Source organism: Ochotona princeps, chromosome 3 (genome assembly GCF_030435755.1).
Source record: "Ochotona princeps isolate mOchPri1 chromosome 3, mOchPri1.hap1, whole genome shotgun sequence".
NCBI classification, from domain to species: Eukaryota; Metazoa; Chordata; class Mammalia; order Lagomorpha; family Ochotonidae; genus Ochotona; species Ochotona princeps.
Genome location: NC_080834.1, coordinates 52,842,302 through 52,986,480, shown reverse-complemented (window position 1 = coordinate 52,986,480; position 144,179 = coordinate 52,842,302). Strand labels below are relative to the sequence as shown.

The following is a 144,179-nucleotide window of genomic DNA, read 5'->3' as shown; positions in this document are numbered from 1 at the left end:
ATCTGTGGTATGACCACCCCTCCCCCCGGGATAACCACATCACCTACAAACGTCCCTGGGTTCTAGCCAGCTTCCCCTCTCAATTCCAGATGCATATTAATAGGCATTTAGGGGTCAGGTACTTCAGCTATCGCAACTCATTTGGCAGACCCAGGTTGATTACAGGCTCCTGGTTTCAGACTGGCCCAGTCTCTGTTGCTGCAGGCATTTAGAGCCTGAACCAGTGAATGAAAGATCTCTGTTTCGCTTTTCCCATTGATTCATTGATTAAAATGTAACAAGAAGACATGAATTAAAAAAACAATTTTCGGGCCTAGTGTGGTAGCATAAACGGCCAGAGTCTTTGCTTGAACATGCCACAATCCGATACGGGTGCCAGTTCTCATCCCAGTGGCCCTGTTTGCCATCCAGCTCCCTGCTTATGGCCTGGGAAAGCAGTAGAGCACAGCCCAAAGCCTTAGGACCTTGAACCCACATGGGAGACCCGGAAGAGGCTTCTGGCTCCTGGCTTTGTATCAGCTCAGCTGAGGCTGTTGTGGCTACTTGGGGAGTGCATCATCAGATGGAAGATTTTCCTTTCTATCTCTGCTCTTCTCTGTATATCTGACTTTCCAATTAAATTTTTGTTAATGTTAATATTAAAGATTTTCAAATATGATATTTTCACTCTATGAATAATTCTAGAAAATATTATTCCTAAATGAATAGATTTATGTTTCCTGTAACAAATGACCATAAGCTTAGTGGCTGAAAGCAAGACATATTTATTTTGTCATAATTCTGGAGGATAGTGGTCCAGAATTAATATTGCTGGCCAGAAAAATGAAAGTTCCAGCAGGGGCACAGCCCTTCTGAAGGCTCAGGGGAAGACCACTCCTGCCAAATTGTACTTTCAGTCTTCTAATGGCTGCTAGTCTTCCATGCATGCGGTCACTACACTTCAGTCTGAAAGGCAAACTCTGGCAAACTCTTCCAAATCTTTCTCCTTCATCTTCAGAGGGCAATGTGTTAGTATGTCCATCCCCATTTACCTTCATTTCAAATATATAAATATATACAGGCATAAATAAATATCTATATATCTCTCTATATAGATATCTATATCTATAAGTATCTATGTATCTGTCTATCTACATACATACATACATATGTATGTTTCTACATTTAGATTTGAGTCAGGGAATCTAGCACAATTCTCTCTCATTAATTTTTTTACCTTATTCACATCTGGAAAATTACCCTCCTTCGCTCCCTACTAAATAAGGCAACATTTGATTGTTGAATGTAGACAAAATTTGGGGGTGCATTTTTTAGTCTACCAAAGATGTCATCAGGAGAGCTGAGACGTGCATAACAATAGAAAACTCTTCAATAGATATTTATTTATTTATTAATATAATAAATCTATTGCGGGCAGGAGGGGTAATTCCAAATAAACAATTATGATTCTAGTATCACAGATCTTAACTGTGTACCAGAAACTGTTAGCTTCCATTTCCCCAGGAAGTAGATGGAGAGAGAGAATCTTGAAAAACGGGATGGCATTTCACAGTGTAGAAGTTTGAGGATTAAACAGAAGATCGCAGGGGCATATGTAGCAATGGCACATAAAGGCTGTAGAAGTAAAGAGAAAAGCCTGAGGACAGCCAGGACTGCTGGGACCATTTGGGATAAAGGTGTGATAGCCATTAGTGCTCTTCATTGCATATTTCAGATCTTCACCCATTGGCACATGGCAGACTCATGTCCCACTTCCCATGTAACTGCAGACAACAAATACATTGATAGAATTGTTGAGTGTTGTTTGTGGAAAGATTTAAATTCCCAGGAGGGAATCTTTCAAAACTCTTTACTTCTGTCACAACAATAAATGTCCCAAAGAGTTATTACTTGTCATGTGAGTCACAAGACTGACATGGAGACCATTTTCAACATATGTGAAGTAGGAAGAAGAAATGAAACTTTAAACTGTTATTGTAATCTTCTCTGTCTTACCCTGTTAAACATAACAGGTGTAGTTAAATATCAGCTTATGCTGACACTTGTTGGCTGAGCTTGATTTTCTCTTTGCTCAGAAGTGGAAGCAATGTGATGGAAAACTAGGAAGCTTAGATCACGCAGGGTTTTTTTATTTGTTTTATTTATTTATTTGCAGATTTGAGGGTGGGAAGCAAAGGAAGGCTAATTTAAGACAGAAGAGAATCTAGAATGTGTCATAAATCATCGTCTTTCTTATGGTGGTAGTGTTGACTCCAGTCTCTCCCTTGTCATCATACTTTGGCATTTATACACCACAAAGCAATACGTTGTTTCCGTTAATCCTCATTTTGATCATTAACTGTTGCGTGCAAGAATGGGTAAAGTTTTTACTTACGTGTGTCATTTGGATATTTATAACATCATTTGTATTCCATATAAAATTACCAATTTACTATTAGGCTTCTATACATTTATTGAATTCTGATTCCTTTCTGAGGTTCTTTTGGTAGGGTCAGCAAATAATTTCACAGGCATTGTATGGCCTGTAGGGTGGAAATTACCCACATATGTTGGAATACATGTTCTTTGATTTTCACAAAACATTCTGTGATATGATTAAGCCAGTAAATTTCCAAAGTTTATTCATTACTCAACAAAGCACCTACCTCTTTTTCATTTCTGTAGGGATAATAACTAACATGATATACATATTAACATACAGGATACCTTAAGGGCACACATGGTACCCTAGAGAGTGAGCAGTAAGCTAAAATAAGAGGTCATAATGAAAATAAATATTTACTGTAATCTTTTTAAGATTTATTTATTTTTATTACAAAGTCAGATATGCAGAGAGGAGGAGAGACAGAGAGGAAGATCTTCCGTCCGATGATTCACTCCCCAAGTGAGCACAACGGCCGGTGCTATGCCAATCCGGAGCCAGGAGCCAGGAACCTCCTCCAGGTCTCCCACCCGGGTGCAGGATCCCAAGGCTTTGGGCCATCCTCGACTGCTTTCCCAGGCCACAAGCAGAGAGCTGGATGGAAAGCAGAGCTGCTGGGATTAGAACCAGCGCCCATATGGGATCCCGGGGCGTTCAAGGCGAGGATTTTAGCTGCTAGGCCACGCCGCCGGGCCCCTTTACTGTAATTTTTACATGGGAAGCCTCTATAGTGAAATAAAAACACAAAGAAGCATAGCCATGTTTTTTCACTTATAATAATTTTGGTGAAGCAAGACAATTTCAGAGAGAGAAAGGGACGAAGAATTTGAGCTATGTGTCGTGAGTTGGGATAAACTTATCAAAGGTATCTGCTTACATTTTCTGCTTCCCTTTGTCTTTTGGGCTGTGTGGGATAGCCAGCTTTCAGAATGGAGTCCCATGACTGGCTTCAGGGAAGATGAGAAAATAATTTCTAGGCCTCGTACCCTGCTGTAAGTGAAAGTGGCAGCAGACAGACAGTTCTATTAATGTCTGCTGTGTTTTTTCCAAATGCTCTCAGTTTAAAATATAACATAAGCAATGGTGCCATTATTGGGGATAGCTAATACTGATTCTTATTGTAAGTATGGTATGTTTGAGGTGTAAAAACAAATTTCCTTGATCCTGTTAAATTATTGTTACTTTTTTAAGGAAAGGGATAGATATGCTCTAACTATAGTCTATATAAATAGTACCATGACACTCTGGCAGAAGCTCAGATGTCTAAATTTTGATAGTTGGATGGGATAAATATCCTAGGGAGCTTAAGGTATTTAACTTAAGGTTTAAACTTTGGAATATTATGAATTTATACTTATTGATAAGAGTTATACAAAGAGATGAGAATCTAGTGAGCATCTTTGAAAATTTGTAAGAACCAGTAAAAAGTTTTATTAAAAACATGTTTAAGTGAATCTATATCAGAAATGTAGTAAAATTAATGCTGTACCAGATAATAAAAGCTCAGCATCTGTATTTTATTACATTCCCACTCTACTGATTCAGAAAAGAATGCAAAGGTATAGAAAAATTTTTCCTCTGTACAAATACTCTCAATAGTTTCTGTTATAGTCAAATCCATGCACTGTCCTAAGCATACCATGGTCGTTCATTTTGCTTCTGCTTCTGTTATTTATACTGTGTTCAGGAAGACACTGGGATTCTTTTAACACTGACCTTCAAAAGATCCTCCCCCTCTCCTGCCTGCCTGGGCCCTAATTTGATAACTGAATACAAAGGACTGAAAGAATAACATGGAAAAAGAATATATATGCATTGCTATACGCAGCCCTGGAAGAAGCTCCCATTCCTTCCTGAATTCAGATTGGCCAAACTTCACATTGGTCTTCATGTGAATGCAGGAGCTCAAGCACTTGGGCGATTCTCAATGTTTTCACACTCCTGGATCAAAAGAGGAGCAACTGGAACACCAATAAGTGTCCATATGGGATGCCAAGGCTGCAGGTGGGAGCCTTACACACTATACCACTGTGCCAGTACCTAGAAAAAGGTTTTGGAAATATTGTCTTGGGAATGGTTGTGAAATTGTTTTACTTTTGTTTTTATCAAGTAAAATTAAAGAGTCTTGGGTTTTTGCAGTAGCCTAATGGCTAAAGTTCTCATTTTGAGCATGCCAGGATCCCATGTAAGTGCCAGTCCATATACCAGCAACCGTGCTTCCCATCCAGTTCCCTGTTTGGGGCCTGGGAAAGCAGTCATGATGCAGATCCTGCACCAACATGAGAGACCTGGAAGAAGATCCTGGCTCCTGGCTTTGCATCAGCTCAGCTTGGGCCATTGCAGCTACTTAGGGAGTGAGTCAGTGGACGAAAGATCTTCCTCTCTGCCTTTCCTCCTCTCAGTATATCTGACTTTCCAATAAAGATAAACAGTTCTTCAAAAAAATCGAATAGTCTCTACCAACAGTATAGGACACAGCTAATAGCAGCATAAATATAAAAATAAAAATAAAACCAGATAAGAATTGATGTAGAAGAAATGGGGAAATACATTTGTCAGAACCTGAGTTTAGCATTGCCTCCCTGAATTTCCTGGTAGATAAGGAAAATTGAAAATTAGAAATTAAAAATATTATAATCTCATAATAAAGTGAAATTATTTTCTTTCGGGCTAAACCTAGAATGTTAATGAGAGAAATGCATGTTGTAAAATGTTTGAAATCTTGGGCCTGGTGTGATAGCCTAGTGACTAACTCCTCACCTTCAATCTTTGGGATCCTATATGGGTCCCAGTTTATGTTCCTGTTGCTCCACTACCCATCCAGCTCCTGGTTTGTTGCCTGGGAAAGCAGCTGAAGCTGGCCTGGAAAAGCAATAGAGGATGGCCCAAAGCCTCGGAACTCTTCACCCGCATGGTTCCTGGGTTCTTGCTTCAGATCAACCTAGTTCCAGCTTTTACAGCCACTTGGGGGGTGAACCAGCAGATGGAAGATCTTTCTCTCTTTCTCTCCTCCTCTCTGTATATCTGCATTTACTTCTCCTTTCCTTCCTTAGCCCGCTTCTTCTTCCATTCTCTCTCTACTCCTCCCTACTTCTCTTAAATAAACCTAAATATTATTTTAAATTTTTATTAAGAGAATAATTTGGGATCTTGTCCCTCCCATTTTCTTCCAGATAAATGTCTTGGATTTTCTACATGATTGCTTTTGTTATGTTTTTGCTTCCATGGAAATTTAGTACGACACCTTCGTAAGCTATATATGCAGCGCCTTTAAAATCACAACATTTTGGTGGAATGATTGTGAAGATTGTGAGTTGTAACAGTCACCTCTAGCAATACTCCATTTCAAAATATATGATACAGACTTCCAGTTTTTTCTTCCCTCTTTCTCTCTCAGGGGTGGACATGCTTGTCTAGTTTTATAAAGAGATTGTAAATGATAGAGCAGGTAAACATTTCAGAAAAGATTGGGAGCCCAATCCGTATTCAGGTTAGAGTTTTTGTGAAAATGCATTCGAGCCTCTTGTTTCTCTTCATCTCCCCTCACTTTCTGGGACATTACTAAGTAGAGGGCTTTCTGGGAGTGGAAATCCTGCAATTCCTCCTGGGACTTCAGAATAGACCTAGTAGTTCCCTGAATAGTGTGGGAAACTTTTGCTAAATACCCCCTGAATAAGGATTAGTACCCAGAGAACAAAATTATACAACAAGAGCATCACTTTAAATACTTAATTGCTAATCCTAGAAGCTCTTTTTGGTGTAAAACAGGAGATTTTCCTAAACTGACATTAGAGAGAAAGTTCCAACCCACCTAATGACACTATGAACAATAGCAAGATTTTTGATGTGTAAATTCCAGTTTGCCTTCAAGGCTTACTTCTTTATTTCTTTTATCATCAAACCACACAAAAACTCTCATTTTCCCTTTGGCCCCTTTTACACTTATAAGCTAACATGCACCTAGCTGCCTAAACATTTTGTCTTCAAGAAAAGCAGCTCATAATTTTATGTGGGTAAAATCAGTAAAAGTTCATCTTAATATTTTCTTTAACTTGGCTTGTGATATTAATCTGATTATGGATATCCTCTTGCTGTCTGCCCAATGGTGTTCAGAGGCGGTATGGAAACTTATTGTCTTACACAGTACAGAGGGCTGTTCAACACCATCAAAGAAAAGAAATCATGCCTCGTGACCATCTGGAACTGGATGGCCTGCACTCTATTATAAACAAATAAGTGTATTATAGACACATGATCTAATGAAAACCAGTAAGTATATTGTTGTTACAGAGCCAAGGAGAGGTAGCAGCCAGTATTTCCATGACCATCATTGGGACAGAAATTCCAACACTCTTTGGCCTTATTGTAGAATTATCTGGCATCATCCAAGAACAATTTTTGAATATGGTTTTGTATGTATCCAGTTTGATCCAAAACAAAATGTCTGCAATATGGCACAGATGCACCCTTTAGCAGCAGTTACTTCTTCTAACTGCCAGCCTGTTTTGAAGGACTGTTTTTGACAACTCTATTACAAGAGTCGTAGTTTTGACAGTCTTTGAATTGGCAAAGGAAGTGTTTTCTAATAAAGTAACAAGGAAAGTTTTGGGGGATAAAAGTCTAATTTCTTTTTCACTGGAGTGGTGTGAAAGCAGTGTGTATACTCCTCTTTGTTTATCCATCTAGCCTTTCACATTAAAGATTGAGCTACCAACTACAAAAAGAGGTTATTTTTTCAGTTTTGTTTCACAGCTATTTTGAGCCATAGAAAAGCTATGTTCTCTATAACCTATATACCATACCAAAAATCAATCCTATCAGACAAGGTTGCAGAGGTGTACCGTGGACTCAAATAACTCATGATATCCTGTAGAAATAATGAAAGCCTTATTTTTCTCTCTTGGGAGAATATATGGGAAGGAAAATAATGGAGTGAGGTCATTCTTATCCTGACCTTTCTTTCTTTTTTTCCCAAGAGTCTTAAATGAAGAAATCAAGTTAGAGCGGGTGACTAGGAAGCATTAAGCCATGTAGACTCTTTTGCAAACACCGTTTTGAGGACGCATGGAAGAGACTATACTGAAGAAGAATCTGCCTAGTTCCATTCCCACACCAATGTGAGAAGTAGAATCACATGAGACAAACTTTTGTAGTAAAACCGGAAGTGGGGGAGACAGCAACCTTTATCTAATTTCCTTATCTGTTCTCTTGCATTGAAAGGCTTCAGGAATCCCCGCTTGCTCTACAATACAATATGATTCTGTGCAATCAATGGCATAGATGAGATCTTTGTAACCTGTGGAAATGTCTTTGCAGAAGGTTACCAGGGAAAGGTACTCTACTAGGAATCTGAGGTTATTAAAATTAGACCTGAGGGGTTGTTTGGCCCATGTGCATGAAGGAAGCTGGGCCCCTGAATGCCAGAAGGAGCAGGGAGCAGCCTGGGCCAGCTGGCCAGGGTCATTTGGGCTGCATGCATGGTGAAAGCTGGGTCTCTGTGCTGCAGAGGAGGCCTTGCAAGGCTGAGGTCACCTGACCTGAGTCTTTTGGCCAGTTTGCATTGTGGGAGTCAGGCCTGTGAGCCCCAGAGGGAGCCCGATGAGGCCCAGGTTGCCTGGACTGGGTCCATTGCAAGATGGAAGTTGGGCCTGTGAACCATGGAAGGGGCCAGGAATGGCCAATGGTTGCCTGAAATAGGTCTTCTGGCCCACATGGATATTCAAGCTAGGTTTCTGAACCCCAGAGGGGGCAAGGAGCAACATGGGCCATCTGGTCTGGATCATTTGCCCTGCATGTGTGATGGAAACCCCAGGGGTGGGGGTTGGGAAAGATTGGATTAGGAGGGAAAGGGTGCAAATAGCCCTCAGCCAAAGCCACAGGCAGCCCAATTAGGCTCTTGTGAGCTAGTGAGCATTAGCTTGTGGGAGTCCTAGGGGATGGCTCAGGTGAGGGAGTGCAGGGACCAAGGGGCTCCCATCCAGGTGAGGAAGACATCTGATGGCCATGCATCAGCAAGGCCACATTACTTGCAGGTAAGTGATGGGGCTGAGACAGGGTGGTTTGGCGGGGGGCGGGGGAACTCGAGGACATTTAAAGGTCAGACTGATGCACATGGGCAACTTGATCTGGGCTAGTTAGCACTGACCATCACCAACTACCACTCACAGCTGCACACTAGAGGTATGGATGGACGCCTACCTGGCAAGGCCAAACAACAGTGTCCTCAGGTGAGAGTTGAAATAGGGGACAGGTAAGGTTAAGCTGGGCCATGATTAACCAGCATACAAAAGAGAATCAGATTGGGTTGTAAATTTTGTTGGGGGTATGTGGATTCACCCTTGTAGCACAGCAAATTCTACCAGTTTGCTTAAAAGCTAGGTGATTGGTTGAGCTAGGCATAGTCATGGAACCCTCTAACACTCATGTGTCCTGGGGTCATGCCAGGCTAGGCTTTATCACACCAACCAATTTGCATGAGCCATGGATGGAAGCCGACTGGCCAAGGCTAGGCTTTGACACCTGGCAGTTAGAGTTGGTAATGGGGGTGGACTGTGACAGATTAGGCTTCAGTATATGATGGCAGAGGCCAGGATGCAGGATAGGCTGTGCCAAGCTGGTTAGAACAACCACTGGCATGCACAAGATCTGTGGCTGGGAAAAAGCCTGGTTGGAGATCTAAGGGAGAATACCTTGGCTGGGTTGTGGTTCACATTGGTGAAGATGCGAGGCAGAATGGGGGTGGTGATCTAAGCTGGACATGCCTGCAGTGTGCCCTGGCATAGATTTGGACTTGGTCTGGTGTGCACCACACCGGGCTAGACGCCAATACCCATTGGTGCTCATGAGAGCCAGGGTGGGTGATGACAAGCTGGGCTCTGTTTCAGCTCCCACTGAACCATATGGGAGCTGTGTCTGGGCATGGACCAGATGTGGGTGGGCTGTAACACCCAATACTAAGCACCAGAATGTGTGTAGGCAGTTTGGCAAGACCACTCTTCCTGCCAGAATAGGAGGTGGACTAAATCAGCTTGGACCAAGGACCCACCAGGATGGCGTTCAGCAGAGGCCAAGTTGGGCCACAACATCAGCCAGTTCGCAGTAGGGGTGAAACTGGGGGTTGATTGGTCTGGGCCTGGCAGCAGCACTCATCAGTATGAGCTGGAATCAGGTACAAACCAGGCAAATGCTGAAGTGAGACAGGCTATGTCAGACTGGGTTGCAGCACCTCAGTACATGTGAGACCTGGGGGAAGGAGAGTTAGCCTGGTAGGGGGACAACACAGGCTCCCTTTCTGGGCCACTCCTCCACTGGTGAGCATGAGAACTGGTGCTAGGAGCAGACAAGGCCAAGAAAGGCTGCAACACTGCTGGCCTGCATGAGAACTGGGTTAGGGGGAGAGCCAGGCTGGGCTAGCCAACCGTACCCAGTGATGCATGTCTGAGCTGTAGTGAGCATAGCTAGGCTGGTTGGGCTTTAGTACAGCATTTGCTGGTCAGTGCTGGGATTGGGGTAAATCCTGTCAAGCTAGATGGTAGAACCACCTGGAGAATGCAAGATCTGAGATTGGGAATTGGCCCAGTGGTGGGCACCTCTATGATGAACTGCAAGTTCCATTAGTGATCATGAGAACCAGGGCTGAGGGAGGGCCTCCAGGAGTGTGTACTGGGGTCATTTCAGTTGAAGTAGTCTTCAGTGCCCATTGATCCATTGATATGTGTATGATAGCAAAATTAAATGTGCAAAAGACTGGATCAGCCTGCTGCACATACTGGCAAACACAGGAACCAGGATTGGGTTGGGCCTGATGGGGATTATTAGGGATCACTCCTATTAGACTACAGCTCTAGCTGTTGTACTGGGGGCAGAATGTGTAGTGTGCTGGTTTGGTCTGGACTGTAGTATCTATTGGCTTGCATAGGAGACAGGGCTGGAAACAGATTTAACCCAGTAATGGCAAATACCAGTGTGTACTTAGGCTGATGAAAGTGACAGACTGATCCAGATCCCATACTGGCAAGCACATACAAGAGTTAAGTCTAGGATCACCTCAGACAAGATTTCTTTGAGGATTCCTCCAAATGAGTTGTTGTACTCAGAACTCCAATCATGAGGACAATGGCAGGATTGATCATCTGACTGTGTAGTGCATGTGTCAGAACTGGGTCTCCTGAGTGACTAAGATGGAGCAGTGGACAGCATGCCCAGATGCACGTGGAAGATATGGAAGTCCTCTGGGGCCTGCAGAGGACATTTGGTACTATAAGATAGGAAGAAGGGCAGAACAAATTGATCAACTACCCCAGCCAAGTGTTGACAGCAAATATCTGGATGAACAGTGATGCTAAGGTGGAGTATATCAGTCAAAGGACCTTGGAAGGTTTTCTTCATCTTTGGATCTGAGAGATCAACAGTATTTCAGAACTCAAAACCAGTTAAGCTGAACACTTGGAGCATGCTCCACGTCAGCGACTCTGGGATGATATCAGGAAGGCTTTCCCCATGCCCTGGTACTGAGGGGGTTTGGGCACTGGGTGCAGCTTCTCCTCTTATCTCCTTCGCTTCCCCCAGATACAGGAGGAAGAAAAGTAAATGTTGAAACAATGTTCTCACCCACTTTCCCCTAACCCTTGATCCTTCCCACCATCATCAGCTATGCAAACATCAACAAAAATAAAAATACTAAAAAAAGAAAGAAAGAAAAGAAAAATTAGACCCCAGGAGATTAAACTTGCCTAGACAGGCTTAGTTTTAGAGATAAATCTAATGAGCAGAAGAGTTTGAGCCTCTTCAAGATGTAAATGAAGACACATATACCACATACTTTATAATTAAATCTGTAAAGACTGTGAACTGGTGAGATCATTTACTGCATTCTCATAACTTACAACAAGAAGATCATATTTAGAGTTCTAGTTATAAGTGTCCTTGAAGTTGTATATCAGACCATGGCAATGTCGGAGATGCTAGCCCCAGTGAGTCCACATCTTTGCCCATTCAATATCCACCACCCTGGGTCCATCACAATTCTCCAAGCTTCTCATACAATGTCAAGGACATCTCATCACACATATCTCATTTCCTAAAGTCCCTCCACACACCTTCTGTGCAATCAACCCTTAGACCATGGGATACTGTAATTGTTTTGTATGTTGAATGAATACACACAAAGAACTAAAAGCTTAGTGATTTTTTTTCCTGTTTCCTTTAGCTTTTGTTCTTCCTTCCTGTCTCCCTTTCTTTCTTTCTTTCTTTCTTTCTTTCTTTCTTTCTTTCTTTCTTTCTTTCTTTCTTTCTTTCTTTCTTTCTTTCTTCCTTTCTTTCCTTCTTTCTTTCTTTCTTTCTTTCTTTCTTTCTTTCTTTCTTTCTTTCTTTCTTTCTTTCTCTCCCTCTCTTTCTTTCTTTCTCTTTCTCTCCCTCTCTTTCTTTCTTTCTTTCTTTCTCGTTCTTTCTCTCTTTCTTTCTCTCTCTCTTTCTTTCTTTCTTTCTTTCTCTTTCTTTCTTTCTTTCTTTCTTTCTTTCTTTCTTTCTTTCTTTCTTTCTTTCTTTTTTTATGATGGCATTCCATAGGCTCTGTGATTTCCCTTCCTCCCTCCCCATACTTAGTAATTAAGAACACCTACAATTGTTATTCATGTTTCAGGAATAGTTTATTTGAGCTACCACCATTATTTCCCAGAATGAACATTAATGGAAAGCTGGATTGGAATTACAGGATTTGACACTTGAGTCAGGCACTCCAATTGTAGAAGCAAGCATCCCAAGTGTTTTTTAGAAACACTTTAAGAATGCAAGAATTTTATTTTTTTATTTTTTTTTTAATTAATTTTTTTTTCTTTTTATTGTATTGTTGTTGACAATCTTTACATAGTTAATTACAGTTAAAGGAAAAAGAAGGAAAAAAAAAAGGTTTAGGGGGATAGGAAAGTGGGTAATGCTATTATGTCCATATTGTTTCCATCACGTATCTGAGGTAAAGGGGGATATTGAGGGAGAAGCCCCACCCGGTTTCCCGCCCACCCTAAGTCCCGGATGTGGGGCATGCTCTGATATGTGCTCGAGTGGTGTTAATAGTTCTGCAGTTATGAATCGCTGCCAGTTTCGCTCGATGAGGTCGTCCACTGATTGATATGGTCCATCATAAAGTCTCCGTTTGCCCCATATTTCGCTGCTGACATATAGCTGAGATGAATGATTGATCTGTTCCGTCTTCCGTCTTTTCTTGGTTAGAGTTCTGAGTCCAGCAGTTCGATTGGGGAGATCTCCAAAGAAACTTTGAGGTATTCCCAGACCAGATTCTTGTATGTTCTAGCAAGCACAGGGCCTGGCACAGTCCATTACCCCGATCAGCTGGTGGTTTCAATTGCTGGGTTGGTTCTGTTTTCAGTCCCTACTTCTTGCTTTCTTATAAAAAAAAAAAATAAGAATGCAAGAATTTTAAAGGAAAAAATCTGATCTGTAATGTCATACTTTTGAGGCCTTCTTACTGACACTATAGAAGTTATCATGTTTAGAAACTATAACCAAACAGCATAAGTGACTAGTCTTGAGGGCTCTGGTTATCACAGCCTCTCTGCAGCAGCTGCTGGATTTCTATTCCAAACAAGTCAAATATATAATGTGAGACCCTGACTCTCAGCCATCCTCAACTCATTCATGTTAAAGTCCTCTTTATTTAGCTAGTATTCTAAAGCAAATATCGTATTTGAACACAGAAACTTATCCTTGGTGACCTAAGAAACTTAATACAATATAGTCTCAGAGGTCCTTCTTACTGGTTCTCCCAAGAAATACTGTGTTTTGCACATACTTATGTCGTCTTTATTCTTCAGTAAGATGCACTGAAAACTTTTCTCTAGGATATATGGCTAAAGTTAAACCAGGGCTGGACATTTATTGAGCTCAAGGAGAAAACTGCAGGTATTCATTTTTTAAGTAATTTCATTTGGGCTGACTTTACAGTCTTAAAATCAAAGAACACAAATTGTTGTTAGTTCGTATCTGGGCTGATAATTGTTAACTTCCTTCAAAGGCATCATTGGCATATTCTGTGATATCATTACTTTTATTATAGTGAGTGAGTTAAATTTTGATCAGAAATTCTAAATATTACCACAGGATGTATTTTATAATGATGAATTTGAACTTTAGAAATTCTGTGTTGCTCAAACAGTGGCATATATGGATGCTGTTGATTTAAACAACTAAACCTCTTAATAATAACAACTGCTAGACAGTGGAATGTGTTACTCAGTGAGGAATAAGATCCACATTGCAGAACATAATGAGATAAAACTCCAGATGTCTAAGTGTTAAGGGGATTATTTAATCAGTTTGTAGTTCTCTTACCATCCTGAACTTCTAGTTTTCTCAAAAAAGAAGACACAAAAAAGCTAATAGATGAAAAACTGGAGTCGTATTTGACACAGATATGAAACTTATTTAATATGATAAAAAAAACTCACCAGAATTTATATTCCACTGAATGTTGTAGGAAAAGCAATGTCAAAAAGAAAATAATACTTGAAAACTTAATGAAAATAAGCAGTGAAGCATATAGGTACCAATATTAGTTTTAATCTAGCAGAAGCAAAAAATAATAAATCAAACATCTGAAATCGATCCAGACTCAAATCTCCAAATAATAAATGTGAGCTTAGAAGAGTGCTGGATGAATACGTGGGACAAGTGGTTATTCACTGTGACCTTCATGCAATTTGGACAAAAAAAGGCACGAATGATCTTATCTTGGTATAAATCAGCACCAAGTATGCTGTTCTGTCTGTGAAAGTGGAGCTGATGTTCATAGATTATTAAAGGAAAAAGTCATTAAACGCATATGAGAAGCATTCCAGCTGTGTTTCTGTGAAGATTGTATCAATGGGCTGACAAATAGTTACTTCAAACAAGTTGGAAGCTCATATTTATTTACTTTGAAATTTTACTAAGAAAGACAAAAGCAACTAAATAATTTCTTGACATGACCAGGTATTTCTAGAATCTTCTTCTGTCGTCATGGGTCTGTGTTCAGATCTTTGACTTTTAAGTACACTTTGCCATAGAAATTTCTGACATAGTCTGCTATTAATTCCATTGATTTGACTTATAAGTGAATAAAGAACCATAAACAGAAATTTCTTCTATTTAGTGATATATGATATTTTTCTTTTTGATTACATTGCAGTAGAGATAGCAAAGATAAGAGCTAGAGATATTTACTATATAATAAAATATAAAAACAAGATAATTGTAGCAAAGGAAGCTGATTTCACCCTCTAAACTGTAAGGAGCCCTCCAGTGAAATCTGTCCTGGGGAATACTTCGGTTATATGTGTTCTACAGTTCTGCCACTTTATGTTTAGTGAGAATTTGTTTTTCATCGAATCACTTCCAAATCAGTAATTTTCCCTCACGATTTCTTACTTTGTATATTGGATTTACATTATATTTATAGGCAAATCATGTGCTGAAAATAAATTTTGTGGATGAAGGGGGTATTGCTATTTTTCAACATATAAGAATTACCAATTTCTGTATGATTTATTCATATGAGAAAAGTTACCTAAAATCTAAAATGCCATAAAATTTTCAGATGTGACAGAGGAGGAAAATATTTCAGAACTGGGGCTAATGTGCATAATTGTGAAACTAAATTTCTCTTTAATTCTTGTGAACTGTGGTAATCGGACAGGAAATTAGGAAAATATTGCTATGGCAAAATGTGTTTCCGTAATAAGATTTGTAGATGATGAGATAATATGCAGATAAGAGATGATGAGAGTTTGAGTTTTAACAAAGTGATAAAGCTAAAGTGATATGAAACAATTAGGCAACTGGATCAATCTTTTTCATACTCACCCTCAGAATTCCTATTCTCTCCTTCATTGAAATATAAATTGCAATTTATGAGGTCATAGAATGTAGCTAATACTGTGTGACCAGAATGAAAATATTTTTTACTTCTTTTTGAAGCTCAATGTTTATGAAACTCAATGTCCTTTTTAATATGTTAGAGATAAGTTTTATTTTAGCAGAAATTGACAAAGTATATTTACAACCTCAGTTAGTTGTTTTCATTTGCGATTTAGGAACAAGGGACATTTGGTCACTTTGGAATAATGGAGACGTAAATTTGAAAAGAGTTTGCATTTGTTCATGTATTTGGCTAGAATTCTCACACTTATCACTGTGGGTCTTGAACTGAAGAAATAAATTCATTGAACAAGATGAAAGTTGTATCCCCTCAACCTTCCCTAAGAATTTTGAGCTATTTTAATGTGTGATATAAATTTTTTTCCCTCCTTTTGCATGAATAAGGAAGCTTTTCTTCATTTTGAAGACAAAAAAATCTAAAAGAAAAGCCCCTGATGCAGAACAATCATAAAACTGTTAGCAAATCTTTCACTTTGGTTTTGCTTTATAACAGTCTTATATACATTTTTTTGTTTGCAATGAATCAATTTATTATTTATCATAAATCGGAGCAGCCATTCCTCCTCAATTTCGTTAAAATGGCAGTGTTAATCTTTTCTCTGTACGTTCCTTATCACCAAGAAAACATATTCAACACCAAAGATCATAGCAGAGCTATCTTTGGATTACTAAAATTTCATTACTTCTATAAATTTTGTCATGGCACATTTACAAATGGGTAATGTATTATCACCGACTAGTATATATGCTAAAAGAGATGACTTGGGCTTCTTTGCATACTGGACTAGGTAGCATCATTATCACTGCCACCCAACATTCCTGAGAATCTAGATGATGCTGACATGAGCCACAGTAGCTGTATTCTGAGAAAGAATGAGAAAGCAGGTAGACTCCTCCAAGTGCAAGCTGACTTTAAACGAACGTGTAACTACAAACATAACCAGCCTGATCTCATTCAGGTGGTTTACATTCCCTAGATATCTATTAAGCCTGACAGCCAGAAAAAAATGTGAATTATGGAAAAGTACATCTTCTTCATAAACACATGTAGTTTTTATGTTTTCAATTAATATGTGCTAAATGTTGCTGTATAAGGGCCAGCAGTGTAGCACAGCAAATTAAGCCAGAAGCAGCGATGGAAGGTAGTAATGATGCTGTGAAGAACCTGAGCTGAAGTCCCTAAAAGGAAGAACTTTATAAATTAAACTGAGGTATTTAGACTTTATGGTGGAGGCCATCAGGATGGACAGCACCATTTCAAAGGCAGCGAAATGAAGAGCAACGTTTTCACTTAGCAGATCAAAGTGTCCATCATGAAAGGAGAATTTTAAGGACACTAAGGTGAGAGTTAGAGACCTGTTCTAATTCTGTTAGAGTCTGGAAAGATGAAATACTCAACATGAATACTCAATGAAGCTTGGCACACGGCAAAATTGTGATCCAAATGATACCAGGTCTGATATCTGGTCAGGTATTGAGATGAGGATAAGTTCATTCTGTACATAGCACTCTCAGTTACTAAAAATAGTCCAAGTGTGAAGAGATGCACCAAAGACAAGTTTAGTGTTACTCATCATTTTTGATTTGTCTACAGAACATCCAAAGAAATGGACTATATTTAATGAAAGAATTGAACTTCCCCAAACTCCAGAATACGCTCTCCTCTCCCTTCCCTATAATGGTTCTAAGATTTTCTTATCAATAGTTAGCTGGGTCATAAGATGATGCTATCTAACTATCAGCAGTAAATTAAAAGAGTCATCATTGAGTCCTTAATGGACATTTTTAAGCAAGTGTACAACATGAGAATTCCATTTCCCTTAGTGAGCTGAGTGTGATAGAAGCAAATAAAATTGAGGAAAAGTCTAGATGTGATTTTGAAGTTTTCTTGGTCTGTCTTATTTGTATTTCTCTTTCTGGATTAGTTGTGTTCTGATTTCTGAGGGGGATAGACCTTTTGTTCCCAAAACACATCCTAATTCGCATAATCACTCTAACATGTGTGATTATATAACATCTAAGACAGGAGACTTAAAAGTACATAAGAAACCCACCCCACCAGATTGTTTGCTAATCGTGAATGCGCCATTGAAAATGTCTCAAAACATTCAGAGAACGATCATTTTATCATTGTGAAAAGGGAAAAAAATTTTAAAAAATTAGAATTTGCTTAATTAGGATATATATCGCCTTAGCATTCACCAGCCTTTAAATATTGTTTGGTAGTGTTTTGTGCCACTATCCCTATCTAAACATCACCACCGCATCCACAGTGCTTGCATTTCATTACAAGGAAAAGGACTATAAGAATCACTCTTTGTTTTGCCTACCCAATTCATAGGAAATACATCTTTATTTTCCCCAGACTTACATTGAATTTCATTTTAAAAATGAATAGATGAAAAATGATTTCATAGATTAAAAAGCAGGGCAATATGTAAAGTAGGAATGTATGCAAGATACATGGAGGTATAAAGCAGACAAGGGAATTATAAATGTGCTCTGTTTTCCACCTAGCAGATTCATTTGTCAGCAGGGGAAACTGTTTTGAGGGAAGAAGATTTTTTCACTGCATATGCGCAAAATGTGCATAATAAGTCATTTAAATCAAGGTTATACATTGTCTTTAGGTAATTATTCTCTTCTATATTTGTCAAATGTAAAAAGCCAATTGTAAGCAGTTTTGAACTGCTATTTTGTTCCAATTATGCACTCCTTTGACAAACGATAATGATTTATCTCACAAAGAATGTGCTGCAGGGATATTTCACGGAATTTATAGTGTAACATGGAGAAATAATTAACCAAACTGTTACACCAGAGACAAAGAATATGAGTATAAAATCTGAAACAAATAATCTCCTCTAAATACGGATATATATTCTGTAAATTCAAAATTGCATTAGAACTACTTGCTAACATTTGAGCATCCTATCCACCCTTGGTGAAAATTTAATTGTGGGGCCCGGCGGTGTGGCCTAGTGGCTAAAGTCCTCACCTTGAATGCCCCGGGATCCCATTTGGTCGCCAGTTCTAATCCCGGCAGCTCCACTTCCCATCCAGCTCCCTGTTTGTGGCCTGGGAAAGCAGGCCACAAAATAAGTATCACTTGTCTTATATTCTGACCTAGTGTTATCTTTATATTATTTTATTCTTTAAAGATTTATAGTGTTATCGGCTATGACGATATCACAATTAAATTTTCTTTTTTTTTTTAAAGATTTATTTATTTTATTATAAAGTCAGATATACAGAGAGGAGGGACAGAGAGGAAGATCTTCTGTCCGATGATTTACTGCCCAAGTGGCTGCAACGGCCGGTGCTGCGCCGATCCGATGCTGGGAACCAGGAACCTCTTCCGGGTCTCCCACCCGGGTGCAGGGTCCCAAAGCCTTGGGCCGTCCTTGACTGCTTTCCCAGGCCACAAGCAGGCAGCTGGATGGGAAGTGGAGCTGCCGGGATTAGAACTGGCACCCATATGGGATCCCGAGGAGTTCAAGGCGAGGACTTTAGCTGCTATGCCACGCCGCTGGGCCCGTGAATGATCTTTATAAGTGGACATTAAATGTGCATATACCAGAAAGGATAGAAGGAAGGTTGACTTCAATAGTCAAATCCTCACAAAAAGGATGGGAAAGAGTCATGGTGTCAACATGTCATTTTCTGGATATACCCAGGTATTCCCAGTGACAGGCTTGTTTTCAAGGCACTGGATCAAGCACAGTTTAAGAGCAAGTTCTCATGGAAGTCACCACACAATGGAGTATACTTCTAGTGATTTTTTGCTCAGATTTGTGGTTTGGACCAGTTACTACTTTTTATTTGTGGTTTTTACTAGTAGAAAGAAAATATTTTTTTGAAATCAGTAATTTTGTGATGAAGTCATTATACTGTTATTAATTTTGCATCATATAGCATGTAACTTTACATTCACAAATAGGACATTAAGAAGGGATGAAATCATCTATTCTGTCTCCAGATTCTACTAACCAAACTTGTTGTAATTCCATTTTCCTTCATAGTTCCAAACCAGGAACTTTGGGAAAGGTATACACTCTTTGATATAGGCATTGAATAAACTGCTGGTTAAATTAAATGTAAAGTGTGCAAATTTTAGTGTACAACAGGTGTGAGCAAGCCTTTTTTTAATATGAAAACCAGAAAAATCACAATTTTACTTTTCAGAAATACTTGTAGAATAAAAACTAGGATTAACTAAACAGAATTGGTAACTGCTTCAGGTTTTAAATTCTTCAGCAATTAGAAAAATTATAAGGGTTGGCATGATCACTCAAATGGTTAATCTTCTGCCTGCAAGGGCCTGGCATCCTATATGGATGCCAGTTCATGTCCTGTTTGCTCCATTTCCAATCCTGCTTCCTGCTTATGGCATGAGAAAGTGGTGGAGGATGACTCAAAGCCTTGGGCCCCTGCACCAATGTGGGAGACCCAGAAGCAGCTCCTGGCTTCAGACAGCTCAGCACTAATCTTTGTGGCCATTGGGAGGGTAAGGCAGAAGATATTCTTTATATCTACCTTTCCATGTAAATTTACCTGTCTAATAAAAAATACATCTTTTAAAAAGAATATGTTTTATGAATTCAAAAATGCATTGTTTTCATTATCAAAGACTTCACAAAGTAGAAGGGGAGAGAGTTCTTATTAGAAATGTTAACTTCTGGCAAATACTAAATGGCATAAGAAAGGGGTGGCTTCAGTGGTTGAGGGAGATGAATCTGTACTTACAAATCAAAGAGGGATTCCCAATGAAACTGTTAAATTTATCTTGAGAATATCATGCTGGACTCTCTTCCATTGTCCATACCCACAAATGATAGACTCATGATTATTTATGAGAAACTACACTATTGTAATAATATCGGTGAAATCAGAAGGGAGGAGAGTATTTGGGGAGGGACTCAGAGAACTGAATCATATGGGACTATATCATAAAATAATAATAATAATAATAAAATGGGGAAAACAACTGTCCTTACCAGTTGAGCATAAGCGATACTGAAAAAGTTCACAGAAAATGTGCATTTTGGGAAAAAATATGGGTGAACTTCAAATTTTTTGACACAGAATCGGATTATTTTTCTATTCTATTTTGTAACAAATTTCTTGAATTTTTTTTTGTTTGCATGAGGCTGACTTTTTTAAAAAGTTTCACTGGAAACAGCAGAATACAATTGATGAAATTCAAAACCTAGAGATGAAAATCCAGCCATCTTCTTTGAAGGTTGAATGTTGAAAAGGTTTGCAAAATTATGCATCAGAATTAGTCTTATCAATTTTTAAAATAGTTTTTCAAATATAACATCTGGCACAAATAATCTAATTTAGATCATTAAAAAAACATTGCAATATGGGCCTGGCACAATAGTGTAGTGGTTAAATTCCTCGCATTGAATGCACCAGGATCCCATATGGGCACCGGTTCTAATCCTGGTGAGCCTGCTTCCCATCCAGCTCCCTGCTTTTGGCCTGGGGAAACAGTCGAGGACGGCCCAAATCTTTGGGACCCTGTGCCTGTGTGGGAGACCTGGAAGAGCTCCTGGCTTTGGATTGGCTCAGCTCCAGCAGTTGTGGTCGTTTGGGGAGTGAACCATCAGATGGAAGATCTTCCTCTCTGTCTCTCCTCTTCTCTGTGTATCTGCTTTTCCAATAAAAATAAACCTTAAAAACAAAATAAAAACAAACAAACAAAAGACCCAATGCAGCATATGATGCATAAAACATATGTATAATAGTTTATAGATTTTATTATATATTTAATATAATATATACATATTATGTGATGTGCAATAATACATACAGATACACATATGCATGAATGTAATATATATTAAATATATTATGTATGTATAATACGCAATATGTCTATAATATATGCATGAAATATAGCAAGCATAACACATAACATGTAGCCGCACAATATATAAGTATGTATAAATAACTAACATATAATTGTATATTAATGTATATAAATGAACTTTATTAGTATTTAACATATCACGTAATGTGCATTAGCACACTATAATTATTAATACATTAATATATTGTGTGTAATATTTGTACATACTTTCAAAACATACATAAATCCATGATATATTTACATATTCACATAATAGCCAATATTAATAATTAATATATTAATAATTCCAAAATAATTGTAGCTTTACTTTGAAACGCCTTAATTTGATCTCAATATCGAATCCATTTTTCTCTCTTTCTCTTTTTTTGTTGCTGCAGTTTTTTCTTTTCTTTTTTATTAAGATTTACTTTTTTATTGAAAATGCAGGTTTACAGAGAGGAGACAGAGGAAGAAAAATTGTTGTCTGGTTCATTTCCCCAGTGGCTACAATGATCAGAGCTGAGCTGTTCTGAAGCCAGGAGACAGGAGCTTCCTCTGGGTCTCTCACATAGATGCCCGAACCCAAGGCCTTGGGCTATCTCTACTGCCTTCCTAGGCCACAAGCAGAGAGCTGGAAGGGACGAGGACCAGTCAGGACATGAATCTGCATTGACGTGGGATGTGAGGCACTTGCAAGCAAAGCTTTTAGCCACTAAACCGGTACAAAGGGCCCTCATTCTCTATCTTCTTAAAGCTAAATTCTATTTGTCTACTTTTCTTGGCTAATTAATATTCTTAAAGTTTTCCTAAAAAAACAAAAAATAAAACAAAACAAAAACAGCCATTTGGCTCATTTTATTCCTGATCACAACTGCCTAGTTGTGGTTTACATTTTGCATGATATGTATTTTTTGTAGTGTATATTTACTGTCAGTTTTCATATTTTAATTTTTCTCATAAGGATTATTTATTGTGGGAAGTAGGTGTCCCACGCAATGGCTTAACTGAAGTGTGCTGCTTTACTAACTCCTGAGCTATTTTCTCTTTTTAATATGTGAATTTTTCCCTACCTTTAGGATTCATGAAGTAATAAAAGTTTCCCGTTTACTTTTGCAATATTGGTTGTTTTGAGAATTAAGACAGCTTTTGCAACTTGACTTTCTACAGAAATCACTGTAGTTACACTTTCCTTTGGCCATCCATTAATGCAGGACAAAAATGTTTAACTACCAATTCTTAGGTCAAAAAAAAATTGTGATAGCTGAGACATCATATTTCAGCTTGTTGACAAGACCATTGAGTTGCTGACAGTTGACCCATTCAGAAAATAATCTACTGTCTATGTGTTGACAGGAGCAGCTTAAAAGTTACGTCAACTTTTCAACCAGGTTTAATTCATTGTGATAATCAATGAACAGAATCTGCAAGCTACATTACTATAATTGCTGTATGTATTACATTAGTAAAATAACTACTGATTCATTACTTCGCTTTTTTGATTTTGCTGACTTCCCCACAACCAGGGAAGGTAGTACAGACTGAGGGATTGCCCAAAAACAGGAATTAAAACATGGCACTCCCTAAATTGTGACCAATCTGTAACTTTCTCTGATACTAAAAGAAAGACCAAGCTCTTTGATATCTAGCTTTATTTCCTGCTTTAGGTTAAACTGTCCGTGTGTTATCAAGCTCAGAACCAGCCAACATGGGTAATTTCCCTTACAAAAAGAACACCCTCATTATTAAAATATTTTTATTTTTCATGAAACAGTTCCATAGGCTCAGGGATTTGCCCCCTCCTCACCGTCCCTTTCTCCTCCCTCAGCCATTTCCCCCTATATTATTACAATAACATATTCCTTCAACAACAATCACAAGACCAACATTCTTCTGTTTAAATGTAAATCTTCACATTGAAGGCATGCAAAGAAAGTCCAGCACACTATCATCAAGATATATGTAACAGTTTCATTAGGAAACCATTTTTTATTTAAGAGAAGAGATTCATACTGCATTATATCTTCACTTCTTGGATTGCTCGTCTCCCTTATTCAGTTCCTATGGATGAATATTTGCATATACATGTTTATCTCTATCTATATCATCTATATCCATATCTATATCTAGGTATAGATCTTGTATTCTGCATGAGGATTACCTTATATCTCTGGTATCTGACAGTAGCCTGAAGTTTTCCCTCTGCATGTTTAGACTGCAGACCCCTTCTTACCATGCACCTGCATCAGAACTACAGCTGATTGAAGATGCTAATAATGTTCAGAATATGGGTGTTACATCACTCAAAATCTTCTCTAGAAAGATTTATCAGTTCTATATATTTATAGGAATTGATCAGTTACTGTCATTGCAAATAACATTATTTAGCTTTCATTGATTGCTTTGAGAAACTGACAGATTCTCTACAAGTAGTACCCTCTTGTTCTCAGTTGAATTGCAAAAGCCACTCACCATTAGTGCTTCATAATACTGGGTGCATAAATAAGAATGAATGCTTGAATGTTAAATGAATGCATAAATTTAGGTATTGTATCCCTTTCCAATAGTACTCTTTGAAAATTTTGTCAATTAGGAGGCCTACGATCATAGCAAGTGATTTATTCACAGTTTCTCAGAAGGGTACCTCATGATTTCCGGTTAATGTTAGTGGAAGGTCATCCTTGCTTTAATTTGTTCACCAATGAAGTCAGGGAGAAAGAGATAAGCATTAATTTAAGTCATGGATCCACAAATAACCCAAAAGAGTATGAATAAAATAATGAATGAAGAGGATTCTCTTGACTCTGGTTTTTAATCCATATTCTCTAATTTCATGTCTCGGGATAAATATATTTGAGACTTGACTTATGCCACTGTGGGTCGGTGTTCAGGAAACTAGTAGTTCAGGGCAGGATATTATCATCCCCCAGGACATTGGGAGGAGACCTGGGGATTACGTATTCAAGCATTTGATGCAGCCTTGTCGGGATCTTGTTGTGATGTGATTCACCTATGATAGGTTCTCCTGGTTGTTGATATTGACATTGTTCTGTTGATTTCAGTGATCCATAATGCAGCTGCAATAACTGAAAAAGAATCAAATAGCTTCTCAAGGGAACGTGAACAGACCCTGATGTCAAACTAAAGTATAATTAGGAGAGAATAAATAGATTAGCTCTAATTATGTGAATGGTTCAATGTTTCTTGATAGTTTTTCACATTCTAATACTTGTATCTCTGCTTATTGAGCTTAAAACATGTTTCTTCTAATAGTCGACCTCTTAAAATGATGAATTTTTACTATGTGTGCCTTCTAAGATTTCTTCATTTACATAAATACATATGCATGCATTTGTTTATATTCCCTATTTTATCATTTTATTCTGTAAGTGCAACTATTATTGAAAAGAATAATTTTATGAAAATTCTACAGTTTTAACTAAAAATTCTCATTTTAATTTACTTATACAATGCAATAACTGATTGTGAAGCATTCAGTTCACAAAATGTACTACCAAAAATTTTTATTGTGCAGAAATATTGAAAATTTTAATTTTAATGGAAAGCACAGAGAAAATTGAATGATATGAGTGAGCTTTCTCATTACCTATGACATTGTGCTGAATAAATTTCTTGATGTATTTTGATTTATAAAAATGATACAACCCAAAAAAGTTTGCAGACATCAGGAATGATTTCAATCTATCCTGAATAATTGTAACATATTCTGAATGTATTCTGCGTTTTAAAAAAGATACCAATCATTCATTAAGATAGAGATGTTTTGATGTAACTACTAACAAGCGTGAGTTCAGTCCTAATAGGAAAATTTATGTTTTTTTAATATAAAACATTGCAATATTGAATGCAAAAAGCAAATATTCTACATTAGCTAATTAGAATGAAACACAATCCTTTATATGAACAATTCACAACAAATTGCTTTGTGATAGAATTAAACTCTTTTTATCAATTTGCTGAATATATTACATTTCTATATGTTTAAATAGACATCGCATTTAGATTTCCACCGATAGTATTTGAATTACAAATAGAAATGATACAATTTTATTGTAGAAAAATCCACATTTGTTTAAAGAAGAAAATGAGCCTTAAAGATTTTCTGCAACTATTCATTGACCATAAATTTTTGAAATTTATTTATTTATTGCAGTCAAATATACAGAGAGCAGGAGAAATTGAGAGGAAGATCTTTAGTCCATTAATTCACTACCCCAAGTGGCCACAACAGCTGGGGCTGAGCCAACCCGAAGCCAGGACCTGAAGTCTGTTTGGAGTCTCCCACGTGGGTGCAGGGTCTCAAGGCTTTGGGCCATCCTCCAATGCTTTCTCAGGCCACAAGTAGGGAACTGGATGGGAAGTGGGGCTGCTGGGATTAGTATTGACGCCCTTATTGGATCCCAGCACATTCAAGGCAAGGATTTTAGCTACTAGGCTACTGTGGCGGGCCTGATTATAAATTTTAATATGGTGTCATATTTTCTTTCATTATTTTACCTTTAACATAATTATTATTTACTTTAAATTCCATTTTTATAATTTTTGTAGATGAATTATTGGGTTAGTATTCCAATATCCCACTGAGATTTTGATTGGGTGGAAATTTAATTTAAAAGTTAATTAGAGGGGAAATGATACCTATATGCTGTTTATTCTTCCTTTTTTAGGAACTTGCATAGGTTTCCATTTTTTACTTATTCTTACATTTATTTGAAAGAATATTTTTAAAAGATACTCTAACATGTAATTCTATAGATCAAAAATGTATTCCTCCATATTGTTATTGGGAATAATATCTCCTCATTCCAATACCACCGGCACACAGCAACTCCAATTCTCCAGGTGAATTCACAGATTTTGTTTCTTGTGGGTTATTTTTATTTTTTATTAGTATGCTATCAAGACACCTAATTCTGCTATTAAGTGTATCATAACTTTAAGTTTATTTAGTTACAAACCATAGCACAAAAATAATAGTTTTGCGTATGTACAAATTTTACATTAAAATTATTTTTGTGAAAATCATTGATTCAAGTGATTACACAAAGTAATGTTGAAATGTGCAATTGATAGTTTATGTATTTGTCTAAACTGACAAATACCTGTATTTAAACTAGAAAGTATTTGAAAATATTTCAAGTATCTTCTGGAGACCTACTTATCACATTGAAGACAATAGCTTCTATTTGTAGTACACCAAGGAAAAGAGCCTATTCTAGAATTGGCCTTGAATACTTCCTTACAAACTTAAATGTGTTGGAAAGATGATCATACATCTGCTTCTGTTACTCATTTAATCTCAAGAATTCATATATCCCTAATGCTGAATTTTTCTTAAATTCCAATGTAAATGTTTTGGTTCTAATATGCAGTTTTGGTAGTGTATTACTGGATAAAATTTATTAATTCTGTAAAGTAGTATAGGTTGTCAGTACCTAATATTAATTCAAACTGGTCCAATTAGAATAGAAAATACATTAAGGAGTTTTAAAAGTTCATAGAAATGTATATTGTGAAAAAAAACTAAGCATAAGACTCAAAAATTGCAATAATAAAATTATCTTTGCATTTCATTTATACTGTTTTTAAATATACTTGAGCATTCTATGAAATGGATGAACTTAGAACTCAAATAATTGTTATTGCTAAAAATTCAACCTAATAGTGTATCCTTGTATGTCACCTTCAATTTAATTTACAGCTAAATACCATTTTTAAGGATTTATTTATTGTTACTTGAAAGTATACTGTACAGCAAAAGTTCAGTGGGTTCTCTGCTCTGCTCTGCTTAGTTGTAGAAATAAAAGTGTGCCAGGCTAGCTCAGTTGGAGAGCATGAGACTCTTAGAAATAAAAAACTGTGAATCAGTTGCAGACAGAGAAGGTTTTCTTTGAAAAATGACCCTGGTGAACATAGAAAGAAGAGGGAAGAGGAAAACACCTCCCAGGAGAGAGCTGGGATCTGGGGAGCCTCTTGAAAGGAGAGAGGAAAAGACACCTAAGTTTTCAGAAGTATATTGGAATTTTCAACATTCCCTGACCCCTTCTTGAGGGGGTGAGAGCCTGCAGGGAAAATGATTCCTCATTGGTGGCTTCCTCAATCAGTTGGGAAATGACTGTGAAATTCTTGTGCCACTCACTCAAAATGTCACCAAGAATATAGTGGGCTTCGATGGTCTCACTATAGTTACAGAAAGGTGGGGGGGGGGGATCTTTCACCTGCCGTGCTAGTTCACTACCCCAAGTGGCCACAACAGCCAGAAGTGAGCTTGTAGGAAGCTAGGAACCAGAGCTCCTTCCAGGTTTGTCACATGGCTGCATGAACCCAAGATCTTATACCATCTCCCTCTGCTGTCCCTGGCTAATAGCAGGTAGCTGCATTGAAATTAGAACAGTTGGGACTAAAACCAACACCCATATTTGATACTGGCACTGCAGGTGAAGGATTAGACTCATATACCACCATGTTAGAACTTAAAAAACCACTTGAAAATCCAACTTTATTATTTTCCATGAATTCTCTATAGTTTATACAACCATTACAAATATTTGATATATTTAAATGAAGCAAAATAATGTATACAAGTTAGAATTGTTCTATACATGGAGTATTTTTTTTTTCCATCTAATTTAATGACAGAAAAGTACAGGATCAAACTATGGAGACAATTTAAAGCATTCATTTCAAAATAGTTGCACATCTGTCAACAACTGTAAATGAAATTTCTGTCTTACTGCTTACTTTCTTTGTATCATCATCATTGAATGTGTTCCTTAAAAAACAAAACTCAGAGAACCATTGTTCTAAGAATATATGTATATGCTAATGCTTTGGTTTTAGCCAATTTAACAGCTTGTTCATTCTGCTTTATTTATCCCACAGAAATTGTGATGGCGCCAAAATTTTATCTGTTTTCCTTATATGAGGAGAAATATTTCTAAGACAGAAAGAAAATAATTCAGAAGCAGAGGGAAAATATGTGTGGGGGGCCGGGGGGCAAGGGGAGAAAACTGAGTATGTACATATACAAAACCGAAGATGGGAGGAAGAAAACAAAGGGAACTGAATGTATGCCTGGGTAGAGGAATCCTTCAGGATGTTCAAAAATGTAAGTCAGGGATTTTGTGTATGTTGAAATTATTTTTGATTGCATGAGACTAAATCATGTCATTAAACAAAACAAAACAAAACATACGCATTTACATACACATTTAGATTATGACCAGCACGGTCATTGCTAAAGCCAAGGTAAAATCAATTATAACCAGCATGTTAATGCTTTTCACTGCTCAGTTCCTTCTCATTTCTTACCTATGATGTAGATGTTCTTCAAATTCCCCCATCAAGCACGAGGATGGAACATTTGAGTACCGAGTATGTGTGAATTACTATACTAGTGCTAAAGAGCGAATATGAGAAACAATCACCTAGAAAACACAGACCCATGGTTGTAGAAAACACAGTTGTTTTCCTAAACTGAGTCTATTTCCTATTTTCTTCCTAAAAGAACTTCAGTTTGCTCAGATGTTGGTAGAATTCATCAGCCCAATTTATTTCTGCGAAGTCAGCTCAGCTTTCAGTTCCAATGATAGTTTGTGATTTGTCTCATCACCAAGCACATTCTGCTTCCTCAGATATTGAGATCCCAGATGTTCAGATTTAAGGAAATAGTTTATGGATGTTAGCGAGGTAGAGATTTTCACTGGGCTGAGATCCTCTTAGAATGAAGGACACAATGTCAAAAGGAGAGCAGAGACTGTGATGATATTCTACCAGCTCTAACTTCAGACCAGAAATGGTCTCCCCAAGAAACTGTTCAACCCATCTGGACAATAAATAGCTGGACTCTATGCTTGGTATATGTTTGCAAGGAAAGAATCTTGATTGAATTTGAACTGTAATACTGCATCAAGGTGGAGGAATCCACCAGGGGGGAGGGGAGGGGGAGGGGTGGGGGGGTTCCCAGAGCCTATGAAACTGTCACATAATGCAAAATAATGAATAATAATAAAAAAGGAGAGCAGAGAATGCAAGCACCGGAGTCCCTGACAACATTATTAAGCTACTGAGTCTTCAAGCCACAACGTCTATCTTCCTCTGGACTTCCTGTTATGGGGGATAATACTTTTTAAACATTTTAAGATGTAGTTTCCTCAAGTTACAACTGAAATTTTTCAACCTATATAAGGATCAGTAACTTTAAAACCAATGTTAAGTTATTACATTCCTTTCACAAGGAAACTATTTACTGCTTTGTAGATATATACATTCTGGGTTACATTGTTTTTAGTGCTAATGAAAACACTAGTGTTATTTCAAACATACTTGATTTTGATTTAGAAGCATTTTTTGTAGACCTATTGGTATTTCCCTATCTTCTTCCTTTTCTTTGCATAAATATTATAGTTTGAAAGTAAACTGTAACCCAAATATTTATTGAGCAGACTTTAAAAAATGACTTTTTTCCATCTGAATGAAACTTGAAGAAAACATTGACCTTTGATAAATTGGAACATTCTAATATTGTAGCATATATTAATGCATTTTAATAACGCATTGGTGGAAAATTTTAATGTATCTCTAATGTGTTGCTGTGTTCAGGGTTAGAAGATCTAAAAGTTTCAGAGGCATATATGATGTATGTACTAATTATTACTGTTTGTACCATGATAGTGAGCAATTGAAAGTAAGATGTCTCTTTTTTAAAGATTTATTTTTTTTATTAGAAAGTCAGATATACAGAGAGGAAGAGAGACAGGAAAATCTTCCGACCTATGGTTCACTCCCCAAGTGGCCGCAACGGCTGGAGCTGGGTCAATCCAAAGCCAGGAACTTGTTCCCGTTCTCCCACGCAGATGCAGAGTTCCAAGGCTTTGGGCTGTCCTCGACTGCTTTCCCAGGCCACAAGCAGGGAGCTGGATGGGAAGAGGGGAGGTTGGGATTAGAACCGGTGCCCATATGGGATCCTGGCGGGTGCAAGGCGAGGACTTTAACCACTACGCTATCATGCAGGGGCCTGAAAGTAAGAAGTCTTAATGTTATCATTCTAAGCTATGACAATATTAAATACAAAACAAATTGAAGTGTCACTAATAAAAAAATTAAAACAGTATTTTGTGTGTGGAAAGTAAATTTCTGAATTGCAAAATTTAAAAAAATGAGCAATTGCTCTAGTGGGACAAATAGTCAGAAAATCACATGAAACCTTCAAATATGTCCAATTAAATACTAAGGCGTCAGCATTGCTTCTCATTATTGTGTGTGTCCACTCAACATTCTCCTTCAATAAGAATTTTTCTTCACAAATGGAGGCACGTGGTGCACAGGACAAACAGAACTCATAAAAGAGTGAGTGTTTTGATATTAGAGATAGAACCATTAAGGTTATCTGATCATAGAGTTAGATTGTAGGTAAGCAACTTATAAATTGTATTCCAAACTGAAATATGAGACACAAAAGAGATTGATTTTAACACTCAAAAGTTTATCTGAAAGGTAAAATGCAAATTGGCAGTAAGAAAATTTATTTGATAAATTGAATCTTTCTGTTTCTAGTCTATAATGAGATGAATCACCCAAACCTGAGATATCAGATCTGAGTCACAGACTAACTTAATATAGTGCAGCCATCATAAATGGAATAAGTGTGTTAGTTAATGTTTATAGAGAGTTTCACTACCATGATGAAAACGTTATATATTATATTTTGGTAGCAGTGAGTTGTTTCAATAAAGATTTCAAGGCCATGCCTTGTCTCTCAGTTTCATTATCATGTCCAGTGCTTAGAAATTTAGTGAAACATAGTGATACTGCATATATTTGGATGTATAAATGAATATATACAGAAGTGTTATAATTGCTGATCTCAGAAATTTTTCTTCCAATATATATATTCTGTATAACTTTCATAATGCTTTGGACATAAGTGGTATTGCGAATCAAAACAGATGTTCAAGAAAGTAAAACTCCATTACAACTTCTAATCACAACATCTGTTATCAACACATGAATTTGTCACAGATAAGAGAGTTTTGCCAACTGTGTAAATGCCCTAATGCTCCTTGAAATTTATTATATTAATGAATTATATGTAATGTTTTGTTAAAAATCTTAGGAAATATCTTGATTTTAAAATAATTTACATACTTGATTATTAGTAGACGTTATTTGTGCACAACTCACAAATTAGTCTCAGGATGTGACTGCTGATTCATGAATTTGCATAATATATACAACACTGTAGCCCGATTTTCCCTTCTCAGATATAAGCTCTAAAACCCGTGGATTGCATTTGAATTAGTGGAATTCACAACCTTACTTTAGTGCTTGTAATGTCTTAAACAGTCTTTACCTAATAGCTGATGGTTCTCAGATTGAAATCCAAATGTTTTGACCTTACAATCACTGCAAAATGTATGAAATGTAGGAAAATTTAGTCTTCAATTTTCTGATTCATTTGCTCATCAAACTATCTTACTAATGGCACTTCATATTCAGGAACCTTCTTAGTAAATTATTTTCAGTTTATTTCAGTGTCCTCAGTAATTGACACTTTCTAACACAGCCTATATCTTTGTAGATACAGGTTGTAGATTCTTTTTGCTGTATATAACCCAGTGCTCAGCAGACTTCAAATTTGCTTCAATAAATATAGAGGTAATCTCCAAATAGTCGTTAAAGCACCCACTGTAAGTGATTATATATATATGACTACTGGTTATTCAAACTCAACGTAATGATCACCCCTTTCACAAGTTAAAAAATTATTTTTTATTCTCTTTCTGTTTCCCGAATTACTGACTTTTTTTCACAGTAAATGTTATCTTTAAAATTCAAGACACTCTACACTTTTAAGCATTGCTTTTATTTTTGTGAAATTTCTTTTTTTTTTTTGTCTTTACAAAAGCATACGGCTCTGGTATTCTTTCTTACAAATGTGAAATTTGGGGAGACAATTTGTATAATATCAATAAAATTTTAATTTCAATGAGTCTAAGAAAAAGGATAACTGCACATAAAGAAATCTGATTTTTATATGGTTATTTTAAAAGAATGATGATCAATCTTTTAAATTTTTATTTTGTTGATTGATTAATTTGAAAGTCAATTGAGACAGGGAGAGGCAAGGCAAGTTCTTCCAATGCTACTTCAGTCCCCAAATGGCCATGACAATTGAGCTGAGCCAGGCTGAGGCCAAGAAATTCATCTGTTTCTCCTACACATTGGCAGAGGTCCAAGCACTTGTACCATTTCCTGGTGCTTTTCCCAGGCCATTAACAAGGAACTAGATCAGAAATGAAATAGTGGGGACAGAAGCTGTTGTCCATTAGGGAGAGCAGCACCGCAGGTCACAGATCACCATGGCACCCCACTATGCCACACTGCTGGCCTCTGGTAGTAAAATATTAGGACAGAAATGATCATATATTCTGTGACTCTCACAGTGACTTTTTATCTGAATAATGCCAGAAAGGATATGCTAGTGTCTAGAGTATGGGGGATTTCTATAGAGGCACAACCTGGGATTGATCCTGTGGTAGAACGTGGGTTTTAGATCTGTTTTTCTTTTATATCCACTCAATTCAGCTCTGGATCCCACGTTTTTGACATATACCTATGCAAAACAAATGCCAAAATGCTTCTGTACAGTTTTATGATCTTCTCAAACTATATCATCAACAAAATGTGTCTACAATGTTATAATGTTCCATATTAATAACTTTCTGTTAAAATTCTTCTCTCTTTCCTCTGATCAAATTCTGATTTCTCTTTATTGATGTATTTTGCTTTTTGTTGAATCAAGTATAAATAGGATTATACAACATTTACTTACCGTTGTACTGATTTTTTAAAAGTCAGGTACTTGAATGAGGAAGGGAGGGTAGGAGGGTAAGAGTAGGGAAGGAGAGAGATCTTCTATCCACGGGTCTACCCAAATGTTTGCAATAGCCAGGGCCAGGCCAGCTCAGAACCAGTAGCCATAAACTTCCTCTGGGTCTCCCAGATGCATGGCAGCAGCTCAGTAATTTGAGCCATCTCTCCTTTCCAAGCACATTATCCCGACTTTGGATCAGAGATAGAATAGCTGAGGCTGTACCTGCATTCCATATGGGATGTAGGCATCCTGAGAATTGACTGAATGTATCCTAATGCCTGCCATTTGTGGTGTTTTTTCACTCAGCCTGATAACATGATTTGTATAAGCTGTCTGCAAATATATCATTATTCCCTTCTATTACTATATCAAATTAATTGTTCAGCTGCCTTCATAATTGACATTGGCATTTTTTACATTTGTTGTTACTGTCATGAACACGAACGTTCACATGCACAATTTTCTCCAGAGCCCCCATCCTTCAAAATTCAGTGTGTGTCTCTGTGTGTTCGTGTATGTGTGTGTGTGCTTCTGTGTATATAATTAAGAACTGTTGACTGGATTCTCACCAAAATGCTTCTGTTTGTTTTATTGAGAGATCCTGGACAGTGGTTAAACATCTTTGATTTTACCATTAAACAATTCAATCCAAACTTAAGCCCATGGCTTCTAACATGTATGCGTAGGAACCATGAGGATCAGGTGAACAGATCAGGGAGATTCAATACCTAACTTCAAGTTTGCTTCCATTCAATAACAACAAAGATGGAAATGAATATAATTGCAACATTTTTATAAACGAAAAAGCTCCTCCATCAATAATAATAAAGATCAATATTTGTGTTTTCATTAGATTAAAATGAGGAAGAAAAAGCAAATACATGTACAAACAACTTTCTCAGACTTCTCTCATTTCTCCTAAATGTCTGTGTCCCGTTGTGGCTAAGCTCCTGGATCCTGGCTTTTCAATATGCAATGTCCTGTTTCTTTTCTCCACCTCAAGCAGATGCAAAAATTTGGATTCTCATCTCCCCACTTTACTTACAATTTCCAGCTAAATATCATCAATAATTTAAATTGTGAAATTAATTCCATTGTCTTTTTAAATAAAAATTTATTTTATTTTTATTAGAAAGTCAGATATACAGAGAGGAGGAGAGAGAGAGAGAGGAAGACCTTCCGTCAGATGATTCACTCCCCAAGTCACCACAACGGCTGGTGCTGTGCCGATCCAAAGCCAGGAGCCGCCTCAAAGTCTCCCATATGGGTACAGGATCCCGAGGCCCTGGACTATCCCCAGTTGCCTTCCCAGTCCATAAGCAGAGAGCTGGATGGGAAATGGGGCCTCCGGCATTAGAATCGGTGCCCATTTTGGATCCTGGAGTGTTCAAGACAAAGACCCTAACCACTAGGCCACAGTGCTGGGCCCAATTCCATTGTCTTTCTAAAGTCCTTTCCGATTTAATTAGAAAAAAAAGATTTATTTTGAGTTTTATGGTACAATTATGTAGGATCTGCACTTTAGTCTGATTTTCAGTGTAAGGCTCCTCCTTTGTCTTCCCTGAAACCCCTGAAGTTAGCATAAAATATTAGTTTATTACTTCCCATAACATAAACTTAATAAATGCTTTTGAGAGAGAATGAATTATTTTGCCTATTATATGAGATCATATTGCCATCTATTATTTAACACGCTTCCAAGCATAAGGATATAATAAAATTTATGTAATACTAATACATAGATGAGATCATTTTAAATTTAAACTTTCTATAGCTGGCACCAAAGCACCACAAGGTACGCCCCGTTAAACTCTCATCTCACATAGGTATTTGGTCAAGTCCTCTAATCTAGATCCCTAATGATACACCTGGGGAAATAATATAAAATTGTCCAAATCTTTGAACCCTGCTAGCCATGTGGGAAACCCAGAGCGTTTCACGCTCCTGGATTCAGCCGTTGAGAAATCAGCCAGCAGATGGAAGATTTCTCGTAGACTCTCCCTCTCTTTGACTCTGCCTTTCAAATAAATATTTTATTAAAACAAATTTAAATGTCTTATTTTTCTGCTCTTTTCACTGTCCTCATATAGTGTTTTGTATAGGCCTTCTGAATAGTACAAAACAACGGTTACCTTTATTTTCTCTTCAAAAATGAGATTTTGGAGACAATTTTGTTAAGTTTATGCAATAAATTAACTCTTGAAGCATTATTATGCTAAGTAAGGAAGTTACCAGTACTTTGCATTTTATCATTTATTTACAAAGTTTTGTTTTTTCCTTAAAATCATGTGATTTTATTACTGTTTCAGTTTCATGATGTGCTTGATAACAGTTTTTGCAAAGATTTTATTTATGTATGTATTTAGATTAAAGACACAGTAACACAGAGAGATTTTTCATCAATTACTTCACTGCAGTTGCAGCACTAGCGTGTAATGGGCCGGGCCAAAGCAAGGAGCCAGAGGCTTCTTCCAGGTCTCCCATGCAGATGCCAAACACTTGGGTCATGATTTTCTTCTTTTCCAGGTGCATTAGCAAGGAATGGGATTGGAAGAGTAGCAACCAGGACATTAACTGGATCCAAGAGGGGATACTTGCACTGCAGGTGGTGCTTATCCAGTATGCACAATGCCAGCCACATCTTTATTATTTTCATTTTATTCCATTAGTTTTATTCAAAATTTTCTGAGTTCACTTATATTCTGAGTGTTTTGTTTAAACCCAGGTATGTTTGTTTATTTCTCTTTAAATTTTATTTCTCCAAACTAATTAAAATTATCTGTAACTCTTGTAAGTGAATAAATCTCTGGAACTCAAAAATGCATTTTAAATTTTGATCTTCATATTATTTAGTTTATTCTACACCATTGCTTTACTTAATTTTGAATGCTTAAATTAGGAACTAGTTTATTTTTTTGTTGTTGTTGAAGATTTCTTTATATTTATTGAAAGGCAGATTTAGAGACAAGGAGAGACAGAAAGTTCTTTTATCTCCGGGTTCACTCCCCAACTGGCTGCAATGGCCATAGCTGAGTAGACCTGAAACCAAGAGCCAGGAGGTTCTTCTGGGTCTCTCACATTGATACAGGGTCCCAAGGACTTGAGAAATCCTCTATTGCTTTCCCAGGCCACAAGTTGAAGCTGGATGGGAAGTAGAGCAGCCAGGACACAAACCGGTTCCCATATAGGATCTGGGCACATGCATGAAAAGGACTTCACCCACTAGGCTATTGTGCTAGGCCCTATTCTTTCTAAAAACTTCTTATTTTTTTTTCAAAAATTATTTAGTTTTTCATGGTACAGTTCCTTAGGCTCAGGGATTTCTATTTCTACCTTCCATATCCTCTACCCTCTTCCACCTACTGTTTGCCCCTACATTGTAACAATAATTTAATTTCTCAACAACAGTCACAAGTCCATCATTCTTCTATTTGTATTTCGTGACATTGTGGGCATAGGCAATGGTATAAAGTCCAGCATTGCATTGTCAAGAATTCTTGCTAATCTTTCCTTATGTTACTTTATCCGAAGAGCCAAGTGTGATGCAGTCAGCTTCTCAACATGATGCTACTTGTTCCTAATCCCTTTTCATATTGAATTATGTTCTATCACTTCGTGTTACCAAATAGTCATGAAATGAGGTTAAAATAATATCATGTTATGAGTAATGCTTATATTTTATTTAAATTATTTATACCAAGTATGTAACTTTTGGGCAGTTGCCTATAGATTTTCTGTCTACTAATTTTTTTTCCCTTTAGAGTTAGGTTTTATTTATGTTTATTTTTTGCTTATTTATTTTATTATTTGTGACACAATCCCATAGACTCTTGGATTTCCCTTACACCCTTGCCAAACCTCCACCGCAACTGATTTCCCTTGTATTATTACAATAGTATAGTCCTTCATAAACAGTCAAAATTCCATCCTTCTGTTGTTTAAGTGTATCCTGACTTTGTAGTAATGAACAATGGCAGGGAGTTCAGCAGTTTATTGTCAAGACACATTTAACAGTTTCACTGGGAGTTCATTTCTGATTTGGAATTAGAGATGCATACTGCATTGCATCTTCATATCTGGATATGACAGTCTGTACAAAAAGCCATAATTTGCAGTGAAACAAGTTAATCCCAAAAGCTTACTCTTTACTTTTAAGGAACTGTAGTTTACAGCAATAGGTCAGATTGATCTTCAGCAGATTACAAAATATTTCTGATAAATCAGTGTTCCTGAAATTATCAGAGTGATATTTGGTTGTTCCCACAATTGAACCTCTGTAAGTTTGAGCAATAAAAGACAAAGGAATGCTTACATGCATTCAAAATTATGTGTGATTTCAAATATTGAATTATATAATACATATAAATATATGTTTTTACTTTTTGAATTATTTTTCTAACATAATTCTCCACTGAATTCAATTTTCATCTAAGCAAGGATTTAACATACACTTTCTAAGAGAGACAATTATAAGAACAAAAGAAAATTAATACTTGATAGTAATAAGGATGGCCAAACACTGCCATCATGATAGCTCACTGCAATCACTTGGCTGTGTTTAAGGTTGAGTAGGTGCTAGGGGATAAAGATAAAGGGAAGAGAGGGTGGAAAACAGGGAAGGATGATATAGTCATGGTGCTGTTATCTTTCAAGTTCTCTTGACGCCACGGTTGCATAGAGATAATCTGTCTCAAACTCTCTCTCTCTCTCTCTCTCTCTCTCTCTCTCTCTCTCTCTCTCTCTCTCTCTCTCTCTTGAAATAAAGTGAAAGTGAATAACAATATATATTTGAAAGCCAGAGAGAGAGAATAACTTCTGCCCATTGGTTCACTTCCCAAATGGCAGCAACAGCAAGGAATAGGTCAGACAAAAGCAGTAAGTAGGAATTTCTTCTGGCTCTTCGATGTGGTTGCAGGTTTTCCAAGCACATGAACCATCTTCTGCTGTTTTCACTGGATCCAACAAATAATAGTTTTAAAAATAGAGTTATTTAAACACAAAAAGATGAGTTCACTTTTGTCTGGAATGTAGGGTTTATGTCAATAAGTTTTGATACAATAGCAACAAAACTGAATCAGGGTGGGCCCTTAAATTTATGTCTAAAAAGTGTGTTGGTTTCTAGAACATATCATGTTATGTTGAATTTCTCTGGGCAATATATGATGATGCCAGAAAAAGATCAAAAGCAAAACAAAAGAAAACAAAAATAAAAATAAACAACCTTATAGATGCTGTCTATGAGGTAGATGCTCAACAGTCCATGTGCTGAAAGACGAGTCAGAATTGAGGTCCAACTACTTGGATGACTTCCCTTAAAAAGAATGTAGAAGTCCATCTCTCTGTGATAAACAAGAACTGCTTTCATTGCTGGAGCAAGTCCCTGTATGAGACTAGTAAGGGAAATCAAAAGCCGTTCTCAGTTTCTATCTTCATTGCCTGAGGCCGAATGAAAAGAAACACAGTCAAGCTTTTATGAGAACTGTGTGCAGGAAATAACTATTTATTTGACATATGTCTGAACTGAAAATTCAAGTATCAGAAGACAACCAAACCTGTTGCTTTTTAAATTTTGATTTGCTGCTCCAACATGTTTATTGTCTGTTGAAATACTGACACATGAAAAAAAAATTTGTGATCGACTAATGGTTGATAATGGAACATAGGAAGCTTGTTCAACCTCAGATTTGTTATTTCTCTATGCAACCTTAGGCAAGATGGAAGTTTGAATTACACTAGTAACTGGTTTTGCATAAACTAATTAGCAATGTTCCTGTAAAATATGTACAATAAATAAACAACCAGCAGCAAGTTTTTTCAAACAAGATCAGTTGTGAAGAAGCAAAGGATACCAGCTTTTTAAACACGGCTAATGCCTTCTGAATTATTTTGAAATAAAGAAAGTAAAAGAGCCTGGGTTATTATATACTCTGTATATGTGAGGTGTACATTTTTAAACAACATCAACCAAAGATTTCATGATTTCTGGTTTGCTTTTCTTTTTGTTTTCTTTTTCATTGCTGTTTAATTTTGGCTTGGGGTTTTATTAGCCAAATAATAATATTTGTATAATTTTTCATATGAGTCTTGCCGATGCACATTGTTTAAATAACTTGATTCCAAATAAACCACCTGATTTTTAAGTGTAGAAATGTCCAATAAAGCAGTCAATGACTGGACAAAAAATGCATCCTTCTCTTTCTGCATTTCACTTTTTCCAATTTCTTCTAATATGGTTGAAAATTCCATGGCAATGTACGCTACCTTCCTCAAAGCCTTTCTGCCATCAGCATAACTCTCCTGAACAGGGAGGGCGGTGATTGATCCAGTTGCATCTCATACTTATGTCAAACCAATTTCTAGTGCAAGACTGGGGAGATCTGGTGAGTCAATCTTGGCCAAGCATGAATCTGTGTCTTCAAATTAGGTACAACCTTTGATAATGTTACCACCACTGTTAGCACAAAAGTGTTATGATGGGGTGGGTTCTTGAAGGAAAATATTACTAGGCAACCTGCCCGTACCCACAATGGCTGATCTAAACATAAATTATAAGCCAGAATTGAGATATAAGGAAAGACCGCATACATCAATATTGGGATAAAAGTCATGCTAGTCATTCTAACAGTGATAAATTATATACAGTTAATTAGATATCTGAGGAATAAAAAGACAGAAGTAGCATTGAGGTATATCAGAGTAGGGGTAGACTGCAAAGAGAAGCTATGTGTTCTAGGTCTGGGATGGGAATCTTTCCTAAAACAAAGGGTAAGTTTCTTAGAAGTTCAAAGAGCAACTATGTATATGAAAAAAAAAATGCCCAACTTTAATCATCAAGGAAATCCTGTTGATTGTAACAAAATACATGAGTCTCATTGACATTATATTAAGTGAAATAAGCCAAGCCAGAAAGACAAAAATTTACCTAGTTTCAATCGCATGCGGGTTATACAAAAAAAGTTTTAAAAATCAGAGAAACCAAGAATAAAGTGGTGGTTCTTAAAGGCTCAAGAAATGGGAAATTGTTGGTCAAAAGCTATCAAATTTCAATTAGACAGCAAGAATAAACAGATCTAGTGTACATCATGGTGACCACAGCTGATAACAACACATTGTATGTGTGGAAATTACTAAAGAATAACATTTTGAGCTATGAAAAGAAAATATGTGAAGTGATGGATATGGTAGATTCTTGATTTAACCATTCCATGATGTATATATTTATCAAAATATTAGTTGGTGTGGAATAACACAGATATACACAATGTTTACTCATCAATTAAAAAATTTTAGGAAGATTTAAGTTTCTCATTATGAAACAATACTGGAAGAGAGTTGGGACTTGTATCTTTGTACTAGCCCATTAATGATGAAGTCTTCAGAAACCATATGAGCTCAGGGACTTGAACTAGAAACAGGTGTAAGCTATGACTCACAGAACAAAGAATATTTGTTGAAACTAAAAGAGAAGGAATCAAAAAGCATGAGGTATAAAACCTTTTTCACATTCTTACGTGCTCTGGGCTTCTGCTGATCAATCATGTTAGCAAATCCCAGTGGGGTTATAACTGGCATTGCAATAAGTGTGTTTTATCTGGTCCCAACCACAGTATGGCAGAGTTGAGAAGAATGAGTTTGAGATCAAGAGTCAACCTTTTGGTAGCCAGCATATCAATGAGGGCAACATCATTTCCGCCAGTTGAAGAATATTTTATGTATTGCCAATGATTTTTTTTGCATTATTTAAGGTTACACTGACAGAAAAACATACACACTGACATGCAAGCCACCATTTGTCATACCTTGCACTGCATCCCATTTCACTGCTACCTATGTTTTAAAATTTGAGGCCAATAACAAGTTGTTCCTGTTCCAGTCGGAGATTTTGGCATCATATCCTATTTAAACTTTGAAGTGAATCTATTGCACATACAGGGAATGAGATATCTGCAGCTTCTGTCTGAATTACACGTTTGGGTCTCAACAGTTTCTTCTGGTAGAACAGGACCAATCATATCTATATTTTAATGCTACTTATTTTCTTCTGTCTCAACAATTTTTATCATAAAAGGGAAGGACACCAGCCTAACCTCTTTCTGGTCTGACAGGAACATATAGAATCTGTTGACAACTGAAGAGAAGGGCTCCTCTGTGGCACTTTTTCCTGTAATTATTCATCATAATTTCATACACAGAAAATATAGTATACAAACTGGAGTATAAAATTCTCTGAGAATATTGTTCATGTATACCCCATTTGAGTAGAAAGCATGTGCAAAATTTTCCATTAAGTTCACACTACACTCTAAAATTACATTTTTAATTAAAATATTTTAATTCTATGTGGTTTATTTTAAAAATTATTGGACTTCCTCACAGAACATTCCAAACACTCTGTCAGAATTTCTCTACTGAAGTATTTGAACAATTTCTAGTCAGCCTTAAAATTAATGGTTAAGCATAGGAAAAAATAGAAATGAGGGCTTTATTTGATGATAAAGATATTTTGAATTCCATCCAGAGCACTGTAGCAATCTTGATAAGCCTGCATAAATGATTTGTTTTTGAAATTCACTAAATAGCAGTGGAAAAGTTTAATGTGGAATCTAACCACAGCTAATTATATGTATTAGCTATGTTGAGTAGTTTGCTAGCCCAGATAACCTTTAAACTTTGGCTGCAATGGTAATTTACTTAATGGCGAGGCTTAATAGGAATATTGTAACAAATGTACCTCTTTAGATTTACTGAGATTGGATTGGGAAGTTAGAAGACATGAATGTTCTGTGCACATATACTGACAGAAAACCATGTCACTTTAATGATTCATAATTTCTAATTAGCCATGATTATTCTGAGTGGTTGTGTGTATACATTTTAATTGTATCACATACTGTAATTTCCAATTTCTGCAGAGACACTGATGAAATGAAAGTCATATTGCAAAGTCATCATTTAAATATTTGAGACATGGGAAGCTTTAAGAGAGATACCTATCCAGAGCTCAATTATAATTTTTATTGATCTCCGAAGTCGATTTTGTTCCCGTAATATGAAAGTCTGTCTCCCTTTCTCCTCCAGCTCAGCCTCATGCTAGGGTTCAGGAAATGCGATGTCTTGCTTTCCTCACATGATGATGATGATATCCTCCTATTTTCTATTTTAAACCAAATGAACAAAGCTGAATTAGTTGGAACATTTGGACAAACATTATTCACATGATAGCTGAATTTAAGTGGGAGAAATTAAAATTGTGTGCTGAAAGCTGCAAGACCTTACCAAGAAAAAAAAATATAGCCCTGTACAAATTACAGCCAAGAGAATAATCTCTGTCTTAGATTTTTAGAATTGGAATTTCTGTCTGATCTGATTTGTTTCTTCTGTTTATTTTGGTATATGGATTGTCTATTAAAATTGCAAAAAAGGGGCCCGGCGGTGTGGCCTAGCGGCTAAAGTCCTCGCCTTGAAAGCCCCGGGATCCCATATGGGCGCCGATTCTAATCCCGGCAGCTCCACTTCCCATCCAGCTCCCTGCTTGTGGCCTGGGAAAGCAGTCGAGGACGGCCCAATGCATTGGGACCCTGCACCCGCGTGGGAGACCCGGAAGAGGTTCCTGGCTCCCAGCATCGGATCGGCGTGCACCGGCCCGTTGCGGCTCACTTGGGGAGTGAATCATCGAATAGAAGATCTTCCTCTCTGTCTCTCCTCCTCTCTGTATATCCAGTTTTCCAATAATAATAAAATCTTTAAAAAAAATTGCAAAAAAGGATTACTTGAAGTTTACTTACACTGCTAGAACATTGCCAAACAAGTTTTTGAATTCTGAAGTAAATTCATAGACATACTTATTCAGCCAGTCACCAAATATGAATCAATGCCTAAATAATTTATATATTACTATACATGCGTCAAACTACAAAACACATTCAAGCCTTTACAGGGAATATCAGTGAGATATTGACATAGTGCTTGGAACATACTTAGAATTCTATCATTTTCTTTTTATTATTATATTACATTGATTGCATAACAGTTTCATAGCCTCTGGGATTCCCCCAACCCTGCCTGTACCCTTCCCCCATGGTGGATTTCTCCACCTTGGTGCAGCAGTACAGTTCAAATCCAATCCTCATTCTTTCATTGCAAGCATATACTTTGCATAGAGTCCAGCATCTTATTGTGCAGATATGTTCAACAGTTTCTTGGGCAGACCATCTCTGGTCTGAAGGCTGAGCTGGCAGAATATCATCCTGACCAATAAAGGCCACAACATAACATCAACTACTGTTTACAACCTTATGGAGTTAAATGACATGGTATTGAGTGATCAATATGTTAGAAAATGCAAGTTCTTAACCACATCCTGTGATTTCTTCACTGACATTTCGATTTTAGTTTATACACATCTGTCTGCTATACACCTTAAAATGGCTATAGGATACTATTCAGCTGTCTCGTGTCTATTTTACTTTTTGTATTTAGTAGTTTATAGTGTTGAAGCATAATTTTTACTGAACTTGGTGGATTTGGGGATAGTCTTTGTTGGCTTATAACTTTAACAAGGCATATGTCAACAGTCAGGGCACAGAACAGTTTTAGGTGGGATGTGCAGAGAAATCTTCAATACCCTACTGAGGAGTAACATATGTTCATGTCCTACCTGGTAAGGTGTATGTGAGTTCAGGCTAACCATTTACTGTCTAGTACTAAGCTTTCCTTGTTGTTTTCTGTCTATCCAATCCAATTATTTTTGGAAGGCGGGAGCTTCAGAGTAACCCTGATGATCATTGCGGGAGAGAGTGAGGATCCAAAGTTGGAACTAAGTAAGGACCAGAGAAAGCTCCTCTCCCAATTCTCGAAGGAAGTTTACTATTCTTCTGTTTCTGCGGGCCACTCAGGCCATTCAGGGTTGTTGTTCCAATGACCTTGGATCCTGCGAAGAAGGATTTGGGCTTCTTTCGTCCCATGTGGGAGATCCAAACGGGAGTGGATGACCTCAGAGTTCATAGCAGAGAACACAGCAGGCAACTTATAGACAACAGACTCAAATCAGCACTAGACATAAACAAAACTTTAAAAATGTACAGGGGGAATCAAGAGCGACACTGACAACCTCTTAACAGGAGGTCAAGTGCACAGAGCGGTGGGGGGGGGGGGCCCAGAGTGGAGCAGGGGGACAGGAGGAGGCTTGTATCCCAACCCTGTAGACTCCAGGATCGCCACCAAGGACTATCAGCATGGGCACCAAGGACTATATCCCAACTGCAAAGGAAACAACAGGGAATTGGAATGCCTTTGGAGACCAAAATCTATTATTTTCACTATAGCTACTATTAAAGGTGTGCACTCCATAATGAAATCATAAACAGAATGAGACATTATTGATATGATTACATATTAGACCCTCATCTCCTTCAAGCCCGTGATTTAGCAAGAAAATCAGACAACCAGTCAATGAAACCAATAGTGGTTAATAAATATTATGATAGGACATGTGCAGGTTTCTGTGAAAATGCCACAGTAACTAAAGGTACAACTTCATGGCTACTTTCTGTGTGTTTCCAAAGCTCTTTTGTACACATGTTTTCAATGCTCAGAAAGCATTTCTCAACAAAGGAATTATTACATATAAGCTCTCTTTGTCACATTCCCAGCAGTTTTCTAATGTTCTTCATATTCGGAATCGGAATGTGTATTTTACTTTCCAACATTTCCAGAGGGAATGTAGTCTTTCTTTGGGAGTTGGAATTGAAAACTGACATTTTATCAATAGGAAACCATATGTTGGTTGATAACTGTTTTTAAAACACTACAATTATCCTATCTAGAGGCAGAAACTTAGATACTTAATTGTTTTGCCATTTCACACCATATGCTAGCTAAGTAGCTTTCTTTTATATGTGTAGTATTTTGTCATTTTACGTATATTATGTGATAGAAATATGAACAGAAACAAAGTTGGAGATTGAAGTCAGCTTTTTCTGAGAAAAAAGCAGAAATATCTATTAGACAGTATAGTGTTTAAATCCCCCGGGGACAATGGCTTCTGTACAAGAGAAATCAACAGGGGCCCGGAGCAGCAACCTAGTGGTTAAAGTCCTGGCCTTGCAGCCTGTTTATATTCTGATTGCTCCTTTTCCCTTCCAGCTACCTGCTTGTGGCCTGGGAAAGCAGTGGAGGATGGCCCAAAGCTTTGGGTTCCCTACACCCCCATGGAAGACCTGTAAGAGGCTCCTGGCTTAGTTTTGGCTCAGTTCTGGTTGTGGTGGCCATTTGGGGAGTGAACTAGTGGATGGAAGATCTTTGTCTTTCCTTTCCTGCAAATCTGACTTTCCAATAAAAATAAACTCTTAACAAAAGTCAATATGATTAGATAAATAAATATGATAGATAAATAAATAAATAAATAAATAGATAAATAAATAAATATGCAAGCAGCAATCACAAATCCTCAAAAAAGCACTGTGATAGCGTAGCAGCTGAAGTCCTCACCTTGAACGCGCCGGGATCCCATGTGGGTGCTGGTTCTAATCCCGGCAACTCCACTTCCCATCCAGCTCCCTGCCTGTGGCCTGGGAAAGCGGTCAAGGATGACTCAGATCTTTGGGACCCTGCACCTGCGTGGGAGACCTGGAAGAGGCTCTTGGCTTCAGATTGGCTCAGCTCCAGCTGTTGCAGCCGCTTGGGGAGTGAGCCATCGGATGGAAGATCTTCCTCTCTGTCTCTTCTCTCTATATATCTTCCTTTCCAATAAAAATCAATCAATCAATCAATCAATCAATCGCTGGGATAATGATATCTAAGTGAACGTTCTCAGTCCTCACTTTCATTCTTTCATGGAGCTTGACAGCAAATTAAGGTTGTTTCTGTAAATGTTGCAGTTGAATTTGCTTTTCACATTCCTTTATCCATCTTTCTGGAGAGGGAACCTGTACTTTTAATTCTGAAATTAGTCCATGACTCTAAAATCTTAGGAAATCCTACTCTCAAGTGTATCAAGTGTATCAAAATTTAAAGATATAGGAAGTCAGCAAATGGCAGATGCAGATAGAGAGAGATAGGGATAGGGATAGGGATAGGGATAGGGATAGTAACAGAAATAGTAACTTACAGCTGTGACAAGATGGCTATTGGTGAACCCCTATTTTAATTTTCTTTTGTAACAGTAAACTGACTTCTTTGAGTCCAAATAAGCTAAGGAGCTATGAAGTCTCTATTATGAAAGCTTCCTTAACTGAAAGCTGGTTGACTTGTCACATACAGCATCTTTTCTTTCAACATGTAATTTTCTCAGAAGAAGCTCGTGGTGATGGTTAATGAAGAGAAAGGAGAATCTTTATGAAGTGGCACACAGTCTGTATAAGTTTGCATTGTATGCAGAAGACAGATGTACACAGATATCGTTTTAACTCATTACGACATGTAACTTCCCATTACCTGACGTGTTAAGGATATCTTTAGCTTATAGGAGTCAGCCTAGTGCAATGTAATCTTTACACGAAGGTGACAGGGATATGCCATTGACCTCGGATAACACTGTAGAATCTAATGAAAGGACGGACACAGTCTGGAGCCATTTTTCCTGTATTCAAATCCTGGGCATGTTACTTAGCTGCTCTTTCCTTCTGGGTAACTTTGTTGACTAGTTTCCTTTCAATTTGGAAATCAGGGTAATATCAAGCTAACGATTGCAGGTTTTTTTTTTAAGAATTGAAAGTTAACTCCTTGTTAAGTACCGAGAACAGTGTCTGACATATAGTAATCACTAACATTTGTTAATGAAGTTGGGTTTTAAAAGTCGGTGCTGACAGTGTGCTTTGAGGTACAGTGGTTAAGACTCTGCTTGTTGTGCCTGCACCTCATGCTGAAGTGCCAGTTTGAGTATTAGCTTCTTGGCTTTCAATCCAACTTCCTGATAGTGCACACTCTGGGAAGCAACTGGTTTTTCCTTTGTTATTGAAGTGGGAGACCCAGAAGAGGATCCAGCTCTTTGCTTCAGCTTGGCCCACCCTTGGATGCTGTGGGTATTTTGGGAGTATACCAGTGGAATGGTAATTATCTCTCTCTCTCTTCCTTCCTTCTTTTCTTCCACTTTCTCCCTCTTTCTTTCTCTCCTTTTTCTCCCTCCCTCCGTGCCTGCCTTTCAAATGGGTGATAATTACTAAAGCAAACCTTGAAAACAATAGAGTCCATGTTGATAAAGGTATTATCTGCATTACTAGAATCCTAATATCGCTAGTGCCTGTTGTACAAAATTTTGAGTGAAGTTCAAAGAATAAGAAACAGTCCCAGGTGCTAAACCAGATGTGGTCTCAGCCACCAGAACAACTGTTCTGGAGACATGTTTCACAAACACCACCAGCAGTTTATGCGTTTGTGTATATGACACATGTAAATACATTATTAGTGCAAGATGTTTGCTTTAGGCAAGTGTTTGTAATAACAAGTATGAACACGCTGAAAAAAAAGAACGTGCATGATCAGGAGGCAATGTTAAGAATATACATTTTGGGGAAATTAGCAAAATCTGTTTTGCTTAAATTCTCTTCCAGTTTTTAAAAATCTTTGCTATTACGGCATGTACTGCCCAGATCAAGAGGTTGCCCCTATTATGTTGTCACTTTCTGAACAAGCATTATTCTTCTAAATCTTGAGATATATAAATAAACAATATTGTCTGATGTGTAAACTTGAAATTCTTTATTTATACAAATGTATCATTTATACATCTCAATCCAAGTTAAAAGATGCTGGGATATTTTTCAACAATATTTTTAATCTCATTAAATGGAAGTTATCGAAGTTTTTCTGAGCGGTTGCAACCGTGAAAGATGTTTCAGATTATGTTGCAGAAATGAACAATTTTGAGAAATTTCACCTAAATATTCTCTTTTGAGACTTATAATCATTGCTTTTATATGTCAGAGAAATTAAAGACAGGAAGCAGGAATAAAATTAGAAGACTAGAGAATCTAAGCTTTACAAAGTACTTCTATTCAGCAAAGCTGACACATTTGTACAAAACGAAAACAAAAACATAATTGAAAAAAGCACAGCTTTAATTCAGATCTCAAAACAATAATCATGTAGCTTTACTTAAAATTTGTAAACTTTAACAGAATCGTGTGAGATTGATAACATGAGAGAGAAATTATAAACTTGTTCAAATAACGGAAACCAAAAAGAAGAATGGAGACAAACACAGCTTTCAATAATAACTAGAATTCCTCTATGATAGTAAGCGGTTAAATCAGAAACCTGAAATTATTGAGGGTAAAAGGCAGGGCATGAGCCAGGTATTTTTTTCCCTTTATTTTTCTAAACTTAAAGTAATTCTTAGACTACAAAAATTTCATTTCCAATTTCTCTTTACTTGTAAGAAGAAGAAAAATCAGTTACTGTGAATTTATTCATGCCACGTGGTCGGCATTAAAGCTGCAACACAGACATCTTATCTAGGTTCCTGTTTGAGTTCTGGTCATTCCACCTTTATCCAGCTCTCTGCTAATGTCCTGGAAAAGCAGCAGAAGATGGCCTAAGTGCATGGGGCTTCTGCCATCCATGTAGTGACTGGAAGAAGGGCCTGGTGTTCGTCTTTGCCTTGGCACAGTGCTGACCTTTATTGCCACCTGAAGAGTCAGACACCAATGAAAGATCTTTCAATCTATCTCTGCTTTTCTTTCTGTAGCTCTGACTTCCAAACACATTTTTAAAATATCTTTTAAAAAGGATGCACGTATCTCAAGCACATTGTCAAATTCCATGTTCTGTCACCTAAATGTGTAATCTTAATTCCAATACTCTGACCATTCTAAAATTAGAATTCTAATTTATACTTCTGTCTATTAGTTCAATTGCCCGTATTTTCCTATTGCTCCATCACTGAGATTTCTGAACTATTTCATCATTCAGGGTCTAAACTATCCTTAGTGGTAGTGAGCTCCTGTAAACTGAACTTTATGAACTTCTCCACTGCAAGTCTTATTCTGATTGTATTTAACACTTTTGTATGTATTTGAAAATTGACAACACGATGATATGATTTTACTACAGGTTCTGCTATACATTGTGTCTCATGAGTAAATTCAAGGCATATAAACACAAAACAGGAAAAAATTAAGTTTAGCACCTATTGTTTGTCCAGGGTTCTTTCACGCCAGTACAAGGAACTTTATAAATGTTGTTATGTGATTAAATGTCTCTGTAAAATGCATGGGATATTTTAAAACTGCACTTTTTTCCATTCCAAATTAACTCCATTAGAATTTCATTCTTATTAGGCAATATTCTAGAGGCCCGTAACAGTTTTTTACCTGGTTAGGGGATTTAAGGATAGATTTAACTGAAAGTATATGGACCACATTAAAGTATTTGAAAGGCCTCTTATTTTATGTTATTATTATTATTATTATTTTATTTTATTTTCCTGCGTCCTAACCTTTACTCACAACCACAGCTGCCACTGCTCCTCATGGGTGTTCCCCTCCTCCCGCCAGACCTTTTTATTCATTGTTAGGCAGCTAGATGGTGTGGATTCATATTCAGAAATAATCTCCTACCACTGTTATATATGATGATGACTCCACACGGAGCCACTGGTGTACTGGACATTTCACTAAAAGCATTGTTAATTCTTTGCTTGATGTGATATTCACAGGATTTAAAAATTTCCATTTGTGTAATCTGATGAAAGAGATATATTCCATTGTAAATTTGCCATATGTAAGGAATTTGACGCAACTAAAGACAAGTGGAGTTTGTACAAACACTGTTTGGGTCTGTTCACCACAGTTTTTCCAATTCCCATTATTTTTCCACAAACATTATTAGGGTGTACTTGTTTGAAATTGAAACCAAACAAGCTTAAACAAAATGTAACTGCATGCTCTTTCATGAAATCCAGAGACATAGATGCTATCAGATTAAAAATAGGAATCTGGAAATCAGCACCAAAACCCATCTCCTGCATCTGCTTCCCTGGCTAAGTTATCTCCCATCCTGGAGGCATCAAAGAAATTGGGACTGCTTGGCCTAGATTAGACTGTGTACCCTGTTTGGACCAATTTCTGGATAGGTGTATATACTTTAGAATTTAACACGCACAATTCTTAAATGCATTGTATGCCTAATCACAAATTTTTAGAAAATATTTATTACATTTTTATTTCCAGAGTAGTCATCAAACTTTTTTGGAGTTATACAATATTGTACTGCAATTTAGATGTTAATGTTTGTATCCTGCCCAACCAGCTTTGAGGCTGAAAGCTTCTAAGTGGCATGTATTTTATTTGCAACGAGAATTCCAAGATCTAAGTGGACCTGGTATAGGATAGGTGCACCATAGGTAATGCTTGCCCAATATAACATATTATTTAACACTTCAAACTTTCTGCCAATTCAGAGATCCTAGGAGATAGCAAGCAAAGGGGTCAACTTAGTTAAATGTATGCAACTCAGGGGCACAATCTATACTGCATTTTCATGCTAGCTAATCTTGGCCCATCTGCAACTATTGCAGGTGTCTGGGGAGTGACACAAAGCACGAAAGATCTCCTAATGATTGGGTTCATCTCCCACACACTTTTTCTGTACCTCCATATACCTTTCTCCTTCTTTTTCCCTCCATAATAAGAAAACTTTAAGGTAGTTTATAGAAGAGTCAGTAATATTGACACAAGAAAAAAAATATGCAGGCTTATTCCAAAATGGGAGTTAAGGATAGCATGATAGTGTTTTAAAATACAGTCAAGAGCCCTGGGGGCAGGGGCTCCAGGGAAGCCCTGGTCTCCTGGCCCCGGGACTTGGCCATCTTTGCAGTAGGTGCCAGGGTCTGTGAGCCTCGGGGGTGGCAGGTCCAGAGGGGCTCAATTCTCCTGCTAGAGTCCTTGGCCCACCTGTGAAAACTGTACCTCCTCAATGGAAAAGATGAACAGTGGACAGCTGACCCAGATCCACATGGAGGATATGTCATTGTCCAGCAAATATCTGGACAAATGTAGACTCTGAAGTTGACTTTGTCAGCCATTGAAAATGTTCCTTCATCCTTGGATTGGCGAGAGCGACAAAATTTCAGAACTATCAAAAACACCTGTGGAGAATCCTTGTAGTCTGCACCACATTGAGACCCAGGTTTGATAATGGGTGGCCATTCCCCATCCCTGGGTACTGGGGCAGAGGGAAACGGTATGGCTCCTCCCTGTTATCTGCCCCTCCTGTCCTTCCTTCCGCTTCGGGTACAAGAAGGAAAAACCCAGAATTTGAAAATGATGATCACACCTACTTCTTTTCCCTAACCCTTGATCCATCCCATACTGAACAACTACATTGTTAACATCATCTAAAATTAAAAATAAATTTTAAAAAATCATTAGAAATTGTGAAGAAAATAAATAAACTTTAACAAAAACCTAAAGAAAGGATATAATTGAAATAATTGTCATGGGAAATATAATTGAAAGCGAAAGTTAAATTTTGGTCATACTCCTAGATCCTTCTTTAGTACTTCACATGCGTTCTTCCTGCACACCCTGGTTTTCTAATTTTTCCCAAGACTTATTTTGTTCTCTGTACATCACAGTATGTTTCTATCCTGCTGCCAGTTGATCCTAATAAATCAAAAGGGATTTCATTAGTGAAAGTGGTTCTCTGCTGTAGGATTGTGGGTATCAAACTTTTTCATATATGGTAGGTAAATCATTATACTGAGTAATAACATCTCTGTATACACTTTCAGAACTAGTTCCATAGATTGGATGGCTATATCCAGAGATAAGCAGAAATAAGATTTATTCTAGTAGCTTATGAATTTTATCCTCAGTTTTAAAGCATTAGTTGGTCGAATAACAGCTGTCCAGTGTCCTGATTCTTCTATTGCTTGGAAGATAGTGACAGAGCCATGAGAGACCATAGCTTTACTATTCATTTACTTAACAGCTGTTTACTGCATGATGGTTATGTTTAAACTATTCTGCTAAGCATTATTAATATTTCATTGAGCCAGTGTGACGGAGTTTAAACTATATCGAAATTTTGCTCCAGTAGAGAGAAAAGAAAATTTGCAAAAGAAGGGGGGAAAAAGAAACAGTGTCAGATTATGATAACAAGCAAAAATAATACAACAACCCTTTTGTGAAGTGTAATGCGAAGTGACCCATGCTCGAATTATTGAAAAGACTATGTTGATCCTGAATTCTGAGAAATTAGAATGATAAGAGCCAGTGAGGACTGCGAGGGCATCCCTGAGAGAGTTAAGCACAAATGCGAAGAGTTGAAAATGCCTTCAGTGTTTTGAGGGAATCCAGGAAATGTTAACGCAAGTGCAGAAGAGTAAGCAACATGAGTGTTCGCGATAAAAGTAGGAAGGACCTCATTCTGTAAAACTAAAGAATTTGGAGTTCTGACTAAACTTGCTGAAACAATTTTGATTCATGGAAGCATGTTGATTTCAATATGTTTTAAAAACTTACAATAGCTTACATGATCAGTTACCTTTCCATGAAGTCGCCATATTAATAAATGAGGTTGAGAGAATTGAATATGTATGTGTAAAAAGATGAAAATGAATTCTTAAGTACTACTAAAATAATTAAAAATGGAGTAAATACTGAAATGTCAGAACTGAAATCAGAAAAATTCTTGAAGAAAACAGGGGAAGAGCTCTTTAGCATTAGTCCTGACAATGATTTGTTTGACTATCACATCAAAACATAGACAACAAAATAAAAACCAATTGGTACACGTGTGATATGTGGCAGTTAAGACTCCATTTATATGCTGCCACAGTATGTTTCAGTTCCTCCTTAAAGTCCCTTCTGCTCTACTCAGCTTTCTGATGTTGTATACCATAGAAGGTAACAGATGAAGACCAATGTACTTGGGCTGTGGTCATCCAAATGATATGAATCCTGGGATCTTGATATTGGTTGTCTTCAGCCCTGGTTATTGAAGTCATGTCAGAAGTGAAATAGTGCTTGAATTATCTGTTTCTTTGCCTTTCAAATAAAATTAAAACAATACTTGTTTTAAAAATCAAGAAAAAAAAAGAGATAGATCAAAAAGGTTTCTACAGCAAACGGAATAAGAAAACAAAAAGGCCACCTACATACCAGGGGGAATGTTTGTAAACCAAACATAAAATTGAGAATTAACATCCAACATATATTACAAATACCCATCAAAATTCTATATGGTGTTTAATTGTTTAAAAATGAATAAGATACATAGATACTTGGGTTCTCCCCACCCCTCCCCAAACCCTCCCACCATGGTGGATTCCTCCACCTAGTTGCATAACCACAGCTCAAGTTCAGTTGAGATTCCCCCATTGCAAGCGTATACCAAACATAGAGTCCAGCATCTTATTGTCCAGTCAAGTTCAACGGCTTCTTAGGTATACCCTCTCTGGTCTGAAGACAGAGCCAGCAGAGTATCATCCCAGTCAATTGAAAGCTCCAACATACCATCAGCAAAAATTTACATCATTATGGAATTAATTGACATAGTAATGAGTAACCAATATGTTAAAAGTAAATGCGAGTTCCCAGTCACCTTCTGTGACCACCTCACATTTCAATTTTAGTTTATACACAACATATAACATTCAAAACATAACATGTTATACATAACATCATATCATCTTAAATTAAGGCAAACATGTGGTATTTAACCTTTTGGGATTGGCTCATTTTCCTTAGCATTATGGTTTCCAGTTTGGCCCATTTGGCCACAAAGAACTGCATTTTTTTTTAATTTTATTTTAAATTCATTAATTACATTGTATTATGTGACACAGTTTCATAGGTACTGCGATTCTCCCCACCCCTCCCCAAACCCTCCCACCATGGTGGATTCCTCCACCTTGTTGCATAACCACAGTTCAAGTTCAGTTGAGATTCCCCCATTGCAAGCATATACCAAACATAGAGTCCAGCATCTTATTGTCCAGTCAAGTTCAACGGCTTCTTAGGTATACACTCTCTGGTCTGAAGACAGAGCCAGCAGACTATCATCCTGATCAATTAAAAGCTCCAACATACCATCAGCAAAAATTTACATCACCATGGAATTAATTGACATAGTAATGAGTAACCAATATGTTAAAAGTAAATGCGAGTTCCCAGCCACCTTCTGTGACCACCTCACCTATACTTCAATTTTAGTTTATACACAACCTATAACATTCAAAACATAACATGTTATACATAACATCATATCATCTTAAATTAAGGCAAACATGTGGTATTTAACCTTTTGGGATTGGCTCATTTCCCTTAGCATTATGGTTTCCAGTTTGGCCCATTTGGCCACAAAGAACTGCATTTTGTTTTGTTTAATAGCTGAGTAGTATTCCATGGAGTAGATGAACCATAGCTTTCTTATCCAATCCTCTGTTGATGGGCATTTTGGTTGCTTCCATGTTTTTGCAATTACTGATTGTGCTGCTATGAGCATAGGAGTGCATGTTGGTTTCTCATAAAACAAGTGTTCTGGATATATTCCTAGGAGTGCTATTGCTGGATCATACGGTATGTTGAATTTGAGTTGTTTGAATATTCTCCATACTGATTTCCATAGAGGCTGTACCAGCCTGCAGCCCCACCAGCAGTGGAGTAGGGTTCCCTTTTCCCCGCAACCTCGCCAACAAGTGTTGTTGGTGCTTTTACTCATGTGGGCCAGTCTTACTGGCGTTAGGTGGTACATGTAATTACTGAAGTTAAATAATAAATAATTAAAAAAAATGAATAAGATATATACATTCTGGTCACACAGTTTATTTATTTAGTTATTTTTTAAGCATAGAAATGGCCAGCAAGGTATGAAAATATGTTAAAGAGTGCTTAACATCAGAGAACACAAAACAAAATCACAAAAAAATATTATCATGTACTTTTTAGGATAGATATTTAAAACCTCAAAATTGGGCCCTTTGTGGTAGTCTAGCGACTGAAGCCCTTGTCTTGCACTCGCCGGAATCCCATATGAGTGCTGCTCTAAACTCGGCAGCCCTGCTTCCCATCCAGCTCCCTGCTTGTGGCTTGGGAAAGCAGTAAAGGATGGCCCAAAGCCTTGGGACGCTGCACCCATATGGGAGACCCACAAGAGTCTTCTGGGTCCTGGCTTCGGATTGGCTCAGCTCTGTCCATTGTGACCACTTGTGGAGTGAATCAACAGATGGAAGATCTTCCTCTCTGTTTCTCCTCCCGCCTGTATATCTGACTTCTTAATAAAAATAAATAAATATTATTTTAAAACCCCTCAAGCTTTAACAAGTATTAGTAAAGTTGTGGAAAGCGGGCTCTTAGTGAAAATGTAAGTTAGGATAGCCATTATAAAAAATAGCACGGGTGTTTCTCAGAAAGTTAAAGGCATAACTTTTCTGTAATCTACTGCAGGGAAATTCTCTGCATGGCCTTGTACCAACTCAGTTCTCCCTCTTTTTGTATGTGATTTTGTCAAGATTAACTATAGAACGTACTAAGGGGACAGCTTACTGAGTTAAGGCTAATCCCCTAGAAATGGCATAATCTCATCTATCTACTTTAGAGCATATAACATTTTGAGTTGGAAAGAATTTTCCTGGGAAAAGCAAATAAAATTTTGAGTTTGTCTTCTCTTCTATTCCCCGGAAGGTGGAGATCCTTCAAGATTTGTCTACAAATTTGGGGTGCACCAGAGGTAGAAAACCCTGCAAGGGAGGGCTTATGAGGTCCCTCAGTTACAGTGCAAGTGAGGCACATGTTGTTGAGACACTGTCTGCCCTAAGTAGCTTTCCTGAGCCTTGGGTCTGCTGGCTCTTGCTGTCATTTGTAAGCAATAAATCTGCTCAAGCATTTGTTGCATATTAGCATGTTTGGCAAGCAGTGCACTGTAAATTTTCTTTCTTTCTAGCAATCCCACTTCTGGATGTTTTCAAAGGAAATGAAGTAAATACTGTGAAGAGATACCTGCATTCCCATATTCATTGTAGTAATAAGCAGGAAATGAAATTAACCTGTGGGCAATAATAGCTTAATGATAAAATATGATACAACTGTTGAAACACCTCAAGAAATAATAAAAATGTGAGTTTATTCTGTGGATTTTTTCATAATATGTAGAAAAATGCATATTATAAAAATTATGCATAGATTTCAAAATTTGCTGCATCTAAGCAAAGTATCACTTTGTTTTTTTTATTAGTTTAAAGGCAGAGAAACAGAGAGGAATCTTTCACACACCAGTGCACTCACCAAATACCTCCAACGGCGAGGACAGGACCAGGCCAGAGCTGGGAACCTAGACCTGATACCAGGGGTCAAAACATTGAAACCAACATCTTTCAAGGTGAACGTTCACATAATACATGTTTAAGAAGAATAGCTAGGACTTGAGTCAGGTTCTTTATATCAGAAGCAAGAGACCAAAGGACTTAAATGCTATGAAAAATGCCAGCCCTTAAACTCTTGTTTTCCATTTTGCCACAACTATTTTCGTAATCTTCCCACTCCACAAAACACAAACACACCCTAAAGGGACTTCATACAGTTCACCTTGAAAGACTTTGGCTGTAGAAACATATGAAAGTCCTGTCATTTGCAGCAATGCAGTTGAAACCGGAGGACATTATGCCACTTAAAATAAGCCAACAAGGTTCAGAAAGACAACCACAGAATCACTTTTTGTGTCTATGTAAACTTAAAAAAAAGTCAAACTTTCGAAACAAGGGGAATGTTGGACTACCAGAGTCTAAGAGAGGTAACAAAGAAGGCAAGATATCTGTGCAAACATTTGACAATGCATGAATAAATAGCAAAGAATCAATACAGAACATGGTAACCATAAATAATGATAATGCATTTCATGCTTGAAATTTGGCAAGAGAGATTTCAAGTATTCTTATTCTTATCATACATTAAAAAATGTAACTGTGGAGCAATGGACATGCCACTTAACTTCATAGTATCCAGGAAGAGATGTGGCAATGAAGGTAATTAGATATAAATACATATTTACCTGTAACATTGGTCTGAGTGTCAGGTCCACTGGGCACAGGCTGACTGTCTAGATGAAGGGCAACTTCATGTATAGACATCCATGATGCCGATTTGAGAACATAGTAGTTGATGGTAGCAGTCTGAGTGGAGTGTGGTGTTAGAGCCGCACTTGTGTATATACATTAATTTTTATGTTTTTAGCAGACACCCAAGCAAAAAAGTGTACATCTGGGCAATAAGGGGAGGTAGAGACAGGGCTGAAGGAGCGGGCTGTGAAAAAAGAAAGCATCTGAGGGTGGCGGGCGGATTTGCTCTCTAGTTTCAGCTTTTCCATTTTTCAAATAGATATTTCTCTCTATTTTTTTTCTAGAAATAGATTTTTACACAGAAAATATATTTTCACCTATTTAAAAAGCAGAGTGGGTTGGGAGGGAGGAAGAATGTGTGTATGTGTGTGTGAGAGAGAGAGAGAGAGAGAGAGAAGGGGGTGGGGTCTGAGAGATTGTCCAATCTCCAGTTTATTTTCCAAGACTGTAACAACTAGCAATATTTGAGGGTGAACCCAAGAACCTGAAACATCATCCAAATATGGGTGACAAGGCTCCAAATACTTGGATGAATTAGGAGAAAGCGAGTTAGCCAGTAGGGGCAGGACTGAATCTCCAGCATTCTGGTTCAACTAGAGGTGTCCCAAGTAAAGCTTAACATGCTGAACTTAAAACCTCCTTCACTATTTAGCAATAATGTGATTTCAGACAAGCATCTCAACACTGGTTGTCTTAATTTCTACTATAAAATGCTTGATATTAACAACTAATTCTGGAAAATATATTAGCAACAAGAAACATCAAATTATACCTTAATGTGAATGATTATATCATGAATATGGTGCCTTTAAACATTTCATAGACATAATTGCAGAGAAAGCACAGTGAAATTAGCTATTTGTGTTATGGAGTGCAGCCAATGATCTTCAACCACACCCCCACGTCTTAATTTAGCCAGGATATTGGACGCAGGTAAGTTCAATTAGTCTAGGTGTTTTTAGCTACAAGCCCAGTTCCTGTTCCTGCCCATTCCAATGAGCACTAATCAACTCCTTAGTCCACCACACTTAGGTATTCGCTCCTGCCCACCTGTGACTCACCTATCAACTGAGAGGGGATGGTATTGCATTGTTGTGTAACCATTCTCCTCATAAGCCCCTTTAAAAGGCCCGTAATGCCGGCTCGCTCTCTCTCTCTCTCTCTCTCTCTCTCTCTCTCTCTCTCTCTCTCTTTCTGGTCAGGTTCTTCCATTACTCTGACACCTCGATTCCTGGCTGACCCAGGACAGGTAATCCCCTGAGCATGGTCCCTGTGTACTGCTGAGAATGGACAATGGATATAATAATGTTGTTTCTGGTTTGTGTGCCATCAGGAGTTCCAGGAGAGGTGAGGTCTAGTAGTAGTGGACTGTGGGCAGAGAAGCCAGGGGAAGGTGAATGTCTGCAGCTTTGTAAGTGTGTCCAGGTTATTCGTTGCATGTCTCTTAAGATAACTTATATTGTTGGGGAAGCTGGGATATAGGTCTTCAGCTTAATGGATGGACTTCAGGATAATGACCATTTGTTCCTCTTTGGATTATTTTTGGTTGGATTATGATTGGTTGGATTGCCATATGAACTTGTGATCACCAAGCTTGGTTAATAAAGATTCATTAATAAAACCTTAGACATGGGCTCGGCAGCGTGGCCTAGTGGCTAAGGTCCTCGCCTTGATCCCATATGGCCGCTGGTTCTAATCCTGGCAGCTCCACTTCCTCTCTATCTCTCCTCCTCTCAGTACATCTGACTTTGTAATAAAAATAAAATAAATCTTTAAAAAAATAAAAAATAAAACCTTAGACATGTCTGGTGTGATCTCGCTTACACCCCGCAGCATTTGTAAGAGACAGAAGTGGTGTCATATTACAAATAACAGAATTTTATAAATGGGAACCTTAAAATAACTTCCTCATTCAGCAATTGTACTGCTACATGCCTTGCCAGGAAAGAACTGTGTGTGTGTGCTGATTTCAATATAAATGAAATGTAATTGTTTGCTTTGGGGTATTGTTTTCTCATAGAACTGGGCTGAGCTTGTGAAGTACTTTGGAGAATGTGTGGTTTGAACTCAGTTCTTTCACAGTGGCTTCATGTTGATTGCCTCCTGCGGCCAAAGTAAGCACTGAAGAGGAATTTCCACCATTTCCTATTTATTAGCTACCACTGCCTATTAGGAGTCCAGTTGTATCAGCCATTTCACATACCCCGAGGAAGGGAAAAAAATAGTTAACTGTAACTGAATTTTAGCACTACCAAGATGGAGATGAGGCAGCAAAGTAGTATCAGTGCTTGTGATTCTTAGGCAAATTAATTTCCCTTAAGATTTAGCAGCTGATTCTTCTTGCTTTCATAAGTCACTCTACCTTCTCAAAAGTTCCCTTTAATAGAAACACAGACACGTCTTAATGTTCAAACTCACATTTACAGCATTACACAAACCTCAATCTGGGGAATTCGTTTTATACAGGTTATGTATTATAGAACTTCTGTCAGTTCCCACCTCCTCACCTTCCCGAAGGCTGTCTCAGCTTTTTGCAACATGTTTGTTAGGTTAAAAAAAATGCACAGGTGAGACTGGTATGAAAGGAAACCTACAATTCTAACATTTTGTGATTTATCTCTTATGTTAATTAGCAAATAACACCTGGTGACAACACGTGCCTTCAGAATCAATTTTTAATCTTTAGTTTTAAAATTGGATGAGAAGGTGTGAAGGTTGTTTGGAATAAAATGGATTCAACAATATTCATGTTAATAAATAAAGCCAGGAGGTTGTCAAGCAAGGATTATTTCCTGATCCTGAGAGTAACTATGACAAGAGACTTCCAGAATCACAGCCCTTCTCAGGGCTGTAACTGTACACAGAAAGTGCCACAAGCAGGGCGTTTACGGCAGCTTTCTGTGCAACAACATTCACATCACCAGGGTTGTTAATCACTGTAGACAAGGTTTGCTGTTCCAGAATATCTGCTATAATAATCCGCATTTTTGTCTTTAGAAATTCACACTGGCCTCTCCCTCTTTGAATATGCCCAGAGTTTATCTTGGCTTGTGTGTCCCTGCTTTTCTTTAGTAAATATTGTAATTCTTTAGAGAGTCTCTTTTGTGCTTGATTTGGCAGCACATACACTAGAGAGTCACTTTCTCTGATGGTTTTGGTTTTTTAATGTAGGTTCACGATGGGAATGGGAGAGAAATGAAAGCTACAGTTTATGTGGTGTTATGTGATCTCTTCATGGGAATGCCCTCCATTTGAGTTATGAGGATATGTGTGTGATCAGAAGAGCAGTAAAATTTGCACTTTTTAGCAATTTTTTTTTTTTTTGAATGGCAGACAGAGATGGAAAGGAAGGAAAGAACAAAGGAAGGAACGAAGGAAGGAAAGAAGGAGAGAGGGAGAGAGGGTGAAGTTGAGGAGAGAGAACAGGGCATAACAAAGGGCCATAACAGCAAAGACTGGGCCCGTCTGATGCCAGGAGCCAGTAGCTACATCCGGGTTCTCCATGTGATCAGTAGGAGCCTGAGTATGTACACCATTGTCCACAGCCCTGTGGGCACATCAGCAGTGAGCTAGGTCACAAGTCAAGTTACTTGGACTTAAACCTACAATGTAATTAGTGAATGAATTATAAAATAAATAAATAAATAAAAGACAGGCAAAAAAAAAAAAAAAAAAAAAAAACCAACCAGCCCTGAGTAATGGGCTATAGGCATCTGAAGCAGCCATTTAACCCACTGTTTCAACAAGGCAGAACCTGCTCATGGTATTTTTTTAATTTGCCTATTTTTAAAAGAAATAAGATTTATTTTGTGGTTGATCCATTAAGGATCATCCGTTAGGGATGGAGTAGGCAAGAAATTGATTCTGGTTAGGGAAACTTTTTAAAATGGGGAGGATTCTCAATCTGCTTCTGCAAGATTCATCAAATATCAAGGTAATAACTTATTTTTGCAAAATGAATGTTATTAGGAAAAAATTGAGATGGCAGAATAGGGTAAGGACACGTTGAAACAGAGAAATATTAGCCAGTGTGAAGCAGAGAGGGTACATTCCGGAAATGGGGGAGGGCAGAACAACAGCAGAGGGGTAAATGGAGACTGACAGACACAGGAAAGCAGTGAAAACAACTGTGTGGTGTTGCAGTGATTGATACCCGAGCAGCATTCAACAAATGGCAATCTGAACTCCACCAGCAGCAAGATGGGAAGAGACATTTACTGGGAGCTCCAGAGGTGAACCCAGACAAAGAACTGCCCATCCTGCTGGTCCGTTGGATTTGATGAGGAGCAGAGACAGAGCAGCAGATCCTAGATGGGCAGTACAGGAACAGGTTGGATTTCACAGTCCATCCGGGATCCTAGAGCCAAATTAGGTGCTGTTTTGTATCAGGAGGCAAGGGCTGTGGGGCAGGACTCTGCATGCATCGAGCTTGGAGTGAGCTCATTTCTGGCTCAGGGAAATGCAACAACGTGGCATCCTACAGGTTCCACCCAAGACGTGTTTGAATAACCCTCAGATCTGACAGCCAACAGATCAAGAACTCAAGCAGTGGCACATCAGGCACCATTTCTTACATTGTGGCAAGGAATTTAAGACTGCAGAGGACAACAGTGAGCTTGGCAAGAACTCACTGAGCTCAGTGCATTCACTGGTCCCACAAGAAAATAATACCAGCTATGGCATTGTACGGGTCAAAACAGGTCTGTGTGGCTCTCAGACCTAACAGCAAGAGGTTCTGGCAAGAACACCACCAACAACAACCTAGCTATATAGGACACCTACTGTCTCCCTAATCCTGGGACCTGCACCAAATAGAAGTGGGAGAAAGGTTTTGCAGACAACAGTGCAGCTTCAGCATTGTATCACAGGAGGTGGAGACTGGTGAGCCAAGAGCTGGGGCTACAGAGACCATGGTGGAAATCTAACATAAGAACCCAGACCTGGAGCTTGCTGGAGGGAGTGGCACAAGCGACTGCAAACAAAGAGCCGTGCACCAACTGCAATAAGTAAAATCGAACTGTAGACCTGTGGGTAACAGAGCTTAGAAACCTGCCCCAAGGAGAAGAATCTGCTAACCAGAAGTACAATGACCAAGAGCAAAAGAAGAGACAGAGGCACAATGGATATTAATGAAGACTCCCCTGCAAAGGAGCAAAAACCTTTGCCAACAAGGGAGTTAACTGTGGAAGACATCGAGAAAATGGGAGATACAGAATTCAAAACACTTGTTATATAACTTCTTATCAACAATGAGAAGCACGGAAAGCAAGCATTTAAGAAATTCAAGGAATATATCACACTGGAAATGAGCGAAATGAAAGCTGATATATCAGAAATGAAGATTATAGTGGAACAAATTAAAAGTACAATGGAGAGTCCCTAAAATGGAATCGAGGAGGCAGAATAAAAAATTTAAAAATTAGAAAATATTTCCTGTCACCAGGGGGAAACAGAGAAAAAGCTGGAAGCAGAGCTGTTTCAGGCCAAAAAAAGAATTCAAGAATTGAAAGACACTATTAAAAGGCCAAATATAAGAGTTATGGGAATCCCAGATGGTGCAGAAAGAGAAGCTGGGTTTACAAATGCATTTAATGAAATAATAAGGGAAAATTTCCCTAATATAGAGAAAGAATTGGGAAACAACATCCAGGAAAGGAGCAGAACTGCCAACAGGCTTGACCAAAAGTGATCTTCTTCAAGACACATAATATTGAAGCTCTCATCAATCAAACATCAGGAAAAGATCCTTAAGTGTGCACGTGAAAAAACCAAGTGACATTCAGAGGAATGGCAATTAAGCTCACAGGAGACCTCTCACAGGAAACTCTACAGGCAAGTAGAGAATGGAGCGACATATTCCAGATTCTAAAAGCAAAAAATTGTTGGCCCAGGATAACCCACCCAGCACAGCTTTCCTTTGCCTTTGAAAATGAAATAAAATTGGGACCCGGCGGCATGGCCTAGAGGCTAAAGTCCTCGCCTTGAATACCCCAGGATCCCATATGGGCGCCGGTTCTAATCCCAGCAGCTCCACTGCCCATCCAGCTCCTTGCTTGTGGCCTGGGAAAGCAGTTGAGGAAGGCCCAAAGCCTTGGGATCCTGCACCCGCGTGGGAGACCTGGAGGAAGTTTCTGGTTCCCGTTACTGGATCGGCGTGCACCGGCCCGTTGCGGCTCACTTGGGGAGTGAATCATCGGATGGAAGATCTTCCTCTCTGTCTCTCCTCCTCTGTGTATATCCAGCTTTCCAATAATAATAAATCTTTAAAAAAAAAAAAAAGAAAAAAGAAAAGAAAAGAAAAGGAAAAGAAAATTCTGCCACAGTAAAGAAATGTTAAAAGAATATGCCTCTTCCAAACCTGTCATACAAACGATAATTAAAGATGTTCTCTTTACAGAGAAAAGGAGTAGTCCCTACCAAAACCAAAGGCAAATGCGAAGAAAATCCCAGTAAAATGACAGAAGACTAAATCAATGATCAACCCATTACTAAAACGACAGAACCAAATTACGACCTACATAAATTTGTATTAACCCTGAATGTAAATGTCTTAAACTCATCAATCCAGCATCATAGATTAGTAGACTGGAATAAAAAACAAAACCCATCTATTCGTTGCCTACAGGAAACAGATTTTACCAAGAAAGATCAGCGGAAGCTATATCTCACGGATTTTGATTTTTTTTTTTTGTTAATTTCGTCTCTTCAAAACACTTTCTTCTGATTAAATTTTTCAGTGACTCATAGATCATACAGAAGAGTCATTTTCTTCAAAAAGGTTCTTGATTTTCTTTTTCATTTCTTCAGCAACACATTTGTCATTCAGTAGCATGTTATTTAATTTCATGCTATTGTTTATTTCTTTTTTTTTTTTTCTCCCTGTGGTTGATTTTGTTTTGTGGCTTTTCATTTAAGGGGATGTGTAGTAACTATGTAATGGAGACTATCATATCCAGATGTGAGGATACAATACAGTATGCATCTCTACTTCCAGACAAAGATGAATTTCCAATGAAGCTGTTTACTATATCTTGACAATAGGATGCTGGACTCAAGGCCATTGTCTTTGCCCACAATGATGAACATAAGACTGTACATGAAGAACTATTCTACAGTAATAATATAGGGGAACTCAGTGAGGGGCGAGGGGATTGGGGATGGAATAAGGCAAATCCTAGGACCTATGGAACTGTAACATAAAATGATAATGATATAAGGAATTTTTAAAAATGAATATTATTGTCACAATGACAGTAGAAATTTAATTTCCCAGTGTCATTTAATTTACTTTAAAAAGTTTATTTTGTTTTATTTATTTATTTGCTGATTTATTTATTTATTTTTATTGTAAAGTCAGATAAGATTTACAGAGAGAAGACACAGAGTGCAAGATCTTCCATCCACTGGTTCACTCCTCACAAAACCTCAACAGCTAAAGCCAACCTGAAGCCATGAGCCAGGAAATTCTTCCAGGTATCCCATGCAGATGCAGGGTTCCAAGAGATTAAGCCATCCTCTGCTGCTTTCCAAGGCCACATTCAGGGAGCTGGATAGGAAGTAGAGCAGCCAGAACACAAACCAGCACCCATGTGGAATCCCAGTGCTTGTAAAGTGAAGATATAGCCATTGAGACATTGTATCAGACCCAGGATATTTTTTTCCCAGATTTATTTTATTTTTATTGTAAAGGCAGATGTACAGAGAGAAGGAGAACCATAGAGAAAACTCTCTGTCTGCTAGTTCACTTTCCAAGTTGTCACAATGGCCTGAGATGAGCCTATCTGAAGCCAAGGGCCAGAAGCTTCTTGCAGGTCTCTCATGCTGGTGCAGGTCCAAAGGCTCTGGACCATCTTCTGTTGTGTTTTTCCTACCTCATATTGAAGAGAAGGTTGATTACTTCCCATTTAAAGCAAGGCACATTTAAGAATGAGGGATCCTTATTTTTGTGCCTGGTCATCTAATTCTTGGACAAAAAAAAAACTGTACAGTACCTTGTATGTATAGATTCAGAAAAATGGTAAAGAGACATAGAACAAACTTACAGAGAAGTAAGTTTCTTACTCCTCAAGATAATCCTCTAATTTCCCACGGGTTCAATTACAGAAAGCTGGGGAATCAAACTCACTGGATTTTGTTGCCAGCAAAATTAAAATGTTGTTGCAATGGAAAATATTGATTGATGCTTACCTTGATCTTCACCTGAGCAAAAAAAAAAAAATCAATGCTTGTATATTCTAATTTTCTCTGTAAGTCATATGTATTTCCTTCTAACTGTATTTTCTGACATCAATTTTTTTAAATTTCTATGTAGAAACATACTAGTATTAGTAAATTATTGCTAATACATATGAAAACATTAGAGTTAAGTTTTGTTTTTTTTAGTACAGGGTAAAGTTATTAAAAATTCAAGAGAAAAAGAAGCTGTTTTAAGATCCCTGAGTTTTGGCTCTGTCCTTTTGCCCTTCCTACTCCCGTTACTGTTTATCTCCTTTGTGTGAATATATTTCCAATGCAGCATCAAATTCTGGATCTATAAGATAGAGGTCATGCTTTTCCCAAAAGAGAATTGAGAAACTTTGACTAACCACAAAAATCGCTTCCAGCATTTTCAACATTTCAGTGTTGGCAATTTACAATTTTAACTTTCATCCATTTGACCAAGAAATTCAAGCAGCTCTTAGAATGTAAATCCAAGGCCCTTAAAAAAGTGGAAGCAACATTGGATAAAGAAAAGCAATGTAAGAGATGATCTTTATCAGTAGATGCTCTAAAGACGTAGCTCTGAATCTCCGTCCTCCAAGCAGCTGATTATCCATCACCACAAATGCTTTCGACCTGAGCATGTAACAAGAGAAAGACGAAAAGTATCACGCTTAGGCAATGCATGTACATCCTGCTCTTCAAAGTGCTGAAGTGCAGGATCAGCAGCAATGATACAGGTTGGCTTCAAGTGCTGAGAAGGTGGTCCCTCTCGTCGAAGGCCAGGCTGAGACTTCTCAAGCAGCAACACGCAATTGTTTGCTCTTTAAAAAGAGAAGCAGATGGTGCAAACTGACATGAATCAAGCCACAGACAGGTTAATTTGGAGAGAAAATTCCACAAATCCAACTGGCAAAGAAGCTCAGCAAGAAAAAAATAGAGGCTGAAACTCATTGAAAAGAGTTGGCTTGTCGTGGCAGGCAGTAGAGAACATGGATGCTGAGCTTGCACATCTGTCTACACAAGCGTACACATTCTCTAAAGACAAGGAATAACAACTTAGTAGTCTTTATGCATTTAACATTTTTAATAAGCTGTTGCTAATGATAACTTTATCTTATACTCTGCTGTCATAGTTTTAAAAAGCTGCCTATAAAGGGGCCAAAATGGTGTTTCAAAGACTCTATCTCAATTTCCTCAGTGGGTCTTCAATTTGTCTGTTCTCTGAGATACACTCACTAGCTTTGCCAGGACTGCTATCATGACCTAGAAAAGTTGCATTTCTCTTAACTATAATAAAACAGCAAATTAATGCAGTTCTTTGTTTCTTAACAATATCAGCAATGGTCAGTAGAGAATGCTCTTTTGTTGTACTCATCATTTTTTTCATATTTTCCTATTCTTAATTTCCTTCCCTCTCACTATGATCAAATAGTTTAATGGTGTCTGATGCATATCCTTTAATAACTTGGTAAGTATTGTCACATTTTTGTCTGATTAAGTGGTATGTGTATTGTATATGCACATACATTTATTTTAAGCAGATGTCATGCTAAAAACCTCACCAGGTTATTCATTTCTCTGGTCAACATCGATTTGTAGTACCTATTCCATTTTCTGCATTGTGTTCTAGATACTCTAGTTGCTACAAGATGTTCCGTGGACAAACTATACGATGTTTTTCCTTTTGTCCAAATTGACACCCAAGTTGAAAACTTGAATTGACTTTATATCTGTGTCACAATATTGCATTGACTTTTAGGGGTATGAAATCACTGACATTGTTCACAGATGTTTTTCATTCCCAATGCCGTAGGAATTTGTTGTGACAGTCTTGGTAGCTAGTAACAATCATTTGTTTCTAGCATTCTCCCTTAGAGGAGGATGAAAGCCTCAGGTTCACATTCTGTTCAGGATCCTTCTGCAGCTGCAGAACACTAGCTTCTTGAATTCATTCTCACTTGTTAGACTGCGGAGAGCAGAAAGCGTTCTCATGGCCCTCACAAGCAAACTACTGTCATCATGAAGAATATGTCTTCATGACCTCATCAGGATAGGGTTCCAAAGCATAGATACTGAGGCACAAACATTCAGTCCACAAGACACAGTGTGTGAATATGTGGTAAGAGGCCTGTGATTCCTGACCGCTTATGACACATAATTCTGGCTGAAAAATGTAGGCCACAGTTTGTCAGTTCTGGCCTAAGGAGATCATCTTTGAAACCCTAAGGAGATCATCTTGAAACCCTAAGGAGATCATCTTTGTATTGGTCCAGGTTCCCAAGATGGATTGTTCCCTCATTGAACTGAGTGATAAATAAAATAAACAGAACTTGCTGCCAACTTGGAATATACTTGTCAGTGTGAATAAAACCTGTATCTATGTAATTTCAAGTGGGAGTTTGGGAGTTTGCCACAGAATCACAAAATCTCTTGAATGGTGTAATCACTTCAGATAGTTTCCCAGGGTCTGGGAGAGAACATTTTGAAGCTATTTAAATCAAGAATAGGACTACTAGGTAATAGTATACAGACAGTTTGCTTTTTTTAAGATCTATTTTATTGTTGTTGCAAAGTCAGATATACAGAGAGGAGGAGAGATAGAGAAGAAGGTCTTCCGTCCGATGATGCACTCCCCAAGTGACCGCAATGGCCAGTGCTGTGCCAATCCGAAGCCAGGAGCCAGGAACTTCCTCCAGGTCTCCTATGTGGGTGCAGGGTCCCAAGGCTTTGGGCCTTCCTCGACTGCTTTCCCAGGCCACAAGCAGGGAGCTGGATGAGAAGTGGAGCTGCCGGGATTAGAACCGATGCCAATATGGGATCCTGGTGCGTTCAAGGCGAGGACTTTAGCCACTAGGCCAGAGCACCAGGTCCTATACACATAGTTTTAATCAGAATAATTACTGCCTGAATAACCTCAAACTACTTTAAAGTAGCACTGTTTGTCCACATCTCCACTAGTAATTGCCACTATTTAATTTCTAGTTTCTGCCAATCAGGTGGTTGCAAAGTGATAAATTATTTTTCTCTAATTTGCGTTTCCTTGATTATAAATGAGCTCCAGGATCTCTTCATATACTTGATAGCTGTTTGTGCTTCACCATCTGCTTCTCATCTGTTCAAATCATTTGCTCATATTAGCTTCTTCTCACAGACTGTCTGATTAATATAATACGGCACATTTACTAAAACCAGATAGCCTAATTTAATACAGATTGTCGTTCTTTTCCTAAAAGGGGGAATATATGTTTTCAGCAACCTTTCTCTTGAAGGTTACTAGTGAGAGTTACTTATCAAATTTTGATGGCTCTTCTTAAATGTATTGCTGAACAATGTGACATTGCTTTTCTCCCAGTATTTCTTGCAATTTTTCCTGGATTGAGCCTTGTGAGACAACTTTATTCATTCTGTATGTGTTGTCATTACCTTCCAGTTCCTTTCATGATGTTTGTAAGGGTGTAGATTCAGTGTTTTTCCTCCCTCACTCTGTTCTTTTCCCACAAGACTCCAGGATCCAGTTGCTACCATTACACTCCACAATAGAAAGCACAAATCTCCACCATAGATTTAGTCACTAAGGCTAAAATTTTAACCATACACATGGCATCTTTACCTAATTTCATAGCATCTCAAATTTGATAATCATGAAAATAAAATATTTGCTTAAAAATTATTAGCTTCATATGTGACACAGAAATCAATTATAAGTCATTACTCTTGTCAAGACGGAAAACTCGGGTGAGATTTGAAATTGTATTTTCTGGGTTGGCTAGCAAATATGACTGTCTCCATGATAAGTGTGTTCTGCTTTGTATCCTTTTACCCTTTTTTCATACAACGTTCCGCTCTCTGTTGCTATCCTTTTACCTCAAAATGTAGCACTTTACATGGAACAATGGAGAGTCTACTGCCTAGTGAAGACTGCAGCTTGGCGTACTTTCACAGAAGTATCTCATTTTTATTACACTGCGTTGCATTACCTATTCCAAGTCCCTTTTTTCTCTTTTTAAAGACTTTCACGTTTACATTTTAAATTAGCATAGATAATAGAGTTAAGCTAATTCATATGTACAAATCTAACAATATAATATTTCCTTTACAGCTCTCTCCTTTTCTTTATAACTTTTGTGATAATGTATTTTCATTTCCTTTGCAGTCAAATTCTTAATGGCTGATCAAATAAAGAGATTAACAAGTAAAAAGGAGAAAATCCACTGTTGAGAAGCAGCATAGAGAAGAGCTAAAAAATGCTTTACCATAAAAAAAGAATAATAGAATATGAACATGTCAATTTCATTCTACTAACTATGACAAATCAGAAATCATGGTATAGACTTGTCTTTGGGATCTGGCTTATATTAGGAAGCACAATGATCTCCAATCCCTTTTGTTGCAAAGATAAGATTTCATTCTTTTTATGACTGAATAGTATTCCACAATTTATGTTTTTGTGTGTGTATGTTTTCTTTATCAAATCATCAGCTGACAGTCACCTGGGCTGCTTCCATATCCTAGCTGTTGTGAATTGCACCGCAATAGAAATGGGAGTCGAGGTAACTCTTTAATTGGTTGTTTTCATATATTTTGGATAAATTCACAGGACAGAGACAGCTGGGTCATTTGGAATATCTATTTTTAGCTTCCTGTGAAATCTCCATACTGTCTCCCACAATATTTGCATCTGTTTACACTGGCAACAAGGTATCAGGATACCTTATTCTCTTCATTTTTTAGTAAAATTTGGTTTTTGTTTTGGGGGTATACCCATTCTAAAGGGAGTAAGGTGATTACTTATCATAGGTTTTATTTGTTTTCTTTAAAGTCTAGTGATCCTGAGCATTTTTTTCATAAGTTGACCATTGTATTTCATCATTTGAGATATGGCTTTTCATATCTTTGGCTCATTTTAGCTGGATTATTTTTGTAGTTTTCCTGAGCTCCTTATATACCATTGCCATTAATCCTTTTAGCAAATGTCTGGCTTTTGAATGCTTTCTCCTGTTTTGTCAGTTGCTTCTTCACTTTTCTGATTTCCTTTGATGTGTCAGAATTTCTCAGTGCAATATCAAACCATTTGTCTGTTTTTGCTTTTAAGTAATCCAATATCTTCCAACATTTCCTTCACTTCTTTCCATTAATAATTTCACGGTTTCAAGTCTTAGGTTTAGATTCTGTATCCACCATAAATTGATTTTTGTATAAGATATAAGATAATGATCTCATTTACACTTCTGCATGCAGGATTTCAATTTTCCCAATACCACGTTTGAAGAAACTGCCCTTTTTGTAAAAAGTGATTTCACTTATTTTTCAAAGATTGCTTTGCTGTAGATGTGATTTAATTTCTGTGCTTATGTTCTGTTCCACTGATCCACACATCTATCTTTGAGTCAGTGCCAGGCTATTTTGATGATAACTGCTCTGTATTATGCATTGAAATCAGGTATCGCATTGCTTTGATGCTTTAATTTCATTGTTAAAGATAGGCTTGGCAAAGCAGGTTCTTATGTTGCCCTTTGAATTTTAGGATCTTTTTCCAGATCTGAAAAACAAATGTCTTTGGTATGTTAACTGGGATTGCATTGAACTTGTAAATTGCATGGGGTAGCCTGGGCATTTTGATGGTATCAATTCTATTTTATGAACATGCAAGATTTGTGTATGTGTGTATGTTCATGTGTTCTATTTCTGAATGTTTTGTCATTTCCTGGTTTTGCCTTGTTTGATCAAATAAGGCACAGTGATTTTTGTTATTAAAAGAGTTATATAATGCAAGATCAAGTAAAACATAATATAATGATCTGTTTTACATTGATACTACCCAAACTGATTGTCTTTTGTTTATCAGAGGTAATTATTAAACAGCTGGTTTCTCCAAACATACATGATATTTGTAGCCATTTATGTGCATATAGTTCTTTTCAGTCTTAAGTTTGTTGATACATTTTTTGTGCATACCTAATTATACAAAATGTCTTTTTTGTATCACATGACTTTTCTAAAAATATTGACATTGTATTTTCTTTTCTTAAAAGATTTACTTGTTTTGATTGGAAAGTAAGATTTGCAGAAAGAAGGAGTACACACAGTGAGATCTTCCATCTGCTGGTTTACTCCCCAAATGCCTGCAATGACTGGAGCTGAGCAGAACTGAAGCCAGAAGCTAAGAGCCTCTTCCAATTCTGCCTCACAGGTGCAGGGTCCCAAGACTTTGGCCCATTCTTTACTACTTTTCCAGACCTTAAGCAGGGAGCTGGAAGGGAAGTGGAACAGCAAGGATACAAAGTTGTGCCCATATGGGATCCAAGCACATGCAAGACAAGGACTTTAGCCACTAAGCTATTGTGCTTGGCCCAACATAATATTTCCTAACAATATTCTTGATAGTTCACATCAGTTTTATTTTACCATCACAGTTTATTTTTGGATTCAATTCTTCATTCACGTACAATGCTCTTCAGACAAGACTAATATGTTTTTGAATCACGAAGATTAAAGGTGTATAGTCTTTAAGAATACCTTCTAAAGAATCACCTTAGATTTGGGAAGACAACCCCCTTTTCATAACATTCTAAGAGGGAAAGCTTGAAAATACCAAATTCAATCATTTTACAAGAAACTGTAATCGCTAATGCTGTGGTTTCTCTATATGAAAACTTTGCTTCAGTTCTGGTACAGGAGGTATGCTTTCCATTGTCAACAGTACTTGTAAATACAGTTGTGTGTGAATGTTCTTGGCCAAGAAATCCATCATTTGGTCAATGTAGCAAAAGCCATTTTAAAAAGCAGGTGTGCTATAAAATAATAAGCTGGCTTACATTTGTTAACAAAACTAGACCACTTAGTTATACTAATTTTATTTTATATAGCTATTTCAGTTCTAGCAAAACAATGTACTGGAGTCTTTATGTTAGAGAATCGCTTCTCAGCCTTTTGGCTAAGATCAAGTGTAGTATCTGTTCCTATCAGTTTAATATGTTACTTAGAGGAACTTTATGGGAGTAGTTTGCTTCAGAAGTAAAAACAAGGAGACTAATTTAACTCAAAACACACATTCTAAAACTACTTTAGATTAGCACATTTTTATAATTAAACAGTACATAAACCTATCATACTGTTTACATGTGAAATATTCTACTGATTTAAGAAGTATGATTACATACACTATTACATTTTCCTGTTGTTACTACTGACATAGCAAAAATAAAATGGATCTTCAAATCGCTATAAAGAAATATATGCTATGGCAAAAAATGCATTAATACCAAATTATTTGTACCAAATGGAGTCATCTTTTAATTTTGCTTTCCTGTGAACCTCAGGATATCTTTGCACATGCTCAATTATTAAGTGTATATGGTACATATGTTATTTTTTGCAGATGTAATGGTTTTTAAGTATTCAAATGTAAGTAATTACTTCATGTGTTTTTAGTCCTTTTCATTTTCACATATTTTGAACATGGAAACTCAATTAGTAACAATTGTAAACATTTGGCATTATGGAGATGAAAAGAAGTAATAATTTAAAAATTTAGAAATATTGGAAAGAAATGTGCTAAAAATAAAATGTAATAGCTTGTGAATTAAAATTCAGATATGGATGCAATGTTTAAGGTTGTCACTTAAGACACTCAATTCCTGATTAGTGTGACAGAGTTCCAGTCCAACCCCACTTTTATTCTAGGCTCCTGCCAATGCATGCCCCAAGAGGAAGTGCTGATGGCTCAAGTCATTGGGTCCTACTGCTTACATGGGGGATTTAGATTGATTTTCTGGCTCATGCTTGATTGTTGGCTGGTCTTTCTGGAAAGAACCAATATATGGGATCTCTTTGCTTTTCTCTCTACCTGCCTCTCTCTCCTTCTCTCTCCCTCTTTATATAAAATGAGTAACAACCAATAATTTTTTTCTAAAGTTTCTTGTTGCTTTCAGTATGTCCCAGTCTGCTTTGTTTTTTCTATAAACTTATCTCTTCTCTGTCTCACAATGCATAAACCAAACGTAGACTAAAATATTTTACAGTAGTTTTGTACTCTAGTCAATGAAAAATGTTTTCATATGAAGACTGAAAAGTTCCTGAAGATGAGATGAGAAGATAAGCATGTACTGAAATGGTCCAGAAAGGAAAGAAGAGTGCAAGCAGCAGCCGACACTGGATAAATCTAAAGACTGAAACAGAAACAGAGTGTCAGGAAATGGCATTTAAGATATAAACACACATGGATACCAAGCAAGATTTTTTTTTTCCTGTTGGAACTCATATTAAGCTTGAACATGAGGAAGAAGCAAAAGTGACATTTTTATACAGTGAAAAATACTCCCAAAACAGCACATTAATGATATAGAGACTTCCCAATTATGACCATAGGGCGGTCTTCAGCAAAAGTCTTTGTGGAAGTGGTAATTCAGTGGTATTCAGTAGAGTGTGAAAACAGTGAGTAGAGAGTTGGCAGTGTCAGAAAAATAGCCAAAAGTTAACTCTAGCTAGTGTACATTGAGCAAGACAACCAGCTAGCATTGCAGATATAGGGAGGACCATTCTAATGAGGGCTGTAAATGACAAACTAATGACTTTCAGCAAGTACCATGTGTAACAGAAGCTGATGAAGGGACATTTAGAATTAGGACACTACTGCAATATAATAGGCAAATGATGATGGAGCCTTGGATTAAAGTAATAGAACTGAAAGAATGATTCATAGATGGGTTTTTAAATGTTTTGATATATATATCCAGCTTACATGTTGCTAATTAATGGACATAAGAGTGAAGAAATGTAAGGACTCAACAAAACTGCAGACTTAGCTAAATGCTGATACAACTTAATGGAATGGGAAAGCTGAACAAAGGGTTCCTTTGGTTAATAATGAACAAGAGGTTTTAATATGTCCTAGAGCAAGTATCAAATATTTATTAGAAATGCAGGAAAAATCAAGTAAGTGGTTGAATGTTTCAGTCTGAAGAAATTAGAAAGGTTACTGTCACAGACTTGGCAGTCATTAGCGTATGAATGTTATGTAAAATCATGGGATTTGATGAGTTTATCTAGTTGGGATTATGGAAATAAAGAACTGAGGCCAGGGCTCTTCATCATTCACAATCAAGCAGAGAAGCACAAGGAACCAGAGGAGCAGTGTCACAATGTCAGAGGAAGTCTGGAACGTGAATTGTGACCGGCCCGAAAAAAGGGGGTATAAGAACCATTATGAAAAAGCAAAAAACAAAAAGTGGTCAGATGAATATTCAACATGATATTAATTAATTATTTCAATTATAGTAACTTCATAGGTGGTAAAAACATTCTGCATAGGTAAGATTGGCTATATTAGTTTATAGGCAAATTTTCAAAATATTTGCTATTGATATTCACTTAAATAAATGTTAAGTGTGCAAAGTAGGGGCTGTTGAGAATGTATAATCTTACAGTTTTAATAATGCAGTAGAAAGAAATTTATGATTCAGGAAAGAGCATATTTGTACAGTGAGATTTCTACCTTTGAAGAAAAGAGAATAGATCAACAATACTACAAAGTAAGGGAAAGAAATAAAATTGTTGTTCAGTTACTCCTTAATATAAGAAAACAAAAACTTTTATTTACGTTTGTGTTATTGTCTCATCAGTAGGCAGGAAAGGACTAAAGAAAGGAAAAATCATGTTTGCTATGCATTAGTGAGTCCTATTGACATTTAGTCTTGGATTTAACTAGATCGATCAGTGAGACTGATTGCTTTTAAAATCTTCAACAGGAGGGAGAAGGTTAAGAATTACTGCTTGGGTTTTGGTATCTACCTGGAAAAAAGACACAACACTTCTCTCATACTTAATTGGCTAATGCATATGGCAGTATGTGTATCCAAAATGGACAGGGTAATGCCATCTGAACACACTTAGATGAGAGGAGCAGCAGAAAATTTGAAAAAAAGCCATACCAACTATCATGTAGGCTGTAAGGATACTTGTTAATTGAAGGAATGAAAAGTTTGTTCAAGGAAATGAGCATCACAGTAGAAAAGCGCATGGATTTTTTTTTTTCTACAATAATACGATTTCAAGGATTTGGATAACACAGAGCCTCAAGACTAGAAGGAAATTATTTACATGGGTGATAATTAAAACGTAACCTGTGCATGACCTGGTCAAGAAATAAATGTGATTTCAGAGACAGATGTCTAACAGCAATCAAATTGGCTGACATATGATTAACTGAACCTCTTGTGAGAGTGAAAATGCCATATCAAATAGCGTAGCTACTCATAGCCTCTGATTAAAGATGTATTGATTTGTCAAGGAAACCATTTCACAACTGGACATACTAATTTTCCTTTCTCCTTCATAGAGAATATTTTTCTTCTAAAGGCAGATTCTGAGACAGGCAATACAATGGAAAATATCCTGCGCTGGAGTGATGTCTGCTAGTTTCTAACAGTATGGGTCTCAGTTTATGCAAAGGAATGTCTTTCAAACTGGATTTGTTTTCAGTCTCTCCTGTGGTTGAGTTGTTTAAAGAAACATAAGATTATTCATCTGTAACCATCCAGCAATATCCATTATTCAAGTGAAGGTGTGTGCTTTTGAGTTCAGTCCATGCAACATTTTTCTTAATTTGTATGTCTTATCATTTCCTCCTGATTTTTGCACCTCTGATCCTCACTTTTCCCTTGACTGTCCAAGTGATCCAGCTTGTAGTAGCTGTGAGCTCTTTGACTGTTTGTTAGTTAACTGAAAAAATTTCAGAATAGAATGTCCATAATCCTTCTCTGTTAGCAAAGTGTGATTCCTGAGAAAATGTGCTAAACGCCAAAAAAACTGCTTGAATTTTTCTAAGTTATAAATACAAATGCATAGAACGTGAGTAAAAATCAATATTAGGGATATGGGAAAATACTGGAGAAATATAAAATTGAGTCAGGCCAAATGAGCTGATATGAGTTCACTAAACAGAGTTTCTGCATTTAGGATTGCAGCTGAGGGCTGAGAAAGACCTGTAGCAGTTTGATTTATTGACTGAAAACTTCTACCAAAAGGTAACCCACAATGGCAGGCAAATCCTTTGTTTTTGTTTTTTTAATATAGAGAAAAATTCAACAGCTTGGGCAGTTTGAAGTAACTGAATGCATTTGTCATTTACTTCCAATCCCCGTCCTTCACATACACACTCTGGAAAAGTCTCCATGATGTCTTTGAAAATTACTGTGCAGGAGTAAATTTGAGAGGAGGAGCCTGGGCATCTGCTGAGCTCAGGGATCACTTTTCTCTCTGGGCCTGATCTTGTGAGAATTACAGTCCCTGGAATGGAACTGTGGAGGCAAGGCAGCAGCAGTAACTGGAGCTCAGAGTTGGATGGAGCCTGGCAGTGGTATTTAACAGTCAAAGACAGGGTTGGCCTGCAATCAGCATGTTTGTTCTCACATAGATCTATGACATTGTTTCATTGATCATGACATTCCTAGAAATCTTACAGAAATTTGTCTTAGCTCTTTCAGACTGGTAGAAACAAATGCCACACATCATGTCTGTTTGTTTTTGAAGATTTCCTTACTCTTACTTGAAAGGTAAAGTAACAGAGACAAAGACAAACAGAGAGGGTTCCTGTCCACTGCTCTACTCCCTAAATGGCAACAAAGGCCAGAGCTGAGTCGATTGGAATCTGGAATCTAGAGGCTTCTTCTGGGTTTCCCTTGTGGTTTTAGGTGCAAGGACTTTCCCAGACCACAAGCAGGTTACTGGATCCAAAGTGGGGCAGCAGCAACATGAATTAGTACCCATTTGGAACACCAGTAGGCAGATGAATACCTTCCTATTCCACTGCACCAGACTTCCAAACCATGTTATTTTCAAATAAATTTAAGTAACATTTCTGGAGACCTAGACATACATAGTCAACATACTGATTTTGTGTTTGATGAGGGTTTTTAAAACCTTTTTTGAATACTTATTTATTTTTATTGTAAAGGCAGATTTACAGAGAGAAGGGCATACAAAGAGAAGGTTTTCTGTGTGCTGGTTCATTCCCCACGTGGAAAAAAACGGGCAGAACTGAGTTTATCTGAAACCAGGGGCCAGGTGCTTCTTTTGGGCCTCCCATGAGGATGAGGAGTCCCAAAGGTTTGGACCATGGCCTATTGCTTTCCCAGGATACAAGCAGGGAGCTAGATGGGAAGTGAAGCAGCTGGCACATGAACCAGTGGTGCCCATATGAAATCCTGGCACATATAAGATTTAGCCAGAACCATTTTGCCAGGCCCTTGGTGAGGGTTTTCTTTTGTTCTTCACGTGCTAAATTCTTCTCATTGTATCCCCAGACAGAAAGCTCCTTTTTTAAAGGGACTAATTCCATCCATGAAGGCTGTACCTTCATGGCATTATCACCAAAATTAGTAGAGCTGCAAGATATAAAATCAACACATAAAAATCAAAAGCCAGTGTATACACAATCAACTACATGCCTTATGCAATACCATATAGAGATTCCTCTGGTATCTGAAAATAGATGTACTATGAATCTGCAATTCGACTTCTGTGAATTTATTCAGATAAAATAAAATGGTCATAAAATGGCTATACAGGGGAATTATCTGCAATTTCCTGTTTGTAGCAACTCAACTCAAAATAGCTAAGAAATGGAATCAACCCAGATGCTCATCAGTTGATGACAGGTTGAAGAAATCGCACATATTTGTTACAGAATACTACTCAGCTATAAAAAAAATTGAAATTTTGTGTTTTGCAATTAAATGGAGTGATTGCAAGCCTTTATGTTTGGTGAAAGCAGCCATACCCTAAAAGATAAATATCACATGTTTTCCCTAATCTGTGATAATTAATGGTATAAAAAAAATGTGATCTATTGGTATGATAGTTCACTCAGACTGACAAAGGCTTTTGCTCTTTTTCAAAGGAGGCATCAGTACTATTCACTGTGTCTTTGTCTCTTTTTTGCATTTCATCATTGCAATTCTAGTTAGCATGTTCTTCTTCCTAGGGCAGGATTCTAAGCTGTGTCACCCTCAACTCTACTATTTTCCTGGTTGTGTTTTGCTGGTTCTTCATTTGTAGTCACTTATGCCAACCTTTCCAGTGAGTTTCAGCCCTGGGTTCTTGCGGTAGTTTTCCACCACTGTCTCCATAGCCCAGCTTCTGGCTCACCACTTTCTACCTCCTATAACCTCATGCTGTGGATACACCATTGCTTGTATGACCTTTTCCCCACTTCTGGTTCAAGCAGTGCCCAAGCTGGGAGGCACCAGGTGTCCTGATTAACTAGGTTGTTGGAGGTGCTGATCTTGCTGGAACCTGATGGTCATTAGGCCTGAGGGCCATCGGAACCTATTTGGGGTGGAACCTGTAGAATGCCACGTCAGTACAGTTATGCCTGTGGGACCAGTGCAATGCTCTGAGCTGGAAGTGAGTTTATTCTCAGCTTGGTGCATGTGCAGCTCACTGCTGTCCTTCCAGTCCCACACTCTTTGCCATACTGCACGAAATTGTGCCTTGATGTATCACTGCTGAGGTACTGGGTCTGTTGACTGTTACGTCTGGGGGCCACCTGGACCTATTTTGGGTAAACCTGAAGGATGGCAAAGTCAGTATTGTTTTCCCTGTGGGATCAGTGCAATGCGCAGAGCCAGAAATGAGTTTGTTACTGGATTAGCATACACAGCTCAATGTGTCCAATGTGCTCAATAAGCCCAATATGGTACTGGTGGTAGTCTGGGCTGTGAAATCCACTCTGCTTCATTACCAGCCTCTTGGAGTCTGGTGCTCTATCTCTGTTCATGGTCAGATCAAACTTGTCACAAGGATGGGCAATTCTTTACCTGTGTTCACCTCCTGAGCTCCAAATGAACTATTTTTCCCACCTCACTGCCGGTGAAACTGGCTGCTAGCAGGGAGAGCTCAGATCACCGTAGGCTGACTGCTGCTGGTGTACATACACCGCAGCACTGCCCTGTTGTCTCCACTGTTTCCCTGTTTCCGTGAGTCTCCAGTTACCCCTCTGCAGTAGCCTGTCCTCTCCTATTTTCTGGAATCTGCTCTTTGCCTCACTCTTGTCAATGATTCTGTCAGTTTAAACCTGTCCGAATCCTATGCCACCATCTTGCCTCCTGATTTTTCCTATAATTTTGCCAAACTAAATTCTAGCATGGCTGCTGATTATTTACGTACTTAGTAACGGATTTTTAAAAATCATTGCAATTCAAAAAGCTTATGTTTTATATTTCCTATTAGATAATCATGACAAAAATGATATCTAATACTTTTCTTTCTTTAGAGCTCTGTTCTGTAATTTATTCTGATATGGGCTCATGACCATTTATAAAAGAAACGGGAAGCTTAATGTAATGAATACACATGTAAGTATTGGCGTGATTGTTCATATTCAAGCTAAAGAATTTTTTCATTCAATATGTTTCATAGTAACTATTATCCTGAATAGGCAATCAGAAACCTTTCTTGACAGCATTCAATTTCCTTTAAAATGTTTACTGTTGACATGAAAAATTAGCGCATAAAAGATTTAGACATGAGGCTAGAAATGCACAGAAAGCTCTATATTCCTGGCATTGATTTTAAAAATTTGAAACGTGTATAGCAAAATCTGTATGAATTTTAGGCAAAAATCCCCCCGTCAAGTTCATTTCCGTAGTGGAGGTGAGAATAACCCATCTTCGAATTTTGCCCATAAGTTTCTGATGCAGGTTAATGGCAGCACTCTACTCCTAAGTTTTAAAAAACAGTTAAGTATTCTTAATCATGAATTCATAATCTCTAGCATCCAATTCTTATGTGATGACTGAGTTAGAAATGATTTTATAACCAGTCTGATTATTATTAAGTATGGAATCTTAATTTGATTCTCCTCAAATGTGTTGTCAATAATATTTATGGTTAAATTAAATTTTTAATAGCAAAAACCCAGTGAGCATAACAAAGCTTATTAATAATTATGCAATTTTGATGGAAAGATGACCTATTATGGAGAATTAGCATGTCTTGGAGAAATATCTCCATTTGTAGTTTTAACACAAGAACTTAATTAATATGGCAATACTAGGTCTTAATCAAGCACCTTTATGTTACTCTGTTGAACTGAGATTGACTGCCATTAATATAATTAAAATAATTCTGAAGCCTGAACTGACATTTACTTTTTAATGACTCAGATTAAATGAAAATGGCCCTCAAAAATGTGCGGTCAGGTTTATATAGTGCAGGAAATTTTACTAATAGAGCACAAATTTTATGATATTTTATAAAAATTTCACAAGCTTTGAAAGTTTTGAAAGAAGTGCTGTTGATGGTGAAATTCCTTTTTCTTTTCCAAGTGACTCTTGGATCCTAGCTAGGTATGTCTGAAAGCCACAGTGAAATGAAACTCAATTTGTGAACTAATTTTGAAAAGTTTATTGTAAGGTATATTGACTAAAAAAAGTCTTCAAATTATCCACTTTCAAATAAATTTTGAGATAAATTGTAAATCAACTAGTGCCTAACTATCCTCCATTTCAATAAAACAGCAACTCGAAGAAGTTTGAATAAATTTGTTTTCCTCACAAGGACAATAGGGACTTGCAGTCTCATGTCCTTAATTTTGAAAGCCACATTTAAAAGAGAAAACTAAAATCATTTTCCCATTATTTAATGGGAAATTGGTCTTCACCTGAATATGAGGGGTTTTTTGAAACGTGTCAGCAAAAATTAAAGCAACTGCTATTTAATTGAAGTTTTGAGATTAATTTTCTTTCATTTGGTTATACTCTTGCAGTATTTCTTGTGTGTTGAAAAGAGAGGTTAGGCCCACTAATGGAGGAATTTTGCCTAATTTAAATGACTAGTTTTTGCCTTTGGTTTGGTTCATAGTAGGAGTTCATGGAAACTTTAGGGACTTAAAAACTAAAATACAGGGAAAATATTCTAATTCTATGCACTATCTTATTTAAAATATTGGATTAGAGACATTGAAAAGGTTAAGTTACAGGTCTGGTTGCCAAAATGTGCAGAAACATAGGAGACTAATTTAGGTAATAGAGAAAAAAACTAGATGTGTAACCAAAAATATATTTTTAAGGAAAAGCATTTGGGATACAATAAGAATAAATATATCTTAAGAAAATTTTAAAATTCTCCATAAAAATCAAGCCCACAGAAGAATTTGATGAAATAGCATGAATGATTTTCTAAGTTCCATTGAAGTTTATTAATAAGGTACAGCAAATAACATGTTTAGATGTAGAAAATAAGAACAACTTCAAGGGGGAAAAGGGACAGTCTTTTCCTCAGCTACTGTAAGTTTCATGGCTGCTAGTTCTATGAAAAAGAACAACAGAAGAGCTTAGAAAAGCTATTGAGCAGTGTTTCTGTGGGAAGACCAAAGATCCAGGAAAAACTGCATTGTTATGCTTTGTTTGAAGTGTGAATGGACAGTATATGACGTAAGGGTAAAACACTGGAGGGCAAGCAGCAGAATATGCCCAGATTCTTTGTGGTCCTCAGGCACAAGGCAGAACACTCATAACATGAGGGTATTAAGATGCTCCTTCTACTGTTTTCTCAATTTCCATGCTGCAATATTTGGAGATAACGTGCCTGAGCTGCTAAAGTTTAATGACAATTATGTAGACTGTGTTTGATTCATATTAAGAAAACGAATAAAATATATCTCTTCTGATGCATAAGCATTTTTTGTTCAGCTAGATTAGGGTCGCAAAATTGTTTTGCTTGAGACTTTAGAAAACTAAAGCTGGAACTCAGTTCTATGCATAATTATGACTCTCCTAGCTCAATGATCCATAGAATTGTGTGTCCTTACTTCAGATTTTAGAAAACCAGAGTTAAGAGTCATCTCTAACTTGATCCAATTTCTGTGCCCACTAATCTAAGTTTCAACCCAGGACACGGATCAGCTTTTTTTTCTATGTGTGATATCCTTTGTTTGAGACAAATGAGGTAGCAAGTATTACATCCCCACAGATTTCTGTGGTAGAGGTCAGGTAGGATCAACAGCAAGGAAGAATCTTCCTGATGCATAAAATATTCATCTTGGTTTCCCATCCACTACATAGTGTATGCATATCACAAAAATATATGTCAGATGTCACTGAGTGATGGAGTGTTAGATATAAACTTGTATGATAACACTATATGTGCATATCATACCTTCATATTTGACTTGGCTCTCCCCAAGGGCAAGTGGTTCATGCCTTTTTTCTTCTTGATTATCAGAATTTATTCAGGTAGGTAGCAGCTTCACAGTTTCTTTTAAGGACATGGTTAATCCTGCCTAGATAAATGAGTCAGTGCTGTGAACAAGGGTGATCACTAAGCCTCGGGCATTGTTATCATGCACTGGAAAACAGCAAGACAATGGTTTGCAGCCATCATTCTCTGTACTCTACCTTCATTGGTCACCTCTTTCTACATAATTTCAAAACCAAGACAAGTCTCAGGAGTCTTTGCATCCATAGACTTGGCACTGTTTCCACGTAACTATCTCTGACACACATTAGGAGTCAGAATAAGAACTTAGTGACTGGCCAACCGCAGAACAAAGAGAAGAAGGGTAAGATTGGGAAGTAATGGGATACCCAGCTTCAGGTATGAGCTGCTAGGTGGAGAGTGCAGGTAGGTTACCTGAATAACCCAGAGGAAGAACAGGACCGTGGGTGCCACTTACGAGCTGGGTTGGAAGATGAATGTGGCCTGTTTGTTAACAGCAGTTGTTTATTAGGCGAGAAGAATTTTATTTTATCATTATCATTTTGATTCAAGGCTCTTCAGAGAAAGATGGGAAGCCGAGTCAAACGAGGAATGAAACTATTGGATCAGTTTGAATTAGTACATTTTAAATTTTAAACATCTATCTGAAAGGCAGCGTGACAAACATACAGTGAGGGGAAGATAGCATGAGTTTCCATCTACTGGCCCACTCTTCAAATGCCTGAAACAGTGCTCCATTTGGCGATACATATACCAAAATGCCTACAACAACCGTGGTGTAAGCTTGGAAAGAAGAGCTCAGTCCAACTCCCCAAAGTGGGTGAGCAACAGAACAACAACCATCACCTAATAATTTCCAGTGTGAACACTCTCAGGAAGCTGCAATCAGAAGCAGATCTGGGGACGTCTATAAGCGATGTTGACATCCCAAAAGGCATTGTAACCAGTGCATTAAACACTCACTCTAGTACATGTGATGTTTCAGTAATGGAATAGTCTTGTAGACCATGCCTGCAGATGGCAGACCTGAATTGGTTCTGCTCTGTGGACTGCTTGAAGAAAGACATGGGTCATAGTTGCATGATTTCTAGGGTTGAGGTCTTTTTCAGTATCTCTCCACTTTTTCTAACAAAGCATGTGACATATTGCTTTCTGTTATGGAATCATTGATGGCTAGAGATGACAATTAATGGGGGAAGCCAAGAACTGATTGTACTGCACTTATTGCTATATTATTACTTTTTGTGGATTCAACTTGCCCCTTCCCCTTGGTCAAGACATATTCAAGTTCTAGTCTGCAGTACTGGATAATGTGCGTTTATTAGGGAATAATAGATTTTGCACATGTAATCAAGTTATAATGTGACCTCACTGGATTAGCATGAGCCATAAAACAAAAAAAACCTGCATTGTGGGAAAAGAAAATAAGATGATGCAGTTCAAAGGATAAAAACAAGCAGATACATAGTATGAGCAAGTCTTGAGATTTAATATACAACACACAAATTATAGTCAACAAATTGCATTGCAGATTATTGTTGAATAAGCAGGTTTGTCCTACTTGTGTGTAATAGGATGATATGACAAACTTATTTGTTTGTCTCAGTTTTATAACCATTTTACTATTTATATATAGTATGTATATTTCATAACATCATGTCTTAAACCTCAAATATACATAGCCAATTTACCTTTTAAAAAAAGTAGAAAATGTATTGCCACCAATTCTTTAAGCATGGAGATATAGATTTCCAAATTCAGGTGTTATCTTGAAGATTTTGTTCATATTCTTTAGAACACAAGTTGTGACTTGCTTCTGAAGAAAGAACTATCTTTATATAGTGGATCTGGAATGAAGACAGAACACACACATGGGGTAGGATTTCACATGACAAGAGAGGTAGAGATTTGTGTAATATGTCTATGGGCCAAGAAATGGTAAGGATTGTCACCAACCACCAGGCTATGGGATGAGGTGAGAAAGAAGGGACAATGAAGTGGCAGAATGACTCTATAGATGTCTTGATTACAGTCTTGGTTCCAATCCCTGGAACTCAGAGACAACTGATTATATTGTTTTAAACATCCCAGTTGGGATTTTGTGTGGCAGCCTCAGGAAACTACGAAACTATTGTTTTCATCCCTGACCTTAACCCCAGAAATAGATTTCTTATGATTCTGCCTTCAGGCACTAAGCCAAGGATTTTCAAATAGCTTAGCAATTTTTTTTTTTTTGCACTCAGTCATAAACCTCAAATTCAAACTATGACTCTTCAGGATTTTTTTTTACAACTTTTATTGTTATTATTTCCCATAATATGGTGTGTAGGGATTCTTCACTTCCCCTGCCCCCACCCTCCCCCTTCTCTCCCCTTCCAGCATTTCCCCCATATTATTACAATGCTATGGTCCATCAGTAACAGTGACATGCCCAATATTGTGTTATTTAAGTGTATCATGGCATTTCAGGTATAGACAACAGCAGACAGTCTAGTATAAAGTTGTCAAGGTATTTTTAAGTTTCTTTGGAGTCCTTCTTTCATTGCAGAGATGCATACTTTAATGTATCTTCACTGACTGGTATGCTAGTCTACTTCAGATCTTGCTGCTTCCATAGCATGCAAATGTTTTGTCTTTTACAAATGACCCTTACAAACAATATCTGATTGAAAACTGTGGTTAACTCTATGCTGAAAATGTATTTTATGACTAAAATTTCCTCGTTACTTGCTTTTAGATTTATTTATAACTTTGAGGTAGAGTTTGGGACGTAAAGAAGATATCATCCATCTACTATTTCAATGCTCAAGACTACCATGGCCAGGGCTGAACTGAACTGAAACTCAGAATTTCATTCAGGTCTCTCACACGGTTGACGGGCCCCAAGCACTTGGGTCATCTTATGCTCCCTTCCCAGGCATATAGTTATTTTCCATAGTGTGTGAGAGTCTTACCCAAATCTCCATCAAGTGAAGACAAATCATGCTGATGCTCAGTATGATTTTTTGCCCAATTTCTCAGTTATGAAATTATCTGTTGAAGTAGACTACTCTCTCCCTTTGTGTCTAGTGTAAAGATTCATTTTTTCCAAGTGAATTGCCCTTTTAATTCTCTTCACTAATTTTTCTGCTATGATCCACTTATTATTCCTAGTTTATCATAATTAGATTCTAAGCACCTTTGTTTATGCTCGAGGAAATTGTACTTTTCTTTTTTTGTATGTCCCGCCAATATGAACTACAAGTCTGGCACAGGGGTAGAGTTCATGTCTAATCCTATATAACAGATTCTCAGGCCATACCAGCAAGAATGCAGCACACAAAAATCACTTCATTCTTTTGATTCATTATTGCTGTAGAAATGAGGTGCTCTTTCTGTAACGAGCCTGTGGAATGTACTTTGTTTAGTCATTCTAAGGATGGGCTCAATTTGCTACTAAAGCCAACAGCTGGAGGCTAGAACATCCGCTGAAAAAATCATGCTGAGGAGCTACTAGTGGAAAATTTTGATGACATTCATGGCTTATGTGTCTTTCTGTTGTGCTTTTTAATTTGTTTATTTATATATTAACTTAAAAAGCAGGGTTAAAGAGAAAGAGAGAGGTATGAACAGACCTTCCATATATAGATTCACTCCTCAAATGATGGCAAGGAAGAGTTTGGGCCAGTCATGAGCCAGGGGCCAGCAGCGTCATCTGGATCTCCCATGGAGTGTCAGGGACCCAGTTATTTGGATCATTGGCTGCTGCTTCCCCAGGAATATCAGCAAGGGGCTGCATCAGAAGTGGAATAGTCATGATTCCAGTGGGTACACAAATGCAAAGCTGATGTAGGCAGTAAGCAACTTAAACCATTATATTAGTATGCTGGGTCTCACTTGGTGTATCCTTCATACTGAAACTGAAGAAGAGAATTGACTTCTGCAAAAATCAAACCCAGTGCCTGCACATAAAACATTAATATTTCAATTTTTTTCAGGACTGTTGGTAACAAAGCACTTTATTTGCTACAGTTTGAAAGTTTTTACTCTGACGTTTTTCTAAGAGAGTTGGTGCGGCAATCCAACTGCAGGTAACCAAAAGTTGCAGCAATCAGGATTTGATCCATTGGATTATGAAGTTAAGGGACCATAGGCTGATAATATGATATTCCAGATGTACTCCAATTTGTGCTGGCTGCTCCACTGCTCATTCAGCTCCATGACAATGTTCTGGGAAAGAGGCAGAGGATGGTTCGTGTACTTGGGTCCTTGATATACACATGGGAGACCCAGATGAAGCTTATGGCTCCTGTCTGTTCCAGATATGACCATTGCATTGCAACAGCATGACAAGTGAATCAATGAGTGGAAGATCTCTCTCTGTTTTCTCTGTCTCTTTCTCTCTCTGTGTGTGTCCCTATCTAATTCTGACTTTCAAATAAATAAGTGAATAGCGAAGAAAAAGAAGGTTAAATTAAGGGTAACACGTTTGGAATCAATGCACGCTTCCCAATATTTACTCATTCTTTTCCCCTTTTCACCTGCACTTTTGTCATCTCCACTGCCGCCGTTCTGTAAGCTTCACCCATTTGTTCATTGCATGTTCATTGCATGTTCATTGCATGGCTGCTCAGTTTATATCCTGTTGTTAGAAACGTTACCACACTGAATAAATGAATGTACAAGAAAATAAACCATCACATTTAGTTTGAAGAAGATTAGTTACTCATAATATAACACTCATATCTGGGCAGTAAAATGATAACAAATACTTGGGACATGAATCAAAAACTCTTGGAAATCAATGAAAATCCCATTGTAATAGAGATAAGCAGACAAACCTAACAGAGGCTTTAAAGCACAAGTTTTGAATTCTGCTTCAGTGTCAAAGATAACTGCTGATAACTATTTGCATAAATAACCTCAGTTATTTATGATTTATTATATGATGTTTTTCTGTCAAAAATTCAAATTTTGATCTGGGTTCAATGATTACAATTTTACATGTGCAATTTTTCCCAAGTTTACATTAGGCTTAATTTCTACAGGTGCAAAATAAGATGTAATTGTTCATTCTTATTACAAAGTAAAACAGAACTTGAGATCATGAAAATGTAGATACTTGGAAGAGCATAAAAACCATAAATCTCATCATTTAAGAGATCAGGAATTTCTCAGGAAGGTGGTGTTAGAGAAAATCAACTCAAGTGTGATAGACATTTCTCTTAAACAAATTAAGTGGTTACGTCTGTATTTAAAATGAAAATACAAGCATAAGTGAGTTAACTGAATTTCCGTTGGAATTGCCATAGTGCATTTACCAAGTATGTTAGTAAGATGATGTCATTATCCTGTGTTGGGAAACATTCTTCCTCTAGACTTTGTTAAAAATGATATTTTCAAATATTATCATCTTAGCATTTTTATTATATGTAAGTGTGTACTCTTTCAAGAAGATATAATTAATACTATATTATGCAATGGTGATATCATGGGTAGCATTGCTAGATTTGTGAAATTAACAGCAGATAACAAATATTGCTTAAAAATTGTCCTCATAGGAGAGTGACTGCATCTTCAGCTAAAGATAGATAAGGGTATTTATGTAAGATGCTGTTTCTGGCATCAGTCTGAAATGAAAACTTTCTATTTTCCTCTCTCAATTAGCATGAATAATACTTTGCTTTTAATTGATCATTGTCATAACTTATCATCAAATCATCAAATTGAGCTCCTGTGAAAGGCACGGCACAAAGTCAAATAATGAAGATGAGTCCCGACATTTTTCTATTCTGTGAAATAATTATAGAGGAGGGATCTATCTGGAGATCTCTGCTTTCCCTCTGCTTTTGTTTTTGAGAAGGAGGGTCTCAGTGAACTTCCATTTAGAAGCTGTATTACAGAAAAGATCTGGGAGCAGACAGACTACATGGCATTGTCCAAGGTCGCCTTCTAAATGCAGTTATAAATATTTAAGATAATAGAGGATCTTGTGGGGAGATTTGTTATTAAGCAACTTCTACGATTTCTCCTAAAGCAAGTTTAATTTCATAGAACCCAGACCACCCTACCCACATGTAGCTATTGAATCAATTATTATTTTCATATATATTCACTAATTTATATGCTGCTCAAATATTATTTCAAAATTTCCCCTATGTTTAAAGTTTTGTTTTTTGTTTTCAAATTTCACAATTGGTGGTTTTATCTTAAAAACAAAAACAAAAGCAAAAAATGATAACCTTAGGGGGAAAAAAGTGGATTTTTAAATACAACAAATATGAAGGATTTCATTTGCTTGTGACAAAACAGCATAAATATCAGTAGATTTCATATGCACCACATATTCTCCCCAGAAATATTGTGGTTTATATTTTCTTGTTTGATTGTTCTTTTGGAACTCCAGCCAAATATGGTCTCAAATTTCTACTATTGCCTCCATATATTTACATTTTGTTGCATCATTTTGGATCTTCATTTCTTGTGTTTGTTTTGGTTTTGTGTCTGCATTAGTCAGGGTTTCCCAGGGAGGAAAAAGAATCATAGGAGTTGTAGATGCATAATCCACAGTATGTGAATATGGATATATTCAGACAATGATAATGTAAGGATTTGGCTCTTGCAGCGGTAGAAAACTACTGGAAAATCCAACATCTTTTAGGTAGATTGGCAGGCAGTATTTTCAAGGAAGAGTGGCAGTTTCAGTCCGGTGGTGAAATTCTGCTGGCATCATGCATTCTAAGCGGAGGACAATCTTTGCTCTACTAAGCCCCTCATCTGACTGACACCCAACTTCATTATGGGAGGCAATCTGCACTTCCCAGTTTCCGCTGATACTAAAACCTACTCCATCCAAAGCTAAGCCTCACAGTAATACCCTGACTGGTACCCAACCAAGCCGACTGACACCAGAGCTCTGCAAATTTAATACAAGAAATTTGCCATCTACCAAAAGACAATTGTCCTAATGTTGCCATCTGCGCTTGCTTACAGCATCTCTTTTTAAAAGTATAAATAGTGCCTATTTCAATGCAGCAAAACTATGTGAGAATGTGATTTTTGGGAAACTGAAATTTTCATCCAGCTGTCTTCACATAATCCATCTTACTTGCTTGATTCGTCACCTGTGAAAATGAGTATCAATCTTGTCACTGAATTACATTTCATAGATTTGTCCTGATTTGGGATATACAGATGGATAAACTGATCTTCTAACACTTGTAATGGTTAAAAAGTCTTTTCCAAGTTACCTTGTCTGTATTTATTCTGGGGAGCTGGATAGCAAGTAGAGCAGCTGAGCAATTTGAACCACCTGCAACAGTATGGGATGCTGGGCCCAGTGCGATAGCTTAGCGGTTAAAGTCTTCGCCTTGAATGCACCAGGATCCCATATGGGCACTGGTTCTAATCCTGGCGGCCCTGCTTCCCATCCAGCTCCCTGCTTGTAGCCTGGGAAAACAGTCAAGGACCGCCAAAAGCTTTGGGACCTTGCACCCGCATGAGAGACCTGAGGAAGTTCCTGGCTCCTGGCTTCTGATTGGCTCAGCTCCAGCCACTGCAGCTGCTAGGGGAGTGAATCATCAAATAAAAGATCTTTTCTCTCTCCGCCTCTCTGTATATCTGATTTTGCACTAAAAATAAATAAATCTTTTTTAAAAAAAGTATGAGGTGCTGGCACTGCAAGCAGAGACCTAACAGTCTGAGAACTTGGTATTGTTTAAAACTTGCATTTATTATGGTGCCTAACATTTTCAGGAATATTTTTTCCTTCATTTAGATAAAGTACATTTGTCAGAAAAAATATCTGGAATCCTCTCTAGACGATTAAACACTTAGTAATAATTACGTATATTAGTCTTTAACAGCACAAAATATAGTTTTAACAAAAATTAGAGTCTATCGTTGTTAGTGAATTAAGACTTCAACAGTGATTGAGATCTGTCAGAGAAACACTTTTGTTTAAAATGAAGTAAACAAAAGACAGTTGTTTTGTGTTTTATTCAAATTCCAATCTGATAGTTCAGTTTTACCTTTTTTCTGAAGGCAAATGATTGACTTTCAGGGCAGGTTAACTATGTGAATTCCATAGATTTTTGCTTAAAAGTAGTTCTTGAGAATTCAAGACATGCTTTACATTGCTTCAATGTTTAATTTTGCAAAAGGACACCTTCATATCTTACATCAAGGCGACTCTTCTGCTGAGAAATTGAGAATGATATAAACATCGGATATATTTTTTAAAAGCAATGTTCGGATACAGCGTAGGGCCAGAATGACGGACTTACAACTGTTTATGAAGGACTATTCTATTGTAATGATATACAGGAAATCAGTGGGGGAGAAGGAAGTGGGAATTTGGAGAAGGGAAAAAAGAAATCCCAGAGCCTATGGAACTGTATCATAAAATAACAAAATAATACATTTTAAAAGAAAAGAAAAGCTAACATAAACTCATCATCGTGAGTAGAATTTTAGTGCCACCAGTGTCAGGGATCATATGTGGAGAGAACAAACATAGACTTTTGATTGGTTACTAAATAGGGAATAGTTGTCGATGAGAATATGTTCAATTCTTTGTCTCAGTGATATTGAGGAGGAACAGATGTATAGTAGAAAAAATATGTATGTGAAATATCTTCATAATTAAGAATGTGTTATTTTATATACCTTCAACTAAAGACATGATATAGTCACAAGTTGCAATAGCGTTTCCATAGTCCATGAGTAAATACAGAATGCTTGAGCATGTATTCATGTAAAGTATCTACATGCATACTCCTATCTATGCATTCAAAATACATATCTATCATACTCTTCTCCAGTGAGCAATAATTTGTTTTGCTCTCCTCATTACTCTTCCTTACCATTCAGTTTTTCAACCACAATATTACATTGACAGAAAATAATCAGTGATTTTACTCCAGAGTGTGTTCAAAAGTTTTAACACAGCTCTGTCATTAACAGTAATATTCTCAATATAAACATATTTCCAGGGGAACTAATGGTGAGGGTTAATGGCCCAAGACAAAGCCAGCCAGTCACGAATCTCTAAGAAATGCCGTCATGCTTTGATCATTATAGCTTCATTACAACATAAAAAATAATCAGCAGCAGTTACAGTTGAAATTATGGGAACAGTTTGACTTGAAATGAATCCTTCCAGGCTTGGAACTGTTGAAAATTTCTCCATTTCCCACAAATTTAGTATCAGTGATCTGGAAGCCAAAATAACTAAAACAAATCCTAGACAAGCTCACAGTTTTAATTAGTGGCCAATATTTTAATTGACACCAGAGATGTGGTCGACTAATCACAAAATATTGAGTGAGCCTGCACAAATAGAACACTGATCAGTGCAGTGTTAAATTGGAAATTCTTCTTCATTATTATTTCTGAATTTTATTTATATTGTTTTTTTCATAATACATTTTTCTAGGTATAGGGATTCTCTCTTCACCTCCTTTTTCCTCTTCCTTCTCATACCCTACTATCTTCTGCCATATAATATATACAATAAACAATAGTATAGTCCTTTAGCAACAGTCATAGATGAAGTTGGAAATTCTAAAGTAGGTATTTACTGGTGTTCAGAACAAAAACAGAAATCAATGATTCTGCAATAATATCATACTCTGACAAATGTCAGTTAAATCAGAAATTTTATGAAAGATAATAATCTTCAAAATATTGAACTAAATTCTATTTGTTATACATTTTTTTTCCAAAAAAGAAGGGCCAGAATAAAATATATTTTTGCTTGCATATCAATAAATTTTCTGCACTTATACATTATATAAAACTTATTTGGAAAAAATATTTTTAAAAATGGACAAGGAGAGAAAGAGATACAGAGATCCTCTATCCACTGATTACCTCCTCAAATGGCAACAATAGCCAGGACTGGATCAGGAAGGTGCCAGGACCCAAGAAGTCCATGGAAACTTCCCATGCAGATGGCCAGGGCTCAGGTTACAAGAGCCACTTTATTCACTACACATTCTGTCACATGAGCAGAAACAGGCATGCTTGGATGGGAAACAACATTCTAATATGAGATGCTAGCCCTGCAACAACATTTTCAGCCACTGTGCCACAACATACATGGTCCCCAAATTATAAACATTTCTGTAGTGACAAATATGTCATTAAGTTTAAAAATGCCTGGGAAAATTCTTGAAATTGAACTTGCATATTTAATAAGGGATAAGAATATGAGTAGCATTTTTAAGATGGATATATTATATTATTCTACATATTTTTCATGAGCAAAGTCCTTTTACAGAAGATCAACAGACTTGCCCCCTATGTTTTCTTTCTGGATTGAAGATTAGTGTTTGCCATAATTAATCTTCCTCATACTATCTTAAATTACTTAAGTCTTTCTTTTCTTCCTTTGCCTTTTTTCGCTTTCTTACCTGTTCATTGATACAAAAGGGACATAAAATTGCATGTATTTAAGGCATACAACCTGATGATTTTGCTTATGCATGTTGTAAAATTATCATTAAAAATAACCTAATTAGTATATCCATCACGTCTCACACTTCACAATTGTGCATGCATGTACGTGATGTGAACACTTAAGTTCTGATTTCTTCACAAAATTGATGAATATGACACTGGATAGACAATCCAGGATTTATAATCTTTCCACTTAAGACTTCAATTTTTTGGGCCCAGCGCGTAGCTCAGCAGCTGAAGTCCTTGCCTTGTATGTGCCAGGATCCCATATGGGCACCTGCCGGTTCTAATCCTAGCACCCCTGCTTCCCATCCAGCTCTCTGCTTGTGGCATGGGAAAGCAGTCTCAAGGCACCCCAAAACCTTGGGATTGGATCCTGCACCGGCATGGGGGACCTGGAAGAGCCTCAGAAGCCTGGCTTCGGATCGGATCTGCTCCAGCCTTTGCAACTGTTTGGGGAGTGAATCAAGGGACAGAAGATCCTTTTTGTTTTTCCTCCCTTCTGTATATCTGACTTAGCCATAAAAAAAAATAAATCTTTAAGAAAAAAAATAGTTCAATTTTTCAGTGTTATAAAATCAGTGTGCATTAAGTGGCAACTGGTTTGTTGTTCTTTTCCATGCTGGGGTAAATGTTGCGAGAGACTTTCCTAATGATGCGCAGAGGTTGTGCTGGGCAGTTCCCAGTAAGCTGTACACAGCAGTCTCCCTTATCCATAGAGGATGCCCTCCAATATCCTTAGCAGTTGATGCCTGAAACCAGATGTCACTGAATCTGACAATACCTGTTTTCTCACATAGATTTTTTCATATACACAGACATACATGCACACATAAGCATACACACATTAGTTCCTTGCTCATTTTAAGTGGGCGGTTATATTATGGCGATCACTTTCATTTTTGAGAAGTGACAGAAAAATTATTGCTTTTTCTTTTTCAAATTTTAAGATTTTTTTTCCTTGGAAAGTCAGATGTACAGAGAGGAGGAGAGCCAGAAAGAAAGAAAGATCTTCTGCCCCAAGTAGCCAGAGCTGTGCCAATCCAAAGCCAGAAGCCGGGAGCCGGCAGCTTCTTCTGGGTCTCCCACATGGATGCACGGTCCCAGGGCTTTGGGTTGTCCTTGGCTGCTTTCCCAGGCCACAAGTAGGGAGCTGAATGGGAAGTAGGGCTGCCAGGATTAGAACCAGCATCCATATGGGATTCTGGTATATGCAAAGCGAGGACTTAAGCCACTAGGCTACTGTGCCAGGTCCATGGGCAACATTTCTGTTCACAGCTGCTCCACTTCCCATCCCGCTCCCTGTTGTGGCCTGGGAAAGCAGTCAATGATGCCCAGGGCCTTTGGGTCGCTGCAGCCATGTGGGAGACCCGGAGGAGCCTCCTGGATCTTGGCTTCGGATTGGCTCAGCTTTGGCCATTGCAGCCATTTGGGGAGTCGGCCAGGGGATGGTAGATCTCTGTCTTTCTCTGTAAATCTACCTTTCAAGTAAACATAAATATTTTTTAAAAGAACCTGTTATATAACAATCAGTGTTACTTCCATTGAGGCTATGATAATGATCGTGACAAATAGGGTCCTAGTTTTCAACAGTGGAACAGACATTAGGCAAATAATTATAATAAGGCAAGTAGACCTGTTCTAGACTCAGCACTCAGTGGTGCATGTTACAAAGTGGTCTAAGAGGATAAAGCAAAGAGATGTATGAATGAGAAGGGGGCTCAGGATCTCTGCCAATCAATCCTCTAAGAGTTCTAGATTTATACCAGGTGGATGCCTCACCGCATTCACCCCCCAGTTTGTTTGCCTCCCTGATAGAAGTGACTGCTCATGACACAGCTTTCAGCTGCCCCTCAATGATTCCTCTACTCTGTGTAAACTCTCCGCAGGTACCTACTGGAGTTTGCCAACTGTCTCCTGACAAAACCATGATTGACCGAAGTCCATATTGACAAAGTTTACAGAAGCTGGCAGTTTGTTTCCTTATTGGAAACAATTTTTATTTCAAGTTAGGTTATCCAGATTTTAGCGCCAGCAAGAAACAATTATTGATCCCAAGGAAGCAGGGATGGAAAACATGTTACCATAACCTAGTTGCAAACAGCTTTGTCTTATAAAGCCCCAGCCTCCTCGTTCCCTCTCTGCTGCCCTCTGTTCACTTCCCTCAAGTCTTCCTTTGACTATAGGCAACCTGAAGGCAGACTTGCCCAATGACTGAGGTGGTGAGGTCAACACAGCTCAACCTTCTGGGCTACAGGTCAGAGCCAAGAAAAAGAAATAATTGATTTAGGAAGTTGAGTGGAAAACAACTAGCTGGTCACACCTAGCTGGTTGAAACTGCCAAAACATTTTTTTTTAAAGATTTATTTTATTTTCATTACAAAGTCAGATATACTGCGAGGAGGAGAGATAGAGAGGAAGTAGAGCTGCCGGGATTAGAACCAGCGGCCATATGGGATCAAGGCAAGGACCTTAGCCACCAGGCCACACCGCCGAGCCCGCCAAAACATTTTTTTAAAACAGTGAATATCTTTTAAACTTTATTACAAAATACACATACTATTTTGGTCATTTCTTTGGTTTTGTTTAGAGATGGGGCAGATTGATCCAACACACCATTTTATGAATAGAAAATATTCATTAGTCTTCACTAGTGGAATCTGCCAGTGGTCATCATGGGACAGCTGGCTGAACAGATTACTCAAGGACATTAGCATCATCCATTGTGAAGAAGCATGGATTGTCTCTGAGGTTCTAGAATTCCACTCACAGGTGTGGGACTCTGGTCAGTTTCTTCACAGCTCTTGGGTGCCCTACACTAGGGTCCCCTCTCTCCTTAAATCCAGATGGACAAGTTTATTTTATTGATGGATCTTTATCTGCTTGGATCTGCCAGAGGTGAGTCTTCTACTCTCCAGGCTGTGTGTGGAAATGTAAGGGAACCTTCTTGAAGGTGTTTTTGTTCTTGAAAAAGAAAGACCAACCTCTTAGTTACTGACACCAATCTGCCCCAGAATCGAGAGTAACAAATCCAGCCCAACTCTGAGAGCTTCCAAACCAGTTGATTTCTCCTAGTTATGGTTTTACGGTCAGAAGTGACCACTGACCCGGCATAACTCTGCCTCTGCTTCTTCAGCCAAGCCACATTTGCACCTGATGCTCTGTGTGAGATGGGAGGTTGGACCTACAGGTTCAGTATAAGTGCAGTAAAGGTTTAACCCTCCTACTGAATATAGATGCTGTGTTGGCAGTGTGATGAAGAAATATAGGAGATGAGGATGTCATACATCCAGAAATGCATCTCAGAAGAGTGGGGATTGGGGGAACCAGCGTTGTGGCATAGCAAGCCACCATCGGTGACAGTAGCATCTCATATGGGTACCAGTTTGAGTTCTAGCTACTCCATTTCTTTTTTTTTTTTTTAAGGTTCTATTATTATTAGAAAGCTGGATATACACAGAGGGGGAGAGACAGAGGAAGATCTTCCGTCCGATGATTCGCTCCCCAAGTGAGCCGCAACGGGCCGATGCGCGCCGATCCGAAGCCGGGAACCTGGAACCTCTTCCAGGTCTCCCACGCGGGTGCAGTGTCCCAATGCTTTGGGCCTTCCTCAACTGCTTTCCCAGGCCACAAGCATGGAGCTGGATGGGAATTGGAGCTACCGGGATTAGAACCGGCGCCCATATGGGATCCCAGGGCTTTCAAGGCGAGGACTTTAGCCGCTAGTCCATGCCACCGGGCCCGCTACTCCATTTCTGATTCAGCTCTCTGCTAATATGTCTAGAAAAGTATCAGAGGACAGCCCAAGTGCTTGAGTCTCTGGGGAAACTAGGAAGAAGTTCCAGGCTCCTTGCTTTGGACCAGCCCAGTTCCAGCTGTTGCTACCACTTGAGTTAGTGAACAAACAATGGAAGATTTCTCTGTGTGTGTTTGTCTGCCTCTCTCTCTCTCTCTCTCTCTCTCTCTCTCTCTCTCTCTCTGTGTGTGTGTACCTTTCTTTCAAACAAATAGATAAATTTTAAAAAGGAAACACGCACTGCAGGGTCTAGGTCACAGACTTGATAAACCTCACTGTGGCTGTATTCTACTCATCCAATTGTCTGCATCTCCTCTTTCAGAATCCCCGAATAAACTGAGCTGTTTTTCCTCCTGAGTCCTACAGGAAAAGAGAGGTCATGAGCTCTGAGCTACAGTGTAAGCTCAGAGAATTCACTGCTTTGTTGCACTTTCAAAAGTTGACCCGGAAACAGATACTTTCCACTAGATGGCAGTATGTCAGTCGCGTGTGCAGCAAATTCACAGGCTTTCAATCTTCTGGTATAAAAGAAACGACTCTGTTAAAATTTTAACTACTGAATAATCAGTCAAGCAGATATTTATCAGTATCTAGAGGGGTTGTGTTGTGTTACAAAGGGTAAAGCTCCCACCTACGATACCAGCATCTGATGTCATCTCCAGTTTGAATTCCAGCTGCTCCATCACCAATCCAGCTCCCTGCTGATGGGCCTTGGAAAGCAGTGGAAGATGGCCTAAGAACTTGGGCCTTGGGCACCCTTGTGCCAATAATTTTTTGACCTTGATAATTAACTCATAGTAAGTCCACTTTCCCCAAACCATATGAACTGGGGATTAAATGTGAGGAAGCACTTGACCTTACCAAATGAAGGTGACTTAATTACCCTATCTTTTTTTTAAAAGATTTATTTATTTCTATTTGAAAGGTAGATTGTAGAGAGAGAAAGGGAAACAGAGAGGGAAGGTCTTACATCCTCCAGGTCTACACCCCAAATGGCTAAATAAGCTGATCTGAAGCTCAAGCTAGGAGTTTCTTCCTGACCTCCCTCAGGAGTCACATGATACGTTGTCATGATACAACGTCCCAAGGATATGAGCCATTCTCTGCTGCTTCCCTATGCCATGAGCATAGGGAATTGGAGCAATGAGGATACTAACCAGCACCCATATGGGATGACATCGCCACAGGATGGAGTATTAGCCTGCTGCACCATAGCACCAGACCTATCCCTCTAATAATTTTTGTGGATCCACTAGGCATTTGTCATCTTCCAAAGTTTATCCTGTCCAAAGCTGAAAATCTACCCCCCTCGATTTAGGCTAAAATTACTTAGCCATTGTGAACTTCTTGCTTCCTCTTTCCCATTTCTTGTCTTTCACTCACTGCAACATTGGAGAGAGGACTCTTGGGGGATTTCTGGTATCCTGAGTTGACAGTGCATTGCTTTCCTGGTGCTGGTAGGGAGGCAAGCTGATTTTCCTTCAGGTGCTTTTGGCTCAAGGTTGGATGTTCCAACTGTGAAGTTCTTAATATTGTGTATCTGAAATACTGCCTTTGAATCCCAGAGGTGGTCTCTGTTTTCATAAATATCTGTCTTCATGGTCTTTTTGAGCACTTGGTTGACTTCCTCTGGCATCTATACTTCAGTAACTGATCTAGAACCATGGGAAACCTAGGAGTGTGGCACTAGCCTCTACCCCTAGGAAGGCAGGCTTTCATCTTCTCATCTTTCCCTCCAGGCTCTATGGATCAAGCTGCAACTCACCAGCTTACGGGTGACTATTTTTCCCTCGGAAACCCTTCCGACAGCGAGACTTTGAGACATCAGGTGAGAGTGCTTTAATGGAGCACGGTTCCAGTGAGCCCGGCACATGCGAGCACAGCTCTGGGGAACATGCCGAGAGTGAACACACCGGTGAGCGCACTGCAGGCGAACGGGCTGATGCTTCAGGTGACCAGGCTGCTGCTTCGGGTGACCAGGCCTTGGGTGACCAGCCCCCTCCTGACAAGCCTTTGACTGAACCACCCTCAGCTGTACCAGTTTCAAGTACATCCCCAGGGCCGGTATTAAATTGCAACACCTGTGCTTATATGAATGCTCAAGGAAAATGCCTTCGTTGAGAGGGAGTTTGCACCACTCAGAATTCCCAGCAGTGTATGTTAAAGAAGATCTTTGAAGGAGGAAAACTCCAGTTCATGGTTCAGGGATGTGAGAACATGTGTCCATCTATGAACTTCTTCTCCCATGGAACCAGAATGCAAATTTTATGGTGCTGGAATCAATCTTTCTGCAACAAAATCTAGAAGGTTGTGTTCTTGTTTCTTGCTGACTGGGGCAGCAAAAGGCCTCCCATTGCCATGCTCAGCTCCTCCCTATTTAGTTTCTTACCCCAGTCAACAGTTAATCACACCTCTGAGCATCACACAGGATGATTCTAAATACCTTTACTGTCCTGTCTTCTTTGCTTCCCCTCTCAAAATTCTGGATTTACTTTTTAAATAAAATCTGCATGAGTAAAAAAAAATTTGATAGATGGGAGAATTATTCTTAATATAAATCTTAGACACCTCGCAATGATTTTTTTTCTTTTGTTATGTAAGAACCATGCCTTCAGTTTAAAATAAGAACTTTCGGCTTTTCCTGATTACTCCTGAATCGCCAGCATGCGTATTCCTGCACTTTGCAGCCAATACTAAATAAGGGCTACTCAATAACAAATCACAAAGCATTGCAATAGTCGATCTATTCACTGAGACAATATTTAGTGGCTGACATGCAGGTTGTGTACTAAGTGTGGCTACGCTGAACAAAGTAATAATTCACATCCGAGGCAGGAAGCATGGAATTTTATTGTGCTTCTCAGAATAGAATGTAATATTTTTAAAACTGAAATGTTTATCCATATAATGTTTATCTATAAGCTCTGTTTATAAGGAACATGCAATTTATATTTCTCTTGCAGGTATTGGTTTCGTTTCATTTGGACATGAATGGTGAATCATGTGAAAGCAAACTATACATAATATATTTTAAACATTTTTTATTTGAAATGCACACACAGAGAGAGAGAGAGAGAGAGAGAAGAGAAAATGAATATCCTCCATTTACTGGCTCACTTTTCAAATAGTTGAAGCAGCTGAGTCTCGACCAGCCTTAATCCAGAAGCTACTGCATCCTGGTCTCACACATGAATGATAGGAACCCGAATGCTTGATTCATCTTCTGTTACCTTCCCAGAGAAGCTGAGATTCATCCTGGCACTAAATCACAAGCGGAAGTTTAGCCAACCATGCCAAAATGCTGGTCCCTGATGTTTTTAGTTTTCAGGTTTTTTTTTTTTTTTGGGCAGAATCTCCATACTTTTTTCATAATTGCTGTACCAATTACACTACATTTGAGTTCCATTTTCTTCTTATTTTCCGAATGTCATTTTACCTTTTTTTATTTTTCATAATAGCCACTCTAACAGCTATCAGATGGTTTGTCATTGCAATTTTGATTTGTATTTCTGTAATGATTAGCGATGTTGAGAGCAATGAGAAATAGCGTGCATGGCCTGCAAATACTTCCTGTCTATACAGTGTCTCCTCATTCTGTTGTTATCTTTACTGTGAATAAATTTCATACTATTGTGAAATTTATTCTATTTTCTCTTGTTTTTTATGCTTTATGTATTGTACATTATTATCTAATTAAGATGAAACAGTTATATGTGTTTCACAAAACATACTTAAGCACTTAGTAATGTATTTTATCCTATCCTCCCTCCCTCCTTTTTATTCACCCACCTTCTTCCTTCTTTTTTCTTTCTTTTTTAAATTCTTATCTTGCTTTATTTCAGCTCAATTCACAATCACAGCCTCAGCATTCCATTAGGTAAAGAATTCAACAGATAGCACAAAAACAAAAACAAAAACAAAAACTGTTCTTCAAGTACCTGGACTAAATTAGCAAACAGTAATTGCATCTCAGAGGAGCAGTTTTGCTCATGTGTACTATATCTTTAGTGCTCCATTTGCTGGTTATCATAGATCAGGGAAAACAGGATATTTGTCTTTGGAAACTGGCTTATTTCGCTAAGCATAGAGGTTTCCAGTCACATCCATTTTGTTGCAAATGACAGGGTTTTTTCATGGCTCAGTAGTATCACATAGTGTAAATACAACACATTTTTTTTCTATCTACTCACCCATTGATGGACATCTAGATTTATTCCATAATCTTAGCAATTGTGAATCAAACTAACATGTCCACAAGTGTACAAATATCTCTCCTTTACTGATTTTATTTCATTGGGGTAAATTACTAGGAATGGGATTGCTTCGACATAGGGTAGACATATTTTCAAATTAGAGAAACCACAATACTGTCTCCTATCATGGCTATGCTAGTCCACATTTCCACCAACAGTTGATTAGGGTTCATTCTTTCCCACACCAAATTTCTCATTACCATCTGTTGTTCTCTGAATGCGTTATAAAAGCCCAGGTAACAAGAGTGAAGTGAGACCTCATTCAATGTCTTTTTTTTTCTTTACTTTTAAAGTTCTCTGATGGTGAGTGATTCTATGTACATTTTCATCTACTAACCATTTATGTTTCACCTTTTGAAAATTGCCGATTAATGTCCTTGCCCACTTCTCGATTTGATTGTGTGTGCGTGTTTGAGCTGTTAGGGTTCTTATAGATCCTGTGTGTTTGAGCTGTTAAGGTTCTTTTGATTGTGTGTGTGTGTGTGTTTGAGCTGTTAAGGTTGTTATAGATCCTGGAGGATGCTCCATCAGTTGCACAAGTTTCAAGATTTTCTTGCTTCTGCTTGTTGCTTCTTCACATTTTGACTAAATCTTTGCAGTACAGGAATTTTTTCAATTTAAGGCAATCCTGTTTGTCTACATTTCTTCGATTTCCTGTGTTGCTGAGTCTTCTACAACTATTTCTGGCAGCATTTCAGCAATGTTTTCCACCGGTAATTTGAAGTTATCAAATCATACATTTAGGTCTTTGGTCAATTTTCGGTTGATTTTTGTGGTTTCATCACCATTTGTTCAAGAGACTGTCCTTTCTCCCTGTATTGACTTCAGGGTTTTTTTTTTTTTTTAAGATTTATTTATTTTTATTACAAAGACAGATATGCAGAGAGGAGGAGAGACAGAGAGAAAGATCTGTCTGATGATTCATTCCCCAAGTGAGCGCAACGGCCGGTGCTGTGCCAATCCGAAGCCGGGAACCAGGAACTTCTTCCGGGCCTCTCACGTGGGTGCAGGGTCCCAAGGCCTTGGGCCATCCTCGACTGCTTTCGCAGGCCACAAGCAGAGAGCTGGATGGGAAGTGGAGCTGCTGGGATTAGAACCGGCGCCCATATGGGATCCCGGGACTTTCAAGGCGAGGACTTTAGCTGCTAGGCCACGGCACCGGGCCCATTTCAGGTTTTTTTTTTTGGTCAAAGATTCGTTGGCCATTGCTATGTGTATTAATTTCTAAGATTTCTGTACTCTTCTGTAAGTATGTATATCTGCTTTTTTGCCAATGCCAGGTTATTTCGATCAAAACTTTCCTGTTGCACTTTCTAAAGTCTGGTATTGCGATACCGCCAGATTTATTTCTGTTATTTAACATTGCTTTAGTTGTTCAGGGTTTCTGATTGAGATGAATTGAATGTGTGAATTTGTTGGTATGATTTTTGATGTCAGTCTACCTGGGGATCCTCTGAAGATAAGCTGGTATTTTTCTCATGCACGGGTTAGGATCATTCCTTAGGATCATTCCTTAGGATCATTCCTTAGGAAAGTTTGGGTATAGGGCCCAGCACAATAGCATAGTGATTTAAGTCCATGCCTTGCATGCCCCGAGACCCCATATGGGTGATGGTTCTAATCCTGGCAGTCCCGTTTCCCGTCCAGCTCCCTGCATGTGCCCTGGGAAAGCAGTCGAGGATGGTCCAAAGCCTTGGGACCCTGCATCTGCATGGGAGACCTGGAAGAGCTCCTGGCTCCTGTCTTCATATTGAAGCTCCAGCCAATGCAGCCGCTAAGGGAGTGAACCATCGGACGGAAAAATCTTTCTCTCTGTCCTCCTCTCTGATTATCTGCCTTTCCAATAAAAATTTAAAAAAAGAAAGTTTGGCTATGATGTATAATTCTGATGTTTATTTCTGATCATGGCTATTTCCAGGGCAGCATGTTTCCTGTACTTGGATGCCCCTTCCCTTAATAGGACCTATAGGTGATTATTTCACCAACTAGACCTCATACTCATTTCCTATTTCTGTACAAATAGGAACTCATGAGACACATATATCTAATCACTTGAAAGAATCATACTGTTGAATACAGTTTTTGAGTTTTTCTGATTTTTTCTTCTTTTTATTGAATTAAGGTATTTGCAAGGATTTGTCTTCTAGCTCAGATGTTCTTTCTTTTTTCTAGCAAAACCTGCTTTTTAACTTTCCACTGTGTTATCTATTTGCCATATTGAATTCATTTCTAATATTTCTGCTTGATTTCTTGTCAAAACTTGAATCTTTTAAGAAAATATTTTTCTTCCATATCATATATGGATATATTTCTTTCAATAATGTATTTCTGTGTACCTTTGAGTAATCCTACAATTATTTATTCCATGTGCTTTCAGGCATTTCATTAATCTACTCATTTTCATATTCTAATATTGAAGAATTATTGTGTTCCCTTTGGGGAGTCATGCTGTCTTCCTCATTTTTTGTTTTTTGGATTTCTGCACTGATTTTTTTGGCATTTCTGGAAACACTTTTTGATTTCTATTTTCTTCTTTTTTTAATATTTTAAGTCCTCTGTGGCTTGGTGCAGTGTCTGTTCCTTCAGTGGCTATTCAGAACTGAATTTTGCGTCTGGTTCATGTACTCTGGCCACTACGCAAGTTTGGGATGCAACTGCAGGGTGATATCCAAGTTGGATGCATTAGATTTCGTCCTTTGTCAGAAAAGGTAAGACAATGATCACAAGGTACACATGAGGATTTGCTATGGAATCTGTGAGTCCTGGTTGTGTTGTATTTAGGTCCTTCCCCAGATCCACAGAGTAGATTCCAGTGGGATTAAGAAAGTTGTAAGTGGTTACTACAATCCTGACGTTGTGGGGTACAGTGGATATAACTGCCCAGATCTTCCAGTGTGAGAGTGGATTTTCCTGAACAACTGCTGGGGTTAACTCCCAGAATCCAGCAGGGAGCTTCTCTGGATTGTATGGAATGAATGAGCAAAGTTCCAAGCCTAGTTTCAGGATGCAAGGGAAATTGCCTGCTCTGTAATTTGCTTCTGGTAACAGCATCACGGAGATCTGCTATGTAAGTTTTCAGAGTTCAATGCTTTTCAGGGATAGCGAATGGCAGGGAGGCCATACTGCTTTCCTTCACAGAGCCCGGTCCTCACTCAGAATGTAGTCAACTACCTAGACTGGAGTCAAAGTCCCTGACTGGAAAATTCACTTAGCTAAAAGTGTGTGTGCAGGGTGAGTGACAATTTCTTCCCACCTTTGACAAGTGACTTCAGTAGAAACCTGGCTGTGCAGAACAGGTGACCACAGCAGTGTCTCGCTAGGCTTCCTTACTCTCTCAAGGAGTTTTTCTTTTTCTTTCTTTCTTTCTTTCTTTCTTGCTTTCTTTCTCGTTTCTTTCTTCTTCCTTCCTTTCTTTCTTCCTTTCTTCCTTCGTTCCTTCCTCCCTCCCTCCCTCCCTTCCTTCCTTCTCTCTTTCTTTCTTCTTCATTGGAGATTGCTCCTTCCCTTGTTCTTCTATGTCTCAGTGCAGCTGAAGTCAGTGAGGCTACAACTTACTCAGCTACCTTGGATTCTATCACAAAACAGTTTTGAATCTTAAGGTTTGGCATTAGAGATATTCATATGGTATACTTCAGTCAGTGAGGAAAATGACTTATGCCCAATGGATCATTTTGGGACAGCTGCCTTAAAGACATGAGAATGAAGGCCTTGAAAGCCGGATGAAATATCAAGTTGACTTGATAGAAAATGCAGAAGTATATGACATCTTATAAAAGGAAAATGAGATGAGTAAGTGTTTTAAATGTAATTGTAGCTTTGATGTAAAGGATTGGGGAGAAGTAAAGGGAGCATAGGTGGATTTGTTGATGTCAACAACCCAACCAAAGTACATGTAAAGTTCTACAATTAAATAGAATGTAATGGAAAGAAATAGTGTGGCGATTATGTAATAGTTTCCATTTTTATGCCATGGGCATATTTTCCTGTGAATATATCACATTTAACTGGCAGAAAAAAAATACATATTCGGACTTTGTCTTTGAAAAATATTTGCAATCATTTGGAAAGATGATGAGATTGCAGATGTAGTGATTTGTGCCTCTGATTACCGAGCATTAATTCAGAGAAAAAGGAATTTAAAAACTTAAAGAGTTCTTTGAGATACTTTAGATCTATCTTTGTAAATAGGAAATCATGTCTTCAAGGGAATTTGTTCAGGTTATGTAATTTATATGCCGCTTTGATGAAACCAGGCATGTGGGTTTCCAAATAGGTTCCCTGGCCACAGGCCTTGTTCCCATGAACATAGTAATGCCAATCAAGTTTTATGTAATGAAAACCTGAAATAAAGTAATTGGTGGTGAATAATCTGGGTGGCTTGACTTTTAGATAAAACTGTTTGATTCAGGAGTGGCTCAGTAAACTCAAAGCAATGCCACTTTTATATGAGAGAGATTGATTTTATGTCCCTCATGATAGCACTGATTGTTGTTTTATTTGTTCCTTGCTTAGAAAAAGTCTTATTTTGTGGTGAAGAGAAGAAAATGATCAGTTGCTTTGGTAGGAATATGGGCTTTGGTGAACTTTCACAAAATTATGCACAAGCCTGTTTTAGCCAGCACAGCAAGGAAAATATCCCATATGTAGCTGGGACTCAACAAGTGTAAACAAATTTGTGTCATGTTTCTAGAACCCCACACAGCAGTACACTTGATTGCAAACATCCAGAATCTGCAGCTCTTCTTAGTCACTCCACAAAGAGCTACGGTGTCTTCGGTTTCAGGGAACAAACAATTTGCTATGTGAACAGCTGAAGCAAGCTGTGTCAACAAGACAGAATTTGAATTATTGCATGCTGCCGTGTCTATGAAAGCGCAAGAAGGGAGTGCATGCTTGTGGCCTAGAGCATGTGGAGCAGAGGGAGGGAGTGGTAGGAGCTCCCCAGCGTCAGAGCTTGATGGAAAACAGCTGCTTCCTTCCCTGTACCAAGGAGAGACTCTCTTGGGAATTAGGCTCCTGATGCTATCACATTGGACCAGGTCATTTTCTTCATCAGACTGTTTGGGGCGATATTTTTATAGCAATTTCTCAAAAAAAGTCCGAATAACATGTTCGGTGTAAAAAGAAAGAATGTGATGGGGAAAAGTGAAAGTGTATTGCATTCTCAGCCTTAAAATATCCTCTGTATTTTAGCTCCTAATTTTCACACTTCACAGCTGCTAATGGATCTCAGCGGAACTAAAGTAAGACTGTTGACAGCTAGACAGGTCTTTTTTGTCATTTCTGTCATGTTTCTTTCCTTATTCTCATACAGAAAATTCTTGTTTGCCTCAAAATCCCTTGATGTCAGCTAGGTTACATTTCTTTTTCTAACTTAAGAAGAAAAAATGAATGTCCTCTAGAGTTATCGGTATGACGCAGTATTGAAAGATGGTAGGCACCAGCATCTCCCCATGTCTGGACTGATTGCTGTGAAGTCGTTGGAAACAACATGCAAGAAGGGATTTGGTGAGATGCCCTGGTACTAGGAGTGGGAGACAAATGTCCCAGGCATTCAAAGGCCCCCAAGGGTTGTCCGATCTTGAATGTTTCCAAGCCAAATGCACAGTATTCACACAGATATCTTAAGACCCTTAACCAGGGTTAAAAAAAAAAAAAAGGAAACTAAACCTTAATCGCCAATAGTCCAATCGATAAGTAGTTAAAACAGAGAGGAGTAGCGTTTGCTCTCTTTAAAAGGTCCATGGAATTGCTCAAGGATATCAACCACTGCAGGAAAAAGCTTCCTGGGGTTTCTTAACCCAATATAGCCTTTAAAAAGTTCTAAATTCTTTTGTTCACTGTTTATGTTTCTTTTTATACGCTAGGAGTTAAATACCACACAGATGTTGTGGCATGATCTGATTTCAAAGGTCTTGAGCCTAATAATCCAAGCTGCTTATATTTTACATGGTTTACTTTCATATATTTTTCTTAGGAATATTTTATACATACATACATACATACATACATAAATACATAAAGTGACAATAAAATACATCCTTGGCCCAGTTTGTTTTGTTTTGTTGCTTACACAATTTTTTTTGGGGGGGGTCGGTTTCAGCATTGATGGTCTCTCGTTTATTTTCAACAGTGAGATGGGAACACATTTTGTTTGCACAAAGTATAGCTGGAAAATTTTGCAGGACTCTCTTTAGCCTTATTTCAATTTTATTGTTCATAACATTTTCTAGACATGAACACTCTAAAAGCTCCACTTAAGGAAACTTATTACTAAAACACTAATAATTTATTCATCCCATCCATTTAAAAATAGCAGATTTTCAAGATATTCTGCTTGCCATCACAAGATTTAACAACATCCATAGATCTTGAAAATTTCTTGTTAATTGTCATTGCATCAAAACTTCAATAATGTGAAGCTCCATTTTGTACTGTGACATATTTGGTGTGGAAAGATATTAATTGGCAATAAATAATACTGTTAAAAAAGAGGATTATTTCAAGAGAATAAACTAAAAGTTAGGCACAATGCTTATATATAAATATTTCACAGGATGTTAAAACAACTCAACCTTCATTTCATTTAAAAAGTCACTTCACAAGTATTTGGAATCTTCAAGGTATATTCATGGATTATAGGATTTGCAATCAAATGTATCTGATTCTGATTAGCTATGTGACCTTGGAGATTTAACCTCTTTGAACTTCAGCTTCCATTTATTAAATGGATTTAATAACAACTGCAAAGTGAGGATGTGAGGATTAAATGAATTTAGGATAGCATCTGGCATTCAGCAAACAATGGATATATACTATTTCAAGTCCTGTAAAAGTACAATTAATATGTAAGTGTACTTCCCATCTGTCAATAAGTCATTTTATTGAATAATGCACTTTGCAGCAGGCATTTTATAATTTAATTGAAAAGAATGAATAAAATACAATTTTTGCGCAAACGTCTCATGATGGGATTTAGTAAATATTAATAGAAAAGGGTAAGCTATGAAGAGTACAGTAATTGGGTCATAATTCTCTGATGGATTAGGACCTGAGTTTGACCATGAATAATACACAAGACTAATAAGGGTGCAGATAAAAGGAAAGGGCCAAGGAAGTGAAGCACACCCCATTAAAGAAAGTATGCTGACGGAAAGTGTCACCCTGTGTCAGGACAGTGAAATCAACGGACAAAAGGAACACCGCGTGTGAGGATAAAAATAAGAGACATGATTTTATTCTAATACATATAGAAATTTGAAGATTTTCAATTTGGAGTTGATGTGGCAGATCAGTGAGTGAAAGAATGGTTCATTGAGCAGAAGTAACATTAATATGATTTAATGATTTAACCAGAGGAAAAAAAAGAGTTGGAGAGCAAAGAAAAAAACAAATAGCAAGTTTTACATCATAATTTCTATTGCTAAAGATTTTGCTGTAAGAGATGGAAAATCCACTGAAAAATTTCTTACACTTACACAGTAGAAACTACACACAGAATTAACTATCATCAACACATAGATGAACTATAGAGGGGAAGACTTCTTTTATACATTGAGAGTCTATAAATTCTAGACAAAGTGTTCCAATGATTTAGAAACAAAGAATCTCCTAGAAGCGAGCAAAGGCAAAGGAAACGGGGTAGTGGATGATGGAGACACGGCAGAAATGGGACCCAGATATTAGGAAAAGTGAAATATCTATTGAGGATTGAGTGCAAAGGGAATGGACACAAGAACTATTGAGGTCTACAGAAAGGGTTCTCTGGTGTTAGTTGCAGTTATTATTTGAAATAAGTCACAGCAACTTTCAGCAAGGAAGAAAGAGTAGAGAGGGAACTCCCAGGATGCTTAATTAAGCATCCTGGTACAAGAGATGTATGATTCTAGGGTATAACAAGAATCTCAAGATGACAAACTGCAGTGTACAGCCAAATCGGAGAGGTGAGTAGACAGCAAAAAGATAGCAAACTCATCAATGACAGTGTCAGGAAACACCTTGATGGCAGTGAATGCAAGCCATAGACTTGAAGATAAGCTTGTTGGGAATTAGAAATAAAAGATTTATTTATTTGTATTGTAAAGTCAGATATACAGAGAGGAGGAGAGATACAGAGGAAGATCTCCCATCCAATAATTCACTCCTCAAGTGGCCACAACAGCTGGAGCTGAGCTGATCTGAAGCCAGGAGTTTCTTCCAGGTCTCCCATGCAGGTACAGAGTCCCAGTGTTTTGGGCCATCCCAGGCCACAAGCAGGCAGCTGGAAGTGAAGTGGGGCTGCCAGGGTTAGAACGGGATCCTGGCACGCACAAGGTGAAGACTTTAACCACTAGGCTACCGCATCGGGCCCTAAAAACAGTTATTATAAGTGTATCTTAAAGAAACAATGGGATACAAGAGATATACTAACCATATTAATATTATTTGAACTTTTCATGCTCTCATCTGTTTCAGTATTAATGTATGTCAGATTGCTTGCCCAAAGCATATTCTGCCCAGACAACTTCACAGCATGTCAGGCAAGGTAGAAGGCAGGAACTAAAAGCTGCTTTCTCATTCTTTTGTGGTATCTACACATCAGTGGTGCTCTATGGTACCTTAAGATGCTCTTTTTACACAGAAAGCTGTCTTTAAGACAAACACACGCATACATATACCATCTACTGCACTGATCACAAGGAATGCCTGGAGTTATGCACAGTTTGGAAATGCCATCACAATAATGACTTGGGGAAAGGTCATCAAACTTCATGATCACAAGCCACAGACGAGGAAAAACAGAATGTGTTTTACACAAAACTTTCATCCCAGTAATCTGTCAGAAAACAGCCACAGTAGACACAGTCATTCATTTCTTCAGTAACTGTTTGAGGTATATTGCTTTAAGGAGTGTTCTATTGAGAACTGGAACTGTTGTATGCTTTTGTAGGCAGCATATTAGTGGTAGAGTGATTACCTCAGGGGTAATAACAGAATTCTGGGCACCACAAGGTACAAATGATGTTGTGCATTGCTTTCATCACATGAAAATAATTTTAAATATAATTCCTAAGCTAATGACCTTTTTAATGGTAAAAGGAGCAAATGATCTGGAACAGAGTAAGGAGACTTACAGGAATCAGTATTAAATGATCTAACAGAGAAAATTAATTTTGTCTCCAAACAGCCTCGAGGTGTAGTAACTTTTTTACCGTGTTATTAGACATGATGGAGTAGCATTAATGTCATTGTTCAGCTCATTAAATAAACAATCAGCAAACAAAGGTAAGAATTCTTCCAACTTATTAACACAAAACTCAAACACATTTGCATGGGTGACTACAATAATGTACATAGCTTCTCACAAGAGAAACTCCTTTTACACATTTTAATATGACACACATAAAACCTAAATTATTTTTGTAATATGCATGTAATTTGTAAACCTGTAGAAAAATTGTACTATTTTGCTTTGAAAAGTATTTTTTTTTAATCTGTAGAAAAATTTTGTGGATCCTCTCTCTTGGCTCCTGTGAAATGTAGAATAAACATGCTACTAATTGTGGCAAAGCATAAATATTGGGGCCAATGTGATGGCTCATTGACTAAATCCTCACCTTGCAGGGATGGGGTACCCCACAGGCGCCAGTGCATATTCCAGTTGCTCCACTTCTCATTCAGCTCCCTGCTTGTGGCCTGAGAAAACAGTAGAGAATGGACCAAAGCCTTGGAGCACAGCACCTGAACGGGTGACCTGGGAGAAGTTCCTGGCTCCTAGCTGCTGGTTCATTTCTGGCTGTTGAAGCCACTTGGGGAGTGAATCAGCATTTTTTCTCTCTGTCTCTACTCTCTGTAAATTGGATTTGGCTTTCCAATAATACTAAAAAAAGGAAACCTTTAAAAAGAGGAAAAAGATGTACATTCTGAGAAAAAATAAGAAGATAGTACTTAGCAATGTATATAATTCTGGTAAATTGATGAAAATATGATAGAATGATTCATACAGAGTTACCGCTTCTGGTCGTTAGTTTCATAAATTCACTTTGAAATTGTTATTAGCATTTACTGAGAATAGTTGTATAGTAATGGCAAATGAATAATAATATAGTTTCTAAAAGTAGTAAATACTTTAAAGTTATATTAGCAAGGGATAACAAAAGCTTGTTAATAATACTACAATAGAGTAAATATTAAGTAGTTATGAGTTCAAGAACTACTGTTAAAAAAATATTCACATGTCTTGTCCCACGGACATTTTTGTGGTTCAGAAAATAAGTGCTACAAAGGGCCCGGCGGCGTGGCCTGGCGGCTAAAGTCCTCGCCTTGAATGCCCCGGGATCCCTTATGGGCGCCGGTTCTAATCCCGGCAGCTCCACTTCCCATCCAGCTCCCTGCTTGTGGCCTGGGAAAGCAGTCGAGGACGGCCCAATGCATTGGGACCCTGCACCCGCGTGGGAGACCCGGAAGAGGTTCCAGGATCCCAGCATCGGATCGGCGCGCACCGGCAGTTGCGGCTCACTTGGGGAGTGAATCATCAGACAGATCTTCCTCTCTGTCTCTCCTCCTCTCTGTATATATCTGACTTTGTAATTAAAAAAAATAAATCTTAAAGAAAAAATAAGTGCCACTAAGAGAATAGCTTGCCGAGCGATAAATGCCATGACATATCATTTAATAGTAATACACTTTGCTTTGTGTTTGAATTTTTATGACATACAGCAATTAGTGCACGAAAGTTAGGCGTTCACTTTCCTGGAGCGATGGACTTGGTGCACAGAGCGGTGAGAGCACACATGGACTACCGACTGATAGTCAATAGCTGAAGTTTTTTACACCATCACATTTTTTTTTTTTGCTTCAAAATTTGCTTTCTTTTTGTTGTTCCTGAAAAATGAAGAGAAACAAAGGGGGAAACCAGTCACTACTTTCCACATGTGCCAGTGCCTAGGCATGTGGAACCGCCACCTCATATCTATCCAGTCTCAATGTGTACATATTCCAACGTGTTCTGTCCAAGTGGCTTGGATAGTTCTGAAATGCTGATTTCAGCAATCCAAGGATGATGTCACCCTCCCAATATTGATCCCATTCACCGAAATTATTTGCTGTCTTCATTTGCTTGGGGTAGTTGTCCACTTAGTTCTGTTCTGCTATAGCACCAGATGTGGTACCACACTCTCCTGTTACAACAGGACCTATGTCCCCTGCTCCACCTTTTCAATTAAGTAGGGCATGCTCTTGCAGTCCAAGTAGATAGGCCAGGAGTCCCAAGCATCACCGCATCCCTCATCCCTGGGGCTCACAAACCTGACATCCACCTAGCAGGCAGACCCAATGGCCCAGGACAGGAGACTCAAGCCCTGTCAGTTCCCCCATACCTGGGACTCATCATTCCACACCCACCTCGTAGTTAGGCCCAGTACTCAGGTTAGGAGACATGAGCCTCACCGAATACCCTATGCCTGGGGCTTATAAACCCATACCCACCTCGCAGGTAGGCACCAGTACTCAGGCCAGAGAGCCACCGAATCCCCACCCCTCAGGCTCACGAACCCAAGACCCACCTAGTAAGTCGGTAATGGGACCCAGCCCAAGTGACCATAGCCCCACTGAATCTTCCACCCATGGGTTTCACGAACCCGACACCTACCTAATAGGTAGGCCCTGGGACCCGGAGCAGGAGACCCAGCCCCACCAGATCCTCCATCCCCAGGGTTCACGAAACACCCACCTAGAAGATGGGCTCCAAGATCTGGGCCAAGCCATCTGTACCCTACCGGTTCCCCTGTCCCCTGGGCCCAGAAAGGCATCCCCACCACACAGGTAGCCCCATGAGCTGAGCCAAGCTACCCGAGCCCTGTGATATCCCCCATGCCTGGGACTCATATACCCAGCCTCGCTGGGTCCAGGCTGGCATGACTCGCCTCATCTCAGCGTCAGCAGTCTTATTGCTCAGCCTGGCCTAGTCTAGTGTGCCCCTTGTTCCAGCTCCTGCTCATGGGTGCTACAGCCTATCCCAGCCCAGCCTGATTGCTGCCCCAGTCCTAATGTGAACTATCTGGCATTTGGCCTGATCTGGCTCCTCCTGCACCCTGCCCTGGTTCTCAGATCTGCCAGTGGATATCATGTGCTGACCCAGACTAATCTGTCCCTAGACCTGACCCATATGCATGCCAGTGGATACTGTAACTTGGCATGGTCTGGGCTGTACCTTGCCTTATTCCTTGTGTTCACCTGCAGGGGTGCCACCCAATGCAGGAGTTTCCCAAGCTCCTCCATCTAATCTCCTCCCATTGACAGTTCTCCTGCTCACCAGTAGGTAGTAGGCCCAGGTTGACTTTGTCCCCATCCAGTCGTGATAAGAACAGTGACCTTGCTCAAATGGCCACACCCATTCCGGCTGTTGTTGGTTGTTGTATCCCAGCACTGCCTAGTCCACACCCAGACACAGCTTTCACATAGTTCAGCTGGAGTCAAAACCTAGTCTGGCCTGTTCTACACCCAAACTGGCTCTCATGAGTTCCAGTGAAGGTGGGAATCAAGCCCAATTTGTCAGGCCACAGTCCCAGTGCACACTCCCCTCCAAACCACTTTGGTGTTGGTCCCCTACCTACATACAAATGTTGTGGACTTAACAATGTAATTCCCTCAACTGTAATTCCTAACCTGGGCATAAAAGCCACAGATTATCTCCCACTGCCACCTGTGCCATCCCATCACCCTCCTGAAAATAAAGACCATCAGAGTTTTTAAAGACAGTCATGGCAACAGGGAGGAGGGTTTGAGGAATTTACATGTCAATAGCAAGGAGTCTCCTTTCCTTAGACCCTTAGCTTCCGTTTCCCTCACTGGTGGGGAAGGTGGTGGACACATTTCTTATTTTGTCAACTTATATCCAGTAAATTCTTTTCATGCAAATGGTATCCAATCATTAGCCCTCCTACATTAAATCGACATTAAATTAGCAAAGTTTTATTTCAAAAAGTCAAACTATAATTTTGTGTGCCAATGCAATGATAACAATGGCTGTATCTTCACCAGATTTATATGTTGAAATACTAAACTCATGGAGATAACACAAGATAAAGTCTTCTGGAAATGATTGGGTTCTGAAAGTAGAATCTCCATAATGATTTTAATACCTTCATGAAAGAGAATGCAGAGCCCTGCCTTACGCATTTCACAGTGTAAACACAGTGAAAATGTATCACTGGGGGTCCAGAAAGAGAGCTCCTCTCCAGCCACAAATCTAGTAGCTTGAGATTGGACTTCTAGCCTCTAGAATCATGAGGGTTATCTTTCTGTTGTTAACAAGCTACCTGCTTCACACCTGAAAACAGCCCTTAGTTGAGCAAAGAAGAAACCGATTACAAGTATGTTTTTGTTGTTATGAACCCTGTCAATAAAGATGATACAAAATTGTGATTTTTCTCTTAAGAACTGGCCACTGTTTTTCTGCTTCCCCTTAGCTTCTGCCATTCCACCACAATCAACTCATCTCCCTTAGGAGTCCAAGCTAATGATTTCATCACACATATTGAAGACATTAGAATGAGGGTATACTCTTCCACATATATCAAGAAATGGGGACAACACAGTGCATGTTGATGCAGCAGGCTAATCCTCAATCTGCAGTGTTAGGGTCTTATATGAACACTGGTTCCTATCCTGGCTGATTGCTTCTAATCCAGTGCCCTGCCAATAGCATGGGAAAGGAACAAAGAATGCCTCAAATTTTGGGGCTCCTGTGCTCATATAGTATATTGGGAGTAAGCTGGCTCCTGGCTTCCGGCTTTGGACTGGTCCAACACTGGTGAACATTAGGAGAGTGAAGTAGTGAATAAAAGATTCTCTGTGTGTGTGTCTCCCTCTACGTTTCTCTAACTTTCAAGTAAAAGAAATTAACGTTAAGATCTTTCTTTCACTGTGTAATACGGTAAAATACATAAATATTTTTTGATTCAAAATAAGAAAAGTCTTTTAAGCCTCAGAAAAACAGAAAATGTTGCCTGAAAAATAGAAAATGTTGCCTAGTACTCAGGCAAGAAAAGCAAGTGCATTTTAACACAAGTACAAAATCAAGAGGCAGATATGCAGTAATAATTTCTAGAATTACATGTGTTGCTCTGCATGCATCTGGGTTGGTTTGTTTTGCTTTGAACATCTAACAAACACAGGAAGGACCAGAGAAACACAGAGATGTATATTCTCTTTTTCCCAAATATCAGAGCGTAGGTTAACTAGTGAATGATAACACAGAAGTACTTAGGCAGGTTAATTGGTGATCAAATAAAATTATTAGAATGCTTTGTACTGAATCCCTGTCATTTTTAAAGTATTTTAGGCTGAATGGAATATCGCCAAGCTTTGAAGCTTATGAAACAACGATTCATGGTTATTAAGAGCAAATGCCCTAGGGAGATTAATCTGTGCTATCCCAACAGGCTGACCTTTTCCCAAAGACATAGCAATTTAATTATCTACTTTGAAAAGCACAATCATAGTAAGATTCCAAACCTGACCGATGTATAGACAGGTTTTCTAGTCTCATCTATAATGCATGTAAATAAGAATGTTGGAGTTCCTTTTCTCTAGAGCTACTATGCACATACTTTGTATCTAATAAGTACTAGTAGTTCATGCTTTGTAAGACCAAAAGTTTGTGCTTTGATTAAATATCAGCTACTTAATACAAGAAGATTTCAAATTTCAGTTGTTTTGCAGTCTGCTTGCTTTCTAAATTTTGCATATCACTTGCACACTTGTGAATAAACAGGTGTTTCTGCAGTTTGGCAACTGAGAAAGGTGACCTGGATAGAATTTCTATATTAGCCCAGGCTGATAAAAATGATGTCATCTTTCTATTTTGTAATTAGCTATTCAATATTTTATCTCACAAATGCATAAAATAGAAACTCATAATATGATGTTGAAATTTGTAAGTGACAATAATATGGTGTTGACATATGATGAATTATACTCTTAATTAATTAATTTCAGATGTTTATTAAAGATCCATGCACATTTTATCATAACCCCTCTCCCATCACAGGATATTTGAAAGCATGCGTGCAAACATAAACACACACCTACACACACATGTGCAGGTGCACTCACACACCTCTTTCACATACACACACAAGCCATGGGAAAAGAAAGGGCCCATGACACAATCTATTGTTGTTCCTAGAGCAAGCATCTTGCTTGCATCATAATCCTGACAACTAAATATTAACTATATGATAACAACGCCACAGGCATTGCTTTTTTTTCTATTTTTTTTCCTGTTTTTAAAATTTCAATTATATTGTTACTTTTATTTTTTTCTTATAATATCATTCACATTGTACAAGAATGATGTAATTATTTTTGTATCTAGAGTCATTTGTGCTAAAACTATCTGTAAAAGTTTAGGAGGACCTTTTGATTTGATGGAAACTGCAGCAGAAAAGCAATAAATGCAATGTAGAAAAAAGTTGGAGACTAACTGTCCTTAATGTTAAACAGAAAGCAAGTCAAGAAGTTAATTCAGTTAAGAGCGCATCATTTCCAATGCTCTGGAAATCCAAAGAAGTGTCTATTGAAATGTGGAAGAAAAATGAAGAGAATGGTTTTGTAGAACAGCAACAATTAAAATAACAGTTTGCTAATGCTCCATAAACCTGAAACTACATTGGGCAACTCAAAACTGAACTGGGTACTGAGGGTACATGGGAGCAGTCCGTTGGCACATCTTAGCATTGATGACCACAAAACAGCTTCTTCCCAAATCTCCATGCAGTTTGCTTTATCTTATTTCTCTCTTTTTTTCTCTTTAATTTTTCTATCTCTATCTCTACCTGTGCTTGAAACTGGCTTCTATTGGAAAGACGCAAGGCTGGTGAGACATGTCTGCCATCACATGATACATACTATATACTGACAAGATATAAACGCAGAAACTAACATATACAGGTATGCATCAAGGCTGAAATTGTTACCTGGGACATGCTCTTATATCAATATCATGGACATAAGGGCAGTAATTTTCTATCAAAATTTCTGAATTTTGGAGGCATATTTTGAGTTTCTAGAATTACTATGAGATTTCTAGAAGACATGACCTCAGAACTTATTTTCTTTCCTATTATCTGCATATGATTTAATGCAGGAGTGCTTAAGCAATTTTCAAAAGTTTGTATAAATCCAATAGTTTTACTCTTGTCCTAGTGATGTTCTAACCTTTTCTGCATATATTCCTGTATGCCTTATTCCTACAGTAAAAGGTTTAAATACTGTAAGAGGCACGCTTTGAAAGCTTTCTTCATTTCATTTATTTGAAAGGCAGATTGGAGGAAGAGTGAGACATTCTTCATCCATTAGTTCAGTCTTCAAGTGCCCACAATGACCGGAGACACCAGGCTGAAGCCAGAACCTAAAACTCAATCCAAGTCTCAAATATTGATAAGAGGTACTTAAATTAAGCCTTCATTCACTGTTTTCCAGAGAACACATTACTAAGAAACTGTATCTGAAGCAGAGCTGAAACAGAAACACAGGGACAATGATTGAAAGAGAAGCTGTGAGTATCCCAAGGGGCATCTTACTATGTACCAAGTACTCACATTCCCATGAAACACATTTTGAGGGCACACTCTCACGTATTGATTGATTTTAGGAATTTATAGGGAACAAAATGAAACATGAAGCATCCAAGGCCAGAGCACTGATCCTATCTACACTAAATTGTGGATGATACTAGAGCAATTAGAAGGACCGAACATATGCCAATCAGGAAGCAGTTCAAGAAAATAAGGAGGATTTTCCAGAGCTGAGGGTTGGAACTTTCAGGTCAACAGAGCCCACTAAAATCCAGGCAGAGCAAACCTTTTGGTACTCAACACCAACCACTCATTGTAGAGTTTTACATTACTGACACTAAGGAAAGGGTCGGAAAGCCCAGAGAACAGCAGCAGCAACAAGAGCTCGGCCAAGGAGATCCTGAACATCAGAAAAGCACTATGATTCAAGTTTTGAGCAAAATGATCTTGAATTCAAAATTCAGTGTCTTTGCAAGCCTTCACAATTTATGAAGTGAAATTAAAAATCATTTAGAAATATGGATCCAAAAACCAATACCTTTTAAACATTCTTTTGAAATATAAGTTAAGCATATCTGGAAAGCAGTCAACGTGTAACAAAAAAAGCAAAATACATAGGGAATAACGGATCTCACATTTGAATATGAACCCTAGAAAGTCAGCTATGCAGGAGACAAAAATTTAAGAAGCAATTGCATAAATTTTATGAAATATTTTAAATGGTGGTTGATGACTGAGAGAAGTTTGTCTCCAGGAAGGATGAAATTGCTATCAAACAGTCTTTGTGATCATGTGAATAGACTATCTTTGCAGTATAAAGAAATCATAATATGATTTTGTCAATAGCAAAAGGTTTTATGGACTTCCAAGCACAGATCTGCAAAAGAAAAAATTTGCCCAGCTATGAAACAAATTATACTGGCACTTAAGTCAAGTTTAACTCAGGTTTGCAGGCAACTCTTTATTTTGATTATTTTAAGACAATTCAATAGACTTCAAAACGTGAAAAAACATAGAGCAGTTTTTGTTTAAAATAAGAAAAGGTGCTATAAGTCAGGATACACTGATTTATGCCACTGCAATAAAGTCTAGAGTCTCATGACTTTAAACATAATGAAATTCTATTTGTTGGTTTTATCACAGATCAGTGCTGGTCAAGTGGCTCTTCAGTATTCTGTCTTGCAAGTAGGAAATAACCCAGAGCTATTCCCCTTCCATCATGCGGAGAATTCTTGACTCCCAGAAACACAGAATCAAGGGAAAGAGATTTTTCCGGATGTATTAAGGATCTGTCCTAGAAGAGGTTCCATCACTTGCAGCCACCATCCAGTGACTTCCATAACTTAACCAAGTTAAAGAAGTACATGGGTGAGTGTATGCATGAAATGAGGACCACAACTACCAAGTCTCATCATCATCTTTTATGCATTCTGTATTGTTGTTAGGGAGGAATCAAAAAACAGATTAGCTTTTGGATCTTTAAAGACTCCAACAGATTGATCTCTAACTTGAGCTTTTGGAAGATCAAAATATGTAAATTATTTTTGCCTCTGTTATTACCTCCAGAGAATTAAAAATGAGCCATAATGACACCTAACTATTGCACTCAGTCTTCTTCTGAAATAGTATCCTTGCATTTCTTCACTAGAAAATTTATAAACAACACTTTCATATTGTGTGAAAAAATAAGATCTCTTGCAGGAATTCCAAATTTAAAAAAATATTCTTGTTTTTCACTACAAAATGTATAATATTTCCTCTAAGATGGGAATAAGCAGATTTTACTGTGACTTATTCTTTTAAATATAATTTTCAGTTTCAATATTGCTTGTTGAGGTGAGAAAGAAAAATGTTCTTTCTTTTATTGAGTGTTAGAAAAATTGAGTCTCCTAAATCAGGCTTGATTTTGAATAATTGAAAGGATAAAATAAATCCATCTGACCTTGAAGCTGGTGGCAGTCTCTTTGAATGCACTAAGATACATTCAATTTCCCTTCAGATCCAAAGACTATTTAGTTACAGTGAATGGCATATAAATAAAAATCAAATTGAAATCAAACTAAATTGAAAACTTTATAGAATTCTAATGTTCAGTAGCTATAGGCAAAGAACAGAAGAATTATTTACTGGAACAGAATACAGCATGAGTATTACAAGTTTGCAACTGTAGTAGTAAAAAGATGAATGTTAACATGATTACTCAAAAGTAAAAAAAAAAAAGAAAAGAAACCTGTGTTGAGACATAATAGCTTAAAACACTGCCTATGATATTGACATCCCTTGTGAGCACTGGTTTGAGTTCAAGATACTGTACTACCAATCTAACTCGCTTTTAATGTGTCATGAAAAGCAGTGGAGATAACCTAAACATGTTTATTACCCTGCCACCCATGTGGAGATCTGCAAGTAGCCCTGGCTTCTGGTTCCGGCCTTACCCAGCCCTGGCCTCTGCAGCCAAATGGAACGTGAAACTGTGGGTTGATGGTTCCCCATTCTATGTCTCCCTCTTTCTGGAATCCTGTCTTTCAAACAAATAAATAAACCTTAAAAATTAAATTAAATGGATAGAATGAAACAATCTTATAACAGACTATTTCAAACTAAAATACTGCAAAATATATGAATTATAAGATTAGGAGAGAGAAGTGATAATGATAAATTCAGGTAAACAGAGGATATTGTAATAAGGAATATAAACCTAAGCATACTGTTGGAATTTCAACAGTGTTTAAATCTGTCTATCTCTAAAAGATGAGAAGAACAAAGAGGGACACCACACATTACTCTGCTGTTTATGTTTATATATATAATTTATATATAACATTTAGTATAAAAAGAAAAGCTTTGCAATTATAGCATCACAAATTACACCACAACATCATACGCACACTCTCTTGGATGGATTCAAATATGGCCACAAAATGACTGCATTCTAAATTCATCTCAAATATTTTAAAAGGTAGATTGCCCAAGCTTATTTAGCACACATTAATCATTTCTAAAAATGTGTAGATTAAAATTATGTACTTCTACGTATGTATTTGAAGGCGAGAGAAAGAGAAGACGAGAGAGACCAGCTGACTGACCTCCTATCTGTTGGTTCTCCGCTTAACAACCTGCAGCATTCAGCATTGCTCCTGAATGAATGAAGCCAGGAACTTAGAATTCATTCTGGGTCTCCTGTTTCACTGGTGAATACTCAGGAATTTGAACTCTCTCAACCTTTACTGCTGCCTCCCGAATGGACATTAACAGAAAGCTTGTATTAGAAGCAAAGCCGGAACTTGTACAATGGTCCTTTAATTTGAATTTAGGCATCTTAAGTACTGCATTAACATCTGTCCCCAAACAAAACTATCTCCTACCAGTGTTACTGCACCTTTGATGAAAGAAAGTTCAGTATCTATTTATCAATCTATCTGTATATATGTATATATTTATATATATATAAAATGCATATATATTGGCATGCCATTTCACTTTTAAATACTTTTGATTAATTTTAGGTACTTCGTTATGTATCAAAATCTACCCATTTTAAGCTTGCCCATTCTTGAATGAATTGCTGACAAAATAATAAGATGTGAATTATGGATGATTAAAATATTAGAAATTCAAGTTATAGAAATATGTTAAGTTCTGATAAAATGCATCTATACAAATTATATGACTTTGTTAACAATTCACTAAATCCCATTTAACCACTACAAATGAGCACCAAGGGAGGCATCCATTTTATCATCTAGTGGAATAACTCTCTCCTGTTAACAATAATGGCCTTATTATTAAAGTGTACTATGATCCGTGAAGAAGTGCCAACAGCTTATCTTAATTCAATAGAAAATTACTTCTATTGCTACTTAAAGGATAAACAAAATTAAGAAAGGACTAATCTAAATTCCTATACCATTGGAAATAAATGGTTGTTTAAGGAAGATTTATTCTACTAGGCAGCGCTTTATAAGCACTTCCTATAATATCAAAGTTTCATAGTCTTTTACTGAAAATTCATACTCTTTGTTTTCTTGTAATTTTTGCTCTTATTTATTTTCTAGCTTGTGCTAAGGACATTTTCAATCAAATATATCTGTTGTACTATGTGTGATATCTGCATATAAAAATTGAAACAAATACCAAACAATAAAATTGGCATAAGTTTTTAAACATTTTAAGTATAAAATTGAAAAATGCTTATTTGAGCATTATTTTTTAAATTTATGCATATTCATAAATAAACTCAACAATTTGTGTTTTGTCAATATTTGAGAGAGATTGTTACCAGAGTGTATATGTGCCTATAGCGGACACTGCCTATCCAATAACCAAGCAGAACAAGGCTATTCTTACTGAAGCCTTCTCTAGATCAGAAAGTTAGCTTCCAAACACACACAGCTTACACGCCCTAGCTCCTCTGACTGATTCAGCTAAGAAGGCTTGATTCATCTTTCAAGAGCAGGGCATAGCTAGACAGGAACACAGCATTTATGACATAAAATTCCTATCATTAAAGTTTGCTCATCTGGATTGTAAATTTTACCCTCATATTTCCAAAAACAATATTTTCTTAAATAATTTTTCTGAAACGTATTTTGTGAGGTGAGCAAGAATGTGCATTAATAAGCATACTTTCTCTTTCTCAAAAATAAAAGGATCTAGGGAGATGGCAACTACGGACAGGTAAATTTGGAGCTCTGCAATATATTCATAAAGTATATACAGATAGAAACAAAATACAAACAGATGATCACTTATCCTAGAAATTTAAAAAAGGGTTTGAGAATACAGGCTATTGTTTTACAGGAAATTTCATTGCAGTGTCCAGGACTTTTACCGCCCAAGTGGGGTTATACAGCATATATGGTGCTTCCATTACAGCATTTTCAGCGTTCCTGGGTCTGCATGGCCTCTTTTTTTTTTATATGGATGGGGATTTGATGAGAGAAAAACAAGAACCTCTACTCCGATGCATTCTAAGACACAAACAAAAACCAACTTTTTAAAGAAGTTCTTCTGTTTGGAATGCCTGTGATGTGATTTATTTGCTTGTATTGGGCATTCTTCTGAAAATGGCACTCAAATGTAACCTGCGATGGGCTGGAAGGAGCTGTTGAAACTAATTCTGTTACACAGCATCACTAGGAATGAAAAGATGCCTTATTTGCAAGTCAGGTTGACCGTAAAATGATAGGTTGAATATAATTTAGCCTAATAACTTTGTGTGCCATGAGCCTAAGCATGAATGTTTAGTAAATTCAAAAAGGTTGTCCTATGGAATTTAGGTAAACTATCATGACAGCAATTAATAGAGAAAGGGTAGAGGATTTTTAACCAATATGTCCAAAATAATCTACGTTTATTGTTTCTTGTTTTATTGTGTATTAAGCATTGTTTCATCAAATGTCTATTCCTTTATTGAAAAGTCATTTATCAGTACCCTTACTGCACGTTCTGTGTGCACCTTTTTCTGATCTTGGTTTCCAGTAATGGTATACTGCTTATGATGCATAGGACTGTACATCTTAAGTTCTAATCTTGTCCTCCTCTTTGCTGCTGGGAATGATGTTGCTTTAGTTTTTTTGTTTTTTTGTTTTTTGTTTTTTTTTAAATTCATTGGTAGACAAGAGACACACAGAAACCAGCTTGAACATAGAATACCCCTTGAGATACATCCCCCATTATCCCATTAAGCTTTCTATTAGGAGAAATACATTAGGAATATTATTATCGCATTTATTTGTTCATGTAGTCATTAAGGCAAAATGAAAATATGGCAAGAGTTTTATAGTCTTCCCTGTTACCACTTATGAAGAGTTTACCTAGAAAGCTTCCTTAAGTGATTGGAGAGTGCACTGAACATCAAACTTTACACTAAAATGCATGAAGCTGTAAGTTACACATGCGACTGCAACATGCCAGAGGACCAGATTGAAAATAGATCATCAGTTTCAAGTCAGTCGTGTAAACTGGGCTAGTCAGTCATGTGATGGTTCGTGGTTTGAAAACTAGCAAATAAGTATCATGTGGCCTTCATCAAGAGTCTCCAAAACCGGGCGGGGTTGAAGAAATAGCAAAACACAGACAACACCACACACAGATATGGAAATTTTCATCTGATACAGTTAGTTGTGCCTGGAATCCTAGAAATGTGAGTAGGAGAAAAATGTTTTGCCAGCTTTACTTTTTATCTTTTGAAAACAGAGGAAAAAGAGAGAAAAGAGAGACAGAAATAGAGAAATCTCGTCTTCCCTTTGCTGATCATCCCCCAAGTACTCATGCCACTAGGGCTGGGCCAGATCAAAACCATAATCAAGAACATAATCCATATTTCCCATCTGGGTGGCACAAAATCCAACCATGTGAAAAATCACCACTGCTTCCCAGTGACTAAGCTGAGACTGGAAGAAAGAGTTGTGATTCAAACTCAGGTACTCTAAACTATGGAACTTTGATAGTCTAAAAATCTTCTTAACCACTAGGCCAAAGGCCTCCATCTATTTTTTTTTTTAAGATTTATTTTTTTTTATTTTTATTACAAAGTCAGATATACTGAGAGGAGGAGAGATAGAGAGGAAGTGGAGCTGCTGGGATTAGAACCAGCGGCCATATGGGATCAAGGCGAGGACCTTAGCCACCAGGCCACACTGCCAAGCCCCATCTATTTTTAAAATTAGGTTTATTTAAAAATGAGGAGATCACAGATATACATGGAGACATATTTTTGGGTGGGGTGGTTCAGGAGAGGAAGGGTGGAAGAGAAGGAAATATTTCTATGCTGCATCCTGTGTCTGCAGGAACAGATTGCTCTTCCAAGTTGCCAGGGTTTTTTTGTTTTAAGATTTATTTATTTATTTATTTGTATATTTATTTCTTTACTTACTTACTGGAAAAGTGGATATACAGAGAGGAGGAGAGACAGAGAGGAAGATCTTACATCCAATAGTTCATTCCCCAAGTGACCGCAATGGCTGGAGCTTAGCCAATCTGAAGCCAGGAGCCAGGAGCTCTTCTGGGTCTCCCAGGTGGGTGCAGGATTCCAAGGATTTGGGGCCGTCCTCAACTGCTGTCCCAGGCCACAAGCAGGGAGCTGTATGGGAAGCAGGGCCACTGGGATTAGAATCGATGACCAAACGGGATCCTGGTGCGTTCGAAGAAAGGACTTTAACCACTACGCTATCGTGCTGGGCCCCAAGTTGCCAGTGTTTTTACAATCCTGGGAAGGTAAGTAATTTTATGACTGTGCCCCAGGTTCCTGGTAATGGATTATATGAAAGGGGCAATTCGACTGATGGAAAGGAAGATGCAATTTGCAAAGAGCAGAGTGATTGTTACTGCAACAACCATAGCATGAAAAGAGTTGGGGATGGCGTAATGTGCAACTGAGAGCATAAAATATGAGAATCATACAAGATAATTCCATGAGAGCAGGTGGCCAGAAAGAAACCCCCTTCTCTGGGGAAGGAGATCAACCTAGAAGGCTCACTACCTCAATGTTTTACTGAGCTGCTTGGTGAGTCAAATTATAGGTGTTGATGTGGCACAAGCAGTGATAGCTACATTGCATATAGATGCTAACCAGCCAATGCTTGATGAACAGGAAGCAACAGCGTGATCCATATACAGAAATCAGTACTTCTCGAGACAGTGCATGACTGTCTGAAGGCCATCTTGAAGCACACATTCCTTTGGCGTCGGAGTTTTGTTCAGCAGCAGACCTTTGCCGGCAGTCCTCAACCTTGGTCTTATACTTGTCCATCCGTGGACGGTTGCCCACAGAGTTTGACCCCAGTCTCCAGCAGCATCAGTTTGTGAGCTCAAGACACAGTCTGTCCTGCTGTTCTTTATCAGATCACCCTATTATTGCTTATAATCTGCTGTGGCAATTGTTGCTCATAACCATAAGCTGGTGATGTACCCGGCCCATCTCAACCTCTCTCGCTACCGCCTCCCCCCCACCGTGATTTCCAACCCTTAATTCTATGGCTGACAAAGTGTGCAGGCTCCTCACTTGTGTGATCAGTTCCTGTTGACTAGGGGCAGAAGGTTTCTCTATTCCAGGTTCGGAACTCTCCTTCCCTCTCCTCTGATCGATCCCCCTCATGAGCAGAACTTCCATTCAGCATCAATGACTAAGTTGCCTGCATTTTCATCATCATTCTGAGATGTTGTTGGCTTCTTTGCATAGGTGTCAACATCATAGGTAGTTTAATTATGCCAGATCATCCACCCACTGGTTCCAGTCCCAGAAATCAGAGATCCTTATGCCACCACGAGATGAAAGGACATGCCACTTGCTGATATGAAAAAAAAAATGTTGTATTTCCTCCTGCTGCAGTCATGCCCATGGAGCCACAGCATGCTGACTCTTTAGGCCCATGGCAGCCAGCCTGTCTTGTACATTGGCAGGGGCACTTTCCTGGCCCCTGGGAAAGCCAATGTTTGCAGCTCTGCCCACATCAAAATGCCTCAGTGTCCCCACAACCCCTAGCTCAAGGGCCTCAGCAAGAAGAAGGCAGCGATCATAACTCCCTTACCAATCCCCTGCAGATTTAATGTTAAAATTTCTGCCTCTTGCTCTGCAAAATTTTCTAAATAAATAAATTAATTAACTAGTTAAATTAATTAATTAACTAGTTAATTAATTAATTTAGTTAGTTAGTTAGTTATTAATTTATTTAGTTAATTAATTAATTTTCTAAAAATAATGATTTGGCTGTTTTTCCCTGCTCAAGTACTCATGATAAGCTTAATAACGTGAACATTTTTGTAATATCTCAGATGTTTGCTCTACATTTCCAAAAATAACTTTGATCAATATTGCCTGAAAGAATTTGATCATTTTCAAATATTCCTGAAATTTTCTGAAAAGAAGATTTTGTAGATTCTTATACCTATCTACATAATGGGACATTATAACAAATATAATTTTTTCTTTTTATTGTAGGGTTAATCTATGTCTTAGGCATCTAGTTGACATTCAGAGTGTTCAACACTTTCCTGAGTCTCCTAGACTCATTTTGGGATATTTTTAAGAAATAACCTGCTTAGAAAAACTTTCATTTGAATAATAAAATTTAGCATTCTGCATTCAAACCAAAAGGAAGTCTTTGATTCACAAATATGAAATATATTTTGCAAAACATGTCCTGCTTGATATAAAATAGAAAGCATTTAGATAATATAAGAATATTCCTTAAGTATACATGTTCAGCTGTAAGAGTAAGAATTTAATTATAATTCTGGTTCATTCTAGAATTTCATTTCTGAGACAAAAAGAGGCATTTCTAGTTATTTTGAATTCTTGAATCATATCCAATTATGTTCACTTACCACTGAAAGGTTTGTTTGCCACAGTAAATTCTCATTAATTTTGCCACCATTCTAATGTCCTCCCATCCTGCTTCCTACAGGAACACAGAGCGATGCAGACTCTACCAGATGGGGCTGCTTCTTTAATGGCCTGTTGAAGGATGGGAATCACTCCCCTCCCTCTAGGATCTGAGCAATCTGCTGCTCTAGGCACTCGACATTCTGACAGCAAAGGAAGCGAGAAGCCAAGATCCAAATTACTTACCTAGTATAAATCACATACCTGGAAAGCTGGCACTAAAATGCCTGCTGAGCTATTGAGTCAGCTGTCGGAAAATAGTGATATTGCTGGAAATATTAGTGCTTAACTTTTTTATTGCAGCTGTCTGTACGAATTTCTGCAGAAATAAAGACTGTATGGGAATCTTTCCATTATCCAGTTCCATTTACCAATCCACCTACACAGGGAGAAAGCCACATTACAGACTGCAAAGCCTTGCTTGTCTGTTGACCAAGTAATAATACCAGGCAAGCCCTACACTATGAGCATTGACTTCTGGTTTGGCTATTACAAAGCACAATTCTGTAACATCGGTATAGCAGTCATGCCTGGAAAAATTAGTATGTCTTACCAAATACCACTGATAATTTTCAAATGCATCTGATCTGCTAGGAAATATTTTGTGGGTTTGTAGATGAACCAAAGGTAACAGAATCATCATTTCATTAAATAATGTAACAGTGGATTATGACTGTTCCAATTGTCATAGCAGTAGATGTCTCCCAAGATTATGGGTACTCATAATCCATATTAGAGCAGAATCAATGGGTCTTCAAAAAGTTCATGAAAAATGCATATTGAGTAAAAATGTGTATGGATTTCATTCTTCTATACCAAATAGTTTATATTTTCTTGTGAGCTTTTTAAGATTTTCATGTATTTCTCCTTCTTATGAATTAAGAACCTATTATACAAAAAGAAAGTATCTGAGTCATTCCTGTGGGGAGCCATGCAGTTGGGTTGGATGGTATGGGTCTGTGATGAGCACTGCTCCTCAGTTAGCAAGGCTGCGAGGAGTTTCTGGCTGCATGGCAAGGCCCGGCAGAATGTCTCTGGTCACCTCATTGCTGCCTCACCCCATTGTATGGACACTCAATCACCTCTATGATGTTTCATAGAATTCTCCTGAGGGTGTTGTTGTTTTTCTGCAAATGGTAGATGATTCTTGTAACTAGTATAACACCTCAAACTAATAAATCATGTTATGATAAAAACATCTTTAGCGACGTAAGGCAATGACACACAGCTAAAAGCATCCAATAGTACAGTTGAGCCCACAATATCTACAAACATCCTGTTATGTGTCCACCTTTGTCCTGAAGCTTGCCCTAATATACGTAATGTTTTCCTTAAGAAATGGCTTGATAATATCTTAGAACACATGGCAATCATGGAGGTACAAAGAGTTTGTTTACCATGCACCTCAAACTGTTACAACACATGGTATGACGCATTTTGATTTCTCACCACAGAAAGGAGAAAGTATATGGGGCATCTTCTAAAGGGAAACAAATGTGAACCCCCCACACCCCAATGGCTTAAAATCTTAAACTTATACTGGCACTCATATTTAAGGAAAGAAAACAGTTTATAAAGATAAAAGGAAAATTTTTGTAAAGGCCCTCTGTTTGTAGATTGGCTGAGTTGCCTTGATCCCTTTCACTGCCCTTTAACAAAAGAACAAAAAACAATTGAATAGGCACTAGGTGAAGGTGACGGTAATTAATGCATGATTGATTATAAGATTTAAGAAAGAATCTATGTTATATGCTGTTATAAATTCCTTTCATTTATGATCTTTTCTTTTAATTCTGTACTCATGATATTTTAAGTATTATTAGTTTATGTTTAGTGAAAACTGATTTTGGATATAAGTAAACCACTAGTCACTATGTAACCCCATGTGCTGCCAACTGTGGAGTTCCTGGCTTCTACCAGGTCACTGCAGGTTTGAATGAGTAATAGCTTGCTGAAAATATTTTCTCTGAAGCAAAATAATATTAGTGTTTTATTTTTTTAGGATTGATTTTGTAATCATTCTTTTATAATGAAGTAAAAATGAAACAATTGGATGTTGTGCAAAAGCTTGTGATGATTTGTGTATAAATAAAGAAGGCAACTTTGCTGAGTTGTCCATTATGAGCATCATGCCACGGTAGTCCATGCCTCTCGCTTTTTCTTATCATCTTGCCAATTCACACATCCTTCGCAAGCTCCCCAGTCAGCCGGAGCAGGTCTCCGGTACATTCCTTTGATTTTTTTGGAAATTATTAACATTAAATAATTATTACTAACAATCACAACTGAAAACTCATATTTCCAGTTTCTAAGTACATTTCTCAAAGAACAGTTGCAAAGGTGTTCAATTTTTCTCTGCAGATCTTTTGTTATTATAACATATAGCAATAAATTTAACTGTTAAAATTTTACAGATTTAAAATCTCTCTCTCTATATATATGTATATATATACATACACACACATTGCTGTAGAACTCAAGATTTGAGCTCTAAATTAGCTTCTATCTGGTGATTAATCTTATTTTACTACTTCCACTAAAGAAGATTACATCTATGTCTGAGAGTCAACAGATTTAAAAAAACACTTTTCAGACTTTGAAATAAATTTAGAATGTAGAAACCTTTGCTCAACTATTTTAGACTATATTTTCCTTTTTTAAAACCATTTCTTTTAAACGTGCAAGACAAACACGTTCAAAGTAGTACCACCAATTCTTATGCACCACATATCCCTTTCCCTCTATTAACATCTCATGTCAGTATATTCGTTAGAACAAACAAATCACACCCAGCTTCCACCCTTCAGCTCCATTTCCCCCTCCACCACTCCAAGCATTTAGAAATCAATATTTTGCATTCAGATTTTCATTCCTTGTTTCACTGATTAACTAAGCAAAAGGATCCCAATTCTAACAATTTTGCTGCAAATGAAAAAAACTCATTCTTTTGCATGACATAAGTATATGTATGTTTGTGTATATGTGTGTGCATGTATCTGTGCACACACATTCATATATATATATGAATATATATGAATATATATATAAATATATATATAAAACAATATATATATATAAAACAATAATATATATATAAAACAATTTCTTTATCCATTCATCTGTTGGTGGATACCTTGGTTGACTTCCATTAGTTGGTTATTGTAAACTTCGTCGCTACATGGTATTCTTTTGATACAATGAATTTGTATCTTTGGGGGTTATATTCAGCAGTGAGATTGATGGATCATGTGGCAGGTCTATTCCAAGTTTTACAGAGATTGCCATACTCTTTCCCACAGTGATTGAACTAATGATCACTTATCAATTATCATGTATGAGCCATCAACAGTTCATACATGTTACCTACCTCCCCATCCTCACCCACATTTGTTGTCCTTTGGCTTTTGGATAGCAGCCATTCTGGTGAGGATGAGGTAATATCTCATTGTGGTTTCAATTTGCACTTCCATAACAGTTTGTGGTAGTGATCATCTTCTTGTATAAAGGCCATTCATGTTCCCCTATTAGGGACTGCATTCTCAGCCTCCTTGCCCATTCCTTAACTAAAATGTTTTTGTCGGGCTTTGAATTATTGATGCAAGCTGAATATTAACATTTTGTTGGATAAAGAGCTACTTCCCTTGATTTTGGGAATTATTGAGATTCTGCTGGGCACTCCTCAGAATATCCACTTGGGCCTGGCACGATAGCGTAGTGGTTAAAGTTCTTGCCTTACACGCGCCAGGATCCCATATGGTTGCCGGGTCTAATCCTGGCAGCCCTGCTTCCCATCCAGCTCCCTGCTGTGACCTGGGAAAGCAGTCGAGGTCAGCCCAAAGCCTTGGGACCCTGCTCCCATGTAGGAAACCTGGAAGATCTCCTGGCTCCTGGCTTTGGATTGGTGCATCACTGGCCGTTGCGGTCACTTGGGGAGTGAACCATCGGACAAAAGATCTTCCTCTCTGTCTCTCCTATCTGTATAAATAAATAAATAAATAAATAAATCCAATAAAAATAAATAAATCTTAAAAAAAGACTATCCACTTGATTTGCAAACTTATTTCCACCCACAGCCAGCACGACCCTTTGTGATGTCATGAAATCTATTCTCAGCTTCAAAGATCCACTTGTGAATATATCTGGGGGCCATTATCAAGTCTTCCCAGAGATGACTACATATATACAGACATGCTTAGCTTGTGAAAATATAGACATGCTATTCTGGCGGTGATACTGATTGTCTTTGTCTGAATTGTTGAAAAGCACAATGTGGCCTAGTTATGGGGTAAAGGATTTCAAAATTAAATCTGTGTTTTGTTTAAGTCTATATCATGATCTTATTTTCTGGTGATGCGATTAGATTTACCACCCATCAACAATAGACCTAGAAAAAAACATACATACCCACTTAAAATGTCTGCCTTTTCTTAGTGCAAATCAATGTTAATTTCATTTTAGGAGTTTATCCAGAACAAAAATGGGAAAAGAATACAGCTTTTCCCATTATTATTTTTTTTGACCTTAGCAAAACCCCAGGGAGAAAGAAGACTATATTTTATGTAGTCATGACATCTAGTAAAGGAGACTGTAAGTCTGTCATTGCTCCAAGCAGAACAAAAAGCTTACATTTTAGCTGTTCTTCCATTACAGGACACAACTGTTTCAAGATGAGCACAAAGTAATGTATAATAAAAGTAAGATTTATCACAAACTTTGAAAATTCAAATACTTAGAATATATTACGTGGCTTTCTCTATCTGGTTATGCCTGGAATATGTTCACACACCCAGAGGACAGCTTTACCTGGAGAACAGTAAGCCACAAATCTCATTCTACACCTATGACCGATAGCAACTTATGCTTTACTGCTAGAGCACTTTGACAGCTGGCTGATCCTTTTTTATTGTCGTTTTACTTTTCATTTTTAATGAACTCTCAGAAAGTTTGTGTTTACAGGTTACACTGTGATGTGTTACTATTAATACTAAGTATGAGTGACTAAATAAAGATGATCCCCTTATTCAACACCTCATATAGCTACCATATTTTGTGTCACAAGCACTTTACATCTGTTCCTTTAACAATTTTGAGATGCTTATTACATTAACTATTGTTACATTGCCACATAACAGGTCAAAAAACCATTTCCTTCTTTCTAATTGAAAGCTATTGTCCCACCTTCTGAAATATAATTTTTGACATTTCTTTTGAAATTGAAGAGAAATGTCTAAGGAACTACAACTAAGCACATAATAATTAAACATTAGCTGCTATGGAGAATCTACAAGTCATGAATGTTGAAAAAGTGTTACAGAACAAAATAGGGAGGCGACTCACAGCCAAACTGGACTTAAAATTAGAAAAATAAATCTGAGAGCTGACCAGCACTCAGACGAAGCACATGGCAGAGCCAGTCCCTCAGCAGGCTGGGCCTTTTATGACTTTAGGGTCTTTAGGGTCTTGATACCTTCTGAGGGATGGGGAATTGGGAGAAATGGGGAAGTGGGTGGGGCTAACATAACTTTTCAACGGTCCATTCAAATTTGATAAGTTTTGTCACCTGAGGAGGAAGGAAATGCAGAACACTTTTATATGGTATGAGGTGTATCATTCCTCATTAGAGGGTTGCTTTGGAAAATGTAACTGCTTCACAGAGAAATCTGTGGAACTCACATGTCAAGAACACGAAGAGCCACTTCTTTCTTATTGCAGGGAACCGTATCAACTTGAGAGTGGTGGGTTCAGTGAGGTAGACTTACATAAGGGGATGTAGCTAGTTTTAATGAAATGGAGAGTACTCAAGGGGAATGCCCCTTGGGCTTTGCAGCAGTAGAGGTGATTAATAACATGCTATAGGGTCCCTTTCATTTAGGCTTAGGGCTGCCTCATTTTGTTTAAGATGGGCCCGGGCATCAGGTTGGAGACTAAAAATACAATGGAAAGGTAGGGTTTGGTTACACGTTTATCCGCATTAGTGCATAAATGAGAGCATATTTCACTTAAAAGTGATAGAATATTTCACTGAGAAGTGATAGGATATTCTTAAATGTACGAAAATGTGGGCAGTGGGGTAGGGAAAGTTAAGTGAGAGGAGAGGTCTTCATAGAATATGTTTAATGGGCCAAGAATTAACAGCCTGTAGGGAAGAAGCTAATCCTTAGCAGGCATACAGGAAGGAGTTTTGCCTAGTCTAGGTGGACTTGGGTGCAGAGTTCAATTGAAGACTGTTTTAAAATTCCAATTATTCACTCTACTTGTCCTGAAGAAAGGGAGTGAGGAGGAACTTGGAAATGTCATGTTATATGCAGAGAGGTGACAGAATCTGAGAGGTAAATTCTGATCCATCATCTGACTGAATAGAAAATCTTGGAGTAATATCCAAATCTTGGAGTGATATCATTTAATAATACAGTAGAGATGGTGGAATTCCTTTTATTAGTAGTAGGGTATACTTCCAATCATCCTGAAAAAAAAGTTTACCATGGTCAGATGTTCACTTAACTGGAGGAATATGATTGAAGCCGATATGCCAGTCCTCTACTGGGAGGGATCCATAACTTGGGGAAAGGAGTGGGAGTAATCTAACGTTAGAAGTGAGGTTGGCAGCTTGGCAGCTGCTACATGTTTGAGTTATGTTACTCAGAGTTTTTCTTATGGTTGGTGTCAGATATATGTGTGATTTTTTTTCAGGGGAGAGTGTGAACACAGCCCCCCACTACCACAAATTATGCAGTGGAGTTTCCCACATTTGGGGAAGTTGCAGGGGTCAGCACATCTCAAGTGCAATGGATGAGCCTCACCCTGGGAGCACTGCCTGCCTGATCATGATATCTCCCCTGCCAGGTAAGCATTGTATGTGTGAGTTTAGGAAGCAAAGAAGAGCTTGGATTTTGGTGATATTTAAAATGGAGACTCTTTAGAAGAGTAGTTTGGGGAAAAGAGGAAAGTATTACTTTGTTGAGTGGAAACCACAAAGAGTCCTCGTGCCAGACCTTTTGTTGTTGAAGTTGAGCAACTTCTGATTCTGAGTATGCAGCAATGTTTCCCCACTTTCCTGCTTTAGTTGTCCCATCAGCCCAGTCCTTAGCTTCTGTTAAGTACTGCTTTTTTTTTTTTTTCTTTTCAGTGGTTCTTACAGTGACTAATGGCAACTTTGGTTAGCAGCTGAGCAGCATCAGGAAGGCTGTTAACCAGGTTGCCATTTATAATGCAGTTTCTTCAAGCTGCCAGAAAGCACCTTTCTTGATGTATCTGGAGTTTGGAGTAGATGGTGGGGTAATCATATTAGGAGTTGGAGTATATATGGACCATTTGTAGCTGTGCTTGGGTCAAGGCTCAAATCAAGGCCCACAGTTTGGTTTGCTGAGAGTTACAACCTACAGGAAAATGCTTAACTATGATTCTCTGGAGGGGAAAGGAGGAGTTACCATTTCAGCATCCTTCAGTCATCACATATCCAACAGAAAAAGGTGAGCAGGGGGAGGCTGTCAACATTGAACCAATCAGGGGACTGAGAAATGCAGCTGTCCACATAATGTTGAAAGGCAGTCAGAGAGGAAATCTAGGAAATTAAGACAGGAATGAGGTTTGGTGGAGTCTGACAGGACAGTAGGAAGAGCAGCAACGGAGTTGAGGGAGGCACAGCAATGGAAACTAACAATGGGGTATGGAAGGGTGTAGTTTGCACATGAGAGGGTAACCCAGACTGAAGATCCCAGTGGCTAAGGAGGCCTTATAACCTCAGGACTTGGGCTGTCCTCTGCTGTTTTCCCAGGCTTCAGGGAGAGACCTGAATAGGAAGTAGAATAGCCTGGACACAAACTGGTGCCCATATGTGATGCTGGCACCACAGGTAGAAGGATTAACTTATTGAGCCACGTAGCTGGTCCCAGGGTTTCAAATGTCCTTACCATATCAAGTTTGAGGTTATTTTGGGCCATCCTCAACTGCTTTCCCCAGGCCACAAGCTGGGAGCTGAATGGGAAGTGGAACAATCAGGATACTACTGGCACCCTGATGGGATTCCAGTACATTCAAGGCGAGGACTTTACCTACTGCAACAGTCCAGCTCTGCTGTTTTGTTGTTGTTGTTGTTGTTATTTTGCTTTGTTTTAATTTAAATAAATAAGTAAATAGAATCTCCAAATATCATACTAACACTCAAATATGCACTTACATTAATTTAAAAACGTGAATGGGGATGTGAATGACTATATGATCAGTGAAATCCTGTTTTGATTTAGCAGCCTTTCTGGGAGGCTGCCAGTGGAAAATCGCCAATCAACCAGAAGAAGCTCTTAGTCCACTGAGCTTACCTTTCTATGTATTTCACTGCTTTTCCTTTGACTGTCTTACAGACATTTTGTCTCTTAACAACTGCCTAAGCTTTGATAATAATACAAGACTTGTGCCATTTTGCAGGTGGATATATGACATAGTCGTGGCCGTAACATGAGCACTTATCAAGCACTTGTTATATTTCATCCAAAGAAAACATGAATACTTACAGACTATTTTCATTTTAAGATTTGCCCCCTTAAAATTTCTGGTTTCCAGTTGTAAGTCATGTTTATTTTTGTACTATTAAAATATTTTAACCACTATAAAATAAACATATTTGAATATATACTATATATCATATAATTTATTGATCCTGAGAACAATGAAAGGAAAAGAACATTTTTACTTATTATTTCATGATTTAACATTTTTATCTATTGTTTAACATTTCATTATTTAAAATTATCTTCCCTACAAGCACAAAAGACAGTAATGTATGCAACAGATCATTCCACAGAATAAGTGACATTAAACTGCCTGAGTGTAGACACTAAACCTGACAGATGACCCTCTAGTTGGCATGTCAATGGTCCCTGTCAGTGCTCATGAGTTCAAGTCCCGACTCTGCTTCTGACATCAGTTTCCTGTGCTGCTGCTGCATGTCCTGGGAGGCAGCAGCTCAGGCATTGGCTCCATCCTGCCAGGTGGAAAGTCTGGATTGCTTTTCCAGCTCCCAGCTTTGGTTTGCCCCATTCCCAGCCCCAGGTGTTCAAGAAATTTGGAGAGTGAGCCAATGCATGGAAACTCTATTGATCTAATGCTCTTCCTCTGTTTTTCTTCCTTTCAAATAAATACATTATAGAGATTTAAATTTTACTTGACGAAGTACAAATTTTTGCAAGTAGGGTTGGCATTGTAGTACAGCAGCTTACACTGTGGCGTGCGATGTCAGCATCCCATTTCAGAGTGCCAGTTCAAATCCCAGCTATTCCACTACTGATCCAGCCACTGATGGACCAAGTAGCTGAGCACCTGCTAACCTTGTGGGAAGCCAGAACAATTTCTGACACCATGTTTTGTGTGACCAACCTAGATGAGGCTATTGAAGCCCTTTTGGGAGTGAGCCAGCAGTCTGAAAATCTCACTTTCTTTCTCCAACTCTTCTTATCTCTCCCTCTTTCTCTCTTGCTTTCCCTTTCATTAAATCTTAAAGATAACTAAATGTTTTTTTTTAAATTTGAAGTTTGAGAAAAATCACATCAGGTAATATTAAATGTAATATGATTTAGGTTTGGCATGGTAGCCTAGCAGCTAAAGTTCTCACCCTGAGCGATACAGGATTCTATATGGGTGCCAGTTCTAATCCTGGAGTTTCTGCTTCCCATCTAGCTCTCTGCTTGTGGCCCGGTGGGAACTGTTGAGGATGGCCCAAAACCTTGGGACCCTGAACCTTTGTGGGACCCTGAACCTTTTTGGCTCCTGGCTCTTGGCTTCTGATTGGCTCAGCTCCAGCCATTGCTGCCTCTTGGGGTGTGAATCATCGGACGGAAGATCTTCCTCTCTGTTTCTTCTCCTCTCTGTGTATCATTGTAATAAAATAAATAAATCTTTAAAAAGTAATAATACCAATAAATAATACCCACAATATCAACAACAACAACAAAACACTTGGCATTAATCAAGGAGTTTTTAGAGTTGCATTGTCAAGATTTACATCCCAGATTTACAGCCTACTACTTAAGTGACATCAAGCAGTTCTGTGGGTTTGGGGATAGTGATTATAAAATAGGGCCCAGCGCGATGAGGCAATGACTAAATCCTTGCCTGGTAAGTGCTAGGCTCCCATATGGACACCAGTTTGTGTCCTCGCTGCTCCACTTCCCATTCAGCTCCATGCTTGTGGCCTGGGAAAGCATTAGAAGATGGCCCAAAGCCTTGGGGCTCTGAACTGACATGGGAGACCCAGAAGAAGCTCCTGCTCCCTGGCTTCAGACCAGCTCAGCTCCGGTCATTGAGATACATGGATTTAAGATCTTTCTTTCTATTTTTCTTTCTCTCTGTAAATCTACTTTTCCTTTAAAAGTACATGTATCTTTGAAAAACATAAAAATAAATTTCCAATAGCCTATGTAGTCTGTGATAATTATAAAATTATGGGCAATACTTATGAGTGAGTGTCTCATAGTGTTTGTTTAAAACAATGTTAATCATTATCAAGGACTATGGTTAATACAAGTTGTTACCTTTACATTCTCCTAAATTCCAACTCCTACTCTATTTGGTTCTCCTTCTGTTCTTTCTAGTGAGTCTTTGTACCAATGTATTATACTTCAATTTGATTATACAAAAACTTTCATTTTAAAAACCACATGTAGAAACCAAATTGTGTTTAATGTAGATATAGATCTTATATATCCAGCATGCATGAGAATAAAGATCCACATCTGGATGAATGCTTCAATTTCCACTTTCATGGTTAGAGATGGGTTTGATTTGAAACACAATCTTTTTCATTGCGCTGCTTAGTTTCTAAAAACAACTACTTTTCAAACCTAGCATAAGCCATAATTTTTAAGCCACATTTGTTTGCCCCCCAGTTCAGATATTGCAAAAGTTATTTGGCTTTCCTGAGCTATTTTAGAACAAAGTCATTACTGTAAACAATATTGCATTATAGGACAGCCAATTCATATTTTCAGGAAATTGCCTTAATATCACAAGTTGTCTTGGTTCTGTGCAGTTTGCAAACAAATAAAAAGAACATAGAAGGACTTAGACATAACACCTTGTCTTACCTATTTTAACAAGAGCAGATTTCAGCCTGCTTCTGCTGGATCCATTTTTCAGGTGATAGGATATATTTTTCATAAGACAGTGATCTCTCTAATTCCTATTCACATACCAAATTCATATCACATAAGTCTGTTGAAAATTACCAAAGAAAGATCATTCTGAAAATTGCTATTGGTTATTATTTTATGTCCACATATATAATTGCAACACAGATTAAATAGGTTTTTGGCTGTCCTTTAATAAGGATAAAAGTCACAACAATTATATCTTGACATATAGGGGCGCAGATGTAAAATAATAAAGAATATTTTTACAACAATATTTATTTGATTACTTTTCAACCGTTTATGAGTATTTGATAATTTGGTGCTTTAAGTTTTCCATTTTTTATGTTTATTGCTTATTTAATGTTCCAAACTCAAGGTCACAAATATTTTCTATCATATTTTCTTCTGGATGATATTATCTCTAAGTACTTATTAACAGCTGATTTATTAATTTCTGGTTTATATTTAAGTTCAAGGTAAGTCAAGGGTCAAGGCTCATATTTAGAGATGAATATCTAATATCATCTCACACATTTAATTAAATTATTAATCTTTCCACTCATAGGTCTCAAAAGATAAATGGATCACAAAAAACAACTTGATTACATTTTTTATTAAAATATCAAATTAATACAATTCACAGCTAAAGCATACAAATCTTAAACATATCCCCTGAGAATTTTTTACACATGAATACAATCCTGTTTACACATAAAAACATTCTGTTTCTCACATGACAAAATATCATCAATAATCAGAAACTTCCCTCTTATTGTCCACTCCATATTTTTCTAATGTGAACTACCCTTCTAACATTTTTCATCATTAATTATTTTGGTCTGTTAACAAATCTTTATTTTTAGAAAATAAATCAGAGAAGTGACTTGCTTTTTAAAATAAAGAAATACATAACAAAATAACTAAAAATCATACTTTAGAGCACCAGTCAGAATCCACACTGCCCCCACATCTCATACGGCTTCCTGTTAAATATGACAGGGAATGAAGAGGAAAATGGCCTGAGTATGTGAGCCTCTGCCATCCTTGTGAGAAACCAATTTCTGGTTCCAGACCTGGCAAGGGTGGCCATGTGGACAGTGTAGTCGCAGATCTATCTCCTTGCTAAAACGCTCCCAAGCAGCAGATGGAGGCTCAAGTCCTTAAGCTTCTGTCACCTACACAAAAGACCCAGATAAAATGGCTGACTGCCTGCTTCAGTCTGACCCAGGCGCAGTTGTTTTTTCCCATCTGGAAAGTGAGTTAACAACGAAAACTTTTCTCTGTAACCCTGACCTTGATATAAATACCTATTAGAGGAAAAGGAATGCTCATGATCCTTTAAGATTTTGTCACTAAGTGAAATCGAAAGAGAACAAAGCTTGGTTTTAAAATTAGCATTTGTTCTTGTGTAGTTATCATTCCATTAACATTGAGTAAACTGTTTTTTAAATCTCATTTTTCTTCTTCATAAAATGAGACAATACAATTTCTCCTACTTTATTCACAGAGAGAGTGGGATTTCAGTAGCCACAAAGGCAAAAGCATTTTTATCAATACCAACCCAACAAATTCTTTTTTTTTTTGCCTTTCTTTTTTTTTTTTTAATCTATTTTATTGTATTGTTGTTGACAATCTACATAGTTAATTACAGTTAAAGGAAAAAGAAGAAAAAAAGAAAAAAAAAGGTTCAGGGGGATAGGGAAGTGGGTAATGCTATTATGTCCATATTGTTTCCATCATGTATCTGAGGTAAAGGGGGATATTGAAGGAGAAGCCCCACCCGGTTTCCCGCCCACCCCAAGTCCCGGATGTGGGGCATGCTCGGAGATATGTGCTCAAGTGGTGTTAATAGTTCTCCAGTTATGAATCGCTGCCAGTTTCGCTCGATGAGGTCGTCCACTGATAGATATGGTCCATTATAAAGTTTCCGTTTGCCCCATATTTCGCTGCCAACATATGGCTGAGATGAATGATTAGCTCAGTTGGTTAGAGCGTGGTGCTAACCCAACAAATTCTTGACAAAGTATATAGTAACTAAAGTATTTAATACCCAGATCTCAAAAAATAATACAATCCCTCACCTTGCAGTCATTTACTAGAAAGGTGGTGTGAAGGAAGAGACTGTCTTTGTTCATCACATGAGACACAGTCATGTTCTACAGAAGTTAGGTGCCAAGATGGAACCCTGTGGGAGGGAGAAAGAAACGTACATTCCAAAACAGCGTTAAGAAAAGGAGTGTAAAGTTATTATAAACATATTGTCATAAAACCAATTAGAGCACTAAAAGGTGTTATTTATCATAACTTTTCTCTGCACATATAATAAAATATACTTTTTTATGGAATCAGATGAGTTGTATAATTTTTTTCTCTCACCTTTTGAATCCATTGTGTCTACATTTACCATTATGTACTTTATCTTTGTTGGTTATAAAAAGTATATCCATTTATTTGAAAGAAAGAATTAAAAGTAGACAGATAGGCAGTACTTCAGACATCTGATGACTTCTACTTCTACCAGGAACCTCTAGAACCCCCCTACTCCTGCAGTTACTCAACAACGCCCCCTTTCAGCTCAAAGAAGCTCGAGCAGTCGTCGTCCCTTTATCCCTGTTCACTCCTCTGTTTAGAAATGTGAGGAGTTAAATAGGATGATAGGTAGTCAGGGTCTCTGGTTCCTGGTGAAGTTACCCTGTCTATGCTGACCATTCAGGAGTAATGAAGAATCGAGTACAAGAAGTCCTGGCTAAGAGAAAACCAACTCAAGCCAGCTTTTCAATAAGGACTCTTAATAACTCTTCCCTCCATTCCCAGCCACTGAAATGTAAAAATTTTTTTTTAATCAAACCATTAACCAGTTTCTTTTGCAGGACTAGAAGCATCCCTCCATCTCCCATTCTTCCCACCAGGCTGCAACCACTGCCAAGAGAAAACAGCTCCTAGAAGCCATAGAGAGCAATGCCCCTCTTCCTTTATATATAACAAAAGGGAGGAATGTAAGGAGTTATTCCAATACCCGGTGCCATTCCTTCTTCCTCACAGCTCATGAAGTTCGCACCGGTCCAGCCGTCCACCAATCAGATGTAACCTGGCATTCCACCTGAGAATCCCACCCCAATCTTCCAGCCCCCTCCCCAACTCCGCCCACTCGCCAATCATCCCTAGGCATTCACCTGCAGGCACCAATCCCCTGGGGGCCTACCCTCAATCCCTCCCAATCCCCACCCCCTACACATGGCCGACAAAAAGGCCTCCCAGGTGCGGCTTGCTCTCTTATCCCTCCCGCTCTTACCCCTCTCTTATCCCTCCTTCTCTGGCCTCTCTCTCTCTTCTCTCTCTTCTCTCTCTTCTCTCTCTTGCTTTTCTTTGCTCTCCCGTTTTCCTCCGGCCTCCCTTCCTCCCTCCCCTTCCCCTTCCCTTCCACCCTAAGATAAAAAGAAATAAATAAAATAAAATAAAATAAAATAAAATAAAATAAAATAAAATAAAATAAAATAAAATAAAAATAAAAGTAGACAGATAAAAACAGAGACAGAGAGAAGCAGAGATCTTCACTGGTTCATCTCCCATCCCTCACTCCCAAAAGTCTCAAAGACGTCTGTGACCAGGCCAAAGTTAGGAGACAGAAATTTCTTCTGGGTCTCACACAGAGCACCAGCAGATGGTTAGATAAAATGGAGCTACTGGGGCACAAACCGATATTCCACTTACGGTGTCTGCACCACAACAATAGCACTAGTTCATATTATTTTTATAGAAGTTAATTTTTCTTTTTTCCCTTTGTTTTCTTATTTTCTTTTTCCTTTGGCATGGGCAAGTTGCCAAAATATTATTGAACACCTTCTTATGATATTTGTGTATGTATAACATTTTCCTGCAACTGCACAGTTTACTTCATTTTTCAATGTGTGTTCCTTTATGTTTATGTCATAGAGTAGCTTCCTTGCAATTCACACATGTAGAAATTGAAATTGTTTTTTGGCCCCAAAGGTACCTTTTAAAGTGACTATTGCATAAACACTTGAAAATGTTGCAGATTTTTTGTTGGATAAACTTTTCTTTAAAAGGCAGTTGGGTTCTCTTGGGTAATAATGTTGTTCACATCTTCTAGAGTCTATTTTTTTGCACTTGCTCTGTCAATTACAGAGAGAAAGAAATGCTGTAGTCTCCAACACTAATTATGGAAATGGCTGTTTCTCCTTTCGGGTCTGTCAGTTTTGTTTCATGGACTTTGAAGCTATTTTTTCATGCATACTACTTAGGGTTGCTATGATGAGTTAATCCTTTTATCTTTATAAAATGACTTTTTATCCCTGATTAGTTTCTTCTTCCTAATGTGATTTTGACCCTAATGCAAATAATTCAGGGCCCTTATGTTTAATGCTTTTATAGTACAGTTTCTTCCATCTTTTTATTGTTAACTTATTGTTTATGTGTTTTTATTTAAATTGCATTTTCCCATTCTCTTACTGATTAGTTTTATCCACATTCTCAATGCTGTATAAATTTGCCTGGTTTTCTATTTGTGTACACTGAGAAAACAAATCCAGTGTCATTGTTCCCTTGTGGCTGAAATATATATATTCTTACCTTCTGATTATTGTGTATTTGGCATTTGGCTATTCTACCACCAAAACAGGACACATTTCTAGTCTCTTGCAATAACACATTGAATAACCATTCATTGAATAACAATTTCATTCTGTTTATGATACTGAGTGAAATGAGTAAGGCCTATATATTAATAAAATTTATCATCAAGGTGAATTTGTAAATACCTCAAGGGACTAAAATACTAAAATATCCATACATATATAAGCTTGAAAATGTGAGCCAAAGTTTATGTGAAAAATCTAAGCCTTTCAATAATGGCAAACAGGCAAAAGAAGCAGAATGCATGTTAAATATAATTGTACATATGTCTAACACTGAATTGTGAATTCATAATGAAAAAATATAAGCAACCAATTTTAAACAAAAAATCTCAAGCACATAGTTAAATGCTAAATTTAATTTATTTTATCACATTCACATGTGTAAAATAAAGTCTCAGCTATAACAAGAATTGCATAAAACATACTAAAATATTTTGGCAATTCTATTACACATTATGGTTTAATTGCTTTTAAAGGTTTATTTTATTTTTTGTTGGAAAGGCAGATATACAGAGGGGAGAAGAGACAGAGAGGAAGATCTATTTGCTGAATCACTCACCAAGTGGCCACAGTGGCCAGAACTGAGTCAATCCAATGCTAGGAGCCATGAGCTTCTTCCCGCTCTCCCACACAGGTGCAGGTTCCCACGGCTTTGAAACATCCTCAACTGCTTCTCCAGGCCTCAAGTAGGGAGCTGGATAGAAACAGGGCAGCTAGGACATGATTCAATGCCTACATGGGATCCTGGCACGTGCAAAGTGAGGACTCTAGTCACTAAGCTACTGTGCTGAGCTCCTGCTTTAAATGTTTTTATATCAGCAAAATGATATATCAAATTTCAGTTGAGTATGCCACTATAGTTGTAATAATATTAACATTGAGCTAGCTGATATTTTTTAAAAAATTAATTATATGATACAATTTCATAGATTCTGGGATTTCCCTTACCCACATCTAAATTCCCTCCCCCTAACTAATTTCTTCCATATTATCAGAATACTATAGACCTATATGAGCTCTCATAAGTTCTGCATTTTGCTATGTATGTGTATTCTGACATTCTGGATACAGACAATGGCAGATAGTCCAGCATCTTATTACTAAAATATATCTAACAGTTTCATTGGGAGTCCATCTTTGATTTGGAAATAGAGATGCATACTGCTTTGTATCTTCACAACCTGATGTGAAAATCTCTTTTGCACAGTTAGTTTACATTGCCATAAATGAAAAGCTATAAAACAAACTCAATTTTAAGAATAAAGTTTTAAAAAATTTAAAATACCATGGAGTTAAATAACATGCTATTGAATAACCAATGTGTTGATGAGGAAATGAAAAATAAATGAAAACCTTCTTGGGGAAAATGAGGCTGCGATGTGATCTCTTACTTAT

General features: G+C 37.8%; 1 non-coding gene and 2 pseudogenes across 1 annotated transcript; 2 read left to right on the top strand and 1 right to left on the bottom strand.

The window, feature by feature from the left end:
• The first annotated feature begins 72,273 nt into the window (after positions 1-72,273).
• Positions 72,274-72,394, top strand: LOC118758888 (U2 spliceosomal RNA; annotated as a pseudogene).
• A 23,468-nt stretch (positions 72,395-95,862) lies between these two features.
• LOC101536260 (acrosomal protein SP-10-like) lies at positions 95,863-99,253 on the top strand (annotated as a pseudogene).
• Positions 99,254-133,696: 34,443 nt separating this feature from the next.
• Positions 133,697-133,860, bottom strand: LOC118758989 (U1 spliceosomal RNA). Its single transcript, XR_004995917.2, has one exon. It is a non-coding gene; the product is annotated as a U1 spliceosomal RNA (small nuclear RNA).
• Positions 133,861-144,179: the final 10,319 nt, after the last annotated feature.